At 39.3% G+C, this 116,058-nt stretch overlaps 8 protein-coding genes, 1 long non-coding RNA gene and 2 pseudogenes across 9 annotated transcripts; 3 read left to right on the top strand and 8 right to left on the bottom strand.

Moving 5' to 3' along the window:
- Positions 1 to 4,997: 4,997 nt before the first annotated feature.
- On the bottom strand, positions 4,998 to 11,620 carry LOC103952548 (protein NRT1/ PTR FAMILY 5.10-like). The gene is made up of 4 exons (XM_048583236.1): positions 11,291 to 11,620; positions 10,988 to 11,205; positions 6,350 to 6,846; positions 4,998 to 5,970 (listed from the first exon to the last, which is right to left on the bottom strand). The coding sequence occupies exons 1-4, from the start codon at positions 11,433 to 11,435 to the stop codon at positions 5,157 to 5,159; spliced, it is 1,674 nt and encodes a 557-aa protein (XP_048439193.1). The 5' UTR covers positions 11,436 to 11,620; the 3' UTR covers positions 4,998 to 5,156.
- Positions 4,998 to 38,599, bottom strand: LOC103952552 (protein NRT1/ PTR FAMILY 5.10). The gene is made up of 5 exons (XM_009364157.3): positions 38,309 to 38,599; positions 37,964 to 38,181; positions 34,353 to 34,849; positions 33,114 to 33,903; positions 4,998 to 5,180 (listed from the first exon to the last, which is right to left on the bottom strand). The coding sequence occupies exons 1-5, from the start codon at positions 38,451 to 38,453 to the stop codon at positions 5,157 to 5,159; spliced, it is 1,674 nt and encodes a 557-aa protein (XP_009362432.2). The 5' UTR covers positions 38,454 to 38,599; the 3' UTR covers positions 4,998 to 5,156.
- On the bottom strand, positions 29,391 to 30,965 carry LOC125476749. Its single transcript, XR_007258055.1, has 3 exons — positions 30,124 to 30,965; positions 29,802 to 29,924; positions 29,391 to 29,700 (listed from the first exon to the last, which is right to left on the bottom strand). It is a non-coding gene; the product is annotated as an uncharacterized LOC125476749 (long non-coding RNA).
- A 9,056-nt stretch (positions 38,600 to 47,655) lies between the features above and the next one.
- On the bottom strand, positions 47,656 to 48,220 carry LOC103952557. The gene has a single exon (XM_009364162.3). The coding sequence runs from the start codon at positions 48,215 to 48,217 to the stop codon at positions 47,798 to 47,800; it is 420 nt and encodes a 139-aa protein (XP_009362437.1). The 5' UTR covers positions 48,218 to 48,220; the 3' UTR covers positions 47,656 to 47,797.
- Positions 48,221 to 57,719: 9,499 nt separating this feature from the next.
- LOC103952556 (26S proteasome non-ATPase regulatory subunit 1 homolog A-like) lies at positions 57,720 to 66,287 on the bottom strand. Its single transcript, XM_048583238.1, has 13 exons — positions 66,089 to 66,287; positions 65,157 to 65,226; positions 64,694 to 64,799; positions 64,292 to 64,403; positions 64,050 to 64,218; positions 61,719 to 62,182; positions 61,471 to 61,606; positions 61,125 to 61,376; positions 60,816 to 61,036; positions 60,407 to 60,665; positions 60,048 to 60,280; positions 58,593 to 59,112; positions 57,720 to 58,372 (listed from the first exon to the last, which is right to left on the bottom strand). Exons 1-13 carry the CDS (start codon positions 66,229 to 66,231, stop codon positions 58,040 to 58,042), a joined length of 3,018 nt encoding a protein of 1,005 aa, XP_048439195.1. The 5' UTR covers positions 66,232 to 66,287; the 3' UTR covers positions 57,720 to 58,039.
- Positions 66,288 to 69,279: 2,992 nt separating this feature from the next.
- On the top strand, positions 69,280 to 73,047 carry LOC103952555 (transcription factor bHLH80). Its single transcript, XM_009364161.3, is given in 6 exon segments — positions 69,280 to 69,762; positions 69,764 to 69,899; positions 70,018 to 70,110; positions 70,266 to 70,331; positions 72,298 to 72,366; positions 72,531 to 73,047. Coding segments are annotated over 6 exon segments (684 nt in total). The 5' UTR covers positions 69,280 to 69,490; the 3' UTR covers positions 72,579 to 73,047.
- A 961-nt stretch (positions 73,048 to 74,008) lies between these two features.
- On the bottom strand, positions 74,009 to 75,758 carry LOC103952554 (UDP-glycosyltransferase 88F3). The gene has a single exon (XM_009364159.3). The coding sequence runs from the start codon at positions 75,701 to 75,703 to the stop codon at positions 74,258 to 74,260; it is 1,446 nt and encodes a 481-aa protein (XP_009362434.2). The 5' UTR covers positions 75,704 to 75,758; the 3' UTR covers positions 74,009 to 74,257.
- A 3,427-nt stretch (positions 75,759 to 79,185) lies between these two features.
- LOC103952553 lies at positions 79,186 to 84,700 on the top strand (annotated as a pseudogene).
- On the bottom strand, positions 84,635 to 87,256 carry LOC103952558 (annotated as a pseudogene).
- Positions 87,257 to 93,719: 6,463 nt separating this feature from the next.
- LOC103952559 (FT-interacting protein 7) lies at positions 93,720 to 97,139 on the top strand. The gene is given in 2 exon segments (XM_009364164.3): positions 93,720 to 94,386; positions 94,389 to 97,139. Coding segments are annotated over 2 exon segments (3,162 nt in total). The 3' UTR covers positions 96,884 to 97,139.
- Positions 97,140 to 97,264: 125 nt separating this feature from the next.
- Positions 97,265 to 115,824, bottom strand: LOC103952560 (threonylcarbamoyladenosine tRNA methylthiotransferase-like). The gene is made up of 11 exons (XM_009364165.3): positions 115,406 to 115,824; positions 115,273 to 115,311; positions 113,714 to 113,805; positions 113,024 to 113,273; positions 112,744 to 112,863; positions 101,909 to 101,984; positions 101,169 to 101,377; positions 100,889 to 100,997; positions 100,030 to 100,122; positions 98,268 to 98,428; positions 97,265 to 98,079 (listed from the first exon to the last, which is right to left on the bottom strand). The coding sequence occupies exons 1-11, from the start codon at positions 115,592 to 115,594 to the stop codon at positions 97,522 to 97,524; spliced, it is 1,896 nt and encodes a 631-aa protein (XP_009362440.2). The 5' UTR covers positions 115,595 to 115,824; the 3' UTR covers positions 97,265 to 97,521.
- Between the last annotated feature and the right edge of the window lie 234 nt (positions 115,825 to 116,058).

Genomic DNA, 116,058 nt, shown 5'->3' on the forward strand with positions numbered 1-116,058 from the left:
AAAAATCAATTATAGTTATGCAACCTGGTGAGGGTTCAATCCCCCGATTCCCCACCCTCACATTTAACTATTTAGCTTATTAACTCTATCATTTGTATATGATCTGATATCCTTGCAGATAACATGTTAGATTTTATTTATGCATTCCGAATTTGATATTCTCTAGTTTCCTAAATTCTGGAACTTAAACATCCATTTTATATAAATAAATTTTCTCCTCTCTGGCCTCTCTAAATTGAAGAACTGAAAATTAAAATTATCCCCTCTTCCTTCACTCCAAAGATTTTACTCCCTGTAGAAAATAATAAAGTGACAGGACTGTCAACGAGGATTCACACCCGGAACCTAAGGCCAAGGGTACACCGAAATATGTGTACACGTGTCGCATTATTAGTAGCTGTTGGTACAACAGACTGTCATTTGATCAACAACAATGCATTGCTTTTTTTTTTTTTTTTGGGTAGAATTTTCTTTGATTTTTAATTTTTTTTTTAAATTTATTTGAAAAAGGGATGGGGTATCACTTATCAGGTATGAAAGTAACCTTTGACAACATCGAGCCGGCCGCAACGGAACAGATAAACATTGTAACGCCTGCTGCCGCCAGTGGCAGTGCCAGGACGAGGAGGGGCCGTTTTTGTCTTTTAGGGACTCCGGTGGGACCCACGTCTATCGGTCTTGCTTCCAAAAGTAAGCCAAAGCTGTTGGCTAGCCTCTTCTTCGCTGTCTCTTTCTTTCCCATTTGAAATCTAAAATCTAAACTATCTGTTTTTTCTTTTGTCAACAAAATAACTTTAAATTTGTTTATTAAAGTAAGTCCAGCGGTACCCCAATTGCAATTGATGGGCTCCAGGAAGCCCGTTGGACGGGCCCTCGCAACAATTGCAGGGCCTTGAGCCCGTTTGCAATAGATGACGTTGGATCATTAGATTTCCAACGGTAAAAAAAAAAAAATTTGAAAAAGATGCTGCTGTGCCATGTGACGTATCTGATTTTAAAAAATTGAACATTTCAACAGCCAAGATTAATTCAACAGTTAAAAATCTAAAAATTTATACAAAAAAAATTTAATAACTCACAAAGTTCTTACTTGAAAAAATCTTACAAAGTTAGATTCGCATTTAAAAATCTTACAAAGTTCACATTTAAACAAACTTACAAAGTTCGAGAATTTTAACAAAAGTATTAGCGGATATTGCTAATGGATAATGACACATGGCGCGACAAAAGTGGTCGAAATCTCATTGAGAACCCAAGGAGATAATGACGTATGGAAGATAAAGCAAAAAACACATTAAAAAGATTTAAAAAAATGTATTTGTAATAATTGACATTGCCCTTGCTCCTCTTCTTACTAAACTGGTGGTCTTTCAAAAAGAAAAATACTATTTAGAGGAATGCTGATATACTCACCCCAATGCCTTATCTTCTTACCCACCTTATTTTCACCCACCATAAAAAGTTAAAAGAAACTCATACTATTTTCCCACCCACCGTTATTCCCAAGGTACTTTTACCCTCAACACCCTACTCATTGGCCTCGTATTCCAATCATTAATGGCTGCTTAAAGCCCAAATCCTATCATATCAATGCTTGATTTCCTTCTCCTGTAACATGTTCTCCATTCTATTTTCAATTCTTTGAATAATATTTCCAAATATGATGGAAGCGTTGGCTTTCATTGTTGCATTCATCAATATAAATAATTAGGTTGAGTTGCAAGAGTCGTACTAGGATACTGAGTTCCCAACTTCCCATCTATATCAAATACACAAGATTACAATTATCACATCCTTTGACATATTACAATATACTTCTAATCGACATGGAACTCTTGTTTAACAATTTTGAAACAAAACAGAAAGGAAAATGTCGAGCTCGTTAGTCACTTGATACAATCATACGCATACTCTGCATTTCCATTGCGATTTGCACGCTTTGCTTGTTCCTAGCTAGCGGGTTTAGCAGTGGTAGGCTGGAAGTGGCAGTGGCATCTCAATCCGTAATAATCGCCTTCCCTCCAAATGCCTCATACCCATCTTCTCTCTCCTCGCCATCCACCGACACAAAGTAACATAATCATGACCCTCACTTGTGTCACCTTTCCACGATCCAATCTGTCTCATAACCTTGATCACAATAGCATGCTTAATCGTGTTGTCCATTCTGGAGGTTGAAGCTTTGGAAAAAGACTGAGGCCTGGTTTGGTACTGAGGTGATTTTGAAAAAAAAAACTAGTATAAAAAAAAGTTGGGAACTGTTTTTGTGTTTGGTAAATATTCAGCTTCAGCTTTTTTTCACAGTTTTGGATGAAAAAAAACCAAAAACAAGAAGCTGCAAAACTTAGCTTTGAAAAATCGGATTTTTTTCACATCTGTTTTACATAAAAGTTTACCAAACACTATAATACTGTTTTTTTTTTTTTTTTCAAAAGCACTTTTACAACAAAATTTACCAAACACTCTGCTACTTTATTTTATAGCTGCTTATTCTCACAGCACAGCAGAAGCGGTTTTTTTTTTCAAAGCACAAGAATACCAAACTAGCCTTGAAAGGGCTCGGAGGAGACTATAAAACGGCGATGCGATGGGTGTGCTAAATCACTAGGATGAGGGACCGGCGCTTCCTTATTGGCTATCCTTATATGTCATTTTATGAGATGATAGATTAGTCATTAAAATTTTAATAAAAAGTGAGATGGAAAGATAAGACATTGAGGTGGGTGTAGTAGCACTCATTTAGAGTGAATAACAAGATAATTTTATTGCCCTTGCTTTCCTAAATTGAGTAGACTTGCTCTTAAGTTAAGCTACTTTTTTTGTATGGAGATAAATTTATACTCTGAGAAGCTAATAGCTAGAAAGACAATTTTCACAAAAGCAAAAAGTGGAAGCACAATTTTAATATGCAATCAAAGAAGTCTAGGGATTTAGACCAAGTGGCGAATAAATACACTACATAATATTAAATATGCATAAGAAATTAAAAACATATTACAGGATCATTATTAGGGGTGGAAAAAAAAATACCGAAAATTCCAAACCAAATAAAAAAAAAAAATCCGAAATCGAACCAAAAAAAAATCTCAAACCAAAAATCCCGAAAATTTCAATACCTAATCCTGAACCAATCCTAAAATTTTGGTACGGGAATCGGTCTCACATTTTCATTCATTCGGTAATCTTGAGCTGAATCGAAATAAAAAAAATATACATATTATTTAATTTTAAATATACATTTGGAATTGTAACAGTTGTTGGATTTGGTTGAGTCCAAATAAAACCCTCATTCAATCACTATTTCTCTCGATCTCACCTCACCCTACTCTCTCAACCTTACCGATTTCTCTCAATCTCTCTCTTCCTCCTTATTTGCCGTCTTCGAATCCGGCCACATCACACAAGTGACTCACCTCTCTTTCTCTCTTGACTGACCTCCCTGATCTCTCTCTCTCTCGACTTTTCATCCCTCTCTAAAAAACACGTTGCAGGAATGGCAGTAGCTCAGGTGATAACATTGTCGATGCTCACCAATAGTTTGGCTTCGCTTGAAGGACTCAAACCTTCAAGCCTTAAGTTCACTCAGTCTCAGACTCTCTTTGCCTCTCTGTCTCTACTTCTCAAATTCGAAACTTAGCAGCCACTTACCATTTCACAATCTGACTCTGACGAACTCTCTCCACTCCAGCCACCACCACACTTCACGACTTCATCCCTTACCACCGATTCTCTCTAGTCTCTGAGTGTGGGGTTTCAAATTAAGGTTAGGGTTTCGCATTTGGGCTTAGGGTTTCAAATTGGGGGCTCGAGTTAGGAGGTGGACGCGGGTCTATTTGATTATCTCTTCACTTTGTCTCTCTCTCTCAATCTCCGATTCACTGTCACGCTCTTTGATTTCAATTTGGGTTTTTAATGTAGGTTCAGATGATTTCAATTTCAATCTAAATGATTTGATTTTGATGCAAGTTCGATTTTGAGAAATCTCGAAATACCAAAATTCAGGAATCCTGAAGTTTCAGTTCAGGATCGGTTGTCAGATTCTTGTCCTGAAAATTTTCAGTTCGGTATCCCATACTGAACCAGCCCTAATCATTATGAATGTATGTAAAAGTGATTGCCAGTCATTTGCATATATCTCTCATGTCTTTGTAATGCTCGTCTGGTACATTTGTAAATGACTGTTATCATAATTTGTGATCCATTCCTTATTATTAGTATTTTTATATAAAATATATTTACATTGAGAAGTGGGTGGAATAAGCTAGTATCGAACTTGCTATTTTTGTGATTCAAATTTAAAATTTCTCACTTATTAATATAAAAAAATTATTAAACCGTAATATTAAGTAACGTGACCTATTTCTTATTGACCTAAAATTCCACTTAGGAATTAGAAGTACGTCACCCAAACATAACTTAAGTGCGAGTTATGTACCTCAAATGGGTGATGGCTATGGGCCGTTGACGCTGTCCATTGTACTCCTGATTGGGCTTCAGCCATTACGTCCATGCAGGGCTCTGCGGAAGAAGTTGTGGGTTTAATTGTCCCATCCTTCACACCTACTGGAAGCTAGTGGGTTTAACTCTTTCGTGCCAGTCACTTGGCACAAAAGTTTAATTGGATTGCATGTATACAGTTTAGGTCAATGTCCCTGTTTAAGCTTTTGGATATAAACTAATACAATCTTGTAATTAATATGTATTTGGTCCTCACAGATTGTCAAAATAAAGACCTTAGGAGAGCAAGACCGGTTCTGATGGTTCTACATATCCAAAGTACCGAACTAACCAATTTAAAATTATAACAGGTCTACACGGGTACAACCGTTGTATACAAGGGTGATATGAGAAGTCTACAAGAGCATTTGATCAATATGACAATCACAATTTAGTTTTTCAGCATTTTAACCAATTTCCCAAACGATCGATTATCCTCGTCATTGCCCATAAAAAGTATGATTAGTGTTAATATATCTTTAATGCGTGACACTAGGAACTATTTAGGAACTAGTATATACAAATACAAGAATTCAAAATTCGAACTCTTGGGATTTTTAAAAGAAGTAATGCATACTAGATTCCATCTAGTATATACAAATCCAAGCATTCAAACAACAAGATTATAAGCTGAATTTTCGTACCAAGTATGAAGGAACTTACAGATCATGGGATTTATAAATGTACGATTTTGCAAAGTAGAGGTAGATAACCAATTGTACCAAACTGATTCCACCAAGCAGCCAATAGAAGTAATCGAGATGTGCACGGTTAAGATTATTCGAAAACCAGCTACTTTCGCCTGGTAGACTGGTTATATCATCAATGACGGAAATAAGAAAGCTACTAATGAAGCTTCCCACGCCGAAGATGCTGAGATAGAGGGCAAGTCCAACACTCCTCAGTTCATTTGGCACCTGATCATAAAAGAACTCTTGCAGACCGACCATCGTGAAAATATCAGATATTCCTGTCAACAAGTACTGAGGAACCAACCACCAGATGCTCATTGGAACCGTGGCACTTGGTGTGTCAAGCAGACCATAATCTTTGGCAGTTTTGAGCCTTTTCATCTCAACTAGAGCTGCAATTACCATGGATATAATAGACATGAACATCCCTGTTCCAATTCTTTGCAGCATTGAAATTCCAGAAGGTATCCTGGTGAAAGATCTGGCAACTGGAACAAAAATGCGATCATAAATGGGAAGGCTGATGATAATGGCAATGCTGGACAAAGTCTGAAGTGAAGCGGCTGGTACATCAAAGCCAGGAACAATCGTTCTGTCCATGGTGGCACCTTGCTTGGTGAAGAAAGTAGAGCACTGTGCAAACACAAGTGCATATGCCAAGCATGTAGCCCATATTGGAAAAAGCCTAAGAACAGCCTTTGCTTCTTCAACGTCAACGATGGTACACACCTTTCTGTTTTCTTTCAGATCGTCTGGTGCAAGCAAAGCTTTATTGAGAAACCTGCCAGGAAATCATACATAGCACTTTCTTAGCTGAAATCACAGTCAAATTGTATGAGAAACTTTATTGTTCCAAACAGACTCAACAGTTCCATTCTACAGCAAAGTAATTATCGTATAACCGATGATACAATCAAAGGCAATAATTCCAACTCGTTAAGGTTAACTGAAATTAAAATTGATAGACTTAAGTGGCTATGCAAGAGATTTTAACAATATATGAATCGTCGTTCATGAATTGCTTTCGCAGGACAGGCTACTGAAAGAGTCATGAAGACAGTTTCTCCCTCCTTTTTAATCTAAAATAATATCAAACTTTCTCATTGCCAGTTTCTCCCCACTTTTTAAACTAAAAATATGAGGACAGTTAACTTTCTTACTTGAATTGTTCAGAACTCTCGTGAGGCAAGGTTCCGCGAGATTCCTCTTCAGAAGTTACTGCTGCAGGAGTAGTTCGCCAGTTCCTTAAAGCAGCAACAAACACCTTTCCAATTCTTACAAATGGGCTTCCTTCATCCCCTTTAATGCTATACCGATAAGTTCTAGTTCCGAGCAAGAAAAGTAATAGTGCAAAGACCATTGCAATACAAGGAATTCCGAAACCTAGACCCCAACTCAGGTTTTCCTGTATGTAGGTCAATACGATAAACGTCAATGAGGTACCTGCAATTAACCCAAAAAACCACCAATTGAAGAATGAGCTTTTGGCTTTGCACTCCTCTGGATCGGACACATCAAACTGATCAGCTCCAAATGCCTGAACGCAAGGCTTGTGTCCGCTTTGTGCAACAGCTACTAGATATAGGGAGAAGAAGAAGAATATTACTTGGATCTCAGAAGAAGAAAGCACGGCTGACAGGGTCAACAAGCCAAGTCCCTGTGTCAATTTAGGTCCAAAATTTATAGCATTCTGACATAGCAAGATGTAGAAAGAAAATAATCAAGCTTGCACCCCTAATTATATCTGAAGAATAACCAATCATTTCTTAGCAACTCCGTCCATCATAAGGAAAAGTAAAATATCAATCAATCTGATGGAATTTTCTTAATTTTATTTTTCTAAGTTCTATATGGTCTATTTAGAAATGACACCCCTGTAAGCCAGCTAGGCCAAAAAAAGTGCGAACCAGCTAAAACTCAAAACGCATTACTTAACCTCCTGAAAGTTGTCTTTCATTTGAATTGATGCACATGAACTTTTTTTTGGTTCATTTAGTTTTGTAATATGTTGGATTTTGATTAAGTCAAAATTTCATCATCATTTGTATCCATATATTTAACTAAATGAAGTTAGGCCATTGAGTCACAAACGGTGAATGACTCTGGCCTTCTAGTGACATTTTAAAAATAACACACACACATTTTAGTTTATATTTTGACTTATAAGGTAGCATAAAAGTGACATAAGTTAGCAACGGACGCTTTAAAAATAGGCTTATTTACACCAACGTCCCTTGAAACTCAACTTTAGTTTTACTTGGCCCCTTGTAACTCAAAACGTATCACTTAACCCTCTGAAAGTTGTCTTTGCTTCTCACTTTGTTGTTATCTTCATAAAAAATTCTGTTAAATCACGTGATGTGGCAAATTTGGGGCCCATTAATTAGCTGACATGTTGGCTATTTCATTGCCACATTTACAACTTTCATTAAAAGTAATTAAAATTTTAAATTTGAAAGAAAAAAAAAGAAACAAGTCAAACAATAAGAACAATTACCTAACAAGGTTTGCGAGCAAAGATCTTTTTTAGGGCTCGTGAACTATTACCCTCTTTGGAGAGACTTACGCCATCTTCAGTCAACAGAGTTACTCTACACTCGATGAGTTTGGAGGAAAAACTGGTGAATTAGGCAACCCCTCTACCTTGAATACATAAGTTGGGGTATTTGATGTGGTTGGGTTACAGCGGTGATGTTGCTAGCGATGGTTATGCAGAGCAAGGTAGGTGGTGATGGTGATGGAGTTACAAAATTGATATGAAATAAGCAAATTTGATGGTAGGAGTGGAGCATGTGGGTTTTGGTAGTGATAGCCTGATGGGGAGCAGGTGGTGAGAGTTTTCTCTCAGTTTTTAGTTTTTTTTTTTTTCCTTTCTAAATTGATTTTTAGTTTTTTTTATCAGCATTGATTTTTAGTGTTCAAAATATTACATTTTTATATGTGGCAATGACATCGCTAACACATTCAATTAATTGATCCTACATTTTACTACATTTTATACGTCACATGATGTAACGTAAGTTTTGACGGAGATAATAGATGATAATTGAGAAACTAAGGGTACGTGCCACCCTTATATTGATCGATGGCACATAAATGCATGTATCCTACATAAATGTGATACATGGATCATAGATAAAGGCCCCCTTCTTATCCTACATCATACACTTACTTCCTACATGGAGCAAGAAAACTAAAACTTGCGGCCTTGCAAGGATTTACTGCACCGCAGAGGCCCAGACATTCACCGGCCACTTCCCTCCCCGAAGCCAAGGCTACATCGCCTCCACCTCTCCTCCCATTTGAGCTTCATTTCCCTAATAAATGTCTAAAATGGGTACAAGTTGTATGAAAGATGGATTAGATGCGCGTGGGATGTGTACTACGAAGAATACAACAACGGCAAACAATGTGATTCCAACTCCAGTTCTGGATGGCCATCTCATACCATCATTCAATTCGCTTGGAAGTTGATTTTGTACATATCTATTTGTTGAAATTAATTAATGATTTTGTGAACACGAAAGTTCCTTGAAACAAGAAACAAGAATAACGTGTACAAAATAATATTTTGTGTTTAATGATTTTGGGGTTACGATCTCTCTCAAATTTGGTCCTCTGATTCTATCTTCGTAGGGTGTAGGTTTGTGGATGAGTTGTTGATCCAAAGGGTCGTCGGGGCTTGATCTAAGGATGAACAGTTGATGAACGGATGAACACTTTCTTCAAGGGCCGTCGGGGCTTGATCTTGAATAATGGTTGTGTGGATTTCTTCAAGAGCTTTTGGGCTTGATCTTGAAGGTTGATGGATGAGTGGATCTTCAAGGGCTTTTGGGCTTAATCTTGAAGAACGATTGGATGTGTGGATTTGTTGAGGTTGTTGATCCAAAGGGCCGTTGGGGCTTGAGCTTAGGATGAACGGATGAACACTTTCTTCAAGGGCCGTCGGGGCTTGATCTTGAGTTGGTGGAAGTTCTTCAAGGGTCGTTGGGGCTTGATCTTGGGATGAACGGATGAACACTTTCTTCAAGGGCCGTCGGGGCTTGATCTTGAGTTGGTGGAAGTTCTTCAAGGGCCGTTGGGGCTTGATCTTGAGGGAGGATTTGACGAAGAACGAAGAGTGCTTTCTTGATCCTTCGGGATTTTCTTGAGAGCTTTAGAACTCTAAGGCTTCAAGGTTTTGGTGTGTGGAGAAATGTATTTGTGAATTGGTTGATTGGTGTGTTGGTTTGTTGATGTTGTTGATCCAAAGGGCCGTTGGGGCTTGATCTTAGGATGAACGGATGATGAACGATGAACACTTTCTTCAAGGGGCCGTCGGGGCTTGATCTTGAATTGGTGGGAGTTCTTCAAGGGCCGTTGGGGCTTGATCTTGAAGGAGGATTTGACGAAGAACGAAGAGTGCTTTCTTGATCCTTCGGGATTTTCTTGAGAGCTTTAGAATTTTAAAGCTTCAAGGTTTTGGTGTGTTCTCTTCCAATTTGGGAGTAGAGAAATGTATTTGTGAATTCCTTGATGCTTGATACCTTGATGGAGAAACCTATTTATAGGCTTTGAGAATGAATCACCACCACAAAAATATTTTTTTCCTTTCTAAGCACCATTGCCTAATTTTCCCACTTAATGCAATATTGAAATTGAAGTGGTGTAACTTATGGCCTAATTTCCCACTTAATACCATTTTAAACTTGAAGTGGTGTAATTTATGGCCTAATTTCCCACTTAATACCATTTTAAACTTGAAGTGGTGTAACTTATGGCCTAATTTCCCACTTAACACCATTTTAAACTTGAAATGGTGTAACTTATGGCCTAATTTCCCACTTAATACCATTTTAAACTTGAAGTGGTGTAACTTATGGCCTAATTTCCCACTTAACACCATTTTAAACTTGAAATGTGTATGCTTTGTCATTGCCCAAATGAGAAAAACTTGCTTTGATCCGTAATGGATTGAAGTGTGCTTGCCTTGTCATTGCCCAACATGAGAAGAAAAACTTGTTTTGATCCTCAATGGATTGAAATGTACTTGCCTTGTCATTGCCCAAAATGAGAAGAAAAACTTGTTTAATCCTTCAAGGGTATTTCTTCCTATTTTGTTGAGTCACACGCCATGTGTACAATTTGTACAATACGTGGCGTATACCATGTATGCCTTGACACGTCAAAACTTTAATGCATTGGTGAACATTTGTTTTACTGAAATTTCGATGTCTACAGATTTGTTTGGTGCTAATGAACTCACCCTTTAATCAGAAGAGTTTATGTAACTTAAGAAATTACAAACCCTAATTGCTGAATGATCACTTTACGGAATTTTAAGAATAATGTACGTCGATATTTGATTTCGATTAGTTCAGCAATTGTCATTTGCAAAACCTAGCATTCATCCAATTTCCCAAAATATTTCCAAATAATGCGGATTAACCAACTAATCCATTCTATTCTATTAAGAGAACCCACATTGTCAACTTTTTGTCATTTTTTTTTTCAATTTTACCCTCACTTTAGATACACAATTCTTATATAAGGAGGGTAAAATAGTAATTTTGTATCTTTTGAGAAAATGACAATTATATCCTAATTTTTTTTGTTTTACCCTCACTTTTGATACACAATATTTATATAAAAAAGATAAAATAATAATTATATAATATTAAGAAAAATATGCCCTTATTAAGAGATTTCATCATCATTATCTTATAAAAAATGAAATTGTTCACTGTGTACTCATATACCAGTGTGGATAAAGACAACTTAGTCACGTGCGAAAATTGTAGAGAGAGAGAGGCACGTACCAAAATGTAGAGCAGGGAAGCAAAATAAATAGTGCGGTAGCGTCCAAGAAAAGAATCAGCGACAAAGGCTCCGAGTAAAGGGAGCAACGACGCCGTTCCGGACCATATGTTGACATTCTCAGCCGCTGTGACGGTGGACTGCCCCAAAGGCCCCGTAAGAAACGTGATAAGGTTGGAGCTGATTCCATAGTAGGCAAACCTCTCCGCCACCTCCACCCCTGAAAATATTCAAATCAAAACTTCACCACACTTATTTAATTAATATATGATTGATTGGTTCAGTGCGGTGAGTTGCGGGCTTACCGATTATGAACCGAGCGGAACGCCAGCCGCCTGATCTGTATCTGTGAACGGGGCGGCCTTTGTGGTCAACGGCACCCTCGACGCCGTCGTCTAGCAGTGGGGTTTGGGTGTCCCGGTCCGGGGATTGGCGGGGAGAAGTTGCCATTGAGTTTCACTGGAAATGTGGACTTGAATGAGCAACTAACATGATGTTATACGCAATAATGGTGGTGGGGATGTTTGTCGTTTCTATCTATCTGCCGTCATCGTTTTTGTTTGGTTGATTATAGAAAAACAAACGGACAAAAGAAATTTAAAATATTCAGAATAATACTCGTTCTTCTTTGGCACGAGCTCGTTCTCTGATTTGTTATTTGTAAATAACGCTTGAAGTATTTGTTGATTTGTCTCATGAATTTGTATGTCGTTGCTTTTTTTTTTGTTTAATTTTAATTTTAATTATTAGATTTATTAAACTTTTATAATTAATTAATTTCTCTTTCAACTTTAATTTTATATAGCCAGTTTATTTTTGGTGTGAGATTTTAAAAACTTTCATTCAATTTTTTATCCATCCAAGTTTTCATTCTTTTTGCCCTCACACAATTGTCATATGTTATTTCCATGATAAAGATGGATGAAAAATTGAATGAAATTTTTTAAAATCTAACGCCAGGGGGAAATTAGATGTTTATAAAAGTTTAGGGGGTAATCAGCTAAAATTAAAGTTAAAGGGAGAAATTGGTTAATTATAAAAGTTCAAAGAGGTAATCGGTTAAAATTAAAGTTTAGAGAGGAAATTGACTGCTTCATACAAGTTTAGGAGGCAAATAGACAAATATGCCTTAACTAGCAAATTATAAGGGGATGAAGAGGTGCGGCAAACATAGTATTAGGAAAGCTAAATTCTTTAGCCTTTAGGTATTACAATACAATAAAAAAAATATCTAAAAGATATGGTAGAATCCTTATAGGATTTACTAGGATTTACACAATCACATTCCTAACTAAATTAGGGCTGCAACACTCCCTCTTGAGTGTGTAAATACTCCAGTAAATGATGCATAAAGTCTTCAGTGATGAAGTAAGTTCAGCTGATGAAGTCGTCAATACGATGAGCAAATGCGATTCCTAAATCAATGGAGGATTGCATAAAAAGATAAAACTCACAAAACCTCGCTATGGTAAAACTAAGTATGGGAGAAAAAAAACCATTGTCTAAGGAGAAACATGAGAAGTTTTGCATTAAGTAAAAAATATACGTCTTCTGGACGCAAATAGAAAGCTCACAAGGGTATGATCAGCCCAAAATGGGTGTCTCCTAGTTAAGTAGCAAAAACCCAGCAAGAAAAATGTTCCTAATTATAGAGAAAAAAAGTAACTAAGATCAAGTGAGTATACTTCTAGATACTCCCCCTAAGTTTGATAAAACTTCCAAATGAGAACTACAAACATTACACATACCAATTCCTGGACAAAGCTTTTGGAAGGTAGACTTCGACAATGACGTTGTGAAGAGATCAGCAAGGTTGTCTGGGATCGGATTGCTTGACTTCAATCTCTTGATCCTGATGTTGCTGATGCCAAGCATGTAGCCCATATTGGAAAAAGCCTAAGAACAGCCTTTGCTTCTTCAACGTCAACGATGGTACACACCTTTCTGTTTTCTTTCAGATCGTCTGGTGCAAGCAAAGCTTTATTGAGAAACCTGCCAGGAAATCATACATAGCACTTTCTTAGCTGAAATCACAGTCAAGTCGTGTGAGAAACTTTATTGTTCCAAACAGACTCAACAGTTCCATTCCACAGCAAAGTAAATATCGTATAACCGATCATGCAATCAATGGCAATAATTCGGCCTCAACCACCTAAGTACACACTATACAGCACAGGTAATGATAATTTAACCGAAACCGTTAACATTTTGCGATAGATTCTAAAATCCTCTTAGTACAAAAAGAAAGAAAGGTGCTGCAAATACCACTCCTTTATACTCAAATTTATTCCAACTCGTTAAGGTTAACTGAAATTTAAATTGATAGACTTAAGTGGCTATGCAAGAGATTTTAACAATATACGAATACTAGTCGTTCATGAATTGCTTTCGCAGGACAGGTTACTGAAAGAGTCATGAAGACAGTTTCTCCCTCCTTTTTAATCTAAAATAATATCAAACTTTCTCATTGCCAGTTTCTCCCTCCTTTTTAAACTAAAAATATGAGGACAGTTAACTTTCTTACTTGAATTGTTCAGAACTCTCGTGAGGCAAGGCTCCGCGAGATTCCTCTTCAGAAGTTACTGCTGCAGGAGTAGTTCGCCAGTTCCTTAAAGCAGCAACAAACACCTTTCCAATTCTTACAAATGGGCTTTCTTCATCCCCTTTAATGCTATACCGATAAGTTCTAGTTCCGAGCAAGAAAAGTAATAGTGCAAAGACCATTGCAATACAAGGAATTCCGAAACCTAGACCCCAACTCAGGTTTTCCTGTATGTAGGTCAATACGATAAACGTCAATGAGGTACCTGCAATTAACCCAAAAAACCACCAATTGAAGAATGAGCTTTTGGCTTTGCACTCCTCTGGATCGGACACATCAAACTGATCAGCTCCAAATGCCTGAACGCAAGGCTTGTGTCCGCCTTGTGCAACAGCTACTAGATATAGGGAGAAGAAGAAGAATATTACTTGGATCTCAGAAGAAGAAAGCACGGCTGACAGGGTCAACAAGCCAAGTCCCTGTTTCAATTTAGGTCCAAAATTTATAGCATTCTGACATAGCAAGATGTAGAAAGAAAATAATCAAGCTTGCACCCCTAATTATATCTGAAGAATAACCAATCATTTCTTAGCAACTCCGTCCATCATAAGGAAAAGTAAAATATCAATCAATCTGATGGAATTTTCTTAATTTTATTTTTCTAAGTTCTATATGGTCTATTTAGAAATGACACCCCTGTAAGCCAGCCAGGCCAGAAAAAGTGCGAACCGGCTAAAACTCAAAACGCATTACTTAACCTCCTGAAAGTTGTCTTTCATTTGAATTAATGCACATGAACTTTTTTTTGGTTCATTTAGTTTTGTAATATGTTGGATTTTGATTAAGTCAAAATTTCATCATCATTTGTATCCATATATTTAACTAAATGAAGTTAGGCCATTGAGTCACAAACGGTGAATGACTCTGGCCTTCTAGTGACATTTTAAAAATAACACACACACATTTTAGTTTATATTTTGACTTATAAGGTAGCATAAAAGTGACATAAGTTAGCAACGGACGCTTTAAAAATAGGCTTATTTACACCAACGTCCCTTGAAACTCAACTTTAGTTTTACTTGGCCCCTTGTAACTCAAAACGTATCACTTAACCCTCTGAAAGTTGTCTTTGCTTCTCACTTTGTTGTTATCTTCATAAAAAATTCTGTTAAATCACGTGATGTGGCAAATTTGGGGCCCATTAATTAGCTGACATGTTGGCTATTTCATTGCCACATTTACAACTTTCATTAAAAGTAATTAAAATTTTAAATTTGAAAGAAAAAAAAAGAAACAAGTCAAACAATAAGAACAATTACCTAACAAGGTTTGCGAGCAAAGATCTTTTTTAGGGCTCGTGAACTATTACCCTCTTTGGAGAGACTTACGCCATCTTCAGTCAACAGAGTTACTCTACACTCGATGAGTTTGGAGGAAAAACTGGTGAATTAGGCAACCCCTCTACCTTGAATACATAAGTTGGGGTATTTGATGTGGTTGGGTTACAGCGGTGATGTTGCTAGCGATGGTTATGCAGAGCAAGGTAGGTGGTGATGGTGATGGAGTTACAAAATTGATATGAAATAAGCAAATTTGATGGTAGGAGTGGAGCATGTGGGTTTTGGTAGTGATAGCCTGATGGGGAGCAGGTGGTGAGAGTTTTCTCTCAGTTTTTAGTTTTTTTTTTTTTCCTTTCTAAATTGATTTTTAGTTTTTTTTATCAGCATTGATTTTTAGTGTTCAAAATATTACATTTTTATATGTGGCAATGACATCGCTAACACATTCAATTAATTGATCCTACATTTTACTACATTTTATACGTCACATGATGTAACGTAAGTTTTGACGGAGATAATAGATGATAATTGAGAAACTAAGGGTACGTGCCACCCTTATATTGATCGATGGCACATAAATGCATGTATCCTACATAAATGTGATACATGGATCATAGATAAAGGCCCCCTTCTTATCCTACATCATACACTTACTTCCTACATGGAGCAAGAAAACTAAAACTTGCGGCCTTGCAAGGATTTACTGCACCGCAGAGGCCCAGACATTCACCGGCCACTTCCCTCCCCGAAGCCAAGGCTACATCGCCTCCACCTCTCCTCCCATTTGAGCTTCATTTCCCTAATAAATGTCTAAAATGGGTACAAGTTGTATGAAAGATGGATTAGATGCGCGTGGGATGTGTACTACGAAGAATACAACAACGGCAAACAATGTGATTCCAACTCCAGTTCTGGATGGCCATCTCATACCATCATTCAATTCGCTTGGAAGTTGATTTTGTACATATCTATTTGTTGAAATTAATTAATGATTTGTTTGGTGCTAATGAACTCACCTTTTAATCAGAAGAGTTTACGTAACTTACGAAATTACAAACCCTAATTGCTGAATGATCACTTTACGGAATTTTAAGAATAATGTATGTCGATATTTGATTTCGATTAGTTCAGCAATTGTCATTTGCAAAACCTAGCATTCATCCAATTTCCCAAAATATTTCCAAATAATGCGGATTAACCAACTAATCCATTCTATTCTATTAAGAGAACCCACATTGTCAACTTTTTGTCATTTTTTTTTTCAATTTTACCCTCACTTTTGATACACAATTCTTACATAAGGAGGGTAAAATAGTAATTTTGTATCTTTTGAGAAAATGACAATCATATCCTAATTTTTTTTATTTTACCCTCACTTTTGATACACAATATTTACATAAAAAAGGTAAAATAGTAATTATATAATATTAAGAAAAATATGCCCTTCTTAAGAGATTTCATCACCATTATCTTATAAAAAATGAAATTGTTCACTGTGTACTCATATACCGGTGTGGATAAAGACAACTTAGTCACGTGCCAAAATTGTAGAGAGAGAGAGAGAGGCACGTACCAAAATGTAGAGCAGGGAAGCAAAATAAATAGTGCGGTAGCGTCCAAGAAAAGAATCAGCGACAAAGGCTCCGAGTAAAGGGAGCAACGACGCCGTTCCGGACCATATGTTGACATTCTCAGCCGCTGTGACGGTGGACTGCCCCAAAGGCCCCGTCAGAAACGTGATAAGGTTGGAGCTGATTCCATAGTAGGCAAACCTCTCCGCCACCTCCACCCCTGAAAATATTCAAATCAAAACTTCACCACACTTATTTAATTAATATATGATTGATTGGTTCAGTGCGGTGAGTTGCGGGCTTACCGATTATGAACCGAGCGGAACGCCAGCAAATTATAAGGGGATGAAGAGGTGCGGCAAACAGAGTATTAGGAAAGCTAAATTCTTTAGCCTTTAGGTATTACAATACAATAAAAAAAACTATCTAAAAGATATGGTAGAATCCTTATAGGATTTACTAGGATTTACACAATCACATTCCTAACTAAATTAGGGCTGCAACACTCCCTCTTGAGTGTGTAAATACTCAAGTAAATGATGCATAAAGTCTTCAGTGATGAAGTAAGTTCAGCTGATGAAGTCGTCAGTACGATGAGCAAATGCGATTCCTAAATCAATGGAGGATTGCATAAAAAGATAAAACTCACAAAACCTCACTATGGTAAAACTAAGTATGGGAGAAAAAAAACCATTGTCTAAGGAGAAACATGAGAAGTTTTGCATTAAGTAAAAAATATACGTCTTCTGGACGCAAATAGAAAGCTCACAAGGGTATAATCAGCCCAAAATGGGTGCCTCCTAGTTAAGTAGCAAAAACCTAGCAAGAAAAATGTTCCTAATTATAGAGAAAAAAGTAACTAAGATCAAGTGAGTATACTTCTAGATACTCCCCCTAAGTTTGATAAAACTTCCAAATAAGAACTACAAACATTACACATACCAATTCCTGGACAAAGCTTTTGGAAGGTAGACTTCGACAATGACGTCGTGAAGAGATCAGCAAGGTTGTCTGGGATCGGATTGCTTGACTTCAATCTCTTGATCCTGATGCTGCTGATGCGATGTAGACGCAATATTGCTTGGCATTGACTTCATTAATGTATCATCTCTTGGTACGGTTGATACATACGACGTAATCTTCATAGGTCGTCGTTGAGACTCAACGATGAATGAAAACATAGGTACTCTGAATATGCTTAACAAGAGCTCTCATCCATGACTCACATGTGGCATAGTGAGGGTGAGTCTTAGACGATTTAAAGCTTTATTTTTTTGTGATAAATACAACCATTTGAAGCTCAATTTTAGTAAGAAAATAAGTATAAAACTTGACATAAGACTTCAGATTGCCACATCAGCCATCAATTTTAATTTGACTATTAAAATTTAACAATTCATTTGGAGATGATCTTATCTACCTCAAATAGTTGATGGATTTGGGCTGTCGACGCTTTCCTTTGTACTCTTGATTGGGCTTCAACCATTAAGTCCATGTTCTCTAAGAAAGATATTGTGGGTTTACCTTAAATAGCTGATGGATTTGGGCTATTGACGCTTTCCTTTGTACTCTTGATTAGGCTTCAACCCTTAAGTCCATGTTCTCTAAGAAAGATATTGTGGGTTTAGCTGTCCAAGCCTTCGCACCCATTAGAGGTTGGTGGGCTTAACTTTCTTGTGCCTAGTGACTAGTCATTCGACATAGGAGAGTGGAGGGTTTGCTTCGATTAATAGGATAAAATTAGCGATTCACTCAATGCGAGTGGGTTGACTTAGCAGTATATATATAAAGGATATTGCACACTCATTTGTATCTACACATCCCTTTATTAATTTTTTACCATTAATCTTCTTCACATTCGATCTGACAACCAAAAATTGAGAAGGCCACTACCCTATGTAAAACTCCATCCAAGAATTGCATGTATACAATCAAGGTCAATGTGCTTCGTATAAGAGAAATTGATTGTTCTAATGGTTCTACAAGTCCAAGTACTGAACTGACCAAATTAAAAAATTGATGGGGTCTATATGGTACGCCAGTAATATGAGACGTTTACAAGGACATCTGATCAGTATGGGGATGGGCAAAATACCTGTGGTTATGGGTAACTGCGGTTACCCGTCCATTTAAACTTCACAGTTACGGTTATAGGTAACCATTTAGATAAATAAACGGTTATGGGTATAACCGTTCACTTGTGAAATTTAAATGGATGGTTATAGGTATTAATCGCGGTTATAAACGGGTAACTGTTTACCCATTCATTATATATATATATATAATTTGGTGAGGAAGGGGAAATGGGGAAGGCGTTCGTGTGGGGAACATTTTTCCTACCTGGTTTAAACTTTGGTGTACATAACTCTCTACCTACTGTGTTGCCGTGTGTCCCATAAGATACCTAAAGTTTTTTTTCTTTTTGAAAGAAATATGATATTGCATAAATGAGAAGGCATTGTACAGACATGAGGATAGGGTGCTAATAGTGGGCCTCGATAAAAACCTTGCCGGGGCTTTCAACCTGGTTCAAGGGAAAAATAGCGTCTCGCAACTTTAACTAGTAATAATATCCTCAAAAAGTAAATCAGAAATTACATCAGGTGATTTTTCGAACCATGAAACAGGACTAGCTAAAGTTAAACCCAATCTTGCGAGCTGATGTGCAACGTTGTTCGTCTCACGTCAACCAAACACAACCTTCCAATGCTGAAAGGACTGTAGCATTTGCCTGGCATCCATGACAACATTACCAAACATACCATGGCCAAGGGTTGTCGTGTCACTCTGCAAAGCATTGACAACCATTAGTGCATCCCCCTGCAATTCAAGTTGCATCACGCCCAGAGTGCATGCAAAGAAGACTGCTGCTCGAGCAACCATAATCTCAGCCAAAACTACTGAGCTAATCCTACTAAAATGCAAAGCTGTAGCTGCAACAAAATCCATCTTCTCATCGCGCACCACGACCTTAACACCCCCTCGTTCACCTATCTCATCCCATGCGCCGTCAAAATTACATTTGACCCAACCCACACCAGGTTTCTCCCATTTTTGAGGGGTTGTCCACCTGCTACCCTGTGATGAGGCATGCCATTTCCTATATTCCTACAGCCACGCTTGAGACTTAACAAACCATTTTCACCTGAGTCAAAGCCCTACCATTCCATAAAAAAGAATACGTTCTTTCCAGATACTCCAGATCAAAATCAAAAGCAGTTCAAAGCTTTGTCATGCAAGTAACCTCGCCATCTCCACCAACCACATATGGAAACCCCAATGGATTTGTCCGTCAGTCTTTAAACACAAGGGGCTAGTAAACCATAATGACGCTGATCTCGGGCAATTTAGAAACGCATGTTCCACATTTTCTGGTTCACCAAAACAGAACGGGTAAGCAGCATTTGTGATCACTTTACGTCGCATCAAATTTTCTCGTGTTAGTAAAGCATTTAAACAACACTGCCAGACACATATCTTCACCTTTTCAAGTACACCCTCTCTCCACAAAGCTTTCCACATATGTTTCAAATCCCTATGCATTGCAGAACTCGTAGACTCATCCCCCTCAACACTTCATCCTGACCGGGTTACCAAATATGCACTTTTTGTTGAGAATAAACCATCATTCCCTGCCACCCAAATCAATCGATCTGGTGGTTTGAAATAGCTCAAGGGGATGCCCTGAATCAGTTTTGCCTTATCTTCGTAGAATATACTATTAATTAACTCCCCATTCCATTGGAGACTACTGTTATCCACTGCAGTATCGTGCTATACTCCAGTAGGAATAAGACTTAAGACTTTAAAGAAACCCTCTCTAGGCAGCCAACTATCCCCCCAGATTTTAATTTTCGTACCATCCCCAACTCTCTATCTAGCACCTTGCCGAAGTACCACGCATGTTTCCGCAACACCTCTCTAACGAAACGATGCATTTGATCTTACCGAAGCTTGTAATAAGTTCGTCGTCGGAAAGTACTTTGCTTTGAAAATACGGGCAGCAAGGGACTCAGGGTGCTGGATTAAACGCCATCCTTGCTTAGCAAGTAAAGCAAGGTTAAAAGTGTATAGATCCTTAAACCCCAACCCGCCTTCACTTTTCGGTTTACACATTTTACTCCACTTTATCCAATGGATTTAACATTCACCCAATTCACGCCCCCACCAAAACTGAGCTACCATTTGACTTAGCTCTTCGCATACCATTTTAGGGAGTAAAAAAGTTTGCATGGTGTACAGCGGCTCAACTTGTGCCATTGTTTTTATCAGAATTTCCTTCCCCACGCTACTCAACAGACTTCCTCTCCATCCATTAAGCTTCTTCCACAATCTATCCTCAAAACTCGTTTTCTTGGCCTTACCTACATAGACCGATAAGCCGAGATAACAGTTGTGGTACTCAACCTGTGACACACCCAAACAGTCTACAAGTAACTGGCCATCATACTTGTTAAGGTTTCCATTAAATGACACACAACTCTTCTGATAATTAACTGCTTGTCCCGAAGCATTCTCCTAAACTTCTAATAAGTGCTTGACCTCTAAACATTCTTGCAAGGAACTTCTCACAAAGATGAAGCTGTCATTGGCAAATAATAAATGGTGAACAATGGGGGCTTCCTTACTTATCACCACCCCTTTTAATCGGCCTTGTCTTTCCCACGCATCAAATAAGGCTGACAAACCTTCAACACACAGAACAAATAAAAAAGGTGATAATGGATCCCTTGTCTTATACCTCTTTTTGGATGCACATATCCCACTGGCTCGCCATTAAGTTTAAAAGAATATGTGATAGTAGTGACTCATATCATAATGAGAGATATCCAATCCTCGGTGAATCCAATTTCCTCATCATCTGTTCCAAGAAACTCCACTCAATACGATCATAGGCTTTACTGATATCAAGCTTTAATGCCATCACCCCATTCCAAACACTTTTTTTCTTATGCATGTGATGCGCAATCTCTGACACCACGAGACAATTATCTGATATTAATCTTCCAGGTACAAACACACTCCAAGCAGGTGAGATAACATCCGGTAATATGCTCTTCAATCTATTAGTTAAGACTTTGGAACAAATTTTGTGTATAACATTACACAGACTAATCGGATGGAGTTGGGTCATCAACATGGGATCCTTGTTCTTCAGAATAAGAGTGACATGAGTATAATTAATCTTTCGCAATATACCACCCGAAGAGACTGAACTCTATCACATACATCCTGCCCCATAATCTCCCAGTGATTCTGATAAAATCTAGGTGACATACCGTCCGGCCCCGATGCCTTCGTAGGGTGCATTTGAAAAAGTGCATACTTTATCTCTTCATTTGTAAAAGGCAACAATAATTCAGAATTCATGGCTGCCGTGACTTTGGGTGTTACATGTTCAAGTACCATTGACGCGTCTTGCTGTCCCTGCGAGTCAAATAGCTTCAAAAAATATTGAACAATAACATTTTCCATACCTTGTTTATCCTCATGCTAGACACCACTATCATCAAACAACCCGCATAAACCATTCTTTCTCTGCCTTCTATTAGCTTTCTAGTGAAAAATCTTGTATTTTGATCCCTTAACCTCATTCACTTCTCCCCGGAACTTTGTCGCCAATATGCTTCCTCTTGGGCCGTAACGAGTGCAAACGATTATAAAGATCCTGTCTTTGAGCAATGGTAGTCTCAGTAAAAGGTTGACCAAATAAAGAATTTAGTTTATCTTCCGTCTCTGCAATTGCCCCTACATTTGTTCTTTTTGTGCGTTTTACCCACTTTAACAACTGACACCTTGTGGCTTTAATTTTTTCTGTCACCTGGAACATGGGAGTCTTGACGTTTTGGTTTCAATTTGTTGTGGTTTTTCATATTAAACTGCTGCAAAGGCAGCATGATATATACAACATTTTTACAGACACGCATGCACACAGACGCATGCAATAAAGGTTATGCTTGCTGTCAAGATGCAGCAACTAGATAAAAATAATCAGCAACCCATCAGCAACCCACGTGATGTCTAGCTGTCAAGACGTGCAATATTCCCTTCTGCAATATTCCCTTCTGCAATGTTCCCTTCCATACTGAACTGTCCCTCTGTACTGTCCCTTCCATACTGTACTGTCCAATACTCCCCCTCAAGCTGGATCAAGGGGGTTGATTGATCCAAGCTTGAACAATAACCGTTGAAACTGTGTAAAATCGAGAGCTTTCGTGAAGAGGTCCGCAAGTTGATCATGACTTCTAGTGTACACAGTTTCGATGACTTTGGATTGAACTTGAGTGCGGATGAAGTGGCAGTCAACTTCAATGTGTTTAGTGCGTTCATGGAAGACAGGATTGGATGCAATATGCATTGCAGCCTGGTTGTCACAGAATAAGGACATGGGTTCCTTGCTGGTGAAGCCAAGATCAAGAAGTAGACTTTTCAACCAGATGAGTTCAGAAGCTGTTGCTGCCATGGCCCGATATTCAGCTTCAGCACTGGACCGTGCAACCACTGTTTGTTTTTTACTTTTCCAGGTGACAAGGTTTCCACCTACAAAGGTACAAAAACCAGTGGTGGATTTTCGATCAAGGGAATTACCAGCCCAGTCAGCATCGGTATAGGCCAGAATGTTATTAGACTCATTTTTCTGCATGAGTATGCCTCTGCCGATCGAACCCTTGAGATATCGGAGTATTCTCTTGACAATTTCCCAATGAACCAATGTAGGAGAATGCATAAACTGACTGATAAGGCTAACGGAGTAAGCAATATCAGGCCTTGTGATAGTGAGATAAATGAGTTTCCCAACCATGCGTTGATACACATTAGGATTTGATAGGGGTTTACCTGGAGCATCCAATTGAAGTTTGCTAGCAAGTGGGGTGCGAGCAGGTTTGCAGTTGACCATATGTGCTTCTTTAAGAAGGTCAAGAACATACCTCCTTTGATTCAAGAATAAACCCTTGGAAGAGGTAGCCATCTCAATTCCCAGAAAATATTTCAAGGTTCCCAAGTCTTTAATGGCAAACTGTTGGTGAAGCGACCTTTTAAGAGCCTCGAGTTCATCCATGTTGTCCCCCGTGATGATAAGGTCGTCAACATATATAAGAACTATGAGCTTCCCTTGGACACCACTTCGAACAAAGAGAGAGGAGTCAGCATGACTCCTTTTGAACCCTGCCACTTCAAGAACGGAGCTCAGTTTGGCGTACCAAGCTCGAGGCGACTGTTTAAGTCCATATATAGCTTTATGAAGCTTGCAGACTTTGGTAGGTTCTTGTTCTTGAGGGTGTCCTGGAGGTAGCTTCATGTACACCTCTTCTTGAAGCTCACCGTGAAGAAATGCGTTTTTAACATCCATTTGAAACAAGGGCCAGTCGTGGTTGACTGCTACTGATAACAACACCCTTACTGTGTTCATTTTGGCGACGGGAGCAAAAGTCTCCTTGTAATCAATGCCGTAGGTTTGAGTGAACCCACGTGCAACCAATCGTGCCTTGTGTCTTTCAATGGTACCATTGGAATTGAATTTGGTCTTGTAAATCCATCTACTCCCTACGGCTTTCTTCCCTTTGGGAAGGTCTACCACACTCCAGGTTTGATTTTCATTCAGTGCTTTGAGCTCATTATGCATTGCTTCTCTCCATACGGGCATACATACTGCTTCTTGAAAGTTTTTAGGCTCAACATTATTTGTCACCTGACTTAGGAAGGATGCATGAGATGCTGACAGTTTGTGATAAGTAAGAGCTTCAGAAATGGGATGCCTTGCACTGTAAGTGATGTACTCTTGTAGCCGTAGAGGAGGATTGCGATCGCGGGTTGGGTTCCTTTTTGGTGCTGCTACAATGGGTTGTGTGGCAACAACTGGTGCTGGGGCACGAGGTATATCTTCACTGACCATCTCATCAACTGGGGAATCACTTATAGGGTGGTATGGAGGGGTGTCTGTATGGATTTCAGCAAGAGTTGGTAGTGGAAAAATATCCATTAGACTCTCCCCCTGAGAACTATCCGGGGAGTGATTGTTGAAGAAAGGCACAAGTTCATCAAACCGTACATCCCTAGAGACAACCAGCTTCCCAGTGTGTGGGTTATAACATTTGTATCCCTTTTGAGAACTCGAGTACCCCATAAACACACACTTGATAGCTCGAGGTTCGAGTTTATCACGATGATTTGCTTGAACGTGAACATAACAAGTGCATCCAAAAATCCTGAAATGAGTTAAATCAGCAGTTCTTCCCTTCATAACTTCAAAAGGTGATTTGGAATTCAGGACACGAGTGGGAAGTCTGTTAATGATATAGGCTGCAGTGAGGAGTGCTTGGGACCAGAATCTCTTGGGAACTTGCATCTGAAACATAAGAGACCTAGTTTTCTCCAATAAATCCCTATTCTTGCGTTCGGCAACACCATTTTGTTGTGGTGTACCCACACAACTAGTTTGATGCAAGATACCATGACTGCTCAAGTAGTTTGACAGATTATTGGAGGTGTACTCGGTGCCATTATCTGACCGTAAGGTATATATTTTTGAGGAGAATTGGTTGGTTATTAGCTTATGAAAGTCTTGAAAAGCTGTAAAAAATTCACTTTTAGACTTTAAGAGATATAACCAGGTAACCCTAGAGTAGTCATCTATGAATGTAACAAAATACTTGTACCCATCAAATGACTCAACACGGGAAGGTCCCCAAATATCTGAGTGTACAACTTCAAAAAGTTTACTGGTTCTAGATTTAGAGGGTACAAAAGGTAGCCTAGTGGCTTTTGACATTTGACAGATCTCACACTCATGTGTGTTGGTACAATAATTTGGAAATAATTTAGACATTACTGGTTCGGAGGGATGAGCGAGGCGTTGGTGCCAAAGTTGATGCTTCTGGACATGGCTTAGGGTGGCAATGGGTTCCTTAATTTGATTGAACTCCTTTGAGATGTAGTACAGACCATTTAAGAAAAAACCCTCACCAATCTTCTTCTGAGTGGCTCGATCCTGAAACACAACTGTGTGAGGAGAAAAAATAGCAAGACAGTTCAAAGTATGTGTGATGTTTCCTATGGACAGAAGCTGAAATGGAAATGAGGGTACATATAGTGCCGTAGACTCTACATCACTCCCCATCAATTTAATTTTTCCTTTTCCTAGGACTGGTTCCCCTTTCCCATTCGCTACAGACACATGAGTAGGATTAGGTAATTTTTGAAACTCATGTAGACAAGCTTGGTTATTGGTTATATGGTCAGTGGCACCTGAGTCTACAATCCAAAAATCGTGTGTGAGCTTGAGAGCCGTGGAAAGTGTACAAATGATACCTGGGATATTGCCGGATGTAGTGGTGTTTGAATTTGCCAAAAAACCAGCAAATTTTCCAAGCATTTCTGTGGAATTTTCCGTGGTGACATTGTTACCCTCAGCGATATCACTCTTCTTTTGGAGAAAGGCGGCAAACTCATTGATCAGGGAGATAGGACTTGAGGTGAAGTTTGACATCTCTTTAGATGGACAGCTCAAAGATTGGAAGGCTTTGGGCACATACCCTTTCCCATCCCTGATCATTTTTCCTTCCTTGTTAAACTTAGGCTTTAACTCAGGGTGTAAAATCCAGCATTTTTCCCGTACGTGCCCCTTGGTGTTGCAGTATGAGCATTTCCAGTCAGCTTTCTTTCCATTAAAAAACTTTTCACTAGTGAATTTGTGGTTACTGATGAAAGCCCTAGCTTCTGGGCTAGGCCGGGGCTCAACCTGCATTACTTTCCTTCGAGTTTCCTCTCTTTGGACTGCATGACACACGTTAACGAACGATGGTAGCTCAGGAGTCATTAGTAAGTGGCTACGCAAGTCTTCATACTCAACTCCCAAGCTTGCCAATAGTTGGAACACTTTATCTTCATCAGCCCTTTTCAAGAGTGCAGCGGATTCAGTGGTGTGTGGACGGTATAGATCAAGTTCATTCCACATAGATTTCATGCTTCCAAGATGCTGAATGAAAGTTTGATTACCTTGCTTAAGTCCAGCGAGGCTTTTCTTCAGTTCAAACACACGGGCAGCATTGTGTTGACTGCCGTACATTTCTTTGATCGATTCCCATAAGATGTATGAAGAATCTGAGTAGCTGAAGATCTCGGACAACTTGGGCTCCATCGAGTTAAGTATCCAGGACATAACAAGCTGGTCATTTGAGTGCCATGCATCAAAGGTAGCTGAGGAAGAATCTGGAGGCTTGATGGTTCCATTTACGTACCCTAGTTTCGATCTTCCTCCTAGAGCAAGAGATATAGCTCGTGACCATGGCAAGTAGTTGAATTCATTCAACAACACGGAGCACAGTCGTGGGTTGCTCTCCCCGTGTATCATGTTGGCTGGTGTTAGTTTTGAGGAACTTGTAGCCTCAGAACTAAATGAGATATCTTCTGCCATCACAACAAATGATGAACAGAGGAAGAAGAACAAGCTAGAAGGAAAGAACTGAGCGATATATCACAATAACTTTTCACTTGTTCTCAAAGATTTTACTTCAAGACAGCTGCTGGAACTGGAAGAGCTCACTGACTATTTAGATAAACTTCATCCTGGAAAGAATGACCCGGAAGATAAAGTAAGGATATTGGAAGGGAAGATACACGGATGGACAACTTACAGCTCAAGGAGTCATTGAATAGGTCCGAGAATGAGCTGAAAGGATAAACGACAGAGGCAGGACCCTATGGTTCCTGCTCTGATACCATCTTGACGTTTTGGTTTCAATTTGTTGTGGTTTTTCATATTAAACTGCTGCAAAGGCAGCATGATATATACAACATTTTTACAGACACGCATGCACACAGACGCATGCAATAAAGGTTATGCTTGCTGTCAAGATGCAGCAACTAGATAAAAATAATCAGCAACCCATCAGCAACCCACGTGATGTCTAGCTGTCAAGACGTGCAATATTCCCTTCTGCAATATTCCCTTCTGCAATGTTCCCTTCCATACTGAACTGTCCCTCTGTACTGTCCCTTCCATACTGTACTGTCCAATAGGGAGAAACCTTGAAAGTCGACTCCCAGCCAGCCTTTACTGCATGAGCACAACCCTCTTGAACCGTCCACCCATCTTCATACCTAAAACTTCTCCGGGCTCGTATTCTTCTTTTAATCTCTTATTCTATCAAAATAAGAATATGATCAGATGACATGGGTTTCAAATGGCTCACCTGAAACTGTGGAAACAAATCAATCTAACTTTGATTAGCTATAGCACGGTCTAGTCGAACCCTAATTCCCCCATTTCATGTAGTTTCCCACGTGTATTTGTTTCCGATAAACCCCAAGTCCTGGAGTTGGCAGCTTGATAATGCATGTCGGAAACCCTCAATCTGTCTCTCACTGCGTAAGTCTTCACCTTCCTGTTCGTCCGCTCGTAAGACTTCATTAAAGTCGCTTATACAACACCATGGCAAGGACGAGTTGGCATGTAATCGCTTTAATAAAGTCCAGGACTTATGACGGTCGATCTCCGCTGGGTAACCATAGAAAAAAACAACCCTCCAATGTCGTGTATCACCCAAACCTCCCACCTCAAAATCCATGTTATTATTAGAATATGTTCTGAGTGAAAGATTTGCCTTCTCTTTCCACATTGCACACAAACCACCTAATCTTCCTCGACTGGGTACCGTAAAAATAAAGCCAAACTATAATTGTGATTTTAAGTTCTCCATATGCTCTCTCGAGCTCTTCGTTTCACACAAAAAAATCACAATGGGAGCTTTTAAGAGAACTAGTCTTTTTAGGGCCCGAATTGCATAGAGGTTCCCAAGCCCTCGGCAATTCCAACTAATGCAACTCATTGCTTTTGGCGGGGCTAATCCTCATCAGCCGCCGCCGTTGAAAAATTCATAGACTCCATCACCACCACTATTCTCTTCGCTACATCTTCACTTTTCCCACCCTCCTGCTCATGTATATGTCTCTTACCAAGTTCAGGTAGCTTTGTATACACCCCCTTAGTTCGCTTTCTCCCTCTGCCTCTAACCACCATCTTCCATTGACCCCTTCCTTGCACGGGACCACTAGGCCCAAACATAAATGGATCTAAGTTAAATGGGTCTGATCCCATTACCCAATCAGTGTATGCCCTTCCTCCATTATGCTGCTCTAATGATCCTTCCTAAATTGGGGTGGGTGCATTTAGCTGTCCCACACTAATAGGATATGCCACCTACTGCTCACCTGAACGAGCTAGTGCCCTAAGCCTAGCGTCATTCTCTCCCTGCACCCCTTCAAGATCGTTCATCATCCCCTGTTGACCAGCAATAACATCATTGTTCTCCACAAATGGTATAATTGCCATTGATGTGTCAATCATCTCGTCATCATGGGCAATCTCATTAAGATCCAGAATGCTGCTCATTAATACATGTTCATCAATCACTCATACAGGCTACCCTAACTTACCAAACGAATCCATAGGAACCCCAACGATTTGGCTCCTATCTCCCTCTCTTGGCTGTGCCATACGCCGGTTCGTTCTGCCATTCTTCGTCCCCACATCGACCTCCCTCATATGTTCATCACCATTCTCAGAATTTGGCACATTCATGGACCACCCAACCTCTGAATCCAGACCAAATTTCTTACCTTGTGGCTTCATATAGTCTTTACCTAAGACATTATCTTAAAACTACCTCCCATACGGTTTTGCACGATCATCATCATTCCATCCATTAAATTTCTCACATTGTTCCTCCACGTGGTCCATCATACCACATAGAAAACACTAGTGCTTAATACGCGCGCGTTGCCACGGGTTTAAAGTTAAGATAAGATGTTAAAAATGAAAAATTTTCGGTTACAAAATAGGAACAACGATAACAACAATGAATTTGGAAAAGCGTTAACTGGAAAAAGTTAAATTTAGATAATATAAAGATACAAATTATAGTTATCCATTATATTGTAGCAGTTCTATGTATTTCTGAACCAGGAGGATTACATTCAGTTACAAAAAATAGAAATTCCTGGCATAAAGATACAAAAAACATTATAATAACTGAATTTCTTCTAATAACCCCATCTAATATACTGTGTTCCAGCTTTTGCATACAAAAAATGAGGAGATGTTGTTGTATGGGGATGCAAAAAAATATTGTTGAGTTTTGGGCAAAAAAAGATATGTAGAGGTTTTTAAACATGATTTAATATAGATAAACAAAACACGGTAAACATTCTTGATCAGAGTAGTGAAAGGTGTCTTCAGCCCTTGTTGTCATTGATAAAGCAACCTGAACAAAGAGGAATAGAACATAACATATTTAGATATGATTTGGTATCACATTTAAATGGTAATGGAGGAAAAGATAAAACAACTTGAAAGCATACTAACCTAATCATTGTTTCCAATGCTGCTGTGTGGCTTTGCCTGAGTAGGAGGTGTTTTTTTTTTTAATAACTTGCTCGGAACCTCATACAATCTCTTGGATCAACTCCAGAAATTTCTTCAGATTCACTGAGTTGAATGATTATGCAACATTAATGTAGTTGTTCACAGAAAGAAGAAAAGATGATTCCTAGTTATAATTCATAGTATTGAAAATGTTTGATATGTAAATTTTAAGAAAGTTGAAGTGAACACATGGAAATTTTTAAAACATGATGTAAAAATATAAACATCATATTTGAGAATAGTATGAAATTAGATATCAAACCTTTGTTCACCAGGAATGAAAAACGCTCTTCTCACAGATTCTCTTTTTCGTTTATAAGATTGATCACTTGGTTCAGGTGTTGAGAACGATTCAAAAACAAAAGAAAAGGACTGGCAAGAGCGGGAGAAGCAAACAAAGACAACGAAGAAAGCAAACGATTGCCAAAAGCGCCGTTTAATAATTATTTCCTATTTCCTGTGCTCTAAATTAAACACCAAATTTACCCAAGAACAGAAAATAAGCAAAAATAAGTAGAAAAAAAAAAAGAAAAAAAAGAAGAACGACATACCTAAAGTAGAACTAGCGTGACAATGGCAACACAACACCGTTTGCTAAAACGTGAAAGAAAGAAGCAGAAAAAGCAAAGGAAAAATTGAGGATAGAAAGAGATAAAAATGAAAGATAAAGGGAGAAGCCTTCTCAACAGAAAATCCCTTGATGATCAACACGTGGAAGACAAAAAGCAGAGCAAAACCAAAAAATAAAATAACCAAGGGCAAGGTGGAAGACAGCGGGGCTTCTCACAATTTTTAATATTTGGTTTCCATGCGTTCAAAATTTTTTTTTAATTTTTTATTGTGTTATGTGCCACAAACCTGGATTAACTTATTATTTTAAATATTTGTTGTCAGTTTTTTTTATATTATTTTATCTTTCTTTGTGCCCACACTCTGCAGAGACTCTGCATTCAAATGTTTTTATAATATTTTATTGTGTTATGTGCCACAAATCATGTTCTGTGCCACCTACTATAGGAGACTCGGCGTGGAAGACTAAAAGCCGAGCAAAATCAAAAAATAAAATAATCAAAAGGCAAAGGAATGGGGACATGTGGGTTTCTCACAATTTTTAATAATTATTTTGTCCATGCATTCAATGTTTTTATAATTTTTTATTGTGTTGTGCGCTACAAACCATGTGGCCTGATTTAAGTCATATTTTTTAAAATAATTTTTTGTCAGTTTTTTAATTAATTATTTTATCTTTCTTTGTGCCACAACTCGACGATCATAGACACGCAACCTGGGAGGACAAATGATGATCAACACGTGGCTATCATGGGCAATATAGATATTTTATTATGTGAAGCAGGCATCAAAACGGTAATGGACCGAAAAAACTAGGGACATTTCCACCTTTTTACTATTGCTGAACGGTGTTTTAGCACATATAATGTAAGATGAAGCTTCTCATAGCGAACATCCACCTGCACCACCTTCCCATCCAATTAGACCGACACCCAACGGCGCAATGGTTTACGAACATCAAGTTGAACTCTAATTCTAAGAATGCTTCCGAACTGGAACTCTTTCCTACTTTGATCCGATAAGACATATTCACCCAAGATATTTCCGATAAGTTTACCCATTTGCCTTGTCATGTAGCAAATCGGGAACCCCTGATAGTAGCACCTTAGCAGGATGAGTTAAGTCATCAGCCTCCTCAAGGATCAACAAAGACTGCTTATTGCATAGCCACGGGCCACCCATCTGGATCACAGTCTGTTCCTGCTTGGTATTAAAGCCAAACGCGAATCTATCAGCCTCCAATTCAAATATTAGCACATTGGCCTTAGGTCTCCACAAGTTTCTCATATGTCGCTTGAAATTTTCTTTATTCAATGGTTTTCTTGTCAACACCTCCCTCACTAGGAACACTTTAGACGACTTAAGAGACAACTTCTCCTATCAACCACAACAATCGTCTGTTCATCTTCTGTTATTGCAACTTTTTTACAGAACTTAGAAACCATATCCTCCATCGTTGCAAAGGCCGTACCTAACAACTCGCAACCCCGCACACAGAACTGCAATGGAACAACCTTCCCCACACCATGAAAGACGACCCCCTCGGAGTTAGTTATCGTCGCCCCTAAAGGTTTGTCGCAGCGGTGACTGGAATACCGAGAATTTTGTTAAGGCTTTCGGCGCTCTCCTAAGGTTTCCTAGAGAGCCTTTTTTTTTTTTTGGAATTTAACATACCATAAGATACCCAAAGTTAACCATCCATAATTAATAATCTAAATTATCTATTAGTACAATTCTTTTTCTTATGCCAACAATAGTTAGCTCAGTTGGCTCAGTTGGATCCGTTAACCATCAATAATTAATAATCTAAATTACCCATTTATTTATTTCAAAAGGAGTTACGTAACCCAAGAATACTTAACAAATATTATGTTACTTTCATTGATAACAGTTAAAAATATCATCCGTAAACTATTATTTTAATTATTGGAATAGTATAAGGACTTAAAAATTGAAAAACGGAAATGTATGATGAATGTATCTATAATGGTGTTTAATTATCAAAAAAAAAAAGAAAATTATGACAATGTTTTTTAATTTTCAAGTTGTTAAGAAACATGTAGACGGGTAAAAAAAAGGTAATGGTAAAAAAAAAAGAAAGATAAACAGGTTAAAAAAGGTAAATGGATAAACGGGTATTAAACGTTATGGTTAAATGGGCATACGGTTATAGGTGTGATTAACCGTTTATAAACGATTACAGGTATGAGCATAACCATTTAGGCAATTACCCAACGAATAAACGGTTATACAGGTATAAACATAAACAATTATGGGTAAATAACTGCAGTTATCAATCCGTCATAACCGTTGCCCATCCCTAAATATAACAATCACTAAGTTTTTCATCCTTTTAGCCAGTTTCCACTGAGATCGATTATCCTTGCCATCGAGCATAAAAAGTAGGAATAGTATTTAACATATCTTTAATGCTTAACACTTGGAACTATTTAGGAACTAGTATATACAAATACATGCATTCAAAATTCGAAATCTTGGGATTTTTAAAAGAAGAAATGCGTAGGCAAATTATCACTAGATTCCATCTAGATAACTCTGGAATGAATTATACACGGTAGATTTCCAATCATACAGATTCACATTTCTGATTTACAACCAACGGCGGTGATGCGTAGAGCACTGTGCTCAAATAATAAGTTACAAGGCGTGGGATTTATAAATGTACGATTTTGCAAAGTAGAGGTAGATAACCAATTGTACCAAACTGATTCCACCAAGCAGCCAATAGAAGTAATCAAGATGTGCACGGTTAAGATTACTCGAAAACCAGCTACTTTCGCCTGCTAAACTGGTTATGTCATCGACGACGGAAATAAGAAAGCTACTTAGGAAGCTTCCCACGCCGAAGATGCTGAGATAGAGGGCGAGTCCTACACTCCTTAGTTCATTTGGCACCTGATCATAAAAAAACTCTTGCAGACCGACCATTGTGAAAACATCAGCTATTCCGGCCAACAAGTACTGAGGAACCAACCACCAGATGCTCATTGGAACCGTGGCACTTGGCATATCAAGCAGACCATAATCTTTGGCAGTTTTGAGCCTCTTCATCTCAACTAGAGCTGCAATTACCATCAAAATAATAGATAAGACCATCCCTGTTCCAATTCTTTGCAGCATTGTAATTCCAGCGGGTTTCCCCGTGACAGATCTAGCAATTGGAACAAAAATGCGATCGTAAATGGGAAGGAAGATGACAATGGCAAAGCTGATGAAAGTCTGAAGTGAAGCGGCTGGTACATTGAAGCCAGGCACAATAGTTCTATCCATGGTGGCACCTTGCTTGGTGAAGAAAGTGGAGTACTGTGCAAACACAACCGCATATGCCAAGCATGTAACCCATATTGGAAAAAGCCTAAGAACAGCCTTTGCATCTTCAACGTCAACGATGGTACATACCTTTCTGTTTTCCTTCAAATCATCTGGTGCAAGCAAGGCTTTGTTGAGAAACCTACCAGTAAATCATATCATAGCAGTTTCTTAGCTGAAATCAGAACAGACTTAACAGTTCCATTCAAACAGTGAATTAAATATCATATAACCGATGATGCAATCAAAGGCAATAGTTTATCCTCAACCACCTAAGTACATACTATACAGCATAGGTACGATAATATAATCACCAAAACCATTAACATTTTATTAGATCCTAAAATGCTCTTACTACAACAGAAAAAAAGGGGCTGCAAATACCACTTTTTATACTCAATTTATTCCAACTAGTTAAGGTCAACTGAAATTATAACTGATAGACTTAAGCGGCCATGCAAGAGATTATAACAATAAATGAATACTTGTCTTTCACGAATTGCTTTCGCAGGATAGGTTACTGAAAGAGTCATGAAGACAGTTTCTCCCTCCTTTTTAAACTAAAAATATGCCGACAGTTAACTCTCTTACTTGAATTGTTCAGAACTCTTGTGAGGCAAGATTCCGCGAGATTCCTCTTCAGAAGTTACTGCTGAGGGAGAAGTTCGCCGGTTCCTTAAAGCAGCAACAAACACATTTCCAATTCTTACAAAAGGACTTTCTTCATCCCCTTTAATGCTGTACCGATAAGTTCTAGTTCCAAGCAAGAAAAGTGACAGTGCAAAGACCATTGCAATACAAGGAATTCCAAAACCCAGACCCCAACTCAGATTGTCCTGTATGTAGGTCAATAGGATAAGCGTCACGGACGTACCTGCACACAACCCAAAATACCACCAATTGAAGAATGAGCTTTTGGCTTTGCACTCCTCTGGATCTGAGACATCGAACTGATCAGCTCCAAATGCCTGAACACAAGGCTTGTGTCCGCCTTGTGCAACAGCTACTAGATACAGGGAGAAGAAGAAGAATATTACTTGGATCTCAGAAGAAGAAAGCACGGCTGACAGGGTCAACAAGCCAAGTCCCTGTTCAATTTAGGTCCAAAATTATAGCATTCAGACATAGCAAGATGTAGAAAGAAAATACTCAAACTTGCATCCCTAATTATACCTGAAGAATAACCAATCATTTCTTAGTAACTCCATCCATCACAAGGAAAAGTAAAATATCAATCAATCTTATGGAGTTTTCTTATTTTATTTTTCAAAGTTCTTTATGGTGTACTTTGAAATAACACCCCTGTAAGCCAGGCCAAAAAAAGTGAGAACCGGCTGTGGCTGAGCTCATGAGAAGTAATTGGTAAATAACCAAATAATATATGTTCATTCATAATCACTCCTTGAGGCGTGCTTTTCGACAAGGCATGGGAAATTTTCCTAAGGTGCATTACGCTGGACATTTTCTTTCCACAAAAAGCGCAGTCTTCACACTATTTGATTTTTCAAACAATCCCAGTCCCAAAACATCATCATTTTGAGCTGGTTTTTAAAATCTACATCATGCCTCTCTTCTACCTAGGGACATCAGCTATCGCCGCCCGCCACCTGCCGCCCGCCGCCCCCCAACACACTAAATAGAGCTCACGCTTTCTCCTCACCCAAAATCAACTAGTCAAGCAAAGAAAGTAAAGATTAATAAAGACAATTCATTTTCTGCAAAATCTAATGAGTTATAGCCAATTCGGAAGCAAGAAAGATGAAGAACTTGGGATTTTCACTTTTAGCAGGTTAGGGTTTCGACAGCACAATGAAATTTTCTGCAATTTGTATGTTTCAATTCTTTTATTTAGTGAATTTTCACTTTAGGCTTTTTTTTTTTTTAATGTTTGTGAACAATCTTTATGATCATTGTGGTTGTTGCTTGTGGTTTGGAGCTTGGATTTCAATTGAATTTGGACAGTCTTGATGAATTATATGTTTTGCTTAATTATCATAATGTTTTAAGTAAAAGAGATTCTTTTTTCACCTCTTTTCGTAAAGAAACATCATTGCACCCTTGTTTTGCATGGAGTGAAATCAACTTGAGTTACGACGGAGTTTAGATAAACCCATAAGAGCATCTCCAAGAGAGGTATAAAACTCCATTTTGCTATGCCATCTAAGATAAAAGCCCTCTTCAATGGGAGCAGCAACCTAAGTAGCAAATTAAAAAAGTACCAACTCCAATGTCAAATATACAAGGTGAGTTACCTATAGCAAATTGAACCTCGCAACATTAAAGCATGAACATTTTTCCCCCTGGATTAATGTTCTAATCACCTGTTGGCATTCATTGATGATTGAACAACTGTTTCCCTCCCTTTTGGCTAAAACCTTTAAACCTTGATGAGAGATAAATGGGAATTTGCTTTTATTTTCTTTCATTTGAATTGATACATATGAACTTTTTTTTGCCTCATTTAGTTTTTTAATATGTTGGATTTTGATTATGCCAAAATTTCATCATCATTTGTATCCATATACTTAACTAGAATTTGAAGTTATGCCATTGAGTCCCAAACATTGAATGACGTTGGCCTTCTAGTGACATTTTAAGAATAACACATATGACATACGTTAGCAAAAAACGCTTTTAAAATAGGCTTATTTACACCAACATCCCCCTGAAACTCAACTTTAGTCTTTGCCCCTTGTAACTCAAAATGTATCACTTAACCCCATGAAAGTTGTCTTTGCTTCTCACTTTGCCCCATTCCATTATCTCCACAATAAATTCTGTTAAATCACGTGACGTGGAAAATGTGGAGCCCAATAATTGGCTGACGTGTTGGCTATGTCATTGCCACATGTACAACTTTCATAGTATTTAATATTTTAAATTTGAAAGAAAAAAAGAAACAATAAGAATGATCACACCATCAGTTTTCTGGGTATTTGATGTGGTTGGTTTACAGCGGTGATGTTGCTAGTGATGGTTATGGTGATGGAGTTACAAAACTGATATGGAATAAGCAAATTGATTGTAGGAGTGGAGCTTGTGGGGTTTTGGTAGCTATGGGGAGCAGGTGGTGAAAGTTTTCTCTCAGTTTTTAGTTTTTTTTTTCCTTTCTAAATTGTTTTTGAATGTTTTTTTTATCAGCATTGAGTTTTAATGTTAAAAGTATTATATTTGTATATGTGGTAATGATATGGCTAACACCTTTAGTTGATGGGCCCTACATTTGCTACGTCCATGATGTAACAGAAGTTTTGACAGATATAATGGAATGGGGCAAAGTGAGAATCAAGGATAATTTTCAGGAGGTTAAGGGACACATTTTTTGAGTTACACGGGGCAAAGTGTGACTAAGGCTGAGTTTTATGGAGTGTTGGTGTAAATAAGCCTTTAAAATAACATTTGCTACCTCCCTTGGAGATATGATTTTGATCTTACTCATAAACAGCTAGCAAGAGTTACATGTGTGCAACATAAATGCGATACATGGATCCTAGATAAATGCCCCCTACTTATCCTACATCATATACTTACTTCCTACATGGACCAATAAAACTAAAACATGCGGCGTTGTAAAGATTTACTAAACACATATTATTTGACATAACAAATAGCTAAAATCTCGACATAACCAATACCCAAACATCCATCTTCTCTCCCACCAAGAACACAGACGGAGACCTAGACATTCACCAGCCACTTCCCTCCCCAAAGCCAAGGCTCCGTCACCTCCACCTCTCCTCCAATTTGAGCTTCATTTTCCTAATAAATATCTAAAATGGGTACAACTTGTATGAAAGATGGATTAGAAGCGAGTGGGATGTGTACTAAGAAGAATCCAACAAGGGCAGACAATGCAATTCCAACTCCAGTCGATGGCTATCTCATACCATCATTCAATTCGCTCGGAAGTTGATTGGGTAGATCTCTATTTGTTGAAATTAATTAATGATTTGTTTGGCTGCTGATCAATTCACGCATTAATCAGAAGAGTTTTTGTACCTTACGAAATTACAAATCCCAATTGCTGAATGATCAATTTACCGAATTTTATCAATAATGTATGTCGATATTTGATTTGGATCAGTTCAGCAATTGGTATTTGTAAAACCTAGCATTCATCCAATTTCCCTAAATATTTCCAACTAATGCGGATTAAGGCAACTTGGTCACGTGCCAAATTGTAAAGAGAGAGGGGCACGTACCAAAATGTAGAGTAGGGAAGCAAAAACAATAGTGCGGTAGCGTCCAAGGAAAGAATCAGCGACAAAGGCTCCGAGTAAAGGGAGCAACGACGCCGTTCCGGACCATATGTTGACATTCTCAGCCGCAGTGGCGGTGGACTGCCCCAAAGGCCCCGTCAGAAACGTGATAAGGTTGGAGCCGATTCCATAGTACGCAAACCTCTCCGCCACCTCCACCCCTGAAAATATTCAAATCAAAACTTCACCACACTTATTTAATTACAATTTTTAATTATTACTAATCAGAGCAATTAATTTAATTAATATCTGACTGATTGGATCAGTGCGGTGCGGTGCGGTGCTTACCGATTATGAACCTAGCGGAACGCCAGCCGCCGGATCTGGATCTGTGAACGGGGCGGCCTTTGTGGTCAACCGCGCCGTCGACGACGTCGTCTAGCAGTGGGGTTTGGGCATCCCGCTCCGGGGATTGGCGGGGAGAAGCAGCCATTGAGTTTCACTGGAAATGTGGACTTGAATGAGCAACTAACATGATGTTATACGAAATAATGTGCTGGGTTTGTCGTTTTTTCCTTTAATTGCAAACTTGTCAGAGCTATCTGCTGTCATCGTTTTTGTTTGGTTGTTCCAACAAAAAGCCAACGGACAAGAGAAGTTCTGAAAATTAAGAGTATTAGTTCTTCTCCCTTTTCACGAGTTCATTTTCCAGAAAGATTTTTCGGTGTGATCGGTATACGTAGTGGTCCATCACGTATCATTATACAAATGGTAGTATATGTGTGCTGAAATGTTCATAACTTAAAAAATAAAGTTTCTCACTACTCCTATTAAAACAGGTGCTATACCACTTGTGTTCCCGTCACAACTAAAAATTTCTCTATTTTCTGATTTGTTATTTGTAAATAACGCATTCTATTTGGAGACTGTTGATTTAGACTACGGTTGAAAACAGTTGTTTAAAAAGGATAACTAACTAAAAGTTCTTAAAAACTTTAGTTTTTAACGAAAATGACAAAATAAAGTGTAAGTGAATAATACCATGAGTAACTTTTCAAGATAAAAATGTCTTTAACGTTAAAAGTGAACAATACCATAAGTGTTTTATTAAAATGACAAAAATCGCTTGTGGTAAACCTGTTTTTAAATTTCAAAAATATTAAAAGTGTATTTTAGAATAGCACGTTTTGTTTTGTTTTGTTCTTTTTTTTTTTTTTTTTTTTTTTTTTAAGTTAAAAGTATTTGCTTTTACAAAATTTACTTGTATTTATATTAAATTTTGAAGTTGTCTCGCATAACTTGTCTATGTTATTTGACTCTTTTTTTTTTTTTTTGGTCAAGTAAACTTTTATTACAACTAAAAACATACACATACACACACACACACACAAACCCAAGGCCCAAACAAAACACATAAACAATCAAAACACGGGCCAAGAAAGACAAGCAACAAGGGGCCAACAATAGTTGAAGCCTAAAACGTGCAAAAGGGGTTACAAACGCCAAAAAGTTCTACAACATTCATCGTCATTCTCGATCTGTCCAGTTCCTCGTCCACAGCCAAGCATTGCCATATCAATTTCAGCATCCTACCCCGATTATCTTCCCGAGCACAGCCATAGAGAAAGGATAGCTAGCAACTTAACTGAAGAAGCCAACTATTAGGATAAAGTTTGTGGCAACCCATGAACGACATTGCCGGTGAAGGCAGATAACAGGGAGAAGGTGGTAGTGTTAGAAACACCAGAGCCGGTGCAAACATCGGAGCTCTACACATGATCACAACAGTATCCATGGCTGAAAATTAGCAAATGGATGAACAAATAGGAGGGATAACAACTGTATAATTGGAATTGAATAGACCAGGAGAAAAAATAGGGGGAATAAGCTATAGAAGTACATAACAGAGAAGAGAAAGAAAGAAGGAGGGAAATAGCGATAAACCCCAGCCGAAACTAGGGTCGGCACCACCTGATTTTCTTAAGTTTGTAAGCCTCACATTAAAGGGTGAGAAAGACTCTCAATAGGAGAGAAAGACTCTTAATCATCAAATCTCCCAAACATTTTATAATGACAAAATTAACCTCATGTAACAATCCAAATTAAGATTTAGATATTCTAATTCGAGAAATGCTAAATGGACTCTTTTAAAAATGAGACTATCTATCACATCACATTTTAACGTTAATTTGTGTGCCAATATTATATATTGTGCCAAAAACATGAGGTGGCAGAACATATATGAAGAGTCTCATTTTAAGATAATCCCATTAGCATTTCTCAATTTAAATTCACCAAGGTCGGTGGCGATGCTAGTGCGGTCGAGAGTGTGAAAATCGCTCTCCATTACTAACTTTTACAAGCAAGGTAAACTCATGAAGGAACTTCGCTAGCCTAGTAGTATGCATAACACCACTACTTCCACTTTTGTACAAGACCAAGCACAACCTTTGCTTCTTCCACCTCCGAAGCAGTGAGCAACCCAGTCCCTGCGGAACATTCAAATATCTTGGTGGATAACATTCAATCATAGCCAAAATGTAGAGTGAAAAGGAATACAAAAGGAAAAAAAATTACATTTATACAAAAAAATTTATAGTGCTCCAACATGTAGATCATCACATCCAACGATTTTTCTCCAAATTCTCGTAATGTTTGTGGAGATTGACAATTTTGAGATACGTTTATCATGGCTTGTTTGTGATTTATGTGATTTCAAGTTCTTTATTACTTTTAATTTTTCAGTAATTGGGATTTAGTCTTTACAATAAGAGAAACGAACACTATATTGTATTTATTGTCACTGACTTTTATTCCATTAACTTTTCCCTACGAGCATTCCAAAATATAATCTTCGTGATTTAGTTGCTAGATATAAGAAGAAGGCATGCAAGGAAGCTCATGTGACATTTAAATTGCTTTTAAAAAGCCTGTTTTGGTCTAAACATAGAGTGGAGCTAAATAACACACATAGTTAACGCATATATGGTTCTTGTTTACAAATCAGTCTAATGTTCGAGTGGATTGGATAAAGGTTAAATTTTTTTAGACAGTCAATATATTCTCTTTGCACAATGAAAGAACAAATAAACTCTGAAAAATAGCGTAATCACTATGCGCTTTGAAGTAATCTTTCTTCTTAATGGTAATAAATTTTGGGTGAAGCTGAGACTTTTAATTAGACCATTCATCTACCATATTATTGTATATGGGGCTAGAACTTTCTTTTGGCATGACAATTGGCACCCTCTTAGTATGGGACCGTGGTGATATTGGGCATGTTGGGATAAGAAATAATACTTTGGTTTGGTAAATATAATGCATTATCTTCATTTATGTGAGTTAAAACTGTGACTTTTGAATTACAAGTGAAGATTGTGGATGTAAATTTCTTCCTCTTTGATCTTAGACAAATTTGCACTTACAAAACAAATCACACCTAAGGCTTTTTTTTTTTTGGGTTTGGGGGGGGGGGGCTTTGGCCGAAGAACCTCCGATGCCAAAGTTAGAATTTTGAGGAAAAAGTGTTTGGAGAATTTTGTAGTATTTTTGCAAGAGAATTGGAAGTCAACTTTCAGGAGAATGATGGGGTTTAAATAGGAGAGTGGCCGGCCTCCTTGGATGAGAGAGGACCAGTCACCTAACTCCCTTTGTGGTCTAGGTTCTTGATTTGTGTTAAATTGGGAGTTATGGAATAATTACCTAATCAATTAGCTAATTCATAGAATAATTACCTAATTGATTAACTAATCAATATAATAAAAAAGGAAGATTTGAGAGTTTACCTTGTGGAGAAGATTGGATGAGGATGGATGAAATATGTTTTGAATTGTTACCTATTTTGGGCACTTTTGACTTGGTTGAGTGATGATTGCCCGCTGTTCGCGTGTAGAAATCCTGGTATGCCTCAAGGGTATTTTTGTCCTCTTTTACCCAAAAATCCACGTGTCGTCTTGTGATTTTTTTGGCTCCACAAATGCCCTCACACCTATTGGGTTGCTCGCAGAAAAAGGCAACAAGTGTAGAGATTTTGTTGCTTTAGAAAACGTAGGATTGCTTCATATTTTGATGTAAATTCCCTCTTTAATTGGAAATTAAATCCTTCTAGGAAAGGGAAATAAACTTCTCTCAAAACCTATTTAAGTCCACCTTAAGTGGATTATTAAATCAACTTTGGAGAGCTATTTATTCTACCCTACAAGAGAGAGAAAGCTAGAGGATATTTGTTCATTCTCCTCTAGCAATCTTCTACACTTTCTAGTGCAAATGACGATCTTTCGTTGCTTTCTTTGTCTTCTACGTACCGCATCGAGGTAAGAACAAATTACTTTTCCTTATCTTCATCTTGGATAGTGCTGCCGCAGGGCAGCCGTCGTGGTGGTGCAACACATTGGCTGGCAAGGGCCAGGAGTCGGCTTGGCATGGGTTGAGGAAGTGTTATGGCAGAGACCACTGCTTGAGCTACTTGGTTTGGCTAAAGCCAAGGCAGCTGTGCGGCTGGGGCCGCGGATTGAGGCGCTGGGGCATCGGTGCTAGGCAAGTCGCATAACTCATGCCATTTGAGAGAAACGATGAGGTCGCGGCCCTCTTGGGCTGCTGAAATGCTGGGCATGCAAGCCTTCTGCCTGCTGGTCCGAGAGAAAAATGAAGGAAAAGCCGGTATGGGTTGAGCTTCCCTGCTGAGTACTATGAATGATGTTGGTTGCTTAATCATCTTTGCAGGGAAAAAGGTGGACTGTTCCCAAGAGAGGAGGTAAAAAGGATCAAGGTGAATGCATTGGCTAGTCTAAATGTTATCGTGGAGCCTACTACAAATGAAGGTGGAAATAAGAGATTTTCCCCGCTTACTCGGGAGATGCCGGTTGAGAAAAATTGAAGACTTCATCCGCTGCTTGTGAGGGTTCGCCTGCTGCCTATAAGCCTGTGATTGACATGACTTCTTCCAATGGGAAGAAAATAAGGCTGCTAGATCTGAGCATGTGGCATCTGCCATGTCGAGAATGGCTAGTACGATTGTTGATAGGATTGCTCAACGTAAAGGTCATGTCATGCCCTCAATGCCGAAGTCTGTACTAAGACGTCTGTTGGGAGCTAAGTCCGGTTCACCTTTGGAGAGACTTGCTATTATGAAGAGCGATAAGGTGGACTTTGCTGCTAAATTGGCGCCAATGCCCACTCCCTCTACTGTTGAGACTGATTCGCTTGTTAAGAATGAGGAGATTGCTCACATAGACAGCTATGAGAAATCCACTAAGCCTACTTCTAGGAAGGCTGCTAAGATCTGTGTGCTTTTGAAACCAAATCTGCTTGAAGACATGGACGCTTGCGCCAAGTTTTTTTATGGCGTTAGAAAGGTTGTTTGCCCAAGTTCCTTTGCGATGCATACGACCCAATATATAAGGACTGCTATGCTTGCTATGATGCAGATATAGCAAGGCTGCCAAGGAGGTGGTGAAGACTATGGCAGCTGAAGCTTATTCCTCAACTGAGGAGATCAAGAGGTTGGATTCTGAGCTCGTTGCTTTGAAGGAGTCTAATATTTCTGCCCCCATTTCTCTGTAGTTCGAGATCGCTCGCCAAGAAATCGTTGAATTGAAGACTAGGCTTGACACTAATCTAAGTTAAGTATGAAAGTGCAGAGAAGGAGATTGCATGTTACATACCTCAGATTCAAGATCTTAAGTTTGCAGTTTCTAAGCTTCGTTTCGCTGCTTATGCAAAGGATGAAAAGTTGATCTTTGCTTATAATCAAGTGATCCACTTCAAGAGAATCGTCAATAGGCTTGAACCCCAAGTGTTGGAACTTCAAGGTGTACAGAAGATCAACGAAAGTCTGAAAAAGGGAGTGGATAAGCTGCAGAGCGTCCTGTGTTGGTCTGCTTGAAGAGAATGAGCAGCTGAAGGGTGAGAATGATGGGATCGAGCTTTCTCTATTTCTCCGGAAGGCATGCTTGCTTTTACTTTTGAGGTTTCCATTGGTGAAGTAGTTGGAAAAGTTGGTGCCTAGGCTGGGGCAGCCGGGGGTGAAACGCTGGATGATGCCGCTGCTAAGAACGTTGTGGCTGCTAAAGGTGTGGCGACCGAGTAGTCGTGGGATGTTCAAGCTGCTGAAGTGTAATCTTCTAGGTAGCCTTCAGGATTATCTTTGTTTTTCCTTGTAACTCTTGTTTTGCTTGAACTCTTTCGGCCTTTGCTAATTATTTATAAACATGATTCCTTTACCTTTCTTCATATTTGCTTTTTTTGTTCATGCCTTAACCTTAGACTCTATAGACTAGTGGCAGACTGTGCTACTTTTCTATAAGCAGACAGGCCCGCGTAGCCTATGCAGTCAGTAGATGTTGATGTAGAAATTTGCCAAGTTGTTAGCCATAGGGTTGGCAGTTGGATGCATTACTTATAGAAGCAAACAAGTTCGCGTAACAACTAGGCTGTTAACCTTGGCTTTCTCCAATTCCGTAGGTTGTGTAGCAAGCATCACAACACTTTATGACTTGGTTTAGGTTGTTCCGCGCTTGGTAGAGGTGAAGCTTATCGACTATGTAGCATGTCGGCAGTGGATAAAGCTTCTTATATGCACGCTAGTTTATTTAACCTTTCACAAGAATGTGCAGTTGTATAAGCTTTACTGCTCGAAGGGTGAACTGTATGCAGTCTTTCGGAAATCGTAGGTTACCTTAGTGCACTTAGTAGCAGCTTTAGGGTTCTAGGGCAGCCGTTTGTAAGGTGTACTGCGTAATGTGCCCCATTCATCTCTAGGGCTCGGTTCCCTGTAGATTAGGCCAAGAGACCTAAAATCCTTTAGTTAGCTAAGCCTTGAAAAAGACCATTGTGGCTACTTCTAGGAATCTCGGCGTAAGCCATCGTGCATCCAGTTATACTAAGGCAGCCAGGCTTATCCACATCGGGATATTCAGAGTATAGAGTTTATCCTCTTGTCTTGGAGAGCTGACCCATGTGAGTGTCGAGGAATTAGTTTACCCTCTCGCATTGGATAGCATGGTTAGTCGCTTGGGGGCGCAATTCTTGCGATGAGTCCCTAAGAAGGGCGCAGTTTTCTTTTGAAGTGCAAGAGTGATCAGTTGTTATAAGTATGTAGCCGAGCCAAGTTGTGATTACTTCTGAATTCCTCATTGAAAAACGAGTGAAACGAACAAGAACTTAACTGTAAGGTAGGAACTGCATAACAACTGGATAGTCCTCGGTTTGTGAGGTGGTACCCTGTCGAGCTGCTTGAGTCTTCAGGCTTTGATGTAGTGGGAAGTCACACATGGTACTTCCTTAGATTGTAGGCACTCCATTGTTTGTTGATCTTTTTGCCGTTTCATGGTGGCGAGGGTGTAATTACTCTTCCACATACTCTGCTGATCTTGTACGGACCTTTCTAGATGGGAGCCATCTTTTTCGAGCCTTCTCTGCAGGCAGTGATGAAGGCTTTTCTTAGGACTAGATCTCCGGGCTGGAACTGCCAGATCTTGGCCCTTTTGTTGTAGCTGGAGATGAGCTGTTACTGGTAGGCTACGATGCGAGTGATAGTATGCTCGCGTTTCTTCTCTGCCAAATCTAAGTTTGTGGCCATCTCTTATTGTTATGCTCTCAATACTTAGCAGTAGTGTGCTAATGCTTGGCACGATGATGCTGGGTGAAATGATTGCTTCCGAACCAAATGCCAAAGAGAAAGGAGTCTCACCGATTGCTCGTCTCTTGGTGGTGCGATATGCCCATAAACATCTGAGGAGTTCGTCTAGCCATTTTCCCTTCTTGTCGATGAGGGATTTCTTGAGGCAGAAAAGGATCGTCTTGTTGGATGCTTTGACTTGCCCATTGCCTTCAAGATATCTCGGTGTGGACATGTGCTGCTTGATACCATACTTTTGGAAAAACTTCGCCAAATCTTTGCCCACGAATTGCGGGCCGTTGTCGATGATGATGGACTGAGAGATGCCAAATCGACGAATGATGTTCCTCCATATGAAGCACTTTATGTCCGTCTAAGTCGTGGTGATCATGGGCTCTACTTTTACCTATTTGGTGAAATAGTCGGTTGCCACAATCATCATGCCTCTGCCCTTACTAATAGGCAGCATAGGTCCTACCAGGTCGATTGCCCATTGCATTAACGACCAAGGATTCGTGTGCAAGTGTAGCTTGCTGGCAGGCAGTGCTGGTACTGGCTTGTAGCGTTGGTAACGGTCGTACTTTTGTACTAACTCTTAGCATCTTGCACTTTTGAATTACAAGTGAAGATTGTGGATACAAATTTCTTCCGCCTTAATCTTAGACAAAATTACACCTACAAAACAAATCACACCTAAGGTTAAGGCCAAAAGCCTCACGCACCCATGATGAATGGGGAGGGGCTTTGGCCGAAGAAGTTAGAATTTTGAGGGAAAAGTGTTTAGAGAATTTTGTAGTATTTTTGCAAGAGAATTGGAAGTCAACTTTGAGGAGAATGATAGGGTTTAAATTGGAGAGTGGCCGGCCTCCTTGGATGAGAAATGACCGGCCACCTAGCTCCTTTTGTGGGCTAGGTTCTTGATTTGTGTTAAATTGGGAGTTATGGAATAATTACCTAATCAATTAACTAATTAATAGAATAATTACCTAATTGATTAGCTAATCAATATAATAAAAAAGGGAAGATTTAGGAGTTTACTTTGTGGAGAAGATTGGATGAGGATGGATGAAATATGTTTTGAATAGTTACCTATGTTGGGCACTTTTGACTTGGTTGAGTGATGATTGCCCGCTGCTTGCGCGTAGGAATTCTGGTATGCCTCAAGGGTATTTTTGTTCTCTTATACCAAAAAATTCATGTATCGTCTTGTGATTATTTTTTGGCTCCACAAAGATGAATACAAGTTTGTACCAGTTGGTTTAATCTCAATGGCTTAAATTTATATATATATATATATATATTAATAAACAATATTATCTGCACTACAGGAGTGAAGGAGTGGGCTAAGTATCAATAAAGTTCGTACAAATTGGTTCAATCTCAATGGCTCAAATTCGCTATAGTACTAACAGCCAATGGGCCAATGGCTTTAAATTTAACAGTTGTGTTATTCACATCTTCTTCTTTTTTTGAGTAAACTGCCAATATGCCCCCTGAACTATCACCCAACTTTCAATTTCCCTCCTGAACTTTTTAATTGGAAAATTAAGGACTTAAACTAAGTTTTTTGGCTGATTTACCCTTGCTGTTAATTTTTCATTCATTCCATCCAAATTTTTGTTAAACGAGCATGTGCATAACAAGTGTGGGTAGTTCGATCGTTTCATTCTTTAAAATAATTGAAAACCTTAGATTTCTAAAATATAAACCTATGCAAATATGTGTGATTCTATAGCTTTTGTGTCTAAAGGTCTAGTGAAGTAATGCTTTTGTCCACAAAGGAGAGTTAAGTGGTGGGTACATGATAAGAGTTAACGTTAATTTGGATAAAATCTATGAAAAACTAACGGTAGGGAGATATTGAAAGTTGAGTGATAGTTCAAGGGGCAAATTGGCAGTTTAGCCTCTTTTTTTAATCTATCCGCACCTTGTTATATTTTTGTCTATTAATTTCATTTGATTCACGACCGAAAATTAAAAAGATGTACAATAAGAAGATACGTACTAATAAGTAAAAGTGGCTGTGTAGCACTACCAAAATTTGGTTACCAACAAATTCAAATCTGCCAATATCCTCTTTCACAAAGCGAAAATCGTATTCACAATTCGTAGAAAGGAGTCCCATAAAACTTCAGGAACAAATTTCACCAAAAATCAACCAAAAAGAGTGTAATGTACAAAAACAAAAACAAAAAATGAAAAGAAAAAAAAACAATAAATCAAGCCAAAAGAGGAGTAGTGTTGGAATCATTATCATAGTCATGAATCTCGTGATACAGATCGTCACTATCATCGTCCCTGCAATCATACACAGATCCAACCAGCAGCAGCTGATCCTCCAAGTACCTCTGCAGCAGCCCCATCTCTTCTTTCATGTCTTCCTTCCCCACCGCCGCCGCCGCACTTCCACTGCTGCGTCCTTCTTCGCACCGGCGCATCTGCTCCTCCTCCTCCCCGGCCTCATCGTGAGAAATCTTTATACGGCGGCGGCAGAGGTGTAGGCAAAGCTCGGCGGCACAGAGCAGAGGGAAGATGGCGCAGAGGAAAGGGATGAGAATCGGAGAGCAGAGGAGAAGGAAGAGGTAGCGGATACGGTGAGCTCGGAGCCATGTTGTGGAGGATGATGCGGCGGCGAGCATGATTATGGGCGTGGCAAGGATTGGGAAAGGGGAGGGAGAGGGAGAGATCGTGGCCGTTTAAGTCTGGTAATCGAGGAGATTGACTTCATAGCTTATTTGTCGGAAACGACGGTGAGCGTGAGCGGCTTTGGGTTTCGAAGTGGGGGATGGGAGTGGGGCATCACGATTCACATGAGTTGGGTTGGGGGGATTTTTATACATGTGGGAGCCATGTGAACCTCATCCAACTTCTCACTTTCCATTTGGTTTCCACCTGCAAGTTCTGACTCCTAGGGTCAGTGAATCACAAATAATGGCCCGTGTAAGTCCTTCGTCTTCTGAAAATATACTGTCGTAACTAAGTTATCACTTAATTTTACTAAAAATAAATAAATAAAAATAAAGAATCTACAATACAATTAGATTCTACTTGAAATTGTTGAGACGTGATTTACAAAAGGTAAACGATATCTGTCTTGTTGTAAACATTCATAATGTAAGTGTGATTGAGTAAATCTTATATTAGATTTTATTCTAGTTATCATTTTCCTATTACAACTTGTATTACTTGGGAAGAAGGAATATCTTCTCTCTTATACTACTATAAATAAAGGTAATGTAGGAGGGATAACAACACACATTCCCCTATAATTTCTCAATCTCTCTTCCTCTACCGCCGGCCCCCTTTAACCTTGTCTGATAAAATAGACCACAACATGTTATCAGCACACTCCTACCGCTATGCTTAGGAATCTGACGTTGAAGAATTTTTCTGCATCAAACTAGTTCATCCATATCATCACGCAATCTGGTTCTTTCAAAACAACGATTTTTATCTCGATATTGTTGCAGTCCTAATAGCATGAACTTTCACCATAATGCATGACCCAACTTTACGTTTTTCGAATTTTAGATTCTACATAAATTGTGTATGCATTATATTCATAATTATTAAATTATTTGAATTTGATATTTGCTATGAATTGAATCAAATATATTTGTATATACGTCACATTGACTTAAATCAACATATTATTATTTTGAATATGCCTCTAATAGAATTGTATTTGAATTGAAAAAAAAAAAATGAAATTGGGAATCACGGTCTGGATTCTTCGAACCTATGACCTTGCGCCTTCAACCAAGCCTGAAGCTTGGATGGCCACACCGAGCCCCTAAGACGGAGTCGCGGGCTCCAGGTTGAAACCTAGAAACCCGACGCCTTTCACAGCGTCTCTACCATCACAGGATGGCCTGCAACCCATCCTCACACCTTGGGTCACCATGTTTGACAACCCGAAGCTCGTCCCCGACATCAAATGACCAAGATTCGATTGAATCCCATTGGTTTTTTTTTTTTTTTTTCTTTCCGAAAACCCGATTCGAAATCCTAGGGTTTTACAACGAATGTCGAGATTTTTTCAATCTTCGTTCATATTTGAGGTCCTTCACGACCCACATACTCGCCCCAAGCATTATTGTCCCAAAGCCGACCGCCTGACGCGGCGCCGTCGACCAAACCCGACTTTCTTCCCCAGCAAAACACACCCAGCACGACTGGGATTTGTGACCCACAACCCTGTTTGGGCCCGAACTCTTCTTGGCCTTCATCACAAACCTTTGGGGCTCGCCTGAAGCAGCCCGTATGAAGTTTTTTTAAGCTTTTGGGCTTACCTGCTGCAGCCCATTCCTCCGGCCCGTGAAAAAAAATAAAAAAATAAATGAAAAATCCTTAGGCTCGCCTGAAGTGGCCCACCGTTTTTCGCTCTCCCCGTGGGCTTGTAGCCTTACCCGGAGACCAAACCCAGCCCAACCTAGGGCCTAGGATGCATGGCACAAATTTTTTAAGCCACTCGTGGGCTTATTTTTTCTCTTGGGCCCCGAGCTTTATTCGCCTAATTATTTTAGGCCCAATGGGTTTTATATTTTTTTACCCATACTTTTAATTTGGCTTGAAGTCCAAATAATTAAATTCAATTATAATTGTAAACCTAAAAGTTATATTTTTGCATATTCTTGTTGCATATTTCTGTGTATATATTTGTGTTTGCCTACACAAATATATGAACCTGAAGTTCATAATTATTATGAAACCTGAAGTTTCTTACAAACATGCCTTGTTTGAAAACCTACAGTTTTTCATTTAAAAACATCACCCATGAAAACCCAAAGTTTTTCATGCAAAAATAAACCAATATATGTCTATTAGAACCTGTATGTTCTACTCCTATGTGAATGGATTGATTTTTTCTCCATTACACTAACCACATCTTGTCCATTATTTTGTGATAGGAACATGTCGAATTTGAAAAAACTCGGCTTCACCGCTTTGGAGGTCTTTGGAAGGAACAACCTCAAGTGGGTCCAAGATGTGAAGCTTTACCTCACTGCAAAGAATTTGCGTCCCACTATTGAAGAAAAGATGGACAACCCTGTTGGCAAAGCTGAAAAAGCCACCGTTATGATCTTCATCCAAAGACATATTCATAACGCTCTGCAAACTGAATATCTTGATGAGAAGGATCCACGTGCACTATGGGTCGCTTTGGCTGATCATTTTGATCACCAAAAGGACATATTCTTGCTTGAAGCAAGACAAGACTGCCAACATTTGCGCTTCCAAGACTTTAAGTCTGTGATTGAATACAATTATCAAGTTTCTAGAATCCGATTACTTCTCAAGTTTTGTAACGAAACTTTGACAAAAAATGATCTCCTGGAGAAAACCTATTTGACCTTCTCTACTTCTAATATTGTCTTGTAACAACAATATAGAGCTCAGAAGTTTACTAAGTTCTCGGATTTGATCTCTATTTTACTTCTCGCTGAAAAGCAGAAAGCTTAACCTATTGGGGCAACTGCTGTGCCTAAAGCACATTATAGCACAAACGAAAGCCCAAAACACCAAATGACGCGTGGTAGGGACGGCCAGAAGCTTTCCCACCAAGGTCAACAGAGTCAAGGCCCATCAAAGGGAGGAAACAAAGTACAGAAGCGCCCAAACCTCGCTCCCAATGCACCGAACTTCAAGAATAAAGGTAAAGCACCTGAAACCATGGATGCGGATATGTGATATCGCTATGGTTCAAAGGACCATTGGTCCCATGTTTGCTGACCTCCCAAGAAGGTTGTAGATGAATATCATTCTCGTTGTAAGAAGTTTGAATCAAACTTCGTGCAAGTGGACGAATCGGAGACTACAAAGATAGAGGTTTCTGAATTTTAGGAGGATAGGAACATTAGAATCTTAGACATAGACTTATTTTTTTTAGTTGAAATAAGACAATAGGGCCGAATTCCACCTAATGGCCAAACCCACCCTTTGTTTTTGGTTGATTTTTGAACAATTTTCCTTTATGTTTGGATTATTTGTTGGTGATTTGTTTTTGGATATTAAGTTTTGATTAATTACCATACTTGAATAAATGAAATTATTTTGAATTGATATTTGTTTTTACTAACTTTTATGCATGTGACCGATTCAAATTAATTTTTCATTCTAGGTATGACTAATGGGAAAGTTAGTTGTCAGGCAGATAGTGCAACCACACACACAGTTTTATGTGAACACATCTATTTCACTAACTTCATACCTAAGAATGCACCTCTGACAACCCCTATCAGGCCCATCCATCCTGATTGAAGGATACGGTAAGGCATGTATAATGTTGTCCAATGGTACAATCTTGACCATTTCTGAGGAACGTTGTTAAGTTTCAAGGACATTAGAGATAACAATTACCACGTTAAAACCCACGTAGAAAACGGAGTTGAATTTCTGTGCATAAATTCCTATGAATATGGCCAGAAGCGTATTCTAGAGAAGATGAAGCGTATCCCAAGCGGCCTATATACTACGACCATATGCCCCATTGAATGCCACTATATGGCCAACTCTACTACAGGGATCGCACACGAAATTACACTTTGGCATGATCGTTTGGGATATCATAAACGAATAGCAATACGTCGTATCCTCAAATCTTCACATGGGCATCCACTAACCCGAAGTTTAGCTTTGATCCAAAGAATCGCATGTCAAACATGTTCAATGGGAAAGCTTATTACTAAGCCTTTTCATAACAATATTCGTTCGAATCCTCCCATTTTTCTATAACGGATTCAGGGGGACATTTGTGGATCGATTCACCATCTCTGCGGACCATTTAGATACTTTATGGTTTTGGTTGACACTTCCACACGTTAGTCATACGTGTGCTAGTTGTCCATAAAGAACATTGCATTCTCCAAATTTTTGGCTCAGGTTATCAAGCTCAGGGCTCACCATGCTAATTATCCGATTAAATCTATTCAATTAGATAATGCTGGTGAATTCACATCTAAAACTTTTGATGACTATTGCATGTCGATTGGGGTTGAAGTTGAAAATCTTGTGCCTCATGTTCACACCCAGAACGGCCTGTCAGAGGCTTTCATTAAGCACTTACAAATGATTGCTCGACCGTTGGTTATACGTACCAAGCTCCCGATCGCTGCTTGAGGCCATGCAATATTGCACGCAACAAAGTTGGTCCGCCTGAGGTCTGTTGCAACACAACCATTTAGTGCCCTTTAGTTAGTTACCGGATACGAACCCGACATATCGCATCTGTGCATATTTGGTTGTGCGGTATATGTACCGATCTTGCCACCCTTACATACAAAATAGGGCCTCAGGGAATGATAGGAATTTATGTTAGATATGATTCTCATTCGATTATTCGTTACTTAGAACCTTTGACAGGCAATCTGTTTACCACTCATGTCGCGGATTGTCACTTCTATGAGACAGTTTTCCTGTCGTTAGTGGGAGATAAGAACGTCAAAGTTCCCGAAGAATGACGTAAATTATCGTGGACGACTCCCACTTTGTCTCATTTAGATCCCAGCATCGCTTAGTCTGAAACTGAAGTACAACGCATATTAGATCTCTAGCTCAGAGCATGCCAGATGTTTTTGCTGATCTAGCGTGCGTGACAAGATCACATATTCCAGCTAAGAATATGCGTGCAAAGATGGATGTACCAAATGTACAACAGACTTCCCTCCTGGAATCCTAGGACACCAACATTGGTGATCCACATATATTAACTGCTAGCCAATCATCTGCCCCTACACAAAAGTGTGCCAAACCTCTTGATTTAAATGATTCACACCCCTTGAAGAGGAAATCGACGGCACAAGGTCCTGAAAAGCTTATCATGAATCCGATTATCACTTACTCATTCTATCCAACTAATGAGGAATTTCTAGATTACAAAAGCGTCCTTGACGAGACGAATCTTCCTCTTGAGAATCATGAGATTTAGGTCTATTATGCTAGCTTAGATGATGTGTAGCGTAGAAATGAGAGGATTGTCGATGATGCATTAGCATTTGCAGTAGTTACTAAGATCATGTTAAGCGATGACATTGAACCACGTTCCGTTGATGAATGTCGATGTAGAATTGATTGGTCAGATTGGAAACAAGCAATCCAATTTGAACTCAATTCGCTTGCGAAACGTAAGGTGTTTGGACTTGTAGCTCTTACTCCTCTACATGTGAAGTCCGTTTGCTACAAGTGGGTTTTCGTTCAAAAGCATAATGAGAAGCATGAAATTGTGCATTACAAAGCTCGTCTTGTTGCACAAGGCTTCTCACAACGCCCCGGGATTGACTATGATGAAACTTACTCACCCGTTATGGATGTGATTAGTTTTCGTTACCTTATCAGTTTGGTAGTTTCCGAAAAACTGGATATGCAGCTAATGGACATAGTAACCGCGTATCTCTATGGGGATCTTGATACGAAAGTTTATATGAAAGTTCCTAAATGACTTACATTGACTGGTTCAAATATTTCCAAACCCTGGAACACGCTCTCAATTCGGCTGAGGCATTCACTCTACGGTTTGAAACAATGTGGATGAATGTGATATAACCATCTGAGTGAGTATTTAACTAGTCAAGGATATGTGAACAACGAACTGTGCCCTTGTGTGTTCATTAAGAAGTCACATTCCGGTTTTGCGATTGTTGCAGTATATGTCGATGACATGAACCTTATCGGAACTCCTGAAGAGTTTGCGAGAATTGCCGCGCACCTGAAGTCGGAATTTGAGATGAAAGATCTAAGTAAGACTTAATATTGTCTCAGTTTCAAGATAGAGCATTGTTCGTATGGAATCCTAGGACATCAATCGAACTATACCCATAAGGTGTTGCAACGTTTTAATGAAGATAAAACAAAGCATTCGAGTACTCCTATGGTCGTTCGATCGCTAGATGCAAAATGAGATCCCTTCCGTCTGAATGAGGATAATGAAGAGATTTTGGAGCCTGAAGTTCTTTATCTAAGTGCAATAGGCGTTTTATTGTACTTGGCTCAATGCACTAGACCCGACATCTCCTTCACTGTTAATCTTTTGGCAAGATATAGTAATGCACTAACACGCAGACATTGGACTGGCATGAACGACATCTTCTGTTACCTTAAGGGTACTATGGATTTAGGCTTGTTCTATCCCTACGGATCCTCGAGTGATGCCGCACCCTTGTTGGTTATACCGATGCAGAATACTTGTCTGATCCGCACAAGGCGCATTCTTAAACGGGTTATGTCTTTACCGTTAGAGGCATCGCAATCTCTTGGAGGTCAACTAAACAGACCTTAGTTGCCACTTCGTCTAACGATGCTGAAATTCACGCCTTACATGAAGCAACTCGAGAATGTTTTTGGTTGAGAGCAGTAGTGGATCATGTTTAAAGCTCCTGCGATCTTTATCTCGTTGTTGATGTCCCGACGATGATCTTTGAAGACAACGCAACATGCATTGAACAACTCAAGAAGGGTTACATCAAAGGAGACAACACTAAGCATATTGCGCCACAGTTCTACTTTTCACATTAACAACAAGAGCATCAGAAGACTGAAGTCACGCAAATCCATTCACAAGACAATTTGGCCGACCTCTTCATCAAATCACTACGAAGACGACGTTTCAGAATCTTGTTCATGGAATTGGTATGCGTAAACTTTTTGAGTTGTAACTTTGCTATTTCTCTTTGGAATTGTGTCAAAATCAGGGGGAGTATCCTGAAGATATTTACTTGATCTTAATGTACTTTTTTTCCTACGATTAGGAGCATTTTTCCCACTGGGTTTTTACTACCTAACTAGGTTTTAACGAGGCATCCACCTTGGGTTGGTCATATCCCTGATGACGTCTCATAGATGTTTCTTTTGACTTTGCATTTCTCATGCATTTTTCCTTAGACTATGGATTTTGTCCCTACTCGGGTTTTTGCCATAGCCTTAGGGTTTTTTAGTGAGACTCATTTGCTTATGCAAGTTCCTACCTTATTGAGAATAAGCGTTGTTCTTTATAATCAGTGCCGACGAGTCAACTTCCTCAACTTCTGCATGATGCTAAATCTACCTTGAGTATTTACACACTCAAGGGGGAGTGTTGTAAACATTCCTAGTTTAAGTGTGATTGTGCAAATCATATATTAGATTTGATTCTAGTTATCCTTTCCTATTACAACTTGTATTACTTGAGGAAGAAGGAATATCTTCTCTCTTTTACTACTATAAATAAAGGCACAATGTAGGAAGGATAACAACACACATTCCCCTACAATTCTACAAACACATCTCTCTCAATCTCTCTTCCTCTACCGCCGGGCCCCTTTAACCTTGTCAGATAAAATAGACCACAACATATCTTTCTAATCAAGATAGAATCTACAATATAATTAGATTCTACTTGAGATAATTTAGACGTCATATAAAGAATGTGTACTATCTGGCATTTCTCTATTAACTGGATGTCAAATAAAAAAATAAAGAAGTTTCTTGAAAAAACATATATAAAATAAAATTTTAACAACTTGTATTTTAATTTTTTTTTAATTATCCATTTTTCTTATCTCACACTAATGTCGATAAATTTTTCATCCAAAATAACCATGCTCAAGTCACATTACTTGCATTTATGGTTTATTACAGGCCTTTTCAGCTCCCTACAACCCTCTTCTCAAGTTGTTTTGGGGAAAAATTTATTAGGCTTTCTCGTTAAAGGTGAGAGACAACAAAAGCTTGAGACAAAAGATCGATAGATGATGTCATAAATCATCATGACTTAATTGAACACTTTTACTATCCTACATGACACTTAAATGACGTACTTTTTGCTTACATGAACAACAGATTGATGCCAAACGACAAAATTCATTTCTATAAATATCTAGAAGGGTATAATTTTCATTAAGAAATATTCTTATTTGTTCATATAAAATTTGTTAATACATTTGTCATTCATGATTATTGCGAGCAAAAAAAAAAAAAAAAAAAAAAAAAAACCATCCGAGTGCAGTCGGAAAAATAAAATTAATATTTAAACTTAAGAGGGGCCAAAAGTGTAGGAACTCATAACTCAATGGTAGTAAAATATCAAATTATAAAATTCAAGGACCAAAATGTTACTGACCCTAAATACATGGGTGCAAAGTGAAACTGTTTAATATTTTAAGAGCCCGTTGAGCAAAGAGAGAAAAAGTGCCAAATCTAACATTTCACGGTACAACCACAACAATGCCTTGTCTCATTAAGTGGGTCGGCCCTATGTGAATCTCATTTGACTTTCTCACTTTCCATTGGTGTCCCTCACACATTCTAATTCCTAGCTTTAGTGAATCACACGTTGGTAGTCAGAGAAAAGTTGAAAATGCAAGTTCTCCGGCTTCTGGAAGTGTGGACTGCTGTGATTAAGTCATCAGCAGGGTTTTTTTTTTTTTTTTTTTTTGAAAAAGAAATAAATAAAGATAAAGAGTCCACAATACAATTAGATTCTACTTGAAATGGTTGAGACGTGATTTACAAAATGTAAACAGTATCTATCGTTCTAATAAAGATAGAATCCACATTGTAATTAGATTCTACTTGAGATAATTTAGATGTTATATTCAGAATGTGTACTATCTAATATTTCTCTATTAAGTGGGCGTCAAATAAAAAAAGGAAAAAAGTTTCTTGAAAATACATATATAAAATAAAATTTTAAGCAACTTGTATTTTAATTTTTTTAAAATTATCCATTTTTCTTATCTCACGCTAATGTCGATAAATTTTTCCTCCAAAATAGCCATGCCCAAGTCACATTACTTGCATTTATGGTTTATTACGGACCTTTTCAACTCCCTACAACCCTCTTCACAAGTAGTTTTGGGGCAAAATTTATTAGGCTTTCTCGTTAAAGTTTAGAGGCACAACAAACGCTCGAGACAAAAAATCGATATATGACGTCATAAATTGACACTTTCACAATTTGGAAGTGCATATCTAGCTATTTAGCCCTTGTCTCTTAAAAATCGACACTTCTGCTATCCTACATGACACTTCAAGGGACGTACTTTTTGCTTAAACGAACACCGGATTGATGTCACACAACAAAATTCATTTCTATATATATCTACAAGGGTATAATTTTCATTACGAAAAATTCTTAATTGTTCATATAAAAATAAACCAACAGAGTGCTAAGTCGGAAAAGTAAAATTAATGTTTAAACTTCAGAGAGGCCAAAAGTGTACGAACTCATAACTCAATGGCAGTAAAATGAGAAATTATAAAAGTCAAGGACCAAAACGTTACTGACCCTAAATAGATGGGTGCAAAGTGAAACCCTTTAATAGTTTAAGACTCCGTAGAGCAAAGAGAAAGAAAGCGAGTGCCACATCTAACATTTGGTCACAGTACTACAACACCATTGTGCTTGGTTTTGCATCAAAGTCTTCCCTTAGCACCAAGAGGGGAAAATACTCGACTCAACCTTGTATATAACACGCTTTTTGCCTCTTTCATTGATTAGAAGTGTATTCAAAAGGCTGAGGTGGGTGAGGTTCCTCATCAACAGCCATGGTCGATGCAGAATCCTGCTGTCCGGTTGCTGATACACCACCAGCTGCAGATGCTGTAGAAGACGGAGTGTCGGTAAGTGAAAGCACCTCGGGGTCAGTAGGTCGCAGGTCTTTCAAGAGAACAAATCCCGAAGGTGCTAACTTAATTGGCACGTATCTACTTTCTTCCAGAAATTTGACATATTTCTCCTGAGAAGGAACCACCCTAGCAGGGTTCGTTAATATCTCAAAAGAAGGCTCAGGCTCTGATTTCTTTTCCGCTTGGCCATCAACCTGGCAAAAGGATGGATCAGAAACTAAAAGACGTAAAGTGCGTGGATCTAATCATAGTTCCTTTTTCTTCCAATAGTAACCACTGTTTGTGTGTACTGTGTATAGATAAGACAACTTGATGATTATGGAACATAAACCGAGCAACTTTCGGAAGAAACATAAACCGTAAACATTGAACTTTCTGAAATTGCATAAGAGGAAGGGGTGAGACAGGACTTACCTGCATTGAATCCCCACCCTTCTCACTTGATTTTCCTTTCTCAGTATTTGCTCTGGAAGATGAAGCCTCCACCCCGGATAATTTTCCAGCATTTGCCTTCTGGTCTGCTTCTTTCTTGGCCTTAGCTTTGCTGGCCTTTGCTGACGTTGACAATACAGCAGTGGGGAGTTTTACAGCCGATGTGGCAGTTGGCACAGTGGTCGGTTTAGGATATTCAAACAGCGAAGGTTTTGCATGTGACATGAACTCAAACTTCGGCACTTTCAGGTCAGAGTTCAGTCCTATCAAAGCTGTTGGTGAGAATGCCAAGCTTATGAAATAAATGAGGGGATACCAATACCAATACTGGCTGAAAACAGCAAGGCCGACAACTGCGGTGATCTTATCATGTTTTGTCTTAGAAAGTAATCTTATGGTCACGTTCCTTCCACCAGCATCGAGAATTCCAGAGGCCAAGATTGCTCCCATTTTGCTCATGGTGTCCTCATGCTTATCAAGAATAATTTTCTCCAATTGCCGCCTATAGTTAAAAAACAGAACGAAAAATAAAACAAGTTAACTTGATTTTCTAAATTTCGGACATCATTGGAAGTAAATGATAACTATATTTTATCTGTATATGACTCCATGCTGTGGACTCAACCAATGTTACAGTCCAATGTTCTGAACAGTCCATTTTCTAGGTCTCCATCAAAAGTATCATCGCACAATGATTTCAATGTTTCTCACAAAAATTCATCTATTTATTTGATCACAGTTAGATAACTTAATGACTTTCAATTTGGCCGACTTTTAGTAAAGATGATATTGGATGGAAACCTAAAAAGTAAACGGTTCTAATCATTAGACCGCATTGTGGCTGGATCCCACAACGTTATCCCTAGAAATTGCTCATAAAAGGAATCCCTCATATGAAGCCACCCCTATGGATAGACATATACATAAAGATACAATCAGTCTTTCCAAGGATTAAATGGTTAACAACTTCCAATTCAGATAAACTTTTGCCATAGAGATCTTTGAATGGGCACTCAATAGAAGGATGGTTCAGAACACTGAACTATAATGAAGGGTAAGCCCCACAAGCGATCCCCCTTTTTCTGCAAAGCTAAATCCCTCCTTCAAAGCTCCCGATGTGTGTGCTTGTTTGGTATATGTATACACGGTAGAAAGGGACGGTAACCCACTTAAAAATTATCCATAAAATTGCAAAATTCAGCAAAATCGGAAACCATTTCACCATTTCATTATCATTGTGAGCATTGCAGCACATTATGGTTGCTATTTATTTTGTCTAGATAGATCCTAACGATTTTCAAATTGGTTAGTTTTTCCTATGGTTGATCCTTGAAAAGAAAACCTAAGAAATACAGTTAAGATCATTGGCTTGCATGAGATGTGTGTTTAGAGAGAGAGAGAGAGAGAGAGAGAGTTGGAAAAATACAATAACAGTACCTGAAAACTCCTACACGAGAATCACTGGCTTCACTTATCTGGACCATGACCATAGCCATTGCAATGAGAGCACCTTGGCGCACAAAATCAACAACATCTGAAGTCAGAGGCTCTAGCAAAGATATGGCCTCACTCAAGCCAGTACCAGCACAGGAAATGCCTACTGCAAGAGCAGCACCATAACGAACATGCGGGTTGTAAGACTCAGATAGCAGGGAGACAATTCTCGGCGTCTGCAGTTTGTGCAATTTTGGAGATACAAAGGCATCATAAGCAAACAAAAAATAAAATTAAATAGGGCAGCAGCATCAAATTGATTTGGACAGAGCATAGCAATGGACAAATAAGAAAGTACCAACCTGCTCTGGCTCAGAGTACAACACAAACCCAAGTGCTAGAACAGCAGTCCTCCTAACATCATCACTCACATCAGACACAGCAAAATGCAGCAGCTGACGAATGGCTTTGTTGTTTGCTGTCCCACTGTAGGCCAATGCCAAAGCATACATACCACCATAACGTAGTATAGGATCTTGATCCCTTGTCATCTGCTCAATTAGCGTGTCTGCTTCTTCTTCTCTTCCATATACTGTCAAGGCAATTCCCAATGCTAACCCCCTGTAACACACTATACAGTTAGCAAAGACCTTAAGCGTATTATACCTACCACAGATCACAAATTATCATGCTTTGCTTGATAAAATAGTATAGTTATAAGTAAAAGAATGCCGAGAGGCAACAATAAAAAGATAAAGCAATTCTCTATACCTGATGATCTTTTCATGTTGTGTCTCATGTGCATAAACAAGCATCTCACTAGCCTTCTCACTTGCAGTTCCAACCATAAGCAAACCTATACTAATCCCAGCAGCTTCACCCGCAACAGCACTGTCAGTATACAGCACATTTTTAATGTCATCATAGATCTCTTCGTCAGCAGTTCCTAAAGCTGATAAGCCAAGACCTAAGCATGCACCATGTTGAATAACCTGCGTCAATAGATCTCCCATTAGAAAAATTTGGCAATATACCAAATATGCAAAAAAAGGTATCATCACTGATTTACAAAGTACACACCTCTACATTGGTACTACGTAGGCTATCACGGAGGAATTCTTTGATGCCCCCGCCATGGTTGGCATGAATAAGACCCAAAGCATACAGAGCACCGCCTTCTGAGTACGGACTGCCGCCGCCACCACCAGCACCACCCTGAGGCAAGTAAGGTGCCATCAGAGATCTTCCTTGCTGCAAGTGGCCTCTGTGAATAACACCTAACCCTGCTGTCGCACTGAATTTTGCCCAATTTGTGGCTCTGCTCAACCAGTCCTGACAATTTAAATTGTTGTTGTCAATATTAATAACAAAGAAATATGCCAATGGAGACGGTGGTCAAATGAAAAACTTAAGAGATGTGCTTTACCAGATTCTCCCTAAGAAATGTGTCCACAGTCGTTCCAGCATGCATAATTGCATTAGCATAAATGGTTGCACTATGGCATACACTATTTCTCATCTCAACAGACTGCTTTATTGTCTTCAGAATAAGAAGATCAGACCTATATGCAAATTTCAAAACACTCAAAACACTTTTCCACCACTCAATTCAGAAGAAACAGAAGTTCTGATGATTGCATTAAAAAACAATAGGGAAGAAAACAGAAGCCTCACTTGTTATGACTGTACAAAAATTGTAGAGTCAACTGTATTGACATCTCGCCAGACAAAATTCCTTTAATTTTTGTTAGCCTCTCAGAATAGATCACTTCTTTTGGATCTTCAAGCACACTCACATTAGAAGTAGAACCTCCATCTGTCATTTGAACATCCTCAGGAGCAGAACTTTCATTTGTTGCAGCTTCACTGGCTTCTGGCTGCGCAGCTTCTGATGGCTGAGGCTTGGGAGGTGAGAGGCGATTTCTCACACTTAAGAGAAAAGCTTGGTGTTCATTCTCTATGAGATCAAAGGCTACTTGATATGCCAAGAGCGCATCGTCCTTGTTTTCAGAACGCAGAAGCTTTTCCAATATGCTTGCAACACCTTCAGGTTCATCTAAGAACATGAGACACTGACAAATGCTCAAGTAATCTGGAGAAGGCAGTTTCTGATACACATTTACCAGAAGACGAAGTACCTGTCACAAAGAATCAAAGGAGAAAAAAAAGTCTCACACTCCAGAATAACACTTGTAAATGCATGACTTGATTCAAATAACCAATCATCTGTAAATGCATGACTTGATTCAAATAATCAACATAGCAGAAAGCATTGAGGGGTAAAGGATTGGGTGCTTTTCTCTATCAAAGGATTATAGAACAAATCAACAAATCACATTTTTACCACTAAACTATAGCCACTACAATCTAATTAATGTATATAAATGAACCTTTTGTCAAACATGAAAATTGGCCATAATGAAGAGATAGGATCATCAGATAATCATGAAAATTAGAGCGTTAACAGTGTTGTATCAGAGACTCCAATGAGATTAGGAAAAGAAATAGAATCCTTTGAATTTATATAACTAAATAACAAGTGTTTCTTGCCAGAGGTTTTTGACCTAGACGTCTCAACATCACTACTCAAGCTATAACATGCATGTATTGTGCAAGACTACAGAGTCCCTTCTCTCAAAGTGTGAGAAATAATCAAACATGACACTTGAGGAAGCATAATAAAGAAAATGAGACATCAACAGGCCACCAAAAAAAAAAAAGACACAACAGACAATTTCCTATCAAATCATCTAAAAGCCTTTGGTTTTGGTTCCAAACCAGTTAAATCCCCGTCTTTCTCTAACATCAAGATTTAACTTCAGAGCATGTAACCTGGCATACAGAGGAAAGAAGAAAGAAGAGAACACCTCTAAGATTTATAACCCAGCTTTCCTACGTAAGAACCATGTAATCCGTCCCATCTTGCATATGTGTACCCATCAAAACACCTCCAACTGAGTGTTGGAACACATTTCCCAAAACCTTGGCAAATAAGTAACCCAACATTCATATATCAACAAAGAAAGTCCAAAAAGGAATTAAAATTTGTCTTCCAGGTGTACTACGAAATTGTTTGTAATTACCAAATAAGGCTTTTCTTTCACTCAAAACTCTAGTCCTCAATATCCACTGGAACATCCAGAACACCATCATCAGAACCGCTAGAGCTCTAAATGATTTTCTCCTACTTTAATTAACTCCACATTATTTAAACGTAATATTATATGAATACAAAATTATTATGGAACAGAAATCTAAACTACATCTGAACGTGCAAACACATGTTAAAGCTATGCAATGTACTGTACTATCCATGCACACCTTTGTTATACATGTATCATACATCTTTTCTTTAAACACTGCATTACTTTCCTATCCATGCACACCTTTGTTATACATGTATCATACATCTTTTCTTTAAACACTGCATTTCTGTGAACTTCTCAAGAGAATAAAAAATACATAAACTTTTAAGGAGAACAATATAATAAGACACAAGCCGCTTGGCAATTAGCTTTTTTATAACTTAATTTTTATTTGAACAAAAAAGTTTAAACTTATAATTTGTGTAATTTAAAAGAATTAGACAAATATAAAAGAATTCAAAAAAGTCAGTAACCACCCACAATGTGTGGAGTGTGTAACTTATTTTAAAATTTTAATTCAAAATTTTTTCAATTCAAATGTTATATGAATACTATTTTGTCCTTGATAATTAAATGCTCATTTTGTGAATGCCTGATCTTTTGGTATTATGAATATTTCACCAAATTACCCTTCTCCCGTTATACATAGAGATGATACTTTCCAGTTTAAACAAATCTTCCATGTTATAGACATATATAGCCTCAAGAATCAACAAAAGGTAAATGCTTCTACTATCCTTATATCAACGTGTTTAACAAAATGTTAGCCAAAAAAGGAGATACTGAAGTCACACATTTTCATGTTATCAAAAGAATCAAATGTATCTAAAAGTTACAAGCCAATAAGGTATCATCTTACCTCACATCTATATTCTCTAAGATTAACAAAGGAATGAGAGACATTTATGCAATATGACAAAGTTCCATGCACATTATCACTTTTTGTGATTGCTTCCTCAAGTATATCCAATCTTCGGCATTCAATTGCAATCCCCATAGCCTGGTGGTACTTTCCATCCATGATACACCTAAAGGGGAAAACAGGTAAGAAAACCAAAGGTACTGAAGTACTGTATTTAAAGACAGTAGAGGCCTGCATACTTATTCAGCATTCTCTCTACAATTGCCTCCAATCTAGCATCCACATTTGCTGCTTCAGTACTTGATTCTGCTGCCTTAGACTTAAGACTGGCATATTCGTCTATAGCTTTAGCTGAGGAGAAGCAAACACCCAAATATGTCATGTAAATAAATTGTGGTTGTGTATCCTCAAAATTCCATACAAATCCACTTCTAACAATACTAAATTAGAGATGATGTTCTACTAGATCACAAAGCAAAGTTGATTATCTAGTTTGAGATATCTTAAACCTGCTTGCATTGTCCTTTCACAGTTTTCTAACCCTCAAAGTACATTGTAGATTCTACTTATCACAGTCCTCGCTTACAAAGTGAAGTCAGTTTTAATACCTTAAAGTACCATACTTACAAAAATATGCTTACCTAGAAGAGTATGGACATAATCAGAATCCTCTGACACGTCAAATAACGAACTAGCTCCAAGGGCATAGGAGAGTGAATCATTAAGTTCACCCAAATAATAGAAAACCTGGAGTGAGGAAAAAGATCATGCAAACAAAAGATTGAAGTAGTTAAGCTTACATTCCAGAAGAAAATAGGAAATTTTGCACCCACAAATGAAAAAGAGACACACAAACTTCAAATTTAACCAGTCAGATTGCATGCAAATACTTAGTATTACGAATTCATTGATGTTTTTCAAGAATTTCTTGGCTGTTCGAAGGAAAAAAAATGCAACCTTACAAAATTCAGTCAACAGGACCCAGGTTGCCAATAGACTTTTCCCAACCTTATTTGTGTGCAAAATTGCAACCAAATTGATTGATTGAAAAATCACCTTCGAACTGCCACACTAATTCCAAAAGGTAGGCTGCACAGTTTTTACCTTTGATACAAGCAATGCCGCCAGTTGTCTTTGATGTTGATCAAACTCTTCATCTTCATACAAACTTTCTCTGAGAAACAATAAGACATCTTTATAAGTATTTTGTTGGCTCATATATTATTATTCATGAACCTAGTCTGATTATTCCAATAATATCTCAATGCCTCCAAAAAAAATTCCAGGAACCATTGACTGATCAAGATTATGGAGGGAGAAAGAATCAAATAAGGAAAACCCTGCCACTGCCAGGGGCACTGACCTGGACACTGGCAACAAGGAGCAAGAAATATTCTTTCTCAGTTCCTCTTAAGTATCTGGAAAATCAAAGTTTTCGAAAATAACGCAGAAAAACTTAGTTGCATTTCTCCATCTCCGTCATAGTATCAATCCAAAGTCTAATTTCTCAACACTGCCTTAAAAGTACAATTCAACTGCCCAACGCCGAATTGAAGACAATGGAAACCCCATTATCTGCTTCCATAGCCTACTCTGCCTAAACCATGATCTCAATTACTCCATCCTACACAACGCTCACTCTTCCACCACCACCCACAAAACAATTGCAATCCAACACATAAATCCAATTCCGTTCTCATTAAAATAATCCTAATTTCATAACTGGCACTAAGAATTGAAATCCTTATCCCATTCGCACAAAATCGAAAACAAAACAAATTATTCGAGTTCACACGTCCTTTCAACTACTCAATACTCCAAAATAAACACACACACACACACACAATCGAAAACAAAACAAATTATTCGAGTTCACACGTCCTTTCAACTACTCAATACTCCAAAATAAACACACACACACACACACAAAAATTCAAACAATTCTTCTCAGAACAAAGCCAAAACACTAACCCTAAATCACAAGCATGCAGAAAAAAAATAAGAAAATAAATGTGTGTGAGAGAGAGAGAGAGTACATGACGGGGACGCTGGTGGAGATCTCGGGCCAAAAGTTGTCGACCAAGTTGTTGAGGTTGGACAAAGCGTGGAGCTTGAGCGAAGGATGGGACTCGTTCAGCATCGCTAGTAGCCCACCGGCCGAGCTCACCAGAGTCGCCATAGCTACACCACCGTACACCGATTAACGCAATTTCCGATCGGGTTCCCTGCGATTCGTGTTTCGCCAGACGCAGATTCGAAACCAACACTCGAATAATAAAGGCACAGAGTGCGGGTTTACTTCTTTTTCTTTTTGTTTTTGTATGAAATTACTATCAACCCCCTGTATGACTTTTTGTTACATTTAAACCCTCAAATTGTTCAAGTAAAAAAGTAACACTGGCATGACAGAGAGGACGTTGTAGGAAGTAACTTTTGTAACCAGACTGATTGAAAATTTTCAAAAACTCGCATTCGTCAAGAACATAAAGAACGATTTATGAATGTCATATCAAAATATAGATGGTTGGAATCGTTGTAATAATGTGTACTTTTTAAAATGGGTGTAAAAGATATGTATAAAAAACGTGTATTTCCAGATCTTAGTTTATATTCAAATACACATTCAATGAAGATTAAATGTCAACAATATATCAATAAAATATCGATAACATAGTGAATAAAGATTAACGAAATAACGATCAAATATTAATGATATAATTGTTGGTGCCATAATTCCTTCTGCTTTTGTGGTAAACTCTGTGTCAATTTAAGGTTGCTTTTGACAAGCTTCGAGTACGTCTTCAAGCTATCTTAAATGAGTTTGTTTTAGGTTGCTTGCTTGCGTCACAAGCAATTCAACTTTGTGATCGAAAGGACTGTGCCATAAAGGGGTTAAATATATGTTAAGTTCTTTTTTATGCCTTACTGACAAAGACTTTATATTTTCTTTATGTTAATGCCAAGAACCAAAAACTGATTAGAACTCTATGTCGGTTTGCAATTTTTATGTAAAGAGAATGATAGAAAGCAAGACAAACAGATAGAAAAGTGAAAAACTGAACGTAAGGGCAATGTAAAAGCTTGTCAAATGTTAATCGAAAGAACAATAACTTGCACAAAATAATAACTTGAAAGTAAATGATAAATACAAATATCTGAGCCAAGTTTAAACTTATTCGGGCAAGATCAATTGTCAGTTGGCGCGAGTTCTTATAAGTACAAGATATGTTTTGGGAAAAAAATTTCAATACAAGAAATTAATACTACAAGAAAAGTAGTAGAGCTATAAACGTAAGAGTATTTGAACTACAAAGAAGAATGTATGAAAAGTAGACTGCAAAGCTTTCAAATTTTTTTGTGTTGAGTTGAGCTTGAGTGTCCTTGATCTATCTTCTTCCCTTATGTTGCCTTCTATAGAACCACATCTTTCTTCTAGAATAAACATTTCCCTGTCAGTTCATTTCCTCTGATTGAAACTACATAATTGCCATTGTAAAATACTTTTCTTATATAAACTCGACTGACCGGTCTTCCTTCCGTGTGGAAGAGGGTTTTTTGCAGCCCATAATTGCCACGTCATAAAGCACTTTTGAATTTGTCGGGCTTCGTACTTCCATTTGCCTTCAAACTAAATACCCATCAGTCTTCAAACAAAATTCAGTGGGTTGGGCCTTGAACAGACCCATGTTTTCAACCCAAACAAGGGGTCCCATTTTTGTAAAATCACATACATACCCTTCCCAAAGACATTTCAGCCCAACAAGGAGTCCCACTTTTGTAAAATCACATACATACCCTTCCCAAAGACATTGCCAAGCCCAAATTATCAGGGCACAAACCCCTTGGCAGAGCAGAACAGAAGAAAGCAAGTAAAAGCATAACCACTTTCCGATTGTGGTGAGCATTTGTGGAACGGGAACCCTAGCTGTCTCCTCTCCTTAAATTTTCCACAAAAAGCATATAACACAAATTCCACAGATTAAATATCTACCTGCCTACCATAATCCACCTCCACGCATCAATGTCAACCATTGCATCCATTTTAATCCACACGTTCATCCACGCGCCATGTCTCGTGTGGGGCTTGACACTCTCTGTGACATTGAAGACACCGTTATTAAACTTATTAGACCATAAAAACGCTGACGTTGGAGCAGTCCAGCCTTACATACATATGTTACCGACCCTACAAGTAACCTGCACGTCATTGTTACTCACTCACCGTTGATTTACCAATTATACAAAATCAAGGAGCTATAAGAGTTTGCAAAACACATATTTCATTTTGGATGTTATCATGTCATTTTCAGAGCGCTTTAGATCGTAGTTTGACGCATATCTTTTAGTTTAAGGGAAAATTATAATTATTACGTACTTAATTTAATCATATCACATGTTTAATGGATATTGCAATATTATGTACTCAATTTAACCATGTTATTTTTCTGTCTAAGGCAAATTAAGATTCCACCATAAATCAATTGATAGTATAAGTAGCATAACTTATTTATAAGCGCATGTAAAATTCATCTTCTCATCAATGCGGGGATTTATTCGCAACATGCTCCCTCACGTATGATAAACTTTCAAGCCTAACATGTGGACAACACAAACGGATTGTCGTGGAGCAAGTGTGAGCCTTAGGCTTCACACTTGAGATATCCTGGTTCTGATACTATTAAAAAGTTGTTAATCTATCACACATTATGTACTATGTTATTAAAATATCTTTATTTTATTAGCACAAAACATAACAATGTGCTCATGTCGTATAAATCTTAAATTGTTCTCAACGGTTTCATTTTCTTGATGTGGTGCAACGTTGAAGTGAGAAGAAAACAAAAGTAATAAAGCAATAAGTTAGTGACTGGTCTGAGTCGCTCACTCCCTCAAGTGCTGTCTCCATCTTTTTCCTCTTTCCTTTTTTACATTCTCCAAATATTGAAACTATCAATGCGTTGATTTATTTTTAACACGTTCTTTTACATGTGATGAGCTTTCAAATTTAACACACGAACAATATAAATGGATTGACATGAAACATGTGTAAGCGTTAAGCTTCACACTTTAAACAATCTAGTTCTGATAGTATAAAAAAATTAAAATTTACCACACGTGATGTAGTATGTTATTAAAACATATTTATTTTATTAACACGAAACACAATAATATGTTCGTGTCGTATACGTTGTTCTCAACTGTTTCCTTTTCTTGATTTGATGCAACGTTGAAGACAGACCCTCATGACTGTCTCCATCTTTTTCCTTTTTCCTTTTTTTCATTCTCCAAATATTGAAAACTATCAAAAGCTCAGAGAGAAAAGGAAGAACGGACAGAAACAAAAATAGAAAATAATTCACTTTTGGTATTATTTTAATAGCAGTTAAGCAAAGCAAAGAGCTGAGTTTGAGTTGAGTGTGAGTGTGAGTCCAAAGCAGATGCAACGGGCAGCCGGCGGAAGCAGTGGCGGCGAAGTGAGTCGAGGAGTAGGCGGACTCGGGCGGTTCAGCTCCGCCCCAGCCGCATGGTTAGAAGCGCTGCTTGAAGAGGACGAAGAGGACCCACTGAAGCCCACCCAGTGCTTGACTGAGCTTCTTGCTGACAACACACCTTGTACGACGGTGGATCCAGCGTTGTATGAGGCTGCAGATGGGTATCTTAGTCGTCAGCATAGCTCACCCGCTGATTTTAATGGCGGCGGTGGGGTCGGGGGGATATTTCTCGGGGTTTGGAATTCCGGGCCACCTCGACCTTGCGTCGTCGTCGTCGTTGTCCCCAAACAGCTCTTCTTCCTCTGCTAATAAGAGGGTTCGGGAGCAGCACCAGTTTTCCTCCGACTCACATGTGGTCAGTTTTTTATTTTTTATTTAATATATTGTTTGCTTATTAATTTGTTAATCTGGTTTAATTCATTAATTAATCAAAATTAAAATTTGGTAATCTGGGTTAATTTGTGAAATGGCAGAAAGTGGAGGAAGGTGGGTTGGAGGATTCGGTGAGTTGCAGGGTGAGGGCCAAGCGTGGTTGTGCTACACATCCCAGGAGCATTGCTGAAAGGGTTTGTAATTATTTCCATTAACGTAACTTAATCACTCGTTAACTACACACTAATTGTATATATTTCTCCAGAATTTGGAAAGTTGTAGGAATTTATTTATATTAATTAGTAAAGATTTCAAACTTAATTTTGTGGCTTAATTCGTAATATTATAGGTCCGGAGGACTAGGATCAGTGACCGCATAAGGAAGCTACAAGAGCTGGTGCCCAACATGGATAAGGTACATACATACACCCTCCAAGATTCCTCCTTTTCAGTTTCCTTTTTTCGTTTTTAGTGTCGTTAGGGCGCGCCGGTTTTCTACACATTTTGGTTCTTCTAGTTCTGCAGTGCAGACATACTTGAAACAAGTCTTAGGGCGCCGGTAAAGTATATGATTGATGTATTCATTACTACATAATAAACCTTTATATATGTTTTAAATCTGGGCAATAACTATCTAGTTTAAGACAAATTTTTGGAATCCGTAACACGACTAAGTTGCATCAACTTTCCTTTAAGCGTCGTGGATGCTTGTTTGAAAAGTACATCAATGTAGAAGATGAAAACCAAGGTTGGTGGGTACAACACCTTTCAAGTATGTGTGGTTTCTACAAAAAAATTATCCCCGTGATAGGTCATCGGTTTATGAAGGGTTCTGCATCAAATTTTGATGGTTAATAAGCATTTAAAAGACTTCTTGTGTACTTTCGTATTTTGCAACTTCTTAGTTTTTTATTGAGATGCAAAGTTATCATGATCTGCAGTAAACTGTAAGCACCCATTGTATTTCAAATTAGCACTGTTCTTATTTTGTCATCCTGGGGGTTAAATTCGGCTTCCAGCTAGTGAGATATGTTTGGAGCTTCTGTATGATCAGAATATTAAATATATGGTCAAAGATAATGGCATACTTAAAAATCAGGAAGCGTGATTCGTGATTAAAGCTTAGAAAACTTAAATCTATAAGGTTAAAAACTTTTTTGGCGCTCTGAAAAATGATATGTAATTATGCTTCTTGCCATCAACATAGGGTAACAAGTTAGGACTTAATTTTACTGACAAGGACAATCTCCTTTAGATAAGAAAAAGTCAGTCAAGAAAATTACAATAATATGACAAAAGTACAGGTAAAACTTTTTTCCAGATAGAGGTTGCGAGTACTCTTTGGCTTGGGAGCTATTTAGATAGAGTTTCTCTACACACGGTAATCGTTGCTATGATGCTGATGTGATATCAATGCTTTTATTGCTTCAAACTGAATCACTTGAATCTCGTATTGAAGAATTTGAGAGAATGAAATCCTTTAAGAGAGTAGCACTTGAGCATTTTTCATTGTATGGGACAAATGTTATGTGAGGGAATAAGTTGCATGGTTGCGGCCTGCGGGTGGAGCCATTAGCAGAGAGATTATTGAAAAGAATGTGTATAAGTTGGTGAACTAGTGTTATTTGGGCCGTTGGTCTCACTTGATTATGGAGAAAGTTATTTAGGGAGGCAAGGTTGACTTTTATGATTGATTCCCTAGTCATGCATACTTTATAAACTAGAGAGGTTGTGCCTTCAGTGGAGCAGAAAAGGTGCAAATATGATGGAGCTGATGCATTTTGAACATTTTTGTATGAAGGAATGCAAGGATTTTGAAGGAGTACGAGGAGAAGAGCTATCCTTTTTGTGGGAACGAGTGTGTTGTTTGGCATTATAGTGGTCGTTGGTTTCCAAAATAGTTTCTACAATTTATTGAGATTGTCGTGTGTGCTATGAAATTTTTACTTTTCATAAATAAAATTCGAACTTGAAATCCTAATACATATCAAACTCGAGTCCCATTCTCTTGGTCACCTGGTGATCAAGGATGCATGGTCCACTCGCCCTTGATTAGATATCAAGGGTTGAGATTAAAACATTAAAAGCATATCCAACCCTTGATATCAATTCAAGGGTGAATGACTGTGCATTCCTTATTCACTAGGTGACCAAAAAACATTTCTGTATAAAACTGTGTCTTTAGAATCCCTAACCCTAGAATTTGTATAAGTATCTTAAAACTTTGCACAAAGAATAGAAACAAGAAGATATTTTGAATAACATCAAAATCTGAAAATTATGTATATGAATTTTGTCAAAACTTATCATGTGTTTATGAAACTAAGCGGACAATAGCTTACAATTGTTTGGTGGGGTGCTTCTGTTGATTTTCCTTGCAGCAAACTAATACTGCCGATATGTTAGATGAGGCAGTGGAGTATGTGAAGTTTCTTCAGAAGCAGATTCAGGTATTATTCCTCTGAGGAGACGCTTGGGAAAGATTTGAACGGAAAAAATTTACATTAGCTTTTCCTTTCTTGCTCCATCTTTTGAATAAGATGTTATGTCTGTCTGCGGTGTAATTGAGGTAATTGAAGGGAAGTTGCATACTAAAAAATTCGAAACATGGCAGGAACTTTCGGAGGATCAGCGCAGGTGCAAATGCATAGCTAAGGAATGATCAGAAGGTACCCGAAATGCCTCTTACTGTCCTACTGTTTAGTGTAATTACTAGATATATTAATTTCAGCCAAGGTTCATCATGCTGGTGGCCTGTTGATAACGATTCCTAAGAGACTTACCTTGTAATTCGAGATACACCATTTTCTATGTTGCATTCTTCTGCAATATATAGATGTAAGAGTGCCATACCTAGATTCCAGGATTCCGCGCTTAGCTGCTTCCACTTGGAAAAGTTCAATCGGTATGATTTTGGTTGTCGCTTCCAAGGAAACAGATTATTATTGTAGTTGTACATTAGAATGGCAAGATTTTTTATTTTATTTTGTTCTTAACACGCTTCATGTATGCATCTGTAATGTTTACTTTCGTGTATCTAGATGTTTATATTCATAAAGTTTTCTGTTCCGTGATGGAGCTATATAATTAGTAAATCGCTTGTGAAATTCTCAGAGCGGTAATTATTTTCAGTTACCTTGTAGCATAGTGATATTGAGTTTCGATGTGTATGTTGTCATCGGAATAAAGGAGGATTCAGGTGAGAGACTATCAACCTGCATATGGCTAATGATTGTTTTAAATACCACAACGAAGCCTTACTTCACTAATGCAATCAACTGTATGACTTATTTAAAATCAGCCAATTAACCCCACTGTCATATTCGATGAAATTTCATCAACTTTGCCATCAAATACTGGCATGACTTAACCCTCATGTGGGAATCGGGTGCTAGGATTTGACGGCAAAGAGGATGAATTTCATCGAATCTAATGGTGAGGCATTAAAATTGGCTAATTTCATATAGCTCAGGGAGTTATTTTACACAAAAAAAAAAAAAAATAAAAAGTTAGTTTTAAGGGTCAGTTTCAGCTAGAGTAATACTTTAGAAGGTCTAACGGCAGTTTACTCTTTTGGAGCTTGATGTACAGACAAGAGCGTACGCTAGCTGTTAGCTTGTACATGAACAGAAATTTGTTACCATAATTAGATGATTTCTGATCATTTCAGCAAATTGCACAAAGTTTGGAATAAAAACCCATATAGAGTAAGAAATGTACGGTCTGCTCGATAACTACTTAGTTTTTAGTTTTCATATTTTGTTTAGATATAAAAAGCAAATACGAGGGAGAATGAGAGATGAATAAGGAATATATGATGAGTTGCGGGAAGGATGCGGAACAAATGCACACGGCGATCCTCATTTCAGTAAGAAAAGAAAACTTCATATGCATTTCATTTGTTACAAGTCGTAAGTATATAAAACTAAAATTTTGAATTAGACATGCGGAATTTACAGTTGCAATGATGTCTAGGCCGGATGAATTGCGATTTTCTGTTGGTTTCGGCATCTGCATTATACACGTTCAAGCGCTAATAAGTTAGTAAGTTTAACGCGGTGTGCAAAATCGACCAACGAACTAACCAACGACTTGGTAAGAAAGAAGTACATAATCTTATTGGTTGGAATTAAGCCTATGGTCAACGTTGCATCAACATTACATCCGAATATTTTGATCCCATGGCTTTCTTAAAACTCTCAAAAGAGAGCACCAAAATCCCACGAGGTGCCAAACTAAGTAACAGAAAACTATATCGCGGAATTGGTTAAGAGTGTTTATCCTTGCACAGGACTCGTCTTGAAATCCAAATGCGAAAATGCGAACCCAAAACTTGCACAGTTATGTAAGGCTACTAACAAAGTTGACCAAGTTTCTGGTGGACGAACCAGTCTCTCCCAAAGCAGTCAAAGCCATCTTCCCCGTTTTCTTGCACCTTTCTCTAAGCAATCTTCCTCCTTCCGACTCCATCAACTCCCTCACTCTCCTCTCCACCTCTTCCGCGTTCACGAACCCATCTTCCTCATCTCTCTGCTCCACCCCGATAGCCATTTCCATGTCCGTCACCAGAACATTCCTGTTCATATGCTGCTCCGCGTAAAGCGGCCAAGCAATCATCGGCACCCCCGCAACCACTGCTTCCAGTACCGAGTTCCATCCGCAATGTGTCACGAACCCACCAACCGATTCCTTCTTCAACACCACCACCTGCGGCGCCCATGACTTCACTACCATCCCCCTGTCTGCCGTCCTCTCCAAAAACCCTTCTGGCAACACACCCTTCAAATCAAAGTCGTCAACTCCATGGACCTGCTTTGTTTTCTCTTCAACCGGCGGCTTCTTCACCACCCACAGGAACCTCTGCCCGCTCGCCTCCAAGCCGTTCGCTATCTCCTTCAGTTGAACAGCCGGGAAGGATCCCCTGCTTCCGAAACAGAGAAACAGCACGCTTCGACTTGGCTGCTTATCGAGCCATGACAAGCAGTCCTCCTCCTCGGCCGCAGCTGCATCGTTACTCAATTCTTTCTCTTCGTCAATCAATGGACCAACGTAGTACACAGGCGGAGTTGGCCCATCAGGAACACACAGGCCTCCAGCAATCGCCTGGAGGATAGTAGGTGGTTCGAGCTCTTCGAACGTGTTGACGATGATTCCGTTGGATTTGGGAAGATGTGAGCAGAAATAGATCATGTCCGAATAAGCAGGGTCGTTCCGGTCGAGCACCGGTTCGACCATGTGTATAGCCTTCAGAGGAGACTTCCATCCGGGGAATTCGAAAACGGTGTCGCGGAGGTCTTTGAAACTCTCGGTGGTTTGCTCATCGATCTTGGGAAAATACAAAAAAGCAGCAAGAACTGCGGCACCAGAAGTGTAGAAGTAGTATGTTGGGATGTTGAATTCCTTCCCGATGGGAAGAGCGGAGGTGCAGAAGAGGTCGATGACGAAGGCGCGAACGGCGGCTGATTTAGAGATTTCTTGGAGGGCACGGCGGACGTGGGGATCGTTCTGGCGGATGAAGTCGAACATGATTGCGGCGCCGCTTATGTTTGGGGTAATTTTATTGGTGACGCGAGGGAATTGGCGGAAGGAAATGGAAGGGTGGGAATGGGAGATGCGGCGGATGTAGGCGGGGATGCTAGTGGTGTCGACAACGCTGCCGCAGGTGTAGAGAATGGTGATGGAGAATTTGTGGGGGCCGTAGCGGTGGACGATGAGCTTGCCCAGCTCCACCATGGAGACGATGTGCCCCATCCCCGGAGCTGCGTACAGCACAATGGCGTCTCCCATGGCGGCGGCTGCGACTGCTGGTGGTAGTTATGATTTGTTTGTGTCGCGTTTTGTGCTGCAATTTGAAGTGATTAGAGAATAGAAATTCAACTGAAGAGAATTAATGTTGGTGAATGGCCCGTGCGCCCCAACCAATTTGTTAGGAGGAAAACAATAAGTCTTGTTAGGAGGAAAACAATAAGTCAATTAAAAAAGACAAGGAAGTTGACCATGATTTTTTTTTTTTTTTTTTTTTTTTTTTTTTTATAAGAAAACTGGAATTGTATTACCGGGCTAAGAAGCCAAAACAGGGAGAGCCTACCGCGAGGCAAGCAAACATCACAACAAAAGAAAAACCGGACAGTGGAGGGGAGTTACAAGGAAGGCATCATAGCCACGCTACTCCGTCGTCCATGATTTGTTTGTCTTTCTATTTTTATTTTTATTTGTTATCTTGTTTGTTAATATACGATTGATCAAGAGATGTGCCACGTTTCTTTCTTTTTAGTCATGAATTGAACAAAACATTTGTGGATTAAAATTGTTAAATTCATACAACTGTCACTTAGTTTAATTACGATTGTCTCAACTTTTATTTAGGACTATTAGGGTGTGTTTGTTTCCCTTCACCAGGTCTCACTGGACTAACAATTAGTCCAATCCCTTGTTTGTTATTTGTGTGGACTAACTTACGTGGGACTAAGTTTCACTCGCCCCGATTGGAGGCCTCACTAAACGGTCTTAGCAAGACCCCCCGAAACTCATGTGCTTGCTAAGACCGTCTCTCTCTCGCGTTCTCGTCCTCGCCTTTCAAAGCTACTCAACGTCGTTGTCTTCCTAGCGTCCTTAACCATTTTCAACCGCAATGACGATGACATCCAATAAATCAGAAACGCCTCTCTCTCTCAACACACCTCCCCCTTCACGATCTAGCAACCACCAAAAACCCTAAATCCCCAAATCAGATAAGCCTTTGAATTCCCACTCAATCCCTATCAGACCCTAATTGAATGGTCGAGCCCTAATGTTCAAAGATTTTGCCTTTTTTGTTGGAATTTTTTTTGCTATTGTGATGAATGTTTGGGGTTCTGGATGCATATTTGATTCCAGTTGTGGTTGCAGAAAGTCCGAAAATTAGTTGATTTTATATCCTCCCATCTTAGTCTGACACTGCACGAAACGTTTCACTAAGTTAGTCCAACTTAGTCTATTTTAAGCCAATCCAGCTTAGTCCCTGAAGCTAGTCTAATCCGAGATAGTTTGGTGCAATAAATGCACCCTTAGATGTTGTGGCAACTGCGGTCTGGTTTATGTTGCTTGAGATTAGAGTTTTTTTGTTGTTTCTTATCGCAACATAAGGCCTAAGTTTGTGAGGGTCTCCCGTTGTATCTTGGGTTCCTACTCTCACTTCACTTTATTTGCTGTTATTTATTGGGTTCCTTTTGGGCCTTATGCTAATTTTTATTGTAATGAAAGTTCTATTTACCAACAAAAAATGTGAAAACATAAGAGCTAATCGAGTTTCTAGAGAGGAGTGAGGATTAAATCGAGTTTTAGAAGATAAAGTGCAATCAAACCGAGTTTTATGAGGCGTGGCTAAATTAAACCTATGTTATTACATTTTTACCCATCCACATCAGCAACTTTAACGACTATTTGACAAAATAAAAAATAAAAACATAGTAAAGTCGAACGAATTTTAACCTTTAAAGAGTAAATTGTGACTTTTGAATTATATTGAGTGTATGATCAAAATTAAAGTATATAAAGCGTAGCTAAACTTAAGTTACATAACCCATACATTTTAAGTTGGTCAAATTTTTTTATATTCATTTTTTAATATACCTTAAAGTAATTATTAAATTATTCCAATCTAATCTTTTTACTAACAGTAACTCCACCCCTAAAATATCCCTGGGTTATTAATCTCTAAGTTACTGAGGAAGGCAATTACTCTCTTTAGTGAACATTAGCTGTCAAAGTGCATCTCAACCTGTAAACTAAATAACTCAGGCAATATTTAAACATTATTTTTTTATAAAGTAATATTATATAATTTTATTATAATTTCGGATAGGAGTGACTCAAACCGTCTTCCAAAGTTCTCACAACTTTTGCTCATTACTCGTAATCAGAACATGAGTGACTCAACCCTTGCATCACACAATATAAGATCTTAAATGACTGACCAATCCGAACCTGCATTATTAGTCATTTTTTTGCAAATATGAAAACTTTGAGAGAAAGATTGGTTGAAAGTACTTGAAAATATTGAATCGTGGTATAAGGTGAAAGAGCATAGTTAGGTATTTAGAGGAAAAAATTATATTTTTTTGTATTTTTTAACTTAATTAATATGGACCGTTTTATTACAAAAAAAAATAAAAATAAAAAATAAAAATTGAAATCCAATAGCTCAGATTGTGACACGTAATATAACAGTAACAATTCCAATTTTTTTTATTTTTTTCAAGTTCGGAAATTCTAACGGTCCAGATTATGACACGTCACCTAGCTATTAGGGTTGAATTTTCAAATTTTTTTTTACAGCCGGTGGAAATCCAATGCCTTAGGTCACGCCATGTCACTCCAAAATCCGGAGTTGTTAGTGCGCCTGCACGCAAGCCCCACTCTTGAAATCGTGTCGACTAATGCGCTTTAACTCAAGATTGTAATTCACGCACTTGACGCAATAAAAATTCTGAAACGTGACTAGCGCCACACCAGCCTGACATCACTACGCCTCAGTCTCTGAGTCAGTCGATTTGAGCCTGGGCACTGTGTCGGGTTTCTAGGAATTAACAGAGGAGTTGGGTTGCGATGTTCCGGGAGCACCTATAATTTGTGGCAAGATGCGTTCTTGGTTGTGATGAAGGAGTTGGGTGAAGGAAGATGAACATAATTTGACAGCCCTTTTTTTTATGATTTGAAAAAATTAATTACTTTTTTAATGTTTTGCTATTTAGTCCAACACTTCATTAAACGCTTCAATAAGTTAGTCTAACTTAATCTATTCTAAGTTAGTCCAACTTAGTCTATTCTAAGTCAGTCCAACTTAGTCTCTGAACCTAATCCAGTTCGAGTTAGTTTGGTGCAACAAACGCACCCTTTAAGCCTTAAGCCATCTCCAATTGACCCGGTCAAAGGGTCATAGGCCAAAATATAGCCCCGTTTTGACACAAAACAAGTCTCCAACTGAAGGCTGGGCCATAAAATAGCCATAAGATTTGCCAGTTGGCCAAAGGAAGTCAACCCACCCGATTTGAGGGGCCCAATCTGCACATCCACTTGCTGGTTGACGTCAACTAGCCGTTAGATTTTGATTTTATTTTGATTTTTTTTACTTTAGGATGAAATTTTAAAAAAATTCTAAATTTTTTTTTTATAAATACCTAAGATATTTCTACACACTGTCTCACATTATTTTTCACCTTTCAAGATTATATTATGGATAGAGAGTTAGAGATGGCCTTAGCTCACTTAAGGCCGGTTCGCACGTTTGCGGGCTAAAAAGAAGTCCTTTTGAGTTTGGACTTTGGACCATGGATCGAGAAGAGAAGGCTAAATTTGAATAGCTTTGTGGAGCGGCTGATTGAAAAGCCCGGGAAAGAAGACGACGGCCGTCGCCATGTCGTCGTGGAACCGCAATTGCTGTCGACTTGAATCATGTTGCTCCATAAATCAAGGCCCCCAAAACCTGAGCGTCCTCTTTCCATTCAATTTTCGACCCTCTGGTTTCCAATGGCCAAGTAAAAGAACCCAGTATGTTGCCTCAAACTGCACCGGCTCAACAGCAATGCTCTCAACTTTGCCATCCCAACTATTCTCTCGACAATGTTGCCTATACAAAACTTGTCCAACACGCTACCAAAACTGGGTCTTCGCTCCATGGCAAACTTGCCCATGCCCACATCATCAAAACCTCCTTTAAGCCCTGTATGTTTTTGCTCAACAATCTTCTCACCGTGTACTTGAGGCTCGGAGAATTCGACAGTGCACGCCACCTGTTCGATAGAATGCCTAAGCGGAATCTCATTTCGTACAACTCCTTGATTTCTGGATATAACGAGGTGGGTCTGTTTGATAAGGCAATAGGTGTTTTTAACGAAGCAAGAATGGCTGTTTTAAAACTTGATAGGTTTACTTATGCCAGTGCTTTGAGTGTGTGTGGTCAAACCGGTGATTTTGAGCTGGGTAAGCTGGTTCATGGATTGATAGTCGTCAATGGATCAGGCTCAGAAGTTGTTATGACCAATTCTCTTATTGATATGTACTCCAAGTGCGGTCGAGTTGATCATGCTAGGAATTTGTTTCAGAGTTCGGATAACTTGGACCATGTCTCATGGAATTCCTTGATTGCTTGCTATGCTCGAATTGGTGCTAATGAGGAAACATTGACCACTCTAGTGAAAATGCATTAGTGTGGGTTGAGCTTGAATACCTATACACTGGGGAGTGCCCTTAAGGCGTGTGGCAAAATTCTTGACAATTCAGGACTATTTGGGAAAATACTTCATGGATACACGGTCAAATTGGGGTTGGACTTGGATGTTGTAGTAGGAACGGCATTGCTTGATATGTATGCAAAGACTTGTGGCTTAGGTGAGGCGATACAAATATTCAAATTCATGCCTTACCGCAATGTTGTTTTGTATAATGCCATGATTGCAGGGTTCCTCCAAATAGAGACCTTTTCTTATGGACATGCAAACGAAGTGTTCAATCTTCTATCAGAGATGCAAAGGCCAGGAATCAAGCCATCAACATTTACTTTCTCAATTATATTGAGAGCTTGTAAATTGGTTGAAGCTCTTGAGTACGGGAAACAAGTTCACTCTCAAGTCTACAAGCATGACCTACAGGGAGATGAATTCATTGGAAGTGGGCTTATTGATTTCTACTGTTCTTTGGGTTTATCTGATTATGCATTGAGATGCTTTAACTTAACTCCTAGGCTAGATATTGTCTCGTGGACATCCATGGTTGCAGGTTATATCCAAAATGGGGAAATGGAAAGTGCATTTGATTTATTTTATAGACTCTTGGAATCTGGAATGAAGCCTGATGAATTCATAATATCAAGCATGCTGGGTGCGTGTGCTGATTTGGCTGCAGCAAGATCTGGAGAGCAGATCCAAGGATATGCTGCAAAAGCTGGATTTGGGAATTTCACTGTTGTTCAAAATTCACAGATATGCATGTATGCAAAATCTGGAGACATTGATTCAGCTAATTTGGCCTTTATAGAGATAGAGAATCCTGATGTGGTTTCCTGGTCCGTGATGATATGTAGCAAAGCACAACGTGGATGTGCAAATGAAGCCTTGAATCTTTTTGAGTTGATGAAGACTTGTGGAATTGCACCCAACCACATCACTTTCCTTGGAGTTCTGACTGCATGCAGTCATGGAGGGCTTGTAGAAGAAGGTTTACGGTAGGTTATAGAAACTGAAAATTTAAATTTCTTTGCTTTTGTTTGATTTGAAATAAAAATCATAAAGATAAGGAAACAAGATTAAATAACTCCATTTTCCTTCTCAAAGTTTCTGGCAAAAATATGTGAAATATGATACAAAGTATGTATATTTGTAAGAATTTCCCTACGTATTCTTCAAGGAACCAAATACGGTAACATAAACAATTTCCCTCCATTTTCATTCTTCACACATCTCTTGTTCTTTCTTTTAGTTCAATTCTTTTTGAAAGTGAAACAAACTTCATCTTATGCTTCTCGCTCCTTGTTTTTTGTTCACAATTCACCAATGGTTAATTTTCTGCTCTTCAGTATTTTCAATTTTCCTGAATTTGGGACTTGGTTGGGAAAGTAAGAGGTGATAAGTTGCATGGAACTGAAATTAACAATAGCGTAGGTAATCCATCTAAGAAGTAATAAAGGGAAGAAAGGGTGGAGCATTTAGATGTAATGAGGAAACTGTATTGTTTTGTAGTCTTGAACGGCTGGGAATCAATTTATAATTGAATAGGAATCATTTGGAGAGATATGCCATTTTGAAATTTATTTTGTTGTTTCTAGGTCATCACGTCAGGCCTTTTCAATTGCAACCCAATATTTGTTTTGTAAAAATGAACACTTGTGAATGCACTTTAAATGCTCACTTCCAGGGTGTGTTAATTTCTTGACTCTTGTTAATGCAGATATTTTGGAACAATGACGAAAGATTATGGCATGTCAACCAATGTAGAGCACTGTGCCTGCGTTGTTGATCTCCTAGGTCGTGCAGGAAGGCTAGCAGATGCTGAGAAGTTCATTTTCAACTCATCTTTTGAGGATAATCCAGTTATGTGGTGAGCCTTGTTGAGTGCTCGCAGGGTTTATATGGACACTGTTGCTGCAAAACGTGTTGCAAAAAAGCTAATTGATCTTGAACCTCAGGCTGCTGCATCATATGTTCTTCTGTACAACATTTACAATGATGCTGGGATAGAGTTACCGGCCAAAAGAATTAGGGAACTGATGAAAAGTCGAGGAGTTAAGAAGGAGCCTGGTCTAAGTTGGATAGAGGTAGGAAACAAAGTTCATTCTTTTGCTAGTGGCGATCGGTCTCACCAAATGGTTCAATTAATTTATACTCGGTTGAAAGAAATGTTGCATAAGATAAAGAAAATAGATTGTATTGTTGGTAAGTTGATTACTTCTGAAACGGAACTTAAGGACAACAAAGTGACCTACCACAGTGAAAAGTTAGCTGTAACTTTTGGAATGATCAGCTTGCCACCATCAGCTCCAATTAGGGTGATGAAGAATTTGAGAGTCTGCTGTGATTGTCATACAACAATGAAGCTCTTCTCTGAGGTGGAAAAAAGAGAAATAATCCTAAGAGATCCTATTGGTTTTCATCATTTCAGAGATGGTGCTTGTTCTTGTAGAGATTATTGGTAGCCGCATTGTGTATGTATTGAGAATTGAGATTGCACCTGGATACATGGATAAATGCTCTCTTGTGGAAGTACAAGAGTCCTTCAGGTCAAAACTCAAAGACAGAATAAATGGATCCTATTTGGAAGAAGGTACATGCGACGAAGCTAAAACAGATTTGGAAACATTGTATGGGAAACTAGTTTGGACTCATCGGTACACAAATATGTCAAAGGAGCCTGGTATATTTAGGTATAATTTACTGATCTCAATGAATTAAATTTAGTATAATGGAAAGTGCGAGAAAGTTATTTGTCTTGGCTCAGTTTGTTTCAATAGAAAATAGTACACTAAAAAGTTCTGAGTAGATTTTTAACTTTATATTTATTTTAACATATCAACAAGTTCTTAGGTTTTCTAGGAAATATTTTTTTAGAAAAAAAAGTACAAGACTGTATAATTTGTTCATTATGTTGAATTGAGACCATTACTAGAGCACAATAAGAAAAACCCTAAATGCTTTGAAATTGTTTCCTTGTTTGTTTTTCCCCCCAAAAGAAACGTATTTCCTTAAATCTTTACAGAATTGACTTTTTAGCTTTCCTTCATCTGTTATACGCTTTCATCCTGTTTCCTCTTCCAGCACTTTCATTTATTACTGGACATGCTAGGTAGAGAAGCAATTGATGGACTGCTTGGTAGAGAAGCATTTGACCTTGGAACAGTACCATCTGTGGCAGGTAACTTTTACTATATGTATCAGTTTTTGTTCTTCCTCGTTCAGATTACACAACTTTACTCAAAAGTCCTAAACTGGAGATGGTGTTTTCCTTAAGATGCCAAATCAGTTACAATTCCTCCTATGAGATTATGATTGTTAAAGGAAGGTCCATATTGTTTATGATGGAGACACTTGTTGGAGATTGATCTTCAAGCCAAGCAATTGACCTCAGCAACTCATCTATATTTCAGGTAACTTTTATTGGCTAAGATAGTTCCATTTACTTTGGACCTTTAACAGAAATCTTTGATCAGTATAAATCGGTGTAGCAAGGGGTTGGAAATTCCTACAAACTGACCCTTCCATTAACCAGCCTGTTAGTAAGTCTTTTTAGTGTCTGCGTGGACGCTGTGAATCCCTTGCCATTCCCCCAACGTCTCCTCACTTCACCAATTCACCATGTCATGTAGTCCCTCAATGAAGTAAAGTTTTATTAGTTGCTAAGTAACATGCCAAACAAAAGGAAGCGCCACATTGAAGCTTCAACGTCTTTATTGGTCAAATATTCAATGTCTTTTTTTAGCCAGAACACTAATTCTTATTTACTTAATTTTATTGCATTTTTAGGATGCAAAACCAGCATGTAAGACTTGTAAGAACTCTGCTTTAAAAAGAAAACAGAACTCCTCAAAACATTGTCGAAGTTTTTGGAGAGGATAACGAGATTATAACTAATTCCACATTCCTTATGTGGGGTTATTGCATCTGCTGTTATTTACAATCCTTCTGATACCAAGGTGGATGTGTGGCCTTCTCCATAGGAAGCATTTTATGTACTCGAAAAATTCAAGAATTTACCTGAAGAAAGGCAAGGTAAGTTCGTGGTGGATCAAGAATCCTTTCTTAAGAACAATATATCCAAGCTAAACAGACAATTGGAAAGAGCGAGATTTAAGAATCAAGAACTTGATGAGAAGCAGCTTTTGATTGAATACCTGGAACTGGAAGGTAAGAATTTTCTTGATCCTGGTCGTCTTGAAAGTTTGATTGGACTTGATCATCAGTTGGATAAAAGAATTGATTTCATTACTAAGCGGATTGAGTTCTTCGAGGGTGTGGGGGCGCAACCAAGTTGATGCCGGAGTTGATTCTGATGAGATGGTGGGAGTCGTTGACGACAACCAAGGCTAATTTGGTTGAAATATGTTGAAACAGCCCATTTGCAAAAGTGAAACAGCCTATTTGCAAAAATGAAGACAGACTTCCTACGATAGACATTACCCAACTCTCGCAATGCAGAGAGCCTTGTTAGTTTAGGATGTTAATTCAAGTAACTTCACATAAGAACAAGTGCAGCATTCTGACTCCATATCTATCATTACAGCTACGGTACAAGTATCGTATCGAAAGTTACCAAAAATATCAACTTTACAAACACAAAAAAGAACGGCATTAAAACACATAATTATCTGCGACAAGCAAAGAGATTCTCCAAATCCAAGTCCTTATCAACAGCATGAACAGGGGAGGTGCTGGGCAAGATACACAAGATGCCAGCTAAGAGCCATTAGTGACGCGATGTTGAGGAACGACGAATATGTATTTAGCTTCTTCAACCTCTCACGCATCTCGTTAAGCCTCTCAATATCAGGCTCAACCACCTGTTGCTCCCTCCTCGAGACTTGTGGAGGCGTCGTGATTGAGGGTTCGCCTTCAGTGGTAGTCCGCTGCTGCTGCTGCTGGCCAGCCTCCCTGCTGATTCTGGCATCAACATGTACTCTCTCTCTTCCTCTTCCTTCTTCCTTCTCGATCTTCATTCTCTCAAACATCACCTGCACGCACATTCTATGCAATGAGAGCAAATACACACGGACCAAGCACACGCGCAAGAGCATAAATGAAATTACTTGGAACACCGCAACAAGACTGAAAATGAAGGCGAATTTAGCAGAGCTGCTAAACAACAATGAAACACGGACAGCCAAATTCCATCCAAAATGCCGAGTAATTAACATACAAGGCAATTTTAAAGTATGCCTAGTAGCTATAGAAATCTCTGTCATTTTATAATGCACAAACTCTGAAAAATATAGGGTTCCGGACTCGCGAATTGTTTCAAGTGCTCATGTCGAACTATAAACACAGACGACCAAGAACGTATTGACGATTAACAATCATGCATGTGAAGGGGATCAGGGAATGGCACACACCAGAGCCAAATCTGCTGGAAGACAAAATCCTCCGAACGATATCACAGCATAAACAAAGTAACTATATAAAAACAATCTACATCAGGATAAAATCATAAGAATATCAGAGCACTAATTGTTCCGTGATTCCGAAAAACAAAATAATAAAAAGCTATTGGTCGATACAAGCATGCCATTAATATAGTATATAAACACCAGACATACAACTTATATATGATTCTAAATAATTTTTTGTTGACGATTACCTTAGTAGATCGAGGCTCCAAGTACATCATATTGAATAAGATCATGGAAAGGGCAGCGATAAGGTTATAGTTCTGCAACATATCCGCCGACTTCCCTCGAAACAACGAGCTTCTATGTCTCCACAGATGACCCAACAATGCCATCCCAACACTATACGCCATGGCCTCAAATAAACCTTGTAAATCTTGCTCTGTACCATCCCAAACTGCTGCGGCGGCAGACTCCCCGCCAACACGTGGCTCGACGCGAACGTAATCCACATGCACATCCCGTAAGCCGTAGCCAGCCCGAATAGATGCGCCACGGACATCAAGCCCTCCAGTAAGTCACCCGATGCTATGGACCTGAATGTACCGTACCAGAACTCTCTTACTTTGTCCCTCAACTGATGCAGCCTCTTCTGGGTCCCACTTTTGATCTCCTCCGCTCCAGCCTTAACCTTACCAGCTGCTTCCTCCGCAGTCTCTTTCGCTTTTTCAGCCAAGTCACTTTTGAGCTCCTCCGCTCCAGCCTTTACCTTAAAAGCTGTTTCCTCCGCAGTCTCTTTAGCTTCTTTTGCTTTTTCCGCCAAGTCACTTTCGAGCTCCCGCGCTCCAGCCTTCACCTTACCAGCTGCTTCCTCCGCAGTCTCTTTCGCATCTTTCGCTATTTCCGCCAAGTGGTCGTGCTGCCTCAACGCATTCCCCTGTATGTCTCCAGCCAACGTGTCCCCCATGTCCTTGGCCGTCTTGGAGGCGTTCTTTGCTTTTTCCGTTGGATCTCTAGCAGTTTCCTCAACCTCGTGCGCCTTATCCGACACCGTATCTTTCGCCCTCTCGTACACATTTTCGACCGCCTCGCCTACCCTGTGCGCCGCCTCACCTACCTTATGCGCCGCCTCCTTTGCCCCGTGTGCGGTCTCCTTACAAATCTCCTTTTTGGTCTCGATAGCACTTGCAATCTTGTGCTTGCATTTTCCGTAGGCATCGCACATGAGCTCTTTCGGACTGTGACCCTCGCCATGGCCTTGGCCAAAGTTGGCGAGACCAGAGGCGGCTTCCTTGATGTTTTCCATGGAGTTGTCGAACGCCCTAGAAATCTTCAAGGGCGATGATACTTCATTTTCGGATAAGGAAGAAGACTCTCTGCGGGGTGGATGGCCGTATTCCGGCGAGATTGAAACTTTGGTTTTGTGGTGGCCATGCTTGTCGTACTCCACGACAACCACCCTGTGCCCATATTTGACAATGACTTCCTGATCCCCAGCATGCTGCTGCTGATGACCTTCTTCCCTCTGCTCGTGCTGCTGGGTCTGATCATTTGGTGGGCTTGCAGACGGAGACCACACCCCAGCGGTTACCAGCGAACTCACAACAAGGAACAGAGCCACAAAGTTCATCATTTTCTGGGTTTTGATTTCTGCGTAAGTACGAATCATACGATGATTTCTTGCTCTTTAAAATCACAAACAATTTGGTGAGGGTTTTCTTTGTTTGCTCAGTGTTGCAAAACAACGGTGGGAGTGGAATTGGCACTTCTTGTTGGTGTGCGACGTGGCGCTTAGGTGGTTGACACGTACTGCGTTGCGAGAGGAGTTGACACGTGTTCACCTGCATGGCCACGTCGATTGATTCGTGTCAATTGGACAATGCTTGAGCTATTGGCCATGCTTCCCTAGTATTCCGATCTTGTTTCGAATCGGTGCCTATTTTGTATAGCATAAGGCCTGCACAACTGCCTGTTCTCTCTTTACAAATAACGAATCATGATCTCCAAATTTTATAAGCGACCTCTGTTAATTTATTAATTTTATTCAAAAATTATTCCTGCAAAAATCATTTTAATCGAAAATCCTTTAATATTTAATTTAAATGTAATACAAATTGACAGGGTAATAATCAGGTAATATTTTTATAATCAATCATCTATTTATGTGATACATTCAAAAAAAAAAAATTCCTGCTCGAAGATCGGCAATGAGACAATTGATACGCACTAAATTGTAAAAGAAATTAGAAAAGAAGGAATTAATGGACCAAGTTTGTTCCTAGAGCAAATACAATTCTTAGGTAACAAATCTGGGTAAGTAGGAGACACGAGATCAAGGGGATTTGGTCAATGGTCTCCAATTTCATTCCTGCTTCAAACCCTATCGTTCATTGTTTGTCAATTGAGCATGATGACTAAAAGCATAAACTGCCAACACGTGGCAAAGTTAACAAAAAAAGAATGGTTTTTTTTTCTTCCCACTCTCTCTCCTGCTGCACGACCTTCGCAACAAGAAATTTTTCATTACGACGGCAATATAGGTAGAACATCACGTGTTTTTATGTAAATGGGAAGTTTTATTTTTTAAGTTATTAAATTTTTAACACACATATCCTACTATTTGTATAGCAACACGTAATGTACCATCATGTGCCTGTCACACTGAAAAATCTCTCCTTCCCAAAACCCTCCCATTCTCCCTAATTTTGTGTTCCAAGGGGTAAAACAGGTTCATTCTAGGCAAGAGTGGTACAATATAAATTGCATGAACCCAACTACTAGAAGTCTTTTCTGTCAATTCCGAAAATTGGCAAGGCTCATATGGCATAGAGCTTGGATGTGTTTTTAAAATGACTGAAAACGCTTTTGATGAAAATGTTTTTGGAACTACTCCTTAGTAAAAATGCAAGTAAATCCTGGAAAATCACTTAAAGTGCTTCCCAGAAGAAGCACATAACTGGTGCTTCTTGCAGAAAGTACTTAAAGTGCTTTTGGAACCCAAAAACATTTTCTCTAAAAACGCTTTCAGCCATTTTACAAGCATATCCAAACGAGCCCATAGTTAGAGTCTTAAGGCATATGACCATTTTTTATCATCACCTTTAATAAATAATAATGTTTATAGAATCGTTTGGAAGTACTTTAAAAATGACTAAAAGCGTTTTTTATTAAATTGATTTTGGATTCCAAATGCACTTTAAGTGCTTTCTGCAAGACGCACAAATCTGATAAAGTGTTTTTTCATAATTCACTTAAATTTTCACTAAATATTGATTTTGAAAATGTTTTGACAAAAAACACTTTCAATCATTTTAAAAGTACTTCAAACGAGCCCTACATGTAAACATATATTATGAAATATGTCTATGTGTTGAATTTTACTACTTTAGAGCTCATTTTTGTTGGGCTTGTAATATTTTCTAAGCCCATGTAAATCATTTGTTTGGAAGAGTGGGCCTTTTCTCAATCAAAAGTCACCTGAATTTAAAAAAGCCTATTTAGTAGCAATCCTCGGCAAAATCATGGTCGCCGTCACCCTCATCCTTTGCCTCTGCAACTGTGATGTCCCGACTCCTCCCTCTCTCTCTCTCTCTCTTTCTCTCCCATATTCGCAAATGTATCGACGCTCCACATGGAGACTCATGCGACCGCGAGACGCAGAGAAAGAGCAGCGGAGACAGAAAAAGCTGTTTTTTTTTTTTTCCGTCTGAAACTGAAGGAGTTGCTATGAAAAAGAAGAAATAACCGAACCGCATACACCGACTGGACCACCTAAACCGTAGGCGGCCGCCTAATTTTTTTTCCAATTGTCCAAACGCCTACGGCAAAATAGCGGCAGTTAGCCATCGCTTAGCGCTGAGCCCATTTTTAGAACAGTGAGCCTAGCGCTTAGTCCGATTTTTAGAACAGTAACTCGATATAGTGCAGAAGCTGAGTATAGAGACATGACAAATGAACTATGTGAATTGTTTTGGTTTAAGAGATTACTGAATTTGGATTTTCTCCGGGATTTGCAATGATTCTCTATAGTTGTTGATATTGCACATAATTCAGTTCAACATAGTCGTATCAAGCATGTTGAGGTGGACAAATATTTCATTAGGAGAGATTGGAGTACCAGATTATTCTATTCATTCGTAAAGTCTGAGGACGAATTGGCAAATGTTCCAACAAAGGCGGTTGTTAGTAAGGGTTTTATAACTCACTCAACAAGTTAAACGTGTATGATATCTATGTACTATCTTTTGAAAGTATTGTCATAGTCTCAACTTAAATTGGGAAGTTATTTATAGTTTCGTATAATAGTCATTGTAATAGGATTCCTACTCTATTGTAAAATTCTCATGTACTCAACCTTCACAAATACAAATTACTTAATAAACTCTAGACTCTATTTTTTTTAGTAAAACGGTAACATGCGTATATGTTCATACTAAAGAAACATCGCCTTTAGCTTTTAGCAATCAAAGGGTTAAAAAAAAATAAAAAATAATCATCTTTTTCTCAACAATATCTTTTACATTTGATCCAATAGCTTGTATATATACATATGGTCATATGAAAGAAAGATCGCCTTGTAAGCATAGGATATAGTTCAGTGGCACTCTGTCAAATACGACTTTCGATCACCTGAGTTGGAAGCTTCCCAAATCCCTTCCCTCCCACTCACAAAGACGAAGAAAACAAAATAAGACCGCTTCTCTTTGTATACATCCTCTTACTCTTTCAATCATTTATTGCAAAAGCAAATATACAATTGGGTAGATGTAACGTTTTGTGTAACAACCTGATGTCACACCTTACCTTGTATTCGCTATCAGTATATGACCAAATTGTATTTTATTTACACCAAAGTCTTGTGCCAGTCAAACTGGCACACCCCAAGAAACTGGTTTTCTTCGTCATACATATCACAATTGAAACATAAAATATATATATTTGATTAAATTAAGTAAATAAAGTAAAATAAAATAAAGAAAGATGCATAATTCAAACATTTGGGCTTTTCTGAGTGTATATCCTTGAAAAAGCAAACCCACGACTGTGAATGTACTATGCAATAAAGGCAGTAAAGCAATTCAGCTGACTCGGCTCATCTAGAAGACAATTTTCTGTTCTTTCTCTGCCTATGCATCTTATCTATTTCGGTAAATTAATTATAAAATAAATATTTTTGTTTCAAAGAGCCATCTCATTCCGTGTAGTAGGAAAAAGTTTAAGGAAAGATTGATTACTTTCACCATCAGCGTTAAGACACATCACAACCTTAAGTTGGAGGAATTTACGTTTTCTTCACAATTATGAGAAATTAATTTTTTGGCAGACATTTTTACTTGTATATCAGAGCATCTCTAAAAAAGATCACAAAATTAAATTTGAAATGTCATGTAAATTTTTCTATGCTATGTAGAGTCCGTGAAATGAGTTTAAATGTCTACAATCTCTAGATTTAGAGAGTCTCTATCCTACTCTTCAAATATTTTCTTTTTCTGACTATTAAAAGTTGTCTTTGTCAAAGTTTACTAAATGAAATACTAAGAAAAATATCAAAAGGGGGAAATTAATATAAAAAAATTATTAAAATTTGTGGAGTCGCAAATTGTGAATCAATAAATTTTAGTCTTCAAACAGTCACGTAAGTAAACATTTAAAAAAGAAAAGAAAAGAAAAACTTGTTAAAAGAGACATTTAGAGAAAACTTGATTCTTAAGCGAGATCAAGTTAGCTTTGCGATTTTTGTAATTCTAATTGTCCTCGAATCTTTTCTTTGTGACATGTTTTCTTTCCCATATAAAGAATATCTACTTTCTTCTAGGCAAAGGGAGAATTATGATTCTGCTGACCTTTGAGGCCAAAAGACTTGACAACATTGACACGCACAGTTCGAAGAAATGAATGAAAAATAATGGATCTGCCTAATTCCCTGACAGGGACAGAGGGAGATCCTAATTAATAAGGATTGCGTTATGTTGGTTTTATTTTTCACGCATCTTTTTTTAATTTTTAATTATCGTTTTAAATGATTTAAGAAAAATTAAAAAATATAAAATAATAAAAAGTATGTGTCAAGTAAAATGAAGTATGTGGATAACATACCTGTTAAAAAGAAAGGATATGCTGCCTTTAGCAAAAGTGTGGATGTTTCGTTTCATCAATGAATGAAGGATCGCTTTCAAGCTTCACTAATAATTATTTTATATACATTGCTTTTGGCAAAAGTGTGGATGTTTCGTTTTCAATGAATGAAGGATCGCTTTCAAGTTTCACTAACAATTATTTTAGCAATTTTCTTTCATCCCATCCAACTAAACATTATCTCCTCCACAAATCTTCCCACTATTATTACTTCCATCTCCATCAAAATTCAATAGTGGTAGAGAGAGGGATGAGATTAAGGATTTTAGTGATTGAGATTTACGTGAAGCCTCATCCTATATGATAGGAGTAGGGGAATACACTTATTTGATATGTTATCCTATCTTCATCGCAAATGCCCAAATATCCATCAGTATGCTATTTATACGTGAACATGAACAAGGAAATGGATTTTAGTTACATACATGTCTGGTTTCTCTTTGTCAACTAACTGATCAATGATTTATGATCCAACGCGCTATTCAATATGATATCAAGAGTTGAGATTAAAATATTAAAATATATCTATTTGTTTTGCACAGTTTAAATCTGACAGATGTATCGTTCTCTTGGTCACTTGGTGATTAAAGATTCATGATCATTCTTTGTTAAATTTAATACTAACAATTGAGAATTAGAATACTAACATAAATTTTATTTATTCTTCACTCTTAATATCAACTCCAAAGATGTGCGGTCATATATTTTTTTGTTACCTGATGATCAAGAGAACATTCTTTTTTGTTATATTCCTATATATGTAAATATTTTCTAGCCATACTTCCTTTCTACAAAAAAATAGTAATGTCTCCATGGCGATAAAAAAATTTCTTCCTTTGAAAAATAGGATAACTAGTGACAAACCACGATTATTCACATCTTCCGGTCCGAATGAGGCTAGTTGAGAATTGCACCCTAGTCGTGTTAAACTTTTATAGCCAAGAACAAGATTAAGTTGCAGTAATACAATCAAGTAAAGCACAAAACCTTTTCCATATAAAAGCATTGCAATTTCACTAACCTGATGAACCTCCATTTGAAGATGCCATGAATGCTGCGAATCGATCTCTGTGCACTGGGACTCTTCTCCTCTCTGTTACATTATTACACGCTCTAACCAAGAATAGGACTTAGTTTCGAATAGAGCACACAGCAGAGGTCACAATATATATAGGCATATATTTCTCCTAATCCAATAAGGATTCCCTATTAAAATCCTTGTAGAAAACAACTTATGTTTTCTAATCCATATCAGTTTAATATCAAAACATAATCCTTTATAAACAATAATTAGTATACAACTTCTCATAAGGCTTTCTTATACCAATTGGACTGTCACTCACTGTCAAAACATCCAATCTCATGTTCATACTCTTACAACTCGTGACCACGATCAAGTAGATTCACAACTTACAAAATACGAACCTAAGACTTACTATTTTTTGCCTTTAAGGAGCTACTATTTGTACTTTTTTACTGAACCACTTGTCGCGATTGTCTCCATGTTTGAATTAAAACGTATGGTATATATTCATGTCGACAACATTGTGTAACAAGAGAGTTATGACAAGTAAATATTTATTTTAAGGAAAACTAATGAACAAAGCTTAAAAACTTTGAATTTTAATGACAATACAAAATAAAAGGTAAAATAAATAGTACTAAAATTAACTATGTAAAAATATAATTTTTTGCCTCGTACTTTTCGTTAAATTTCCTTTTATTTTCCTTTCCAGGAATATGCATAGCATTATAAAATGTCTCTCCTAATTTCCTAAAAGCACAAACGCACCCACCGGCACCACCACCAGAATCTTTCCCTGTCAAATATGCCATATGATCCAAAAGGGCCACCTCACACTTCTCCCCACCAAACTCCTCGACTCGACACTTTTCTCTCTCGCCCTTTCTAACATTTGTTTCTGTCTTTTTACTCCAAACGAATACCCTCACCTCATCTCCACCACCTCCGCCAACTCTTCCTCTCCCCACCACCACTACTGTCTTCTTCTTCTTCTCCTTCACTCCCACTCCTTCTAGCTACCCTTCCATTTTACCAGACAAACTCCTCTGAGCTCTCTCAGCTCCGCCGAGCTAGCCATGGCCAGTACTAAACTCGTGGTGGAAGTTCACGACGCTAGCGACCTGATGCCCAAAGATGGCGACGGGTTTGCGAGTCCCTTCGTTGAGGTGGACTTCGAGGGGCAGCGGCAGCGGACTCAGACCAAGCCCAAAGATCTCAATCCTTACTGGAACGAGAAGCTCGTCTTCAACATCGACGACCCATCTCACCTCTCCCACAAGACCGTCGACGTTGTCGTTTACAATGACAGAAAAACCGGACACCATAAGAATTTCCTCGGCCGTGTGCGAATCTCCGGCGTCTCCGTCCCTCTCTCCGAGTCTCAGGCCACCGTCCAGCGCTACCCGCTTGATAAACGCGGCCTCTTCTCTAATGTCAAAGGCGATATTGCCCTCAGAATCTACGCTGTTCAAGATTACAGTAGCAAGGGTGACTTTGCTCCGCCACCGCAAGCACCGCCAGTGATAAATGATGAATTTGTTACTGCTAGCACTGGTGGTGCTGCAGAGGCTGCTCCTCCTCCTCCTCCTCTGCAGGAAATCAATACTAATAGGATCGATGAGGAGATTCAACACCGCCAGTTTGGGGGAGAGAAGATCAAGAAGAAGAAGGAAAAGGAAGTGAGAACTTTCCACACCATCGGTACTGGGACGGGTGGCGGTGGCGGTGGCGGAGGAGGTGGCGGGCGGCGGAGGTGGCGGGTTCCTATCCACCTCCTCCAATGTCATCCGGGTTTGGATTTGAGACATACCAAATGAAGGAGAAGGCGCCCACCGTCGAAACAAGGACGGATCTTGCCCGGGCGGGTCCTGCCACGGTTATGCACATGCAGCAGCAGGCTCCGCGGCAGAACCCGGAATTCGCCCTGGTGGAGACAAGTCCACCATTAGCAGCGCGGCGGTACAGAGGGTTTGGATTTGGAGGGGACAAGACTTCGAGCACATACGATCTGGTTGAGCAGATGCACTTCTTGTATGTGAGTGTGGTGAAGGCGAGAGATCTTCCCGCCATGGATGTTACAGGAAGCCTTGATCCTTATGTGGAGGTGAAGCTTGGCAACTACAGAGGGGTGACAAAGCATTTGGAAAAGAACCAGAACCCCGTGTGGAACCAGATTTTCGCCTTCTCGAAAGAGCGCCTGCAATCCAATCAGCTTGAAGTCACCGTCAAAGACAAGGATTTTGCCAAGGATGATTTTGTGGGGAGACTACATTTCGACCTCACCGAAGTCCCCCTTCGCGTGCCGCCCGACAGCCCTCTGGCTCCTCAGTGGTACAGGTTGGAGGACAAGCACGGGCGCAAGGTGGCAGGAGAGCTTATGCTTGCTGTTTGGGTGGGGACTCAGGCCGACGAGTCTTTTCCCGACGCCTGGCATTCCGATGCGCACGACATTGGCCACGTCAATCTGGCCTCCACTCGCTCAAAGGTTTACTTCTCCCCCAAGCTATATTACCTTCGAGTTCAAGTTCTGCAGGCTCAGGATCTTGTCCCTTGGGACAGAAACCGCCCCTTGGATACATATGTCAAGGTACAGCTTGGGAATCAGCTCAGAGTCACAAGGGCTTCCCAAGTGCGCACTGTTAACCCCATTTGGAACGATGAGCTCATGTTCGTGGCCTCCGAGCCTTTCGACGAATTCATAATTATATCAGTCGATGATAAGGTTGGTCCTGGAAAGGACGAGGTATTAGGGAACCTGATTCTTTCGGTTAGGGACGTTCCTCAGAGAATTGACACTCACACTCAGAAGCTCCCCGAGCCTAAATGGTTCAATCTCCGCAAGCATTCAGCAGCTGCTGAAGAAGAAAGTGAAAAGAAGAAGGAGAAGTTCTCGAGTAAGATTCAGCTTCGCATCTGTCTAGAGGCCGGTTATCATGTTCTTGATGAGTCCACTCACTTTAGCAGCGATCTTCAGCCGTCGTCCAAGTTCCTGAGGAAACCGGGCATTGGGATTCTTGAGCTTGGGATCCTGAGTGCCAAAAATTTGCCGCCTATGAAGGGAAAGGAGGGTAGGACTACTGATGCCTACTGCGTGGCCAAGTACGGAAACAAGTGGGTGCGAACCAGAACGCTTCTCAACACTCTGACTCCTCGCTGGAATGAGCAGTATACTTGGGAAGTTCATGATCCATGTACTGTCATCACCATTGGTGTTTTCGACAATTGCCATTTCAACGGAAGCAAGGAAGAAGCGAGAGATCAGAGGATTGGGAAGGTGAGAATTCGATTGTCGACTTTAGAAACTGATCGAGTTTATACGCATTTCTATCCCCTGCTGATCCTCACACCCTCGGGTTTAAAAAAGCACGGGGAACTTCAGTTAGCATTGAGGTTCACTTGCACTGCTTGGGTTAACATGGTAGCCCAATATGGAAGACCATTGCTTCCAAAGATGCACTATATCCAACCTATACCTGTTAGGTACGTTGATTGGCTCCGCCACCAAGCAATGCAAATTGTATCGACGAGGCTAGCCCGTTCAGAGCCACCGCTCAGGCGGGAGATTGTCGAGTACATGTTAGATATAGACTACCATATGTTTAGTCTGAGGAGAAGCAAAGCCAACTTCCATCGCATAATGTCTGTTCTTTCCAGTGTCACGACTGTCTGCAGATGGTTTAACGACATTTGCTGCTGGAGAAACCCGATCACAACGTGCCTCGTCCATATCTTGTTTGTGATTTTAGTTTGCTACCCAGAACTAATACTGCCCACAATTTTCCTCTACCTCTTTGTCATTGGCATATGGAACTACAGGTTCAGGCCAAGGAGCCCGCCGCACATGGATGCTCGGATTTCACAGGCAGAGTTCACCCATCCGGATGAGTTGGACGAGGAATTTGACACCTTCCCCACTAGTCGACCCCCCGCCGACATTGTGAGGATGAGGTACGACAGGTTGCGTAGCGTGGCGGGAAGGGTGCAGACGGTGGTTGGAGATTTGGCAACCCAAGGGGAAAGAGCCCAAGCATTACTAAGCTGGAGGGATCCGAGAGCAACAGCAATCTTCATCATCTTCTCGTTGATCTGGGCCGTGTCCATATACGTTACTCCGTTCCAGATCGTGGCAGTGCTGCTCGGAGTCTACTTGCTTCGGCATCCGCGATTCAGGAGCAGGATGCCTTCTGCACCAGTTAATTTCTTCAAGAGATTGCCATCCAAGTCAGATATGTTACTATGAAACTGGAGCTATTACCTGCAGCTAATTATCTTGATTATTCACTTCATTCTTGTGAAGAAAAAGGGTACTTAGTAAATAAACCAACTAAATAATATGTACATCCAGTTTGTCAATCCCATCTCCAGAGTCATTCTTTAAGATTTCTATCTCGTTCGGAACTGTTTTTTTAAGAAACACTTATGCTCATAAGCAGTTTATGTAAAAGCGCTTTTATTAGCGCATTTAAATTTTTAATAAATATGCAAGTGCTTCATGGTGCTTCATCCAGCAAACACTTCAATAGCGTTTTTGAACTCAGAAGCACTGAGCAAACATGGTTAGAAGAACTTTCGTGATCTGAAAACGCTTTTAACTACTTTTAGAGCATTTCCAAACAGGTCGTTTATCTCTACCTTCCAGACTTTTATTTCCATCAGGTTCAGCTTTCGGTTACAAAAAAATCAGATCCAGATTCAATTACAAGTGAAGAAAAGCACGTGAGAGAAAAGCAGTTACAACAACTTGCATGCTACCACACTCTATAACCAGCATTACAATCATAACAAAAATATTATATTTCTGAAGATACGGACAAGCTCATGTGGCCATTTTTCCTTGAATATCCTCGACAAAAATTGGATTAGTACAACCAATATTCGCTAGTTAGACGACAGAATCCTAAAGCCGAGATGTACTAGTAGGGTTACGATTGTCAGGAAGCTCACGAGCATCCCGCCCAGAAGAGCCCTATCGACAAAACCCCATTCACCCGATCTTCCTTGGGCTTGCTCTTGCTTCTTCTGGGATCCCAAGCAGATTTCATTCTCCATGCGTTTCTCATCCCGATTCTTTCGCTTCCTCAGTAACCATCCAAGCAGATTTCTGTTGTTCCGATCTTCCAAAAGAACGGCATTCTTCGTTACAGCACATTCTCCCGGGGTAGCCTGTCCTCCACAGCTTTCCGGTCCACAGGCACAAGTTTCTGGCTCCGTTGAACACGCGCAAGTCTCACAATTGTTGGCACCTGGAAAACATTTTTCCTGACTACGCGTTTCATTTGTTGAAGCTGTTCTATCATTTATGTGAGGGATGGTCTCAATCACTTCTCCAAAAACTGACCACCTTCCTACCGATGTGATCTTCGCAATAGCTGAAGTCCCCAACATGCTTTCTGGAGCGGCTACAAGAACCTGCACGTATCCCTTGGTATGGCCAACCTAGGGCAAACATAGAACATAAAATTGAAAAAATCACTTCAGTTCATTCCTCGATTGAAGAATCGTCATAAACCCGAAAAACTCTTGGCTAAAATGGCCAACATGGTGTTACTAGACCGAAAGATCATTGGCGCCAACATTGCACTTCATTATTATCAAATGTTGAGTCGACAAAAACATATGCTTACCAAGTGAATTCCATCAGTAGCAATATCAGTTATCCATATTCTTTCCACCCTGCCCTCAATCCCAACGTATGGTGCGAAAGCTTCAAAAGCAGAAGTCAATTCGCGACTCCTTTTCTTCACTACAGTACTGGGGACCTTTTTCATCCTTGCAGCAGGTGTTCCTAAATGTACAAACAAGATAAAGGACAGAAGCTAATTACAAATCTATGTATTAGCCAACTGATTTCTGTACTATAGTGCAACACCTAACATATCATCCTCACTTTCGGTTAAAAATATTTTCCTTCCCAGCCCTACACCAGTTTCGGTAAGTTAAATCAAGTGGTTAGAGCACATCTATAGGCAACTCTTTATTTATTTTAACATGTATAAGGACCATTTATGCATCAAACAATGAACAATCAGAAGGGAAAGCTGTTGAGAAGAGCACACAAAACCAACCAGCGCCAACAGGACAGCATAAAGAAAAACAATCTAGGGAGAGCAGAGACTAAATCCCTCCAACAAGCAAATTAACATAAGGCTGCCTGCCAATCTTGCCAGATTTCAGAGAAAGAAGAAGCTCTAAACTCAATGGAGACAGATACCAAAGAGCCGACCAAGAACAAACTTCTAACGTAACACCGCCATAATCATACGTACATCCCCACATAATTTTGGCCTTCTTGCCCTTCACAAAACAACGTGACTTTCACAGAGAAAGGAGAAACAATCCCTTGGGGTCACCCAACTAACAGTATGTTTCTAGTCAAAATTTGTAGCTATCAAATCATACTCTGTAGGTTTGTCTCTACATAGGCTGCTTTATGGTTTAGGTTTGGCATATTGAATGGCAATAAAGACTGAGTTTACCCAAAATACCCTCCAATTATTTCTCTAACTTATCTCTTCTACCTCTCTGCCCTCTCTTCTCCTATCTTCCCATTGTTTTATTCCTTTCTTTATTCCTATCTTCTCTATTTCTGGTCCTGCATACATTTGGTACAGAGCAATTTTTGTCCGGTTTGTCCAACATCAGTGACTATTTGCCAAAAAAAAAAGTAATAAAGCACTCTTAACTTCCTGTTTCCCATGATACATTGTCCTACAAAACTTTTGAAGCATAGTTTCTACAATAGTAGCAGCCACGAATATAGTAATATCGCATATTATGCACACAAGTTCGTATTTTTTGAAAACCACTTTCATTTACTGTACGTCTCAGTGATTCATTAAGATACACGTTTTTAAAACTCCACGTACGATACAGTATTACACATATATGTACTTTCATGTTTAATACGTATAATTTTCACTGTTCAATAATACATAAAAAATTTACGTATTTGACATGTACCTTAACTTATTATAGAAAAACACAATACTATTTTAAATAAATGAATATTAATATTATGTTTAATACGTGTAATTTTTACACATACATATCGTTCATGTGCTATACTACTCCCGTATTTTATAAATTTTGCCTCAAACCATATCCATGCACACTTTTCTTTCTTATAAAACTGAGCAGGGGATGTATATGTTACATGGTCTAAAAACAATAAACTTAACCGTAACTTTGTATTTATATCAGCTCCCCATATATGGACAATGAAATATGTAGATAGCATGCTTTAACCGTTGTGTATGTGCATATGACGCCCTTTACGGCATCCAAAGTAACTTAGACCAAGCTGCAATTAAAACATATAAAAGGCGAAGACTGGCTCCAACCTATTAAGTGAAATCTGAAATTTTATAATACCAGATATTATCATACCTGGTCTAGGATAAAACTGTGAAATATGAACTTGGGAGAACTTGTACTCCTTAATAAGGCTAAGAGTTTGAGTAAAATCTTCATCCGTTTCACCTGAGAAGCCATGAAATGAGTGTAAACTTGTCAAGTAATGTTCTCTGTACTGCTCAATGCAGAGAATAAAGTAATCAAATACCCCAAGATGCCCCAAAGCACCCACCATAACTGTAAATAATATAGATACTCCAAGAATATGTTATTGTTAACGCTGTTCTTGGAGAGATAATTTTACTAGCAGGGAGTATACTGGTTACTTGCTGATTAGATGATTAGCAACCAAATATTTTCATACATATTTTTTAAAACCCTACAAACTTGCCATTATTATCTATGATGTTAAAGAACCTTAATTTCCTCTAATAAAAGCAAGAAATAAAAATCATGCTATTGAACAAAAGAAAACCAATTTGAGCCCCATAAACATATCCAAGACATATTTGCAGTTTATCCAGAGCATATCTGGAAGTCTTCCAACTCTTCAAAACATTCTAACATACTTTGTTCACCTCCAGGGATCAGTTGCACCCATTTCATGCTAACTGCTAAGTTTATCCCCCTCAACATTTCAAACTTAATCTTAGTGCTTTTACCACCAGGAATCATTTATATCCCTTTCATGCCAAGTTTATCTCTCAAAACTTCCAACTTAATCTTTATCTTGCATTTGGTGTTCCCTAGAGTCACAATCTTAAATTGAACTTTTGGAGATATATTACATCAATAATTGATCAACAATGAATATGAACATAAAATAAATTGATCCATGTGAAGTACAAAAATAAACAGGAGCCATTATATCAGAATCAAGCTACATACTGACCAGGAAATCCACATATTATATCAGTTGCAATCTGCATCCCTGGCACAAGCTCAGTTAGGGTATCTACCACAGTCTTGAACTCACTTACAGTATATTCCCGATTCATTGCCTGAATGAATAAGCATAGCTATTTGAATAAAGCAACCTTAATGTAATCGGAAGTCTAGGTTTGTAGATTTGTTAAACTACACTTATAATTAAAGCCCTAGGAAGACAAAGTAAAAGGATAAGTCTAACTTAGCCATAAGAAAATGCAATAATCTATGAAATTAGGACTTACGGTCAAGACGGCATCACTTCCAGATTGGACTGGTACATGTAGAAATGAGTATACACAAGGATGACGCAAAACCTCTGCTATTTCCTTCAAGTGTTCCAGAATGAATGGAGGATTTGTCATCCCAATTCGTAACATTGTGCTTGCATCAGAAGGGAGTTCTGCAACAATTGCGTTCAATAAAATTGGTAGATTGACCCCAATGTCACGACCTGCAAACATCAGGGCAACCATTATTAATAAACTAAAACATGGCATAAACAGCATTTTGACTTTTTTTTTTCCTTTGAGTTTCACCTTTTTGGTGTGTCCTGAAATGATTTTTCCTCCAACATCCAACAAACAATCATACTACAACTGTGAAGATTTCAACACACATGACTATGGTATACTTATTATTTACTCTATTTTTCTGTTCAAATATACTTTACATGTTTACAACTAAGCTGACATTGCCGTTTTGAACTATAAAGCCCAAAAATTTATCATTCACTTAAAGATTATTTGGGGAATTATCTTACAATTTCTTACACTTTCAGAAAGACAAGTTAAAAGAAAATATAAAAACCAAATAAATATATAAATAAAACTTCAAGGTTACATATATTTTCTTATAAATAAAACTTCCAGTACTTGGTTTTCTTATATATTATATCTGTTTCCATGGGCAAAGTTTCTCCAGATAAAAAGTACTTCCACAATCACTAATCAATCAAGAAAATAGAATTATAAGTACAAATTACCATAAGCGCCAGTATCTTCACTGCTCAACCATATTTCCTTAACTCCATCAGCTACCACAGATTTTACACGTCCCACCTGCAGTGCTAAAATTCTAATTAAACTGGAAACAGATTGTAGACATCGAAATTTCGATGAAACAAATGTTCACCAATGCATTAAAGTTTTGACGTGTCAAGGCATACATGGCATACGCCACGTGTTGTACAAATTGTACACATGGCGTGTGACTCAACAAAATAGGAAGAAATACCCTTGAAGGATTAAACAAGTTTTTCTTCTCATTTTTGGGCAATGACAAGGCAAGCACATTTCAATCCATTGAGGATCAAAACAAGTTTTTCTTCTCATGTTGGGCAATGACAAGGCAAGCACACTTCAATCCATTACGGATCAAAGCAAGTTTTTCTCATTTGGGCAATGACAAAGCATACACATTTCAAGTTTAAAATGGTGTTAAGTGGGAGATTAGGCCATAAGTTACACCACTTCAAGTTTAAAATGGTATTAAGTGGGAAATTAGGCCATAAGTTACACCACTTCAAGTTTAAAATGGTGTTAAGTGGGAAATTAGGCCATAAGTTACACCACTTCAATTTCAATATTGCATTAAGTGGGAAAATTAGGCAATGGTGCTTGGAAAGGAAAAAAATATTTTTGTGGTGGTGATTCATTCTCAAAGCCTATAAATAGGTTTCTCCATCAAGGTATCAAGCATCAACCAATTCACAAATACATTTCTCTACTCCCAAAATGGAAGAGAATACTCCCCACACATCCAAAATCCTTGAAGCTTTGAAACTCTAAAGCTCTCAAGCATCCAACCCCCACATTCCCAAGAATCCCGAAGAATGGAGAAAGCACTCTTCATTCTTCGTCAAATCCTCCTTCAAGATCAAGCCCCAACGGCCCTTGAAGAACTTCCACCATTATTCAAGATCAAGCCCCAACGGCCCTTGAAGAAAGTGTTCATCATTCATGATCCGTTCATCCTAAGATCAAGCCCCGACGGCCCTTGAAGAAAGTGTTCATCCGTTCATCCTAAGCATAAGCCCCCAACGGCCCTTTGGATCAACAACTCAACAAATCCACACATCCAATCATTCTTCAAGATTAAGCCCAAAAGCCCTTGAAGATCCGCTCATCCATCAACCTTCAAGATCAAGCCCAAAAGCCCTTGAAGAAATCCATACACCATTATTCAAGATCAAGCCCCGACGGCCCTTGAAGAAAGCGTTCATCATTCATCATCCGTTCATCCTAAGATCAAGCCCCAACGGCCCTTTGGATCAACAACCTCAACAAACCTATACACCCATTCTTCAAGATCAAGCCCAAAAGCCCTTGAAGAAAACCAACTGTTCATTCAAGATCAAGCCTTGACTGCCCTTGAAGAAAACCAACCGTTCTTCAAGATCAAGCCCAAAAGCCCTTGAAGATCCGCTCATCCATCAACCTTCAAGATCAAGCCCAAAAGCCTTTGAAGAAATCCACACAACCATTATTCAAGATCAAGCCCCAACGGCCCTTGAAGAAAGCATTCATCATTCATCATCCGTTCATCCTAAGATCAAGCCCCAACGGCCCTTTGGATCAACGACCTTAACAAACCCATACACCCATTCTTCAAGATCAAGCCCAACGCCCTTTGAAGATCCATTCATCAACTGTTCATCCTTAGATCAAGCCCCGACGGCCCCTTGGATCAATAAACAAATCCACACATCTATTCTTCAAGATCAAGCCCAAAAGCCCTTGAAGATCCGCTCATCCATCAACATTCAAGATCAAGCCCCGAAGGCCCTTGAAGAAACTTCCATCAACCTTCAAGATCAAAGCCACAAAGGCCCTTGAAGAAACTTACAACTGTTCATCCAAGATCAAGCCTCGACGGCCCTTGGATCAACAAATCTACATCTTACGAAGATAGAATCAGAGGACCAAATTCGAGAGAGATCGTAACCCCAAAATCATAAACACAAAAATATTATTTTGTACACGTTATTCTTGTTTCTTGTTTCAAGGAACTTTCGTGTTCACAAATTTGGCACGCCCGGTGGGACCTCTCTACCTCTCATCTCTATCCTCAAATCACCAAAAAAACGCAAATGGCATCAAGAAAGGATCAAGCTGTTCCTGCAATCAAAGCAAAGAACAAGAACATCATCGCCGCAAGTGGTGGTATTTCGGGCATCACAACCCGAAGTAAAGCAAGAGCTCTTTTTGCCGCGACTTCCACCCCTGCATTAACTCTGTCAAATGAACAAGAGCACCTGAGGTACGAGCCTGTGATCACCCTAGCCTCGCTAAGGGCATCAAGGGGAGAAAGCCCGAGGAAATACTCAGAGTCCCTACTCTCCGACGCTGATTCGAGCGGCAGTACAACCATGCAAGTCATGACCACTGGAGCAACTTCAATCGAGGAGCAGCTAGCTCAGATGAATGAAGCAATCGCAAAGCTCACACGGACTGTGGAAGAGAAGGATTTGCAAATTGCCGCACTTGTCAACCAACTAGATGCGCTGCCCGACGTGAAAGTCGACCCAAATGTTGGCCTATTAAAGAAAGAAGTCGACGAAGAAGAAGAGCCACCAGCGGAGAAAGTTGAAGAGAAGCCGAAGCTAGACCAAGCAACGGCATTCATGGGATCTCTCTCTATCCAGCAGCTACAGGAGATGATCGCAAGCACTATCAAGACACAATACGAAGGAAGCTCGCATGACTCCGTACTGTACTCAAAGCCTTACTCCAAGAAGATTGATGCTTTGAAAATGCCAAGGGGTTATCAGCCCCCAAAGTTCGTGCAGTTCGATGGAAAAGGCAACCCGAAGCAACATGTCGCCCATTTCATTGAAACTTGCAACAATCCTGGGACAGAGGGAGACTACCTCGTCAAACAGTTCGTGCGTTCGCTGAAAAGTAACGCTTTTGACTGGTACACTGACCTCGAACCTGAGTCTATCAACAGTTGGGACCAGCTAGAAAGGGAATTCCTCAACCGTTTCTACAGCACTCGTCGTACTGTAAGCATGCTAGAGCTGACCAGTACGAAACAGTGGAGAGATGAACCTGTCGTCAACTACATAAATAGATGGCGCTCCTTAAGTCTGGATTGCAAAGATCGGCTTTCTGAAACCTCTGCCATTGAGATGTGCGTTCAAGGCATGCAGTGGGGACTACACTACATCCTTCAAGGCATCAAACCACGAACATTTGAGGAGTTAGCCACCCACGCCCATGATATGGAGTTAAGCATCACCCGTCATGGGAAGAAAGAACAGATCGCCGACTACAAGAATGACAAAGTTTTGGGGCCAGAGGTGGATAAGGCTACGTGGAAACCCACCAAGGAAGCAATGACGGTCAACACAACTCCAGTCAAAATCCATACACGAAGCAAGGCGATTCAAACCGAAGCTTTTCGTGATCAAGAGATACGTAGACGCACTTTGAAGGAGCTTGAGGAGAAGACTTATCCATTCCCCGACTCTAACGTGGTTGCCATGTTGAAAGACTTGCTTGACAAAAAGGTGATCGACCTACCTGAGTGCAGACGGCCAGAAGATATGAACCGTACTGACAGTCCAAGGTACTGTAAATTCCACCGCTTCATTAGTCATCCGACGGAAAAGTGCTTTGTGCTAAAAGATCTCATCATGAAGTTGGCTCAGAAAGGGATCATCGAGCTAGATCTTAATGATGTGGTGAAGTCAAACTATACCACCGTCACTTCTTGCTCTTTGAACTCAAAATCTTCACCTCAACTGCTGGGGGCATGCTCCAAAACCATGTCAGTCAAGTCAAGTGAAGTTGAAGGATGGACTTATGTCACTCCAAAGAAAATGCACAAGAAACATACGTCTCCTCCACAAGTTCACCAATCGGAAAGGGGGCAAAGCAGTTATCGTCAACCTTCAAAGCTACATGAAAGTGTTGAGGATGATGAAGTTATGACACAAAGATCGTCCATCCCCATCACAATGTGCGACCTCTTCCCAGAAGACTTCTTCAATTACTCGGTCAAGGCTCCTTCCTATGAAGATTGCGAGGAACGCCTCTTCCAGATCGCTTGACAAATCCACAACTACAACCAAAGCTCCTCGTTCGCACGAGCCTAAAAGGTGACAACCAAAAGCTCATTGCCTGCACGAGCTGAAACTGCAAACGGCACCAAAGCTCCTCGTTCGCATGAGCATAAATGGCGACAACCAAAGCTCCTCGTTCGCACGAGCCTAAAAGGCGACAACCAAAGCTCCTCGTTCGCATGAGCATAAAAGGCGACAACCAAAGCTCCTCGTTCGCACGAGCCTAAAAGGCGACAACCAAAGCTCCTCGTTCGCACGAGCCTAAAAGGTGACAACCAAGCTCCTCGTTCGCACGAGCCTAAAAGGCAACAACCAAAGCTCCTCGTTCGCACGAGCCTAAAAGGCGACAACCAAAGCTCCTCGTTCGCATGAGCCTAAAAGGTGACAACCAAACGCTCATTGCCTGCACGAGCTGAAACTGCAAACAGCAACCAAACGCTCATTGCCTGCACGAGCTGAAACTGCAAACGGCACCAAACGCTCCTTGCCTGCACGAGCTGAAACTGCAAACGACACCAAACGCTCATTGCCTGCACGAGCTGAAACTGCAAACAGCACCAAACGCTCCTTGCCGATCATCCAATCCCGGCTGATTGGAAAATCTCAGACGACTTGCCTGACGAGGAGGTGTTCTACATCGACATCTTCCCAACATGGACGATGTTCTTCGATGGATCCGCACAAGCAGACGGAGCGGGCATGAGTAGTATTCATGTCGCCACAAAGGCAAATACTACCTTACTCCTTCCAACTGAATGAGCTATGCTCCAACAATGTTGCTGAGTACCAAGCATTGATCATCGGGCTCCAAATGGCGATCAACATGGAAATCACAGCTCTTGAGGTATATGGCGATTCCAAGCTCATAATCAATCAACTCTTAACTGAATATGAGGTGAGGAAAGATGATCTCGTCCCATACTTCCGGCTAGCGACCCAATTGCTACAAAAGTTCGAAGCTGTGACACTGGAACATGTGCCAAGAAAGGAAAATCAAATGGCAAACGCTCTAGCCAATCTCGTCTCGAGTATGACACTAGGAAAAGATGAAGTTGCAGACGTGCCAGTTTTCCAAAGATGGGTGATTCCGCTCGTTAATGAAATGTCACTAGATGATACAAATGTCATCTCAGTACTTCCAGTCGATGCTGAAGAGTGGAGACAGCCGCTGATCGACTACTTAGAGCACGGAAAGCTTCCAGATGATCTTAGACACCGTTCCGAAATACGTCGACGAGCACCTCGCTTCCTTTACTACAAAGGAACACTCTATCAACGCTCTTTTGAAGGAGTGTTCCTGAGATGCCTAGGTGAGGAAGAAGTTAATCTAGCCATGGAAGAAGCACATTCAGGTGTGTGTGGGGCACATCAGTCTGGACCAAAGCTACATTTCCGGCTTAAAAGAATGGGTTACTACTGGCCGAGCATGGTGAAGGACTGCCTGGAACACGCCAAAAGGTGCCAAGCCTGCCAATTCCACGCCAACTTCATACATCAACCGCCTGAACCATTACACCCTACAGTTGCTTCATGGCCGTTCGACGCATGGGGATTGGACGTTGTAGGACCAATTACGCCAAAGTCATCTGCAGGGGAAGCTTACATCCTAGCTGCAACAGATTACTTCTCCAAGTGGGCTGAAGCCATCCCTTTAAGGGAAGTAAAAAAGGAAACTGTTGTTCGTTTCATCAAGGAGCATATCATCCACCAATATGGGGTGCCTTGCTACATTATCACTGACAACGGAAAGCAGTTCTCCAACCGACTCGTGGACGAGCTTTGCGACAAATACAAGTTCAAACAGCATAAGTCTTCCATGTATCACGCTCCTGGCCCGCAAGAGCATAAACTGTGTACGGCAAAATCATCATCAAAACCATCACTCATTTGAACTACGTCATGACTTGATCCCTCCTCAACCAAGGGTACGTAGGCAATTTGAAACTTCAAAACTTCAAGTACAGTCACATCATCAAAATAAAAAAAAATAAATAAAAAAAAAGGGAAATAACACATCTTGGTGATGTATATGTTTTATCTGTATTTAGCACAATACACTGAATAAAATAAAGCATGTTCATTGATCTCCGAGAAATTACAAGTGCGTACAAAAAAAAAAAAAAAAAAAAAAAGATGAAGCTTTCACAAAGGATGTGTACGTGAAGCCCCACTACGTGGCAACACTCTCGGAGCAGGAGGCATCGGAGCAGAAGACATCGGAGCAAGAGGCATCGGAGATAGAGCATTCGAGGCCTCAATGCTTGGCGGAACGCTGGATGACCCAGGAAAAAGGTGCCTCTGGAAGAAAGACGCAAGCCTTTGACGGTCACTTTGCATTCGACCTTGAGATTCTTGCATCTCATCAAGCTTCCTCTTCATACCCGACGAATAGTTATTTGCAAGCACATGCAAACTTCTATTCTCATACTTAAGCTGTTTAATCTCCTGCTTAAGATCTTCCACCTCTGCCATCAATGATTCCACTTGACGAGACCGAGCAAGCAGGCGTTGGCCCATGTTGGACACAGAGCTCGCACACTGAACACTGAGAGCGAGGGACTCTTGAACGCCCAACTCATCGGACCGCCCTGAAAGCAGCCTACTATCTTTTGGTGTGAGGAGGTTCCTAGCTACTATTGTAGCTGTTGTTGCATTCTGCATCACTGAGTCTTCACCTGTAAGAGGACCGTTAGAAGATAAGAAAGACGGGCACCATACATTACCTTGACGCGGCGCAACCGGATCACTGCTGAGACTCAATTCTAAGCTAAGGTTCGATGGGTTAGCCATTTTTCAAAGGTGTTAAAAGAGATGGGTGGATGAAGTTAAAACTCAAAAGGCCGGAGATGATTTTCAGGAATGAGCAACCTTCAAAGTGTGCATGTTAGAGGTGATCAATACCTCTATAAAAAGGAAGAGGCGCTTGTTCAGAAATCGAAGGGCCGCTTATTCAAAAGTGAAGAGACATCGCTCTGCAAATCTCAAAAGCTGGATTTTCCGGCGTAAGTTGGCGACGCTTTCTCGGCTTTTCAGAGCACGGGAGCCACTTTGTCAAAAGATCACGTGGAGGTCATCATCGCAGCTACACATCTTTAGCCGACAAGCGCGAAGTTCGGTGGCGCTTTCTCTGCTTTTTAGAAAACGCGTGCAGCTTTGTCAAAAGAGGCGCTCGTTCAGAAATCGAAGAGGCGTCGTTCAGAAATCAAAGAGGCGTATTCAAAGATCGAAGAGTCGTCACTATTTCAAAAAGCCGGATTTGCGGGATCAAAACGTTTGTCGACAAGGGTAAAAGAACAGTACCACCACTTGCTATTGGGAAATCCCTATATATGTCGACCTTCATCTTTTATGGCAAGGCAGACCTGCAAACAAAAAAAATAAAATAAAATAAAAAATGCCCAACTCTTCCTTACCTCCGAGAATACACTCCCAGCAAAGCATCTCAAAATGCTCAGTTTTCTTCCTCTCCGGGAGTGCCCTTGCAAACAAATGACACCAAGGCAAAAGTATCTCATATCATCAAGGGCGAAAGCAAAGGTATCTCATATCATGCTTTTCCCCTATCTTTTCCTTTGCTCTTGTTCTCACCTGCCAAGACAAGGACAGAGAAAGCAATATGTCGGAACCTCCACTCAAACTTGCGCTGCCACCAAGAAGTGATGGTCCATTCAAATGCAAGGTTTGCATTCAACTCCTGCATCAGGAACAAATACTACAAGAGAAGATGCTAAACCTGCATAAGGAAATACCACTTCTGCAAAGGGGAGCAAGTAAGGCAAGTGAAAATGATACATTAAAGCATGTGGAGACAAGCTACAACTGCATATGCTGAGCTATCCTCTAACCCTCTTCAATACGAATTGGAGAGATTGAACAAAGAAACAGAAAAAAGGAGTAAGCTCAGACCTTCGGAGGAGACCAAAAGAATCCTACTGCCCAGTTCAAGAGTAGCACAAAGGAAAATCAACGAGTGGAGGAGACCAAAAGAATCCTGCTGCCCAGTTCAAGAGTAGCACAAAGGAAAATCAACGAGTGGAGGAGACCAAAAGAATCCTGCACCCAGTTCAAGAGTAAGCCTGCGGAAAATCAACGATTGGAGGAAACCAGAAAATCTTCCAGTCGAACTCAAGATCAAGCCTCAATGGCCCTTGAAGAAAATTTCAGCCCAATTCAAGATCAAGCCTCGATGGCCCTTGAAGAAATCACAAGTCTGATTCAAAATCAAGTGTTCTCCACCCTTGAATCAAAATTAACTCCAGATAAAAGGAGTAAGTTCAGACCTTCGGGGGAGACCAAAAGAATCCTCCAGCCCAATTCAATATCAAACCTCGATGGCCCTTGAAGAAATCACAAGCCCGATTCAAAATCAAGTGTTCTCCACCCTTGAATCAAATTCAACTCCAGATAAAAGGAGTAAGTTCAGACCTTCAGGGGAGACCAAAAGAATCCTCCAGCCCAGTTCAAGACTAAGCCTGTGGAAAATCAACGATTGGAGGAAACCAGAAAATCTTCCAGTTGAACTCAAGATCAAGCCTCAATGGCCCTTGAAGAAATTTCCAGCCCAGTTCAAGACTAAGCCTGTGGAAAATCAACGATTGGAGGAAACCAGAAAATCTTCCAGTCGAACTCAAGATCAAGCCTCAATGGCCCTTGAAGAAATTTCCAGCCCAATTCAAGATCAAGCCCCAACGGCCCTTGGGTTGACATCTACATTAAGGGACTTCAAAACGCATCTTCTACACGTGACAAGCACATGTCTACGACGCGCCTTGAAGTGGGGGCATTTGTAGACATCGAAATTTCGATGAAACAAATGTTCACCAATGCATTAAAGTTTTGACGTGTCAAGGCATACATGGCATACGCCACGTGTTGTACAAATTGTACACATGGCGTGTGACTCAACAAAATAGGAAGAAATACCCTTGAAGGATTAAACAAGTTTTTCTTCTCATTTTTGGGCAATGACAAGGCAAGCACATTTCAATCCATTGAGGATCAAAACAAGTTTTTCTTCTCATGTTGGGCAATGACAAGGCAAGCACACTTCAATCCATTACGGATCAAAGCAAGTTTTTCTCATTTGGGCAATGACAAAGCATACACATTTCAAGTTTAAAATGGTGTTAAGTGGGAGATTAGGCCATAAGTTACACCACTTCAAGTTTAAAATGGTATTAAGTGGGAAATTAGGCCATAAGTTACACCACTTCAAGTTTAAAATGGTGTTAAGTGGGAAATTAGGCCATAAGTTACACCACTTCAATTTCAATATTGCATTAAGTGGGAAAATTAGGCAATGGTGCTTGGAAAGGAAAAAAATATTTTTGTGGTGGTGATTCATTCTCAAAGCCTATAAATAGGTTTCTCCATCAAGGTATCAAGCATCAACCAATTCACAAATACATTTCTCTACTCCCAAAATGGAAGAGAATACTCCCCACACATCCAAAATCCTTGAAGCTTTGAAACTCTAAAGCTCTCAAGCATCCAACCCCCACATTCCCAAGAATCCCGAAGAATGGAGAAAGCACTCTTCATTCTTCGTCAAATCCTCCTTCAAGATCAAGCCCCAACGGCCCTTGAAGAACTTCCACCATTATTCAAGATCAAGCCCCAACGGCCCTTGAAGAAAGTGTTCATCATTCATGATCCGTTCATCCTAAGATCAAGCCCCGACGGCCCTTGAAGAAAGTGTTCATCCGTTCATCCTAAGCATAAGCCCCCAACGGCCCTTTGGATCAACAACTCAACAAATCCACACATCCAATCATTCTTCAAGATTAAGCCCAAAAGCCCTTGAAGATCCGCTCATCCATCAACCTTCAAGATCAAGCCCAAAAGCCCTTGAAGAAATCCATACACCATTATTCAAGATCAAGCCCCGACGGCCCTTGAAGAAAGCGTTCATCATTCATCATCCGTTCATCCTAAGATCAAGCCCCAACGGCCCTTTGGATCAACAACCTCAACAAACCTATACACCCATTCTTCAAGATCAAGCCCAAAAGCCCTTGAAGAAAACCAACTGTTCATTCAAGATCAAGCCTTGACTGCCCTTGAAGAAAACCAACCGTTCTTCAAGATCAAGCCCAAAAGCCCTTGAAGATCCGCTCATCCATCAACCTTCAAGATCAAGCCCAAAAGCCTTTGAAGAAATCCACACAACCATTATTCAAGATCAAGCCCCAACGGCCCTTGAAGAAAGCATTCATCATTCATCATCCGTTCATCCTAAGATCAAGCCCCAACGGCCCTTTGGATCAACGACCTTAACAAACCCATACACCCATTCTTCAAGATCAAGCCCAACGCCCTTTGAAGATCCATTCATCAACTGTTCATCCTTAGATCAAGCCCCGACGGCCCCTTGGATCAATAAACAAATCCACACATCTATTCTTCAAGATCAAGCCCAAAAGCCCTTGAAGATCCGCTCATCCATCAACATTCAAGATCAAGCCCCGAAGGCCCTTGAAGAAACTTCCATCAACCTTCAAGATCAAAGCCACAAAGGCCCTTGAAGAAACTTACAACTGTTCATCCAAGATCAAGCCTCGACGGCCCTTGGATCAACAAATCTACATCTTACGAAGATAGAATCAGAGGACCAAATTCGAGAGAGATCGTAACCCCAAAATCATAAACACAAAAATATTATTTTGTACACGTTATTCTTGTTTCTTGTTTCAAGGAACTTTCGTGTTCACACAGATATAATATATAAGAAAAACCAGTGGCATGATACTTACAAGGCTATCAACAGTATAACTTCCTAAATGACCACGAGCATGCTTCGTCTTGCAGTAAGTGCAAGCACCTAAACAACCGACATTAATGGGAAGAATCTCTACAAACTTGTTTTTCCTCACCTGTGGAGAAAAATTCAAATAAAAAACTCCATATCTAGACTAGTAGACAATACAAGGTAGAAACAGAAACAGATTGCAGGAGTGGGTAACAATCAAAGACTAATTTTAAAAGGAAACAAAATAAAATGCAAACACCATGGTAAAAATCCACGAAACGCACCTTGGGGAGGTCAAGTGCGGGCAATGTCTTACGACTCAAAAGGCGCACCTCATGACCTTTCAAAGTCTCTTCAACAATTTCAACCACACGGTCAATTTGCTGGACTCCTACAATACTGACACCTTCTAGCTCCTTTAGATCTCGACTTCCTTGTGGCACACACCCAGCCACCACCAGGGGCTTTCTTGCACCTTTACCTTTTGCTATCAGAGTGTCCATGGCAGACTGACTGGGAGATTTGACAGTGCATCTACATCAAGTAACAAAACAAATACATGGAGAATTATGAGTTAACAGATAATAAAAGACATCATTCATAAAAATTAAAAAATTGGACACATATAAAGAGTATCTTAAATGTAAAAAACAAATAATAATAATAATAAAAATAAAAAAAGTCAACTTCAATGAAAACTTCAGCATTAAAGGAAAGGTGAAAAAGCACACATAGGGAATAGTTGACTTAAATATAGGAATAGCATCTAAAACAGGTCTACTAAAGTTCAAAATCTACTATGACACAAACTATAAACTTCGTATTAAATTCTAGCAAGTGCCAAAATGATTTCCCAAAGACTGAAGCGCTAAATACTCCCTAACTTTGATTATAAAATATAATTACATAATTGTTTCAATGTAACGCATGACCAAATCCACCAAAAAAAATGAGACAAATAAAAGAATCCTCACGTGTTTATGAGCCACAGGTCTGCCTCCTCAGGATTGTCACTTAACGGATACCCGAAAGCTGAAAGTTGACCAGCCATATATTCACTGTCACTCTGACACAACAACAAAGTGCAAGGGGCAAAAACAAAAATGAGAAATTTAATGCATTCTCTAATCAATAGAAAATTTAGAAAACAATGATGGTGACATGACCAGATCTCATGCTAATATAACATTAATGGTCAAGCAAGATAAAAAGGTGAACAAAGAGCTGGAGTTAACATTAAGTTTAAATCCATTGACAATCTCCCTAAAAGTGTGAAGTTCTCAGTACACGGTCTTTTTATAGATGGGAAAAGAAAATGTAAAAATACAATAAGCAACCCATCATTACCACTCCATACAGTACCATCAGAAAGGATGCAAAATCCAAAGTAAATAGAACAAAGGAGTTTAATACTCCAACCAAAGAAAGGGGGCCTTTATCACCATAGAAATCCTACTTGTACCCACAATGACAACCTAAAACTTGGTATCAAATTATCAATAGATCAATTTGAAAAAGGTTGATGAGAGAGGATAATCTATTGATAGGACTTACCCTGAAAATCAACAACTGCTTTATTAGGATCCTGTCCACCCAATGGCTTTCCAGGCAACGCTTATGATCACTTAAAACTCCACCAAATTCTATATATTTAATTCTAAGAAGCTAACCTGATATAACCCGCTCAATTTGATGTTCTCTAATCTTTCAAGCCCCCTCCAGCACTTTTTATAGATGAAATAATATTTTCAGTTCTTCGGTTTCATAATAAACATATGGAATTGGAAACTGCTTAAATGGCCAACCTATGTGGCAACTTTTGTTTCCCAACCTATGTGGTACTTGATGTGCACACTACCTCAGTGCATTGGAAAGCCAACCACGTTACAAATGCCAATGGGACAATCCATGAGCATCTCCAAGGGACAAGGCAAAGGAAGAGGCAAACCATATTTACCTTGCAACATCATCTTTTACCCTCTCCAATGCATGGCATTTGCCTAACAATTCGCCTCGTCTGTTGAAGTCACAGATTTCTGATGAGGCAAATGTTGAAGGCAAAGTACCACATGACCATTGACTAGAAAGTTTGACTGTCCTATGTCATAAAAAAAAAGGCTGAGAATAAAAGTGCAGCATCCTCATAAAAACATAGCAGTCTTCTCTTCCCGTACGGCTTGAAGAGCAGTAGGACACGAGAGCGATTAAAGTTTATTATCAATGAATTATAAGCAAGGAACACATTTTTATGTATTGTTTTCATCCCTTAATTCTTTCCACAAACCGCATATACCGTTCAATCCGGCTTCCAACACACGTGATCAAACCATTCTCAACAACTCAAAACTTAACAAAAACCGAAACCCGGCCCCTTATTATTGAACTTGAAGCCAAAACTAATAACATCTTGTTAAAATTGTAGAGGCAACAACCTGAATGGTTTGCCTAGTGATCCCAGTATAAAATGACAATGCTAATTTCAGAAAGAAAGAATAATACTTGAATTACAATAGAAAGAAACCCTAAAACGGACCTGGTTGTGTGAGCATCCAAATGTTTTGATATATATAGTCTGCCAAAAGAGAAAAACAAGGTCAGCACTAAGCGAAAGAAACCATCTTTAGAGACAGGGGGAGAGAGAGAGAGAGAGAGAGAGAGAGAGAGACCTGAGTGCCAGGGACTTTGGGAGAGAGAGGAGCGAGTGGGTCTTGGATTTGAGATAGCTTGTTGTTGGTATTGCAGCCATTGGGATTGGGTTTCTTCTTTGGGTTCATTCCGACGGTCTTTATTGGCAGACGAAAACCGGGAGGAGCTCCGCCTCCGCTGCCAATCAGCAGATCCTCAATGTCCTCCATTTTCTTAGCTTTCTTAGTCGGAGTCTGAACCAAACACACAGCAACGAACGCCTGCGAGAGTTGAGGCTTCTCAGTTCGAACGCAGTGACGACGACGGACAGAGTGAAAGGTTTATGTAACACTTGCTTTTTATTTGGACCCACTAAAAATCGGGTAATACTGAACTCGCCCATGTTTTATTTATTTCTTTCAACTTATGTTATGCAGTTGGAAAAATTTGACAGTGTTGTAAATATCATTGATCGTGTGGCTGTCCACATGAAGTAAATACGCAATATGTAACTAGTTAGGAACATTTTATGTAAAATTTAGGGTTTAGTGACTTTGGTGAGAAAGAACGAACACTCTAATTTCTCATCAGTCACAAATGCTTTCTTGTTCTCTCTATTTCATATTTTATTTCCAACACTCATAAGCATGATAACGTTCATGATTTTAACTTCTAAATAAAGAGATAAGAGAAC

The sequence above is a fragment of a genome, unplaced genomic scaffold (genome assembly GCF_019419815.1).
Source record: "Pyrus x bretschneideri cultivar Hongxiangsu unplaced genomic scaffold, Pyrus_bretschneideri_v1 Contig2, whole genome shotgun sequence".
NCBI classification, from domain to species: Eukaryota; Viridiplantae; Streptophyta; class Magnoliopsida; order Rosales; family Rosaceae; genus Pyrus; species Pyrus x bretschneideri.

Bases quoted from the DNA above. Each gene is read 5' to 3' on its own strand.
- LOC103952557 (XM_009364162.3), bottom strand. From the start codon at position 48,217: ATGCTCGCCGCCGCATCATCCTCCACAACATGGCTCCGAGCTCACCGT.
- LOC103952560 (XM_009364165.3), bottom strand. From the start codon at position 115,594: ATGGAGGACATTGAGGATCTGCTGATTGGCAGCGGAGGCGGAGCTCCT. The intron at 115,312-115,405 runs GTCTCTCTCTCT...CTCTTTTGGCAG, and splicing joins CCAAAGTCCCTGGCACTCAG to ACTATATATATCAAAACATT. The intron at 112,864-113,023 runs GTGCGTTTCGTG...TTTTCTCCACAG, and splicing joins CCGCACTTGACCTCCCCAAG to GTGAGGAAAAACAAGTTTGT.
- LOC103952556 (XM_048583238.1), bottom strand. From the start codon at position 66,231: ATGGCGACTCTGGTGAGCTCGGCCGGTGGGCTACTAGCGATGCTGAAC. The intron at 64,800-65,156 runs GTAAAAACTGTG...TCCTCACTCCAG, and splicing joins CGGCATTGCTTGTATCAAAG to GTTTTCTATTATTTGGGTGA. The intron at 62,183-64,049 runs GTAAGATGATAC...TCTTTGTGACAG, and splicing joins TTAGAGAATATAGATGTGAG to GTACTTCGTCTTCTGGTAAA.
- LOC103952548 (XM_048583236.1), bottom strand. From the start codon at position 11,435: ATGGCAACTTCTCCCCGCCAATCCCCGGACCGGGACACCCAAACCCCA. The intron at 11,206-11,290 runs GTAAGCCCGCAA...GAATATTTTCAG, and splicing joins TTCCGCTCGGTTCATAATCG to GGGTGGAGGTGGCGGAGAGG. The intron at 6,847-10,987 runs GTACGTGCCTCT...AAATTGACACAG, and splicing joins CTTCCCTGCTCTACATTTTG to GGACTTGGCTTGTTGACCCT.
- LOC103952552 (XM_009364157.3), bottom strand. From the start codon at position 38,453: ATGGCTGCTTCTCCCCGCCAATCCCCGGAGCGGGATGCCCAAACCCCA. The intron at 33,904-34,352 runs GTAAGAGAGTTA...ATTTACTGGTAG, and splicing joins AAGAGTTCTGAACAATTCAA to GTTTCTCAACAAAGCCTTGC. The intron at 5,181-33,113 runs ATTTATAAATCC...GCAAAATCGTAC, and splicing joins TCTACTTTGCAAAATCGTAC to ATTTATAAATCCCATGATCT.
- LOC103952554 (XM_009364159.3), bottom strand. From the start codon at position 75,703: ATGGGAGACGCCATTGTGCTGTACGCAGCTCCGGGGATGGGGCACATC.